Source organism: Nothobranchius furzeri, chromosome 5, assembly GCF_043380555.1.
Source record: "Nothobranchius furzeri strain GRZ-AD chromosome 5, NfurGRZ-RIMD1, whole genome shotgun sequence".
In the NCBI taxonomy this organism is placed as follows: domain Eukaryota; kingdom Metazoa; phylum Chordata; class Actinopteri; order Cyprinodontiformes; family Nothobranchiidae; genus Nothobranchius; species Nothobranchius furzeri.
Genome location: NC_091745.1, coordinates 8,773,688 through 8,913,491, shown reverse-complemented (window position 1 = coordinate 8,913,491; position 139,804 = coordinate 8,773,688). Strand labels below are relative to the sequence as shown.

The window sequence follows — 139,804 nt, the reverse complement described above, 5'->3', positions numbered from 1 at the left end:
TTTGTCTTTCCCATACACCTCCTGGGTGGCTTGAATGAGGAGTGTGCATTTTGAAGTCACACTGCTTCTCTGCAAGAAATGTGGTAATGCGGTTGGAGTCCACTTGTTTTAAAGCTTCTTGTAGCTCATTTTTAGCTCCGACAAAGTTGCTTCCTTGATCACATCTTATCTCACTGACTGCTCCTCTTATGGCTATAAAACAGCGGAGCGCATTGATAAAGGCGTCTGTAGTCATGTTGTCCAACATTTCTATGTGCACTGCTCTGCAGCAAAGGCATGTAAAAAGAAGTCCATAACGCTTGTGCTCTTTGCGAGCTTGTTTGGTTAGAAAAGGACCAAAACAGTCCATTCCACAGAAGGTGAATGGTGGAGATGGATCCAAGCGCTGCGTTGGGAGATCGGACATCCTTTGTTCCTCTGTGCCTCTTCTGAGTTTGCGACACTTCACACATTGGTGTATAAAATTTGCCACGGCCTTGTTGATGCCTGGAATCCAAAATCCATTCACTCTGATCTCATTGATTGTAAAAGCTTTCCCTTGGTGCTGCACCTTACTGTGGAAATGATCTATTATCAGTTGAGTGACATGGTGACCTTTTGGAACTATCACTGGGTGTTTCAGCATGGAGGAGAATGAAGCATCTTTAAGTCTTCCTCCCACCTTAAGGAGTCCATCAGTATCAAGAAAAGTGTCCATTTGAAACAGTTTACTTTTGTGTGGAAGTGGTTTCCCGTTCTTTAGCAACCTTATCTCCTCTGCATATTCACTTGCTTGCGTGTCCTTTTAACACATTGTGCATTTTGTCTTTCTTGTACTTTACTGTGGCCTGTTGTTTTGACTCTCTTGGCACAGCGAATGAGTCGGGCTACAGCTTGGGTGGCTTTGTACCATGAGGAAAACTTTGTTAACTTGTCTGATAAACCTTTGTTCTCTGTTTTGAGGGTGTTCAGTGCCTGTACCTTCTTAACCTCTGGGTCTCCAAGTGGTATGTTCAAGTCGATGTCTGCAGGTGGAGGTATTTCTTTTTCCCATAGAAACTGTGGCCCTTTGAACCAGTCGGATATGATGAGCTCACTTGCACCGGAACCTCTAGAGGCAATGTCTGCAGGATTTTCCTCAGAAGGGACATATCTCCACTGCTGGGTAGAGCTGTTGAGCCTTATCTTCTGAACTCTATTGGAGACAAATGTGTGAAAATGTCTTGCATCATTATTAATGTAGCCTAAAACTACCTTAGAGTCCGTCCAGAAATACTCCTCTATCTGTGTCAATCCAAGCTCATCTTTTAACATGTTACTTACAGTAATGGAAACAACAGCAGCAGTCAGTTCGAGTCTTGGTATTGTTGTTACCTTGATGGGAGCCACTCTGGTCTTTGCTGTGATTAAAGCACAATGCACTTTATCATCTTCGTTTACGTGTCTTAAGTACGAACACTGACCGTAGCCGTATGAACTTGCATCGGAAAAGTGATGCAACTCTGTTTTTACAATCAGGCCAAAGTCTTTAGGGACATAACAGCGAGGTATTACGATGTTCTCTAAGTTCTTCAAGTCACTGTTCCAGTTTTCCCACATTGGCCTTAATTCACTTGGAAGGGGGTCATCCCAGCCTGTGCCTTGTTTGCATGTCTCTTGAAGCACTCTTTTGCCTGTTAGTACAAAAGGAGAAATGAATCCCAATGGGTCGTAAAGGGACGCAACCATAGATAGGATGCCACGCCTTGTAGCAGGTTGAACATTGGGGCGAAAACGAAACCTGAGTGTGTCTGAGCCAATGTGCCAGTGAATGCCTAGAGCTCTTTCAAGTTTAGAGTCATTAAACGCCAGGTCACATGCTTGCTGTGGGGAGGCACGTTCAGATGCTGGAATGCTTTCTAACACAGTTTTGTTATTACTTACAAACTTGTGTAGTCTGAGACCACCTGACGCACAGAGTGTCTGAGCCTCCTGAGCGAGCTGTATTGCTTCTTTGATGCTTGCAGTGCTCGTCACCCCATCGTCCACGTAGAAATCCTTCATTATGAATTGAGATGCAAGAGGAAACTGTGTCTAGTTTTCTTTAGCAAGATGCTTTAATCCATAATTTGCACACCCAGGTGAGGACGTAGCACCGAACAGGTGCACCTTCATCCGAAACTCTTGGGGCTCCGTGTTCATTGCGCCATTTTTCCACCATAAAAATCTTAAATAGTCTCTGTCTGCTTCATACACGTGAAATTGGTGGAACATTTTTTCAATGTCACATAATAATGCAACTTGATGCCTTCTAAACCTGATGAGAACACCATTAAGGCTGTTCAGCAAATCTGGGCCTGGCAGCAAATGATCATTAAGACTGGTACCTCTGTATTTTGCAGAGGCGTCAAACACTACTCTGAGTTTGTCTGGTTTTTGGGGGTGATATATCCCGTGGTGAGGGATATACCATCTTTCTCCTTCTTTAGCTTCATTCTGCACTTCCTCTGCGTCACCCTTTTCCAATATTTCACTCATAAACTTTATATACTGATCCTTGTACCTTTGGTCTTTTGACAGTTTGGTTTTGAGGCTTTGAAGCTGCACAGTGGCCATTTGCTTATTGTCTGGTAGGAGGGGTCTGTCCTTAAATGGAAGTGGCATTTCATAATGTCCTTCAGTGTTTTTGTAAATGCCTTCCTTTAACATGTTCAGAAAGAGAATGTCATCTTGAGACACTGACTTGTTATCCTTGTCGTTATCCTTAAAGTCAGACTCAAGGACCTTGATTACATCAGCGGGAGTCACTAGGGGTAGTTCTTTAACTGCGACTCTGTGACACACAGTAGACATGCTAGAAGAGTCACCATAAGATGATGTCGGCCCTACAATACTCCAGCCCAATGCTGTGCGAACTGCATAGGGTTCGTTCTCACCTCCTAAGATTACCTGCTTTGGAGCTAGTGCCTTAGAGCAACTGTAGCCAATTAAAAGACCGACTTCACATTCTAGCTGTGGAGGAATCTCGTTTCTTATTTCCTTGAGGTGATTCCACCGCCTTGCCGTTTCACATGTAGGAATGTGGGAGCGGTTAACTGGTATGCATTCTTTAGTGTAAGCAGGAGGGAGTTCAATCATTTCTGAGGAGTTATAGCCTCTTACCTTGAGACCTGAAATGCGCTCGCTTGGCACAACAACATCCTTACCAAGCAGTGTAGTGAGCTTCAACCTTATTGGGGTGGCCTTAGCTTGGAGGTTATTAGACACATCTTGGTCAATGAACACAGCGTCACTTTGCGTGTCTAGGAGGGCATAAACAAGCTTTTCTGTACCTGGATGTTGCTCTGAAGAAACCCATACGGGTACAATCATGGTGCTCACGCACTGTTCACTGGCTTCTGCATTCAGAGACAGGGTGGTTGCAGCCTGTTCTGTGCTGCTCTGAGTTGGTGGCTGGTTTGACACTGATTTATCCTTGTTGTAGTTGAAGTCGTGCAGACAGGTAGGATGTTTTTTCTTACACACTTCACATGCAAGTCTGTAATTACAGTTCTTTGCACTGTGTCCGGGTTTGAGACAACCATAACAGAGTTTTTTCTCCCTTATATATTTCCTTCGTTCCTCAAGCAATTTTCCATTGAACTGAGGGCAACTGTGAAGTTTATGTCCGTAGTTTTGACAGAACATGCATGGGGCTTTAACATTTGTACCTTTAATTTCAGTCTCAGTTGTTGCCTGGGTGTGGAGAACACTAGAGGTGGGCCTTTTGTCCTTTTGGCAGCCCTTACCAGTGTCGGTGGTGAAGTTTGCAGAGTGGAGAGCCTGAAATGATGTAATCGGGTTGCACATGATCTCTGCTTCAGAAGACATGAACTTGGCAAAGTCTTTTAAACCTGGAAACTTCCCACTTTCTTTCATAAACTGAGTAGCCTGACGATTCCACCTTGCAGTTGCCCAGTTTGGTAACTTTTGAACAAGTTTTTGGTTCTCCTCACAATCGTTGAGAATGCTTAAGCCTTCAATGTGGGGTGTGGCCTCGTGACATGTTTGAATGAAATCAGCAAACGCCCTGAATCCTGTGGAGTCATTTGTTTGGATCTTCGGCCATTTTGCCAGCCTTTCTCTGAAAGCCCTCTGTACCACAAATGGATGTCCATACCTGTTGTTGAGACGTTCCCATGCATCTCTGTATGCTTCACTGTCGTTTCTATAGAAGATGCCATCAAGTGTTTGTCGAGCTGGACCTCCTATGTATTTCTTTAGGTAGTGCAGTTTGTCAGCAGGTGAAATGTTCCTTTTATCAATTAGAGCGGTAAAGGAAGCTTTCCACTCAATAAATTGTATTGGGTCACCTGTGAATGTGGAGGGCTCTGGCACTGGCAGTCTGTTCAATGCAACACTGTCCTGTACTGCTTGTGCCAAGTAAAGGACATCTGTTTGTGGAAGTGAGGCAGACACTACATTGTTGTCAGGGACTTTACTGAGATCAGAAACTGTGGGAGCTTTCTGAGCAGTGTTTCTGTAGTCGACATCAGAGGCACTGCTTTCACTCTTTATCTCACGCTCATAGGTCCTAAGTCTAGCTCGTGCAGCCTTTAAGTCCTTTTCAGCCTTCAGTTTCTCTAGCTCACGCCTTTGAGATTCAAGCTCCTTTCTTTGCCTTTCTTCTAAAAACTGAATCTTCTCCTTTTGTTTTTCCTCCTCTAATAACACCTCATACTCAGCTTCTTTAGCTGCTAACTCTGCTGCAGCTTCTGCTTTCCTAACAGCTACTATTGACATTGCAGAGTATGATTTACTGGCAGAAGAGTTTTTACTTGAGTGCGGAACTGTAAATGGACTGAGCATAGTCTGGCTCAAGAAGCTCACGGAGACGTATCTTTACCTTATCCCTATCGTAGTCATCTATGCCGGAGAGTCTTTCATGAGCAATCTTGATAATGTCTCTGGTGACTGCTTCACAAGCGTCTATGAGTCGCCTTGTGCCACTCGAGGGAGTAATGTTTTCTCTAATTTCCATATACAACTTTATGACAGTCTCTTTTTCATTCTCTAAGATGTCCATGAGTGAAGCAATTTGATTGTTTGTTAAGTCTCCTTTTAATTGCTCTCGTGTTTTACGTACTTGTTTTTTCCATTCATCATAAACTTTGAGGAGCCGTTTTTCTTTCTTGTGGGCCTCCTCCTCCTGATATGCTTGCATTTTTTCAGTAGGCCTCCTTCAACGAACAGAGTGTGGAGGCTCCTCTTCCTCATTTGCCATGGGATCCCCCGCAAACTCAGTCTCTTCTTCAGAAGCTTCCATATTGAGGACGGGGCAATTTAGTTGACCATCAGATCCCAGAAGATCTTGGGTGAAGCTGTGGAACTGGGACCTCGAAGCTGAGCGTGGGATGGAGCTCTTCTCAGCTGGGGTCAAGCTTTTACTGTAGCATCCCCGGTTGAAAAGATGGTCTCTCAAACTGATGGTTCACAATCCTTTTATTAAATCGCTGTGCATGTGAACACACCGTAAGAGCTACAACATACAGAATAAAAGACTATTAGTAAATGAAACAGTGTGTTACCTTTAACCCTTTTGACTTATTTATTAATCACAAATTAATTCTCTTTACCTTTCATAACAAATAACACTGAAACTTGTCAATTATTGCATATAACAGTGAAATCATTGCATCGCTGCCCTAGACATGACAAGATACGTTAGCACCCTCTAGTGGGTAAAAAAACTTAGCCTTTATGCTTAGCAGCGGTTAGCAGCTACATGCTCCGTATAACAACAAAGTGCATATCTACAGGACAAACTTGGTTACAAACCTTGTTCCCTCGTCAACCAGGTGCTAAGAAACTGCTTTCAACTCAGTATTGCACCTTAATAGCCGTTCTTTTTCCCATTCCCGTCCATTAACCATAGAGCACACCTTCTCTCTGTGCATTAGATCTCGCGCTTCGGCTATATAGTTTACGTCACTCGATTTACGGCACCTTGTCGCTCTGTGACTTTCAAAGTAAGAGCATCCGCTCTAACAATATAACAGTCGCTCATAACTTTATGAACTACTTTACAAAATATTAACGTGGTCATTTACAGTGATCTACCACGTGATTGACCTGCAGGCTGTTGTGGAATTTACTAAAAGAAAACAGTATTTTTTTCTAATTATGAAGTAAACAGCCTGCTCATTCCAACCACAAAACATAAACTCGCTTTTCACTTCTGTGAGCAAATCCTCCCTGAACTGTTAACAGGTGCTTCAGAATAATAGATTATTATAAGTAATGTGTGATTTATTAGTCAAAAACTTTTAACACTCTGGGTTATGGAATATCATTTAAGGGCTTTAACTGATCATTGGTTAATTCAGTGGTTCCCGACCCTTTTTCCACAGGAACCTCATTGCTTCTGTCCAAAACAAGACAGGGCTGCACCAACCCCAACTTTTACCCCAATTCAAGGGTGGGCCCAAGCCCAGAAGCCCCACCCACAACAGTGCGGCTGGTGCACATGCAATCCTCTAAAACCGTGTCCCTCAAAAGACGACCCGTAGTCCGGTCCTGGACCACGAACCTCCCCTTTCCAGCCATCAAGCCGTGATCCTTTCACATTTACTGAGGCAGTGCGGTATTGTGCGCGCCCTATTTAAATTACAACAGGAGGACGGCCCCCGTGTCAGCAATACAACACAGCAATGGTTCAGTCTTCTCTGTGTTATAAACACAGTCTGTCAGTCTCAAATTACTGCTGCTCATCTGCTAGAGCGACGTCATTTACTTTCACTTTTGGAGCAGCTGGTTCATTGATAATTCCTCAGCAGTTTTTTGGATGGGATGGCTTTTAAATTGGCAAGCCGTCCCCGCTGCGGCGCTGCCAGGCATGGCCTTGGGGGGTCTCAAGCCCTCCCTCTTTGACCCCCCCCCCCTTCCTAAATAAAAATATTAATGATAACATTAACATTACACACACACACACACACACACACACACACACACACACACATATATATATATATATATATATATATATATATATATATACACACACTATCTTGAAGCTAAAAAGGGTCACTTCGTCATCCCTCAAGAAAAATTGAGAGCACATGGAAATTAAAGCTTTAGGAGTGAAATTGTACCCGTCGCATTGGAGGGCAAGCTCCGTTCGATTCTAGACACAGAGGACATTGAGGTATTTGATGAGGAGGAGGTGCAACCAGAGCAACTCGCAGCCCCTGAGGTGGAGGAGACAGCAGGTGAGCAGAAGGAAAGAAATGGGGCCTCATTGAGTGTTATAGCACATGCAGATGGTGAGAAACCTGATGGAAGAGTGGCTAGCTGGGGCAGCTAGCATTCAGGAGTTTTAGTTATTTGTGATCAGTGCCGGATTAAATAAATGGACTACACTAGGCAGGCTGCATTTTTTGCCCCCCCACCCCCCCACCCCCCCACTCCCCACCCCCCACCCCCCATGTTATTTAATGAATTGAAATCTGAAACTTACCAAAGTTACTAATAAAAGTTCATTCACAGTTTACATAGCCTAGTCTTTGGTTACAAAATGGTTGTTTGTATGCCAAGATAAGTCACATGTTGTATGTAAATTATTCTATCAGACTATTTTTTGATATTAATAATTTATATGTCATTACACAGCTGTTTTAAATTCTAATTAATTGTCCTCATCTTATCCATTATGAGTGTCATTGTTAAGGCAGTAGTACCAGGAAATAACCACTAGGTATCATTAAACTATGTAAACAGAGCAAATATGTTTACCTTATTTGCACTGTTTATATTTAATCAACACATTTAATTAAAAAGATTTTCTGCTAAATACAATAGCTTACAACATTTATAAATGTTGACAAATTAATCACATGATGGTGGAAAGACATTCAAGAAGAAATAGATGAATTTGAATGGACTGAAGCATGTTTAAAGGCGCAAAAACAAACTATAAACATGGAGCTTAAATTATTACAGTATCAATTTTATACAGTCTATAATCTTAAAAGAAAGTATTTTAATAAAATGAAAACATTATCTTAAGTTTTCATATTGCTTTATGCTCATTCAGGCTGTTATTGCCTCTGCTGAATCAAAAATTCTGTGTCAATTTTCTGAGTGTGAACTTATTGTTTGTTATGCTATTTGAACATTAATAAAAATATTTGAAAAATAAATTAATAAAACCAGCATCACTTACCAAGGAAACCATTTAGCATGCTCCACTCCGGAATAATCTTCAGCCTTCCAGCATCACAGGCCTCAGTCACAGCAGAAACACGTCTAAAGAAATGTTCCTTGGTCAAGCTTCGGTTTATGTCTCCATATTTCCTCTGTGATGCAGAGAAATATCCGATATTTTGAAAGGGATGGTTTAGTGCAAAGTACTCACGTATCCTGTCATCAATTTGGTACCACTTTGCAGGGTCAGATGCAGCTTGTTAACACCCTTTCTGGGACTAGAGGCTCCTGTTGTAAGACTGTATTGGGCTCACTTCTGGCTGGCTGGCTTCTACTTCATCCTTCAGTGATGGCGTTGATGTTGGCGGCGTTGGCACTACAGCACAGCATCTTCCACTGCGTCTTCGGGCCGTGTCTCCTCCGGGTCTGGCTCGGGCCCAGCCTCTGGCTCTGCTGACTCGAGCAGGTTCACAGCTGTCGGACGGCTGCCCGAATAGCCCAACAGAAACTTCTGTAAAGCCCCCCACTGTATCTTCTGTTGTTCCTCTCCATTTTTGTTTCTTTTTACGTTTTGCAACACCCGAAATCATCGTGAATGTTAGCCAGTGCATCCTCCAAATTTGAATTTGAATTTATTTATTTATTCGAACGGGACAATGAATATTAATGAACGTACAAGACGTAAATATACCAGAATTGGCAAAAAGCCAGTTTCCATCCGTAGTCCCATGTACAAATGAGAAAACCTGGCAAGATTTGCAGTTTCTCGCATAGCCAATTGTGCCATGCATCCAGCAAGTCTGTCGCCCATGTTAATTATGGTGATGGCATACTCAAGGGCGTCAGTTTGTTTTCAGAATTGCTGGGGACAATAACCATACACTTGAGTGGGGTTTAAAAATTGCTGGGGACAATAAAGTAGGCTAGCACAGGGGTCGGCACCCCGCGGCTCTGGAGCCGTATGCGGCTCCTCCATCCATCTGATGCGGCTCTCTGTACTTTTAAAATAATGAATGGATATTTAAATAAAATGCTTTATATTTTACTGCATTAATTTTACATCTGTATGCCAATTCTAAATGTAAAGATTGTCTGCGTAAACCTGAACAGGTCCAACCCGGTCTTACTGTGAGACCGGGTTGACGCGTCACGCTTGTGCGTAATCATAGGCGCTTCTGAGCTGCTTTCTGACCTTCCCCACCTACAAAGTTTAATTACAACAATCAAACGTGACAGAGCCTGGATTTGTATTCTGAACAGTCTAAACATGTTTTAAAAAGAATCGCGTGACAAAAGTGGCACCTGCTCAGTAAAACCACCAACAGGGTGAAAAATATCAAAATATTGTCGGCAGAGACGGGCTACAACTTCTGGATCATCTTTATATAAATCGTTTTATTGATTATCTTCTTACGAAAGATAACTTTGACGTGCACGAGCGACCAGGCGCGTTGCAAACTTTTCAAAAGTGTGGGGGATATTGTCTGTGCCTAAAATAAGTTCATGCTATTCATCTTGTTAGTTTAATTTCCATAATAGCGGAGCAGGTGCGAATTTTAGACGCGTCACGCATGTCTCCGTTTTAAACATGTTTAAACTGTTCAGAATCCAAATCCAGGCTCTGTCTCGTTATATTGGTATAACTAAAGTTTGTACTGAATGAAACTTTACATTAAACCATGTTGAAGAGAAAAGGATCCGATTAAATCGTTTCCCCCTCATTTACAGTCGCGACGTACAGCGCAGTGCGCGTGGCTCTGGGGTTAATCAAGTTTAGTTTTTTCTCTTTGCAGCAATCTTCACAGGAAGGCAAAACAGTTAAATGACAGGTTACAGATATTTCCATTTGACTGTTTATTTTGACGGATAAACTCAAGGATGTTGTTGATTTCCTCCCACTGAAGCGGTCTGGAAACCCGGTCTCTCTGAGGGATGTGTCACTTGGAAAAATGTTATTTTTATGAAATTATGAAAGTTTGGCTGAACAGCGCTTGTTCCCGTCTCCAATATGGAGACGCATGACGCATCCAGTCACCTCTTCAGCTCAGAAAGCACCTGTAGAGACATTTGATCACGCACAAAGTTTATGTGGAGCAGAAGCGGTCGGGCCACGGCAGGTGAAATGTTCCTAGCCTACATGAAGTGAAACTGTTTAATTGTAACATTAATATGTTACTGGACACGCTGGTCTGGTTGGTTAGACCAGTGTTTGAAGTGGAACACACACACACACACACACACACACACACACACCAGATAAAATAATGCTGATAGCATGGACTAGAAGACAGGTGATGGTTTACGTATTTAAATGATGATCAGGCTGCTGTAAAATGTAATCTCCATCCACAACCAGACACAATTATCCTCTATTCTTTCTCTAGTTGCTCTGCTCTTGTCTGGGCTGATCAGCTGATGGTGCGCGCGGCACGCCTAACTAGCGGCTGATGCACATTTTACGCATTTGGAGAGGTGGGCTGGATGCTTTGCGTTTACTGGAAGTTGGTCCACTTAACGCACGGGTGTAGACTAAATATTAATGACAAAAGAATGAAAATTAAATTGGGAGTTTTTACTTCATATTTTATAAATAAAAATGACGGGGGAACACATTTATGACGTCTTTTTAAATGAAATTTTCTAGCGCGACCTGCCTGCTTCACTAAGTCACTGCTTATTAAGGTCCGTCCAGAATTACCGTGGCCCACCCAAAAATGAAAACCTGGAGATGAGGCAAACAGAGTGAGTGCGACCTAAAGAGACCAGACTGGTGTGGAGGTGAGCAAAACAGCTGGAGAAGTGTGGGTGTTGAATCCCCCACGGGTGCGACGCCCATGGTACCGGCTACTGTCACCTGTTGTGAGCAGCGCTCTGCTGTCTGAGGGTAGGCCCAGCCCACAACGATGCGACTGCTGCAGTGTTTTCTTTACTGTGGGAAACGGGTAATAATGGCTCTTTGATGGGAACAGGTTCCCGACCCCTGGTAAAAGATCTGAGCTGGTAAAACAAAAACCCTCATCAGCAGGCTTTTTTGAAAGTGGGGGGGACACAGCTGCCAATTACAAATTTTGCCGGGGACATGTCCCCGGTGTCCCCGGTTAAAATGACGCCTATGGGCATACTCTTCTGTTTCTCCATCATCTTTGTCTGTCCAAAGGAATCTATGCAGTTGCATCTCCCTCTTCTCCAACCACACAGAGTTGTACATCTTCCTGATGTCTCCAACAGCAGCACACACTCTTCTAAATCATCAGGACAGCTCTGAAGGAATTTAGAACATCTGGTCCTTTTAACAGTAAATCCTTCATGCTCATACCCTTGAATTGTTGACTACTGTTCCAGACAAGACGTACTGAAGTAGAGATGGAGTGAGGATTTGGTGCTACAACATGACTTGTGGACCAGACTGGACCTACCCAGTCAACCATTTTCTTTGTGAGTTTTCTGGCAGCTTGCTGATCCCACATTTCATGGATTTGAGCTGTATAAGCAGCCCCCCACTCAGATTCCTTAGACAACCGCTTCTCAGTTTTCAGGAAGGTAGCCTCGACTCCACTTTTGTTGTTAGGTAAGTAGGCTGGATCCGTTATCCAAGGGTATTTTGGGGCGACGGTGGCACAGGAGTTAAGTGCTCGCCCCGTAATCGGAAGGTTGCAGGTTCGAGCCCCGCTCAGTCTGTCGCTGTCGTTGTGTCCTTGGGCAAGACACTTAACCCACGTTGCCTGCTGGTGGTGGTCGGAGGGACCGGTGGCGCCAGTGCTCGGCAGCCTCGCCTCTGTCAGTGCGCCCCAGGGCAGCTCATTGTAGCTCATCCCCACCAGTGTGTGAATGTGTGTGTGAATGGGTGAATGGGTGATTGTGTTGTAAAGCGCCTTTGGGGGTTCCAGGACTCTGGAAGGCGCTATATCAAATACAGGCCATTTACCATTTACCATCCCAGTGGGGAGATTCACTGTCCAATTTATGATGTAGGTGAGGCCATGTTTTATGATTTCTAGCTCTCTTTCTTCTGTTGGAGTCATCTCCTTCCCTCCTAGTTTGCAGTTGCCACAGCAACATCCACCACATTTTGGGTCACAGGCCGCACCAGTGCTGTCCCACTTCCTCCATTCCACTAAGCCTCTATGGGTTTCAGCTGTGTGTGTCTTTTTTATCATTGTGTCTTGCAGAGAAACAATCCTTTTCTCTGTTGGGATTTCCTCATACTTGACAGCAGCAGTTCTCATGGAGCAGGCAAAATGAGTTTCTGACTTATATGCTGTCACATCAACTTGTTGAAATAGATCATCATGGGCTCTACCCACTGTCTTTCTAAAGTTGGGAAGACACTGTGCAACTTTTTCACTCGTAGCACTCAGCTTCAGCTCAAACTGTACAACTTCATCGCAGGGCAGATCTCACGAGCCATGTGCTCACACTGTACGACTCAGTTCTTGGATGCGACCTGACTGCTCACACTACGTCTGGCAGCAACACGTCGGACCTAAAAATCTGCTAAAAATAGCAGTTTTTACACAACACATCAGACTATTTGGTCTTGTTTTGCCTGTTGTCCTTCGGGAGTGCTGCAGGGGAACACACAGGGATTTATAGGGGTTGGATGAGGAAAACGAAATAAAGAAAGTAAATCTGTGTTTTGTGATCAGTTTAATTTGATGTGAACACGACAAACACGCTTTCTTGACAATCTTTGTGAGTAAAAATACGTGTAGAAATAAAAACAAACAACGTGTGTTATTAGGAAAATAGCGGGCGAGCGGTGTTGATGCATGATTGCGCATGCGCCTTGAGCAGTTCTGATACTTTTTGGGTCGCAGCTGCTCGCAGTGCTGCTTCAACAGTGCGATACCCTCACGAGGGACGAGCGAAATATTAAACACGCCAGAAGTCCGTGCGAGCTCACGATTGCTGATCGGTAGCTGGTCACGTGGTGTTAATTGCCTCTCGTAACCCCCTGTATACTACACGACGCTCAGCGCAAAACTCGCCCCGATCTTGTGGATTCTCGCACACGTGGAAAATCGGCTCAAAAAAGTTAAAAAGTTGCACAGTGTACACCCGGCTTAAGGTAGATTGTCCACAAGACAAGATATCCCACCAATTTTACTCTTTGGAGAGCCAGCCTTCCATTTCTGTGACTCACAGGAACACAGTAAATTCACCATATTGGTTTAAAAAATTGTGCTCCACATAACTGTTTAACATTTTCACTTCACACTAAGAAATAACCTCTAAGGTATTTTCGTAACGCTTTTAAACTTGTCAAAATCTAATTTGTCTAAATTTGTCAACGGTAGTTGATAAAGGCTAGATCAATTCCTGATCTAGTCAGTTCTCAGCAGCCTCCCGATCCGGCCGACCGTGTGAGCAAAGCACTTGGGACCATCCTCTTTTTTGACCTCAAGGTCAAAGCCTCTCTGCAACGATTGCAAGTGGTATCAGATGTTACAACACCTCAGTTGTGGAACGTCTAACTAGCACCCCCGAATAGCATCTTATGGCCGGTGATATCTGAATTCAAAGGGAGCTAAAACTCTTTGAGATTTCAGGGGCCACTCCATCGGTGAAATCACCACACTGGCTGCCCTTCCTCCGGACCGCCAAGACCTGCCGTCTCACACTATTATTGTAGACCTGCACACTGGCGTGGCATGGTTTCTATGAATAATCTATAGCTTGTTAAATCATACAGTCAAACTGATTTTACAACCTGGGCATAACAATGTCTCTCAACCCACCCGTGAGGAAAGACTCCAGTTGTCTCCAACTGCATTGGCCCTCCTCAAGCAGTGGGACCGGTTGGTGGAGAAGGATGGGGTCCTGTACCGGCAGATCCGGCTCCCCCGGGGGGCTGAGGGGGTGTTGCAGCTAGTGTTGCCTGCCACCCTGAGGGAGGAAGTGCTCACTGAACTTCATCAGAAGCATGGCCACCAAGGGGTTGAGAGGACACTGCAGCTGCTCAGACACCGATGCTACTGGCCTAACATGACTGGTGATGTGGAGCAGTGGTGCAGTAAGTGTGAGAGATGTCAGGATGCCAAGGATACCCAGCGGGGGCCTCAGACCTACATGGGACATTTGTTGGCCTCTCGGCCAAACAAGATTTTGGCCCTAGATTACACTGTGCTGGAGCCCTCTGGTGATGGGTGTGAGAACGTCCTGGTGATGACAGATGTCTTCAGCAAATATACACTGGCTGTCCCTACCAAAGACCAGTGGGCTTCTACTGTGGCACAGGTGTTGGTGACTGAATGGTTCTTGAAGTTCGGCGTTCCAGCACGTATACACTCAGACCAAGGGTGAAACTTCGAGAGCACTCTCATTCAGCAGCTGTGTGCTTTGTATGGGATCAAGAAGTCCCGAACCACTCCATACCATCCATCAGGTAATGGACAGTGTGAGCAGTTTAATAGAACACTCCATAACTTGCTTCGCACTTTACCCATCTCTCATAAACGAGACTGGAGTTCCTACTTGCCAGAGCTGCTGTTCTCATATAACACCACTCCCCACCAGGCCACAGGGGAATCTCCTTTTTTTCTTCTGTTTGGACAGGAGCCAAGGCTACAGGAGGACTTCCTGCTTGGTCGTGTCCAGGACCCAGTGGGAGGCCATGTCCAAAACTGGGTCCAGGAACATCAGAGCCAGCTACAGTTTGCCTTTCAAGGGGCAAGAGAGAGAATGGCAGCAGCGGCTCAGCGTAGGAAAACCTACCACGATCAGTGGGTCAAAAGCTCCCCTCTGGCTGAGGGCCAGCAGGTGCTACTGCGGCAACATGGCATAAAGGGTCGGCACAAGATCCATGACCTGTGGAGCCCAGCGATACATTTGGTGGTGAAAACACCAAAGGAGGGAAGCCCAGTGTATGGAGTGGCACCAGTGGAGGATCAGACCAAGGTCAGACATGTTCATCGTAGCATGTTGAAGCCACTGGTAGGAACCACTCCACTGGAGAACACTGCTCCCCCTCCACGGTTGTCGGTCCAACGGGAGGATGAAGGTGAGCTCTCAATGAATAGTAACCTTGGTGAGGGTGACCTTTTTGTTTTGGAATTCCAGGATTATGCGACAGTCCCGACACCGACCACCACAGTGGATCTGTCACACTCTGTCCTATCTCCCCTTATGGTTTAGTCTTGTCTCTGTTAATTGCTCCCACCTGCCTCTCGTTTTCCAATCACCCAAGTTCCCAACCCTCTTGTATTTAAACCCCTTCAGTTCTTTGTCTCGTGTTGGATCATTGTTTCTGTGTCAGCGTGTGTTATCATTAAAGCCTTTAACCGTTCCTGTCTGCCTGCCTTCTTCACCCATGTTTGGATCCTTTCCTCCGCTTCGCGCTCCAGCATGTCTGACAGAATGATCCAACCCAGTAAAGGATCCAGCGGGGAGATTCTCCCCTGGGAGTGCCTGCTTCAATTTCTTTCCTCGGACCACCGGCCGGCTTCTTTTCCTCCCCCGGCGTCGCCTCGCCGTAGACGCCGTCACCGGGCTTCAGCCGCGGCGTTCCTCTCCACCCTTCCGGAGCCAGATGAAAGGTTGGACCGGGAGACGCTTCCGGATCGCTCCAGCTTCATGGGCATCAGACTGGCTGTGTGCTCCCCCGGAGCTGGCCCACGGCATGGGGAAGGATGCCAGGCTCCACCGCAATCCTTTGTCTCAGGACAGAGCCGTGAGCTCGCCGCTGCCCCGGCTTGGCGCACCTGCTTGGACCCGCCCCCAGTCAGACCAGCAGTCCCATCTCCGGTCCAATCCGTGCCTCCGTCATCTGCAGGTGGAGGAACCACGCCCACAGACCAGCTGACAGAGCTCGCAGATCTGCAGGCAGAGCTTGGCCGGATCCGTCAGCTCGTCAGCCTCAAGGAGTCCCACCTGGACAACCTGTCTTCCCCGAATCACCCGGAGAGGGTTTCAGTCCAGCCAGCAGCTCCCTCGTCTCAGAGCCAGAGGAGCAAGCCTGCAGTCCACCCAGCAGAGCTCGCCGGTCTCCGAGCTGAGATGGCCCAACTCCATCAGAGCCTCAGTCACCAGGAGCTCCAACTGGACACTGTATCCTCCCTCCTCTCCCAGTTTCCAGCACCACCAGTTCAATCGCATCCAGTTCCAGCAGTGGTCCCGGAGGTCACACCGCATCCAATCCAGCATGTCCAAGCGGTCCCGTCTGCAGCAACTCCTCCTCCAGTCCAGAAGCCGGCAGTCCAGAAGCCGGCGGTCCAGAAGTCGACGGTCCAGAAGTCAACAGTCCAGAAGTCAACGGTCCAGAAGTCGACACCCCCGGACCAGAAGTCGACGCCCCCAGTCCAGAAGTCGAGGGTCCAGAAGTCGACTCCCCCGGACCAGAAGTCGACGCCCCCGGACCAGAAGTTGACGCCCCCGGTCCAGAAGTCGATGGACCAGAAGTCGATGGACCAGGAATCGACGCCCCCGGACCAGAAGTCAATGGAGGCCGATGCCCCTTCCAGTCGTGTGGTCGACGCCTCTTCCAGTCATGTGGTCGATGCCTCTTCCAGTTGTGTGGTCGACGCCTCCTCCAGTCTTGTGGTCGACGCCTCCTCCAGTCTTGTGGTCGACGCCTCCTCCAGTCCTGTGGTCGACGCCTCCTCCAGTCCTGTGGTCAACGCCTCCTCCAGTCCTGTGGTCGACGCCTCCTCATGTTCTGATGTCCACGCCTCCTCATGTTCTGAAATCGACGCCTCCTCGTGTTCTGAAGTCGATGCCTCCTCGTGTTCTGAGGTTGACGCCTCATCCACTCCAGAGGTCGACGCCTCGTCCACTCCAGAGTTTGACGCCTCGTCCACGCCAGAGGTCGACGACTCGTCCACTCCAGAGGTCGACGCCTTGTCCGCTCCAGAGGTCGACGCCTTGTCCGCTCCAGAGGTCGATGCTCTCACCAGTCCAGAGGTCGACGCTCTCTCCAGTCCAGAGGTCGACACTCTCTCCAGTCCAGAAGTCTACGCTCTCTCCAGTCCAGAGGTCAACTCTCTTTCCTGTCCAGAGGTCGACGCTCTTTCCTGTCCAGAGGTCAACGCTCCCTCGTGTCCAGAGGTCGACGCTCCCTCCAGTCCAACGTCTCCGCTGTCTCCAGCCCAGAGGCCGACGCCGCCGCCTCCAGCCCAGAGGCCGACGATGCCGCCTCCAGTCCAGAAGTCGACGCCGCCGCCTCCAGTCCAGAAGTCAAGGACGTCTCCTCCAGCGTCTCTGCCTCCGGTCACCACCAGTCCTGCCCGCATCAGGCACGGGTCCCCAAGAGTCCATTCTCGTCTCCTCCTCTGTCCCAGACGCAGGCCTCCTAGAGCTCGTCGTCGCCTCCTCCTCCTCTGCCCCAGATGCAGTCCCCCTAGAGCTCGTCGTCGCCTCCTCCTCTGCCCCAGACGCAGGCCCCCAAGAGCCCATCGTCGCCTGCTCCTCTGCCACAGACGCAGGCCCCCAAGAGCCCGTCGTCACCGCCTCCTCCTCTGCCACAGACGCAGGCCCCCAAGAGCCCGTCGCCACCGCCTCCTCCTCTGCCACAGACGCAGGCCACCAAGAGCCCGTCGTCACCGCCTCCTCTGCCACAGACTCAGGACCCCAAGAGTCCATTGTCGCCTCCTCCTCTGCCCCAGACGCAGGCCCCCAAGAGCCCGTCGTCACCGCCTCCTCCTCTGCCACAGACGCAGGCACCCAAGAGCCCGTCGTCACTGCCCCCAGACACAGGCCCCCAAGAGCCCATCGTCACCGCCTCCTCCTCTGCCACAGACGCAGGACCCCAAGAGCCCGTCGTCGCCTCCTCTGCCCCAGGCGCAGGCCCCCGGACTCTACTGGTCCCTGCCTCCCCTTCCTCGGGCCCTCGGTCCCTCTCGGCCTTCCCTCCGGGTCCCCCTCCTCCTGCCCTGCTCTCTGTTCCTGTGGGCGTCTGGAATCCGCCCTTTTGGGGGAGGGGGGGGATACTGTCACACCCTGTCCTGTCCCCCCTTATGGTTTAGTCTTGTCTCTGTTAATTGCTCCCACCTGCCTCTCGTTTTCCAATCACCCAAGTTCCCAACCCTCTAAACCCCTTCAGTTCTTTGTCTCGTGTTGGATCATTGTTTCTGTGTCAACGTGTGTTATCATTAAAGCCTTTAACCGTTCCTGTCTGCCTGCCTTCTTCACCCGTGTTTGGATCCTTACCTCCGCTTCACGCTCCAGCACGCCTGACAGGATCAGGTTACACTGGGGGGGCACCGAGGGCAGTAGTACATCCAGCTCTCTCAGTGGTGAGTCCCACAGGGCCCACAGAGTCTGAGTTAATGGTGACCCAAGCCGTCCCACTTGCTTCCCAACCTGCTCCAGTTGCCCATTGCCCTGCAGTAACTGAAACTAATGTCCGGCAAACTTGGAGGCGCACTGCTGGATGGCACTCCAACCTCCATCACCTCCCTAGACCTGTAGAAGGGTCAGAGCAGCAAGCTGAGCCCCTGACTGCGGACATATCAGGTATGAGGTGGATAGTTTGTAGACCATGGCAATGAATCCCAGGCTTTGGTGAGTGATCCATTTGGTGGGGGTGGATTGTAGTGGGATTAGTCATCTGCCACCAAGTAATTGGACGACCTATCATTGAGGGAAGGTGCTAATATAAATAAGGCCTGGGGTGGCGCTACCGCGATCTTTGCTTTGGCTCAACTTCCGCTTCCTGGGTGAAGTGCAATTGTGTACGGGACTCCGGCGTGTCGGACTGTGAGTAATATCTAAAACGCTGCAGTAGCTGCATGGAGTCTAGTGGTTATTGGTTGTTCCTGCCACAGGAATTGTTGCATGTGGTCCTCCCAGAGGAAGGGAAGGCTTCTCTTTATCCTATGTGCTTCAAAGAAGTGGTATGTACATCTGCGCTCCTCTCCACTTAGCTGTGGCTGTAGGATAATGCTAACTAATGTGTACTCCAGATCGAGGAAGGGGTGTATCTCCACGGTAGACTCTGTTGTTCTGCTGCTTTTCTGCACTGTTCCACGGGATCTCTGTTTTCCTGTTGTTGACCTCGTTGCTGGACCATCATCTGGTTCCAAGGCCTCTCCACCCCGGGCTGGTTAACGGGATCAGCGGAGACCATCGGGAGCGGCTTTTCTCACTCGCTCCTCTAGACTGAGTACCAGCAGAGGACCTAAACCCGGTGTGGGTTTGGGTATTTCAACGAGGAGCTGCGGGCCCTACCGGCAGCTGTCGTCTGCCCGGGAGCTCATAAGGACGGCTGAGGCTCGGGCTAATAGACGCGTGTGCAGGCGAGCTGTATGCTCGCTCATTTCCTGATGGCCTGTCCGCCCAGTTGTTGCTGTGTTTTAGTGTGTGTGTGTGTGTGTGTGTGTGTGTGTGTGTGTGTGTGTGTGTGTGTGTGTGTGTGTGTGTGTGTGTGAGTGGATTTGGATTTTTACCGTGCTTTTTTTTTATTATTCTTTTTTTTAACCGTGTCCTGTCTGGCTGTGAAGCTAGCAGAATTGAGGGCTGAATGCTGGTAACAAGCCTTACAGATTTATTCTCAGGTGGAGCATCAAAGTGTCTGCTTTAAATGTTACACCTGATACTTCAAATTTTATTGTTATTGTTTTTGAATGCTTTGTAATTCCGACCAGACACGGAGACAGAGGTGAAAGAGAAAAGAAAAGACAAATGGTGGGAAGAGAGAGAGAGGGGGTCCACAAAAATAAACAATAATGAACAAGAGTCTGCTTCTAGACCTGCAGAAAGAGAAGAGCAGAAAAAAATGGGACACACAACAATACATCAGGAGCAAGCTATCACTGCGTCAACGTGATGACGAAATGTAAAATCAACATTGTTTAACTGAACAATCACACGATAATAAATCACAGTGCATTTAGTGGCAACGACAGCCTTGAGACAAGTGTTGAAAGTGCCCAAGCCCATACTTTTGAGAGCACCATGTGAGCACCTGTGTGTGTACACGCGCTTGTTTATCTAAGGTTTCTCTATAGGAGCGTCCAATAGAGAGTGTGAGGGACCACAGATCTGCCCCCAAAGTTGCGTAGGAGACGGGGGGAGCTCCAAGTCCCAGAGATCCAGGCGCTGCCCCAGAATACAGGAACCCCAAGGGGACTGCAACCAGAAAGCCCCCCCCCCCCCCCCCCCCCCCCCCCCCCCGAGAGGCGCAGAGGATCGCCCCGGGGGGCCACAACCAGCAGCCGGCAGAGTCCCGGGAGATATCAGCGGCAAGCCCACAGGTCCGCCCGCCGCCTCCCACCCCCTAGCCGGCCGAGCCCAGGACCCAGTGACCCGGGACCCAGGGGAGACCACCCCCGCCGGGGACCCAGACCCCACCAGGCAGCCACCGGGATTGACCAGGCAGGCGCCAAAGATCTTAAACCCCCTGACCCGGGAGCCACAAACACTCAGGCAGACCAAGCCACCACCAGTGTTGGGAGTAACGTGGTACAAAAGTAATTAACTACTGTAATGCATTGCTTTTTGCTGTAATGTGGTAATGTAAGGCATTACAGGGAAAGAAAATGGTAATATTTACTCGGTACATTTGTCAGTAACGCGGTAATTACAACGCATTTTTAAACCCAGAATCAAGATGCGGGTTTCCTAAAAATTCAAATTGCGGGAAGCCTGAAAAAAGATCCAGTATCCACATATATGACGTCATTTATGGACTCAGCTTTGCGGGCATTCTATGAGCAGAGAGGACGCAGCGGTAATGGCTCAAATACTCCAGCTGCGTCCTGCGCGCAGCCGCTGTTATATTCACAAAATCGCTCCACCAAAGCAAAATAATTCGTTTGCGATCGTTTATATCCACCCATATTCTCTGGTACTTCATGTAATTTTTAGCTGAGTTCGTAATCTGTGCGCCGGTGATTTCAACTCCTTGCTGCCGGAGCGCAGCGTGAAGCTTTATTTATTTATTTATTTATTTATTTATTTTTGTGTTCGGTAGATCCCTTTGGCTGATTAGTTAGAAACTAGGAAATCTAGTTTACAGTTTTTCTAGAAGACGGAGAAAACATGCAGCATGCAGAAAGGTTAGAGAGAAAGGGAGTTATTCACATAAAATCAAGAAAACAAAACAAAGTGCTTGAAAAGAAAAAAGTAGGTCCCCAGTACACATTTTTACCAGTGAAAAGCAATAATATATAAGCATTTACAGTTTTAGCCATTTGCTTAAACACGATTGACAGATGCTAAAACCAAAGGAACCCAACTTGAAGTTGTTGTGGCTCTGCCTTAAACAAAGTGTAACCATACCTTAGACAAAAGTGCTGCTTTGCACTTTGGTTGCAATTCTGCAAAACACTAGCTCCTTTCTACAACACACTTGCTCCTGCTCACAACACACGATTTCATACATAAGACACTTTGTTCAAAAAGTAAATCTCGCAGTACCATTGGGAAAACACAGCTATTCAAAATACAAAACACAGTCTGTCATTGAAAACAATTAGACACACACCTGAAAACAATTACTAACAAAACTGAACACCAATCATTCAGCTACAAAAAGGCCTTAGCTAAGCCATTTTGGAGAACTTGCCAGCATGGAGGGGGGGAGAGCTAGAGGCAGAGCAAGAGGAGGACGTGGACGAAGAGGCCGTGCAAGGACCATAATTTCTGATGGCATTAGGGCAACTGTGGTGGACCATGTCATAAACCATGGTCTGACCATGAGGGAAGCTGGACAGAGAGTCCACCCCAATCCTAGCCGTTTCACGGTCGCATCCATCATAAGGACATTCAGACAGGAAAACAGGTATGTCTTCAATTCCTCTACTGCAGTAATGTAGCTTGAGTATTTACAGTACTGTCTCATCTTACATGTATATGTAACGTACATGTACTGTTACACCAGTACTGTACTGAAGGGTGGCTCCTTGTGTTGTGACACATATAATCATGTCTTGAGATGTTTTACAGTACTGTAATACAAGTACAGTAAATACAGTAAAATACAGTTTGTATAGTACTGAAAAATAGAACAAAACGATTCCAAATACTGGTTGCATTGTTTTCTACAGAATGATCAGAAGACCTACTGGCGGTGGACGTCAACGCCTATTTACTGAACAACAAGAACTTGCATTAGTGGACATGGTCAGGGCAAATAATGCGATCCGTCTCCACCAGCTACAGAGTCACATAATTGCAGATAGACTGAGTTTTGGCAATATGAATACAGTATGCATTACCACCATTAGATGCATCTTGACAAAGTACCATATTACAATGAAACAACTGTACAGGGTTCCATTTCAAAGGAACAATGCCAGAGTGAAGGAACTTCGACGTGAATACGTGCAGGTAAGTGTTTCAGTCCTCTACATTTACAATACAAAAGAGGAGCAGTCAAATAGCTGAGTCTGTACCATTGGATCAGTACCACATTGACACTGTATATTCAGAAAGCTAAACCGGCCCCTGTGTGATGAGGTGGTTCAATTCTGTATCAGTGTAGTTGTGTACTTTGAGTAATGCCATCCATACAGTACTGTACAGTACAGTAATATGCACTTTTTCTTGCAGAGAATAATCGCCATGGATGGAGCTGCTCAGCCTCATGAGTGTATTTACATTGATGAGGCTGGATTCATTCTGACAAAAAACAGACGACGGGGGCGTAATCTTATTGGCCGAAGGGCAATTGTGCACGTCCCTGGGCAACATGGAGGAAATATTACATTGTGTGCTGCCATTAGCCTTCAAGGGCTACTGCACCGTCATGCCAAATTGGGGCCCTACAATTCACAGGAAATACTCACATTTCTTGATGGTCTACATGACATCGTCATGCAGAATAGGCCAGAGCAGCCCAGGTTTGTTGTGTGGGATAATGTTAGTTTCCACCGGGCTGCTCTGGTCCAAGACTGGTTTACTCATCATGAAGGATTTGAAGTGGTGTACTTGCCCCCTTACTCCCCATTTTTGAATCCTATAGAGGAGTTCTTTTCAGCATGGAGATGGCGTGTATATGACCGCCAACCGCACGCCCGAATGCCACTTTCACAAGCAATGGAACAGGCCTGCGGAGATATTGAAATCAGGTAGATTCAGGGATGGATTAGACACACAAGGGGATTTTTTCCCCGATGTTTAGCCGGAGAAGATATTGCTTGCGATGTGGGCGAGGTCCTGTGGCCCGACCCCGACAGACGGCAGGATCCATACATGTAACTTATTTTGTGTGAAGTTCAGTTTGTTTTATTTTTGCTTTACAGTAACTGAATTTCCTGTCATATGAATTTCACTACTGTAATGTAATTGCAGTAATGTTGATTTCAGTATTTTATTTTTGGAATTATGAGAAACATCTGGAATTGTAACTGAATAAATACAGTACAAGTGAAAGACTGCAGTGTTTTATTTAAAGTAGACTAGTGTGTTGCCGCAGATATGAGAGTGTATTGACATGTGGAAGTGGGCATCATTTAGTCATCAAAGTGAGGTGTTGACAAAGGATTGTTCAGTTTTGATGGCAGAGTTTGTATCTGGCATAGATGTGAATGGTTTATTTCCCAGTGTTCTTCCGTACTTCCTTGTGTGTGGAGTTTTGGCACCATGAGCCAAGTTTTGCAAAGTGTGTTCAAGCAATGGACTAAAACTGTAATATTTATACAAGTGATAGAATCAGATCACCCCAGAAGTCAGTCCCGCATCCAGGGCCGTGTCAAGGCATTTGGGGACCAAGGCAAATATAGGCTTGGAGCCCCCACCACCTCACTCCCTGCTCAGTTAATATAAGATGGCAGCGTGCTGAGAGTACAGATTGTTGTTGCTTTTATTTAATAAACAATCATTTTAAAGCACTGTTATTATATCTGACTGTTTTAACAGCAATCCTAGCTCAGACACCACATCACTTTCCACATATATGTCATGAGCTCACTGAGCATCACATTACCAGATTCATATTGAAGTTGTTTTGGTGAAAGTAACTTAAAGTAATGCAAAAGTAGTGTAATGCCTTACATTTCAAAATCAGTAATATTGTAATGTAATGAATTACTTTAAAATGAGGGTAACAAGTAATAAATAATGCATTACAGTTTTGAAGTAACTTGCCCAACACTGGCCACCACACCCCACACCAGGTGTGGCAGGGGGAGGGGAGATGAAGATCTATATCATCAAAGGAGGTCCCAGGAGAGGGGAGGAGTCAAAGGCCCCACCTGACATATACAGTCATACACAAACACAGTCATACACGTGTTTGAGTGTGCAGGCGAGCTGTATGCTCGCTCATTTCCTGATGGCCTGTCCGCCCAGTTGTTGCTGTGTTTTTGTGTGTGTGTGTGTGTGTGTGTGTGTGTGTGTGCGTGTGTGCGTGTGTGCGTGTTTGCGTGTGTGCGTGTGTGCGTGTGTGTGTGTGTGTGTGTGTGTGTGTGTGTGTGTGTGTGTGTGTGTGTGTGTGTGTGTGTGTGTCTGTGTGTGGATTTGGATTTTCATCGTGCTTTTTGTTTTCTTTCCATTTAGGCTGTGAGCTGACAGTGGTGGTCGAGCCCTGGTGGTGGTCCCATCTGATGGTGTGCGTGTGCTCCAGAGTCACTCCCCCCCCCACCCCCCCGAATGCACGCACGTGTGATTGGGGTGAAATTACTCGTGGTTTGTAGTTTGTTTAGAGAGTTAAGTTCCGGGCTCTATCTTAGGCAGTCCCATTAGTCAAGCTCAGCCTAAGTTGATTTGGTTTTAATTAGTTTTTATCTGTTAGGTGCACAGGATTTTTAGTAGATGATTTTAAACTCATTTTATTGTTCTTTTAATAAATCTCTTTATGTGGAATGGAACTCCGTCTCAAGCTTGATCTGTAAAACTGAACTAACGTGCCTTTAGGTTCAGCTGGTTTTGGTTCCTGATTATCAGATGGCGTTGTATTTTTAAACTGATAGGTGGACCCGCACGCCACATTTGGCGTTGTTGGCAGGATCCATGTAGTACTGTCAAGTAGGTCCATGGATGTGAAGTTTGTGGCACCCTGCGCGGGAGCACGAGGACGTGCTTGTGGAAAGAGGGGGAAAGATGTGACAGTGTGAGCATCCTGTCACAATGTCCCGATTGATCATGCGCCCTGGCTACTTGGCCAAGGGGATGTCCCTTTGGCCGACTGGTAAGCGCGCATGACTCTCACCCGGGAGTCTGGGGATCGAATCTCGCCCGGGCCCTCGTTTCTCCACCTTGCCACATAGATATAGTTGGACTCACCTCGACACATAGCATTGGCTCTGGAACCCAAGTCCTTGAGAGGGGTTGGACACTCTCCTTTGCTGGAGTTGCTCCGGGTGAGAGGCGGAGGGCTGGGGTTGGCTTGTTGTTAGCCCCAAGACTCTGCCTGTGTGTTGGGGTTTACCCCGGGGGACGAGAGGGTAGCTTCCCTGTGCCTTCTTCATGTCAGGGAACGGGTCCTGACTGTTGTTTGTGCTTATGGGCCAAATATCAGTTCAGAGTACCCACCTTTTTTTGGAGTCCCTGGGACGAGTGCTAGATAGTGCTCCATCAGGGGACTCCATTGTCCTGCTGGGGGACTTAATGCTCATGTGGGCAATGACAGCTTGACCTGGAGGGGTGTGATTGGGAGGAATGGGCCGCCTGATCTGAACTCGAGTGGTGTTTCGTTATTGGACTTCTGTGCAAGCCGCAGTTTGGCCATAACGAATACCATGTTCGAACATAAGGATGCCCATCGGTACACTTGGTACCAGGGCAGCCTAGGTCGCAGGTTGATGATAGACTTTGTAGTCGTGCCATCTGACCTGCGGCCGTATGTTTTGGACACCCGAGGGAAGAGAGGAGCGGAGCTGTCAACTGATCACCACCTGGTGGTGAGTTGGATCAGATGGCAGGGGAAGATGCCGCGTAGACCTGGCAGACCCAAACGCATAGTGAGGGTCTGCTGGGAACGCCTGGCAGAAGAACCTGTTAAGACGGTCTTCAACTCCTACCTCCGGCAGAGCTTTGACCGCGTCCCGAGAGCAGTGGGGGACTTTAACTCCGAGTGCACCTTGTTCCACTCTGCGATTGTTGAGGCAGCTGTTGCTAGCTGTGGTCGTAAGGTGGCCAGTGCCAGTCGTGGTGGCAACCCCCGTACCCGCTGGTGGACACCAGAGGCTCGGGGAGTCGTCAGGCTGAAGAAGGAGGCCTACAGGGTGTGGCTGCTCTGTGGGTCTCCGGAGGCAGCAGACAGGTACCGGATAGCAAGCGGGGTGCAGCAGTGGCAGTTGCCGAGGCAAAATCTCGGGCGTGGGAGGAGTTTGGTGAGGCCATGGAGAAAGACTTATCGATCGGCTCCAAAGAGGTTCTGGCAAACTGTCCGGTGCCTCAGGAGAGGAAGGCAGCAACTCGCTCACACCGTTTACAGTGGGGATGGGGAGCTGCTGACCTCAACTGGGGCTATAGTTGGACGGTGGAAGGAATACTTTGAGGAGCTCCTCAATCCTACCTATGCGCATTCCGAGGAGGAACCAGAGCCGGGAGACCTGGGGATGGACAATCCATCGGGGGCAGAAGATGCTGAGGTAGTCTAACAACTACACAGCGGCGCAGCCCCGGGGGCGGATGAGGTTCGACCTGGGTATCTCAAGGCTATGGATGTTGTAGGGCTCTCATGGTTGACACGTCTCTGCAACATTGCGTGCTCATCAGGGGCAGTTCCTGCGGAGTGGCAGACCGAGGTGGTGGTCCCCATCTTTAAGAAGGGTGACCTGAGGGTGAGTTCCAACTATAGGGGGATCACACTCCTCAGCCTCCCTGGAAAGGTCTACTCCAAGGTACTGGAGAGGAGGGTCTGATCGATAGTTGAATCTCAGATTGAGGAGGAGCAATGTGGTTTTCGTCCTGGCCGTGGAACTGTGGACCAGCTCTATATCCTTGCAAGGGTGATGGAGGGGGCATGGGAGTTTGCCCATCTAATCCACATGTGTTTTGTGGATTTGGAGAAGGTTTATGACCAGGTTCCTAGGGGCACCAGGTTCCTAGGGGCACCCTGTGGGGGACGCTCAAGGAGTATGGGGTGGGTGGCTTTCTGTTAAGGGCCATTTAGTCCCTTTACCAGAGGAGCGTGAGTTTGGTCCGCATAGCCGGTAGTAAGTCGGACCTGTTCCCGGTGAGGGTTGGACTCCACCAGGGCTGCCCTTTGTCACCGGTTCTGTTCATTACCTTTATGGACAGAATTTCTAGGCGCAGCCGTAGTGTGGAGTGTGTCGAGTTTGGTGGCAGGAGAATCTCATCTCTGCTTTTTGTGGATGGTGTGGTCCTCCTAGCTTCATCCAGCACTGACCTTCAGCTCTTGCTGGGTAGGTTCGCGGCCGAGTGTGAAGCGGCTGGGATGAGGATCAGCACCTCCAAATCTGAGACCATGGTTCTCGACCGGAAAAGGGTGGCTTGCCAACTCCGGGTCGGGGAAGAGGTCCTACCTCAAGTGGAGGAGTTTAAGTATCTCGGGGTCTTGTTCAAGAGTGAGGGTAGGAGGGATCGGAAGATCAACAGGCAGATTCGTTCAGCATCTGCAGTGATGCGGACGCTGAGCCAATCTGTCGTGGTGAAGAGGGAGCTGAGCCAGAAAGCCAGGCTCTCGATTTACCGGTTGATCTACGTCCCAATCCTCACCTATGGTCATGAGCTTTGGGTAATGACCGAAAGAACGAGATCGCGGATACAAGCGGCCAAAATGAGTTTCCTCCGTATGGTGGCCGGGCTCAGCCTTAGAGATAGGTTGAGGAGCTTCGACATTCGGGGGGGACTCCGAGTAGAACTGCTGCTCCTCAGGATCGAAATGAGCCAGTTGAGGTGGTTTGGGAATCTGGTCAGGATGCCTACTGGACGCCTCCTCGGGGAGGTGTTTCGGGCATGTCCTGCTGGCAGGAGGCCCCCAGGTTAACCAAGGACACGTTGGGGAGGTTACATCTCCAATCTGGTCCGGGAACGCCTTGGGGTCCTGCCGGAGGAGCTGGTGGAGAAGGCCGGGGAGAGGATGGTCTGGAGCTCCCTAGTTGGGATGCTGTCCCCACGACCCAGACCCAGATAAGCAGAGGAAGACGACGATGACGAGCAAGGACAACGCTAAAGGTTCCAGTCTTCAATGGCTGAAGGAGTAAAAACATAAAAGCAGTCCTTGGACACATCACGCCCTTCTCGGCCCAAAGCCCTAAGTAGACACAGAGGCACCAGCACCAAAATTGCGTCACTCACATGGCGAGGAGAGGGCAACCCACAATCCTCCACACTTGGCCGCTTGTCCACATCCCAGGATGGTGCTCCAGGTGCCAATATGCATTCTAGGGGGGTCGGGTGCCCGTGTCCTTGCCAGAGACGTCACTGTCCAGGGTGAGTCTCTTGCTCTCAATCAGGCCTCATGCATGTCTCTCTAGTGTCTGCTTCTCTCCTGGACTTATTCTTTGTCTTGTTTAATGGCGGGTGGCATCTAACGTCTAGGTGCAATACTGCCACCTACTGTGCTGGAGTGTAAGTCGGAGTAAGAGCGCCAAAAACAAAACTACTCTCCTGGACCTCTTCTTCTTCAGTGGGGGAGGCAGGCTAGACGCCCAAGAGGCGTATTTCTGCCACAGCTGCCCAAACACACTGCCAGAGAGCGTCACAGCCTCTCATAAACCCCCATCACATGCAGAAACCACATCAGGGCCCACACCCTACGCCAGTCCTCCACACCCAACAAGGTCCGCAGTGAAAACATTGACAGACCCGTAGCTCTCAACCTCCGAAAATAGGCATCCCTCTCATGACCATCCCGTCCACAGTGCAGAAGAACATGACACACAGACTCAGGCTCCCCACAATCACACCTCCCATCCATGCGTTTCCCCACCAAAAACAGCACGCTTCGAAGACCACAATGCCCCAACCTCAACCGAGTGAGGACCATTGAGTCTCTCCTCCAAAGATCAAGGACAGACCCACAGCCACCCACCAAACGATGCAACCCATAAAAGCTCCTACCCAAAACCCCACCATCCCACGATGCCTGCCACAATCTCATGGCCTCCCTGCCTATCGCTGAACAATACTCAGGGGAGCCCATCGCGACCTCTAGGTCCACAACAGTACTCCTCAGCGCCGCCTTGGCCACAGAGTCCACCCTCTCATTGCCCACCACTCCCACATGGGCAGGAGCCCAAACATAACAAACTTCACAGCCAAAAGCCTGCAGATCATGCAGCATCACCCTGGCAGAAATCACCAGGTCTGGCCTAGAGCCAGAGCCTGACCTGACAGAGCCTCCAACGCAGCAGCTGAGTCAGAGCAGATAACAGCACGCCCCAGGACACGCTCCTTCACCCGTTGCAAGGCACATAAGATGGCAACCAACTCAGCCATGAACAAGAAACAGTGGTCCTGGAGCAGACAACCAAAGCTGAAGCACAGGTGCGGGACAATCCAAACCCACCGCCACCTGACCACTATCAGGATCCTTAGAGTCATCCGTATACAGCTGCAAATTAGAGCCCCATTCCAACCCCATTCTGGCAGTGTGAGCGTCCTGTCACAGTGTCCATATTGATCATTAGCCCTGGCTACTTGGCCAAGGGGATGTCCCTTTGGCTGACTGGTTAGTGCGTATGACTCTCACCCGGTTGTCTGGGGTTCGAATCCCGCCCGGTTCCTCGTTTCTACACCTTGCCACACCCATTAAATCCTGAAAAGCACCAGCCACCCCACCATCACGGCATCGCCCCAAAAAGTTAAATCCACCTTCGGTACAGGCAGAAGCCAGGGTGTAACATCAGACCAGAAAAGGCACGAACAGACAGGCCAACCCAGGAAGCCCAATGCGTCCGCTCTATCCCGCAACCGGGCAGAAAATCCACCCTCACCAAAACGACCCCGCCCTCCAAACTCCCAATGCTGGTCCAACAGGCCCGATGCAGGAGAAGCATCACCCATACCCCTGATCCTCAACAGGTACTGGAGTCCCAGCTTGACTCGTCGAAACTTCAAGGGCATCTCACCCACATTGACCAGAAGGGCAGCAACTGGGGTTGACCTAAATGCCACACTACAAACCCTCACAGCCGCTGCCTGCAAAACATCCAACCTCCTCAGGGTAGTAAGGGCAGCCGAGGTATACAGGAAACACCCATAATCCAGGGCTGACCTGAACACACTCTAGTACACCATCAGAAAGGTGCACCGGCTCGCCCCCCAATCTGTCCCAGCTGAACACTGCATCACATTCAAGGCCTGTCCACACCTGGCTTCCAGGCTCCAAACATGAACACCCCATGTCAGCCGCTCATCCAGCCACATGCCCAGGTACTTAAAAGAGGACACACGCTTTTGCAGCAGCCCACACAACGTTAAACCCACCGACGGGACAATCCACTTAAACCCAAAAACCATAAATTTGGACTTGGATGTGGACAACTTAAAGCCCCAACGCCTCGACCAAGCCACCACACCATTCAAGCTGTCCTGCACCCTGCGGGAAAGAAATGGAAGGTTCCGGCCCCACTTCCAGAATGCCCCATCATCAGCAAACAAGGACCTCCCCATATTACCTCCCAAGGAGTCAAACCAGCCATTGACCATGATAATAAAAAGCAGCGGGCTAATCACACTCCCCTGAGGAACCCCGTTCTCCACCCCCACAGAAAACAACAACACAGAACCCACCCTAACCTGAATCGTCCTATCACGGAGAAAGCCCCTGATCCAGCGCAACATTCTCCCACGAACCCCAGCCAAGTAGAGAAATTAAAAGCCTGTCCCTCCAAAGCATATCATAAGCCTTTTCGATGTCAAGGATCATCGCCAACCTTGCCTCCTTATTCGCCAAATCCTGCCTAACGTCCAGATCCAGAGACGCCACCGCGTCCATCGTGGACCGCCCCAGCCATGCTCTCCTGGACTCTTTCCTCAGTTCCTTTTAAACCTCATTTTATGAGTCCATTGCACCTGTGTGCATTCCACACCTTTTCCCATTTGTTTAAATTAGTTTCTCTGGGAGGTACCGCAAAGGGAAAGAACATTCAAAACACAAAATTAGCATGTCAACAATGACACAAATCATGCAATTTAAACTAAACAGCAAAATGGCAAATACAAACACAACTCATGCAACTTAAACTAAATCCAAAACTTTTTCACTTTGTGACAAATGGATGAATGGAAATAAACATGGTTGTACGGGCATTCCTTTTTTAATTGAATTATTCAAAAGTGATTATTTACAAACTTTATACTGTTTATAATTATAACTCTTAAAGAGTCTTGATTGTAATATTGTGTGTACTATAGGGATTCTATAAATGTTTATTTTTTTAACCAAATCATTATAACCTGACAACCTCAGCACAGAAAAAATTGTGGGGACCCTCTTCCCAGATTGGGAACAACTGGGTTATATAGCTTTCCTGACTCCATTCCAGAAGGTGTCAGTAATGTACCTTTATGTTGGCTTCCCGACTGCTAAAATCAATGGAAGAAGACAACAAGCTGTTAGCTGAGTTAGCTTGTTGTTTGGCGTCAAGTGAATATCTTTAGTCTGCAGCAACAATGTCGTCAGCCCAGTCTCTGAGAGAGATTATCAACAAGCGACTATCTGCTGCTGCTGAAGAAATATTCACGGAGTTTAGAAGAAACATCGTTCAGCTGGAGGAAGAGATCGATCGTCAGCGCAGACTGCTGGATCTCACCTGGAAACCTCAGATCAATTTACACAGAATAGGTATGAAACTCATGCGGGACTAATGCGGGTTTACTGAGGACAGAATCTCAGACAGGAACGTTTTGTACTCAGTTTTATGTTTATAAGGTTTAAGGTTTTTTAAAGCTATCTGACACGATTGAGGTGAAAGTGGTCGGTAAACGTTCTCATTAGTTTTTCTGCTTTAGAGAAATAACATTTTAAGAATTTTAGCAGCCACGTGTGCCTATTTGACAATTTACGGGTTCATAATTTTTCCATCTTTATTTGCATCAGATGATTAAAGTGAAGGGAGCTTTGAGCTTCCACATTAAAGATGGATTATATGTAGGGGTGCAACTAACTGGTGTCAAGCCAGCCTCCAGTTTGTTTTCTGTTCCCCGTCTATTCAAGTTATTACGGTAATGGATGTGGAAACCGGATTTCAAAATACATTTCAACTTCGAGTGAATTATCAGATATTTTAAGAACATAATAACAAATAATTTAGGCTTGTTCACTATTAGTGCCCTGTCAATATCAAGGCAATCTTATTTTGGATTTCAAAGTAAAAGCCCTGTGAATTTTCATTTTGAACTACTCTTTCAATGACTTCAGAATGCTCTTAAAAGCAAAAGTCATATTTCCAAAGAGCAGTTGCATTTTGTATCAACACTTTCAAACCACAGCAATTTGAAATTGCCCATATTTGACCGACTCTTAATGATTTCAAAAAGCTCTAAAATGGAAAATTGCTGTTTCCACAGGGTACTTCCACTTTATATCAACAGTACACAACCCCACAGTGATACTATATGAATATCAAAACATTCTGATGTTGTGTTTCAAAATAAAGGCCTTTTAAAATTGTCCATAATTGACCTACCTTTAACAATTTCAAAATGCTCTAAAATGGAAAGTTGCTGTTTCCACAGGGTAACTCCACTTTATATCAACAGTATACAACCCCACAGTGATACCATATGAATATCAAAATATTCTGATGTTGCGTTTAAAAATAAAGGCCTTTTAAAATTGTCCATAATTTACCTACCTTTAACGATTTCAAAATGCTCAAAATGGAAAGTTTGGAGGGAGCTCCCTCTAGAAGTAAAGCAAGCTCCAGCTGCAAGCTCCAGCTCTTTAGATGTTTAAGTCTCGTTAGAAAACCCAATTTTACTTGTTGGCTTTTCCCCAACATTGTTCACCCTGGCTTTTGTGTTTTTACTTTTTCTTTTGTTTTGCATTGCTTTGAATTACTTTTACTTGTGTTTATCTATTTATTGCACTTGATGCTATTTTTAATTCTATTTTAGCTGTCATGATGTCTATCCATGTTTTTATATAGTGTTCAGCACCATGGTTTCCATTAAGGTGCTAGAAGGTGCTACAAGTAATAATAATATTGCGATGACGATATGACTTGAAATAAATAAATACTTAACAAAAGAAAATCAAAAACAAAGACATTCAAAAATGTATAAAAAATTAATGGGAAAAGCATGATCAAAAGAAGAGAGGAAAGGGAAAAAGAAAATAAGGAAGAAAAGGCTATCAGTGGATTCCAGGAAAAGCAGAACAGGAAGAAAGAGCTTAAGGTTAGAGTAGCTTCGGACAACAGGATTTGGAATTTTATTTCCTGATATTTGGACAACTTGCCTTCGATTGGCTATCATCAACACGACTCAACCACTGACTTAGTTTACTTTGCAGCTTCCACTTGTCGAGGTGTTCTCTGCTGTTTTCTGGATGTTAAACCAACAACAGCCTTCCCCCGTTGTGAGTCAAGATGGGTGGGTCAATGAATGTTAGGTGGCTGTGTGACATAGATGTGTCAGGATTTTCAAACCCTCAGGTTTCACCATCTGTCTTTTATCATAAGCTAATGCAGGAAATTAAGTAGAGGACTATTGTCATGTTTAGTCTGCATGACAAACTCTGATGGATATGTGACAGTGTGAGCGTCCTGTCACAATGTCCCGATTGATCATGCGCCCGGGCTACTTGGCCCTGGGGATGTCCCTTTGGCTGACTGGTAAGCGCACATGATTCTCACCCGGGAGTCAGGGGATCGAATCCCGCCCGGGCCCTCGTTTCTCCACCTTGCCACAGTTATAATCAGAAATGGTATTGAAAAATTATTTTTTAATGAAGTTGAACTTTAACATGAGAATTTTCCCACTATGGGATTACTAAAGTATATTCATTTATGATTTGTAACACCAGTACACCCCATTAGTGGTTTTATTGAATGTGAATGGCTTGATGGAACAGGCTTGTGTCGTCATGCACCGATTCTCCCCATCTGGGTAATGTCGAATCCAGAACCCCCTACCCTGGACTGTAAATGCTAACATCTACTCCCCCTTCAAGTAGCTAGCAAAGAGTTTAATCTCCACAGTTTTAAAGATGTGATTTCTTTCTTATCTAGTCTGCACTTTTGGATGTATTTTTAGCTGTGAGAGGTACAGGAATTAGGATTTGAAATGCAATAAATGGAGATTTTATTTTGAAGTTATTGCCCAGCCCTACAACGGGGTATTCCACTCATGACTCTAGGCACCTCAACTAGCGTTGCTTCGTGTTTGGGTCCTCCAAGCAGGGAAAGTATGATTCATGCACAGAGAGCAGCAGGGTGAGAGATGGTCAGAGGAGCAGTTTGATGGATGAGCAGTGATCCAATCATCATCAAAGACGAGTGTAACATGCAGACTGAACGTGAAGTGAGTTTCTACCCCTTTTTTTCAACATTAGCCTCAAATAGAACATAGACAGAAAAAAAAGCTTGGTTTAAAAAAGACTGACAGATCTACATCACACTGTCAGCATTTAGCATTCATGGACTCACTTATCTTGGCTCACAGTTGGAAGGCTGTTGTTGATTTAGCGACCAGGAAAAAGCAGAGCACATCTTGACTAGTGGATAGGGCTGTCACGGTAACCGCAAAAATGAAATATCGCAATATGAAGAAACCCACCGCGCTGCATCATGGGCCACCGCGATTACTGAACTTGATTCAACTCAGTGATGCATGTTGAGAAGGATGGCTGCACTGGTATCAAAACGAAACGTTCCTTCGCTCCTTTGGGAGCACTTTGGTTTTCAGTACGTCAGCTGCTGCGCAGCCAGGGTCCTTGGCCGAGACAGAGCTGCCACCAGCGGCAAAAAAAAAAAAAGAACGCTCGGAGACCTGCTGAAGTCCCGGCCAAGCACTGCTTCTGCAACCGTCCCGAAGAGAGTTTGAGCCGAGCTGGAGCTCACTCGCTACCTGCAGGAGGAATGCATCGACCCTAAAGAAACCCCCCTGACATGGTGGAGCAACAACCGGGAGAGATTCCCTTTGCTCGCCAGAGTCGCACGCAAGTACGTGTGCGTTAGTGCAACAAGCGCACCATCCAAGAGGGTTTTCAGTGTTGCTGGAAATGTTGACACCCCTCTCAGATCCTCTCTCAAACCGTATATGGTTAACATGCTGGTTTTGCTTGTGGGTAACAAGGACGTGACCGAGCTATAAATCACCGTCATTCGTGTGTGTGAAAGTGAAATGATAGTGCCCCGCGCTCGGTACATGTAATTTTTTATGCTTGATTTTAAACAACTAAACAAAATGGGGACTTGTTTCTTATTTGTTAATGCTGCAGCCAAATTTGCATTTAAAAGTTTAACCGTCTCCTGAATTTTGTTTTTAAGTTCAGTCGGACTCCGACTGTCGGAGAAACAATCGTTACTGCGATCTGTGTTGTTACTGCCCTTTGATCTGCATTCAGTAAAGTGTTATAAAAGAAGGCACGGCAATTTTTAACCTTTTTTAAATGTGTAAACATTATGTTTAGATAGTACTGCAATAAATAAAAAAGGTGCTGCAATAATATCGCACACCGCAATATTAAGCCACCCTGAATCACCGCAGGGGGAATTCCTCAACCGCGACAGCCCTACTAGTGGAAGCTAACTGTTAGCATTAGCAACTCCACAACATGGCAGAACTCCTTCAGGCTTGTGTTATTTGTGGAGACAAAACATCATTTCAAAGCAAACCAAGACAGTGATAGTCATGTTGCTGTTAGCCAGTTGAGATGTCAGAATATTATCAAATAAGACCACAAATCCTGCTGTCTGCTGCCTTATTTTATATTCTCAAACAGGTGCATCTGAGCTTTTTTTTCTCCCGAAGAGAATGGCGCCCGGAACACAACAGCTGCGAAGTGGATCGCTCACGAAATTTGTGCGATGCCCGCTTCTCCGCTGTTCACACATCAGGCTAGAATTTTCGATGAGCGCTTCTGCTCACGCCTACTGTTTTCCAAAAACACCTTTAAAGGGACTTTTTGGACTTTTGAATTTTTGAATGCTCGCGATTGCCCCCTCAGGCCAAAAGCGCAATGGCAGCTTCAATAGCAGGCTCGTGCACGAGGCGCGCATGCTGTACGTGCACACTCCTTAACGAAAATAACAGCTGAGACAGAGCACAGAGCTCTGAGAGGATCCTGTGTGTGTGTGTGTGTGTGTGTGTGTGTGTGTGTGTGTGTGTGTGTGTGTGTGTGTGTGTGTGTGTGTGTGTGTGTGTGTGTGTGTGTGTGTGTGTGTGTGTGTGTGTGTGTGTGTGTGTGTGTGTGTGTGGCCCGGAGGACAGAAGAACACAGCAAATTATTAAAATAATGAACCTCTATCTCTGCAGCTGCACTTTCTCGTCGGCCGGCCGAACGTGCAGTGTGTGTGTGTGCGTGCGTGCGTGTGGCCCGGAGGAAAGGAGAACATGCAGCTAATTAATTAAATAATTTGGTTCTGTACATTTTTCTTCAGCACAGCCAACAAAGGTTTATGATGGGTCCGTCCTCCTGCATGCTCAGATCATTCCCTTCCCTTGCTTGAAAAATTGTTCCAAAATGAAAGTTGAACCCACATCTTGTTTATCTGTGAATTCAATGTCTTTCGGCGAGTCTCAAATGAAAATTTGGGCGTCTTTTTTTTGTAGAAAAAAAAACCATTAATGTAAAAAAGAAACTCCAAATAAACTATGTTTACACCCGGATTTGAACCCAGGCCCCCAGCATGAGAGTCTGCCATCTTACTAGGTGAGCTAAAGCACCAGTGACATTGATTCTAGGGCTGCAACTAACGATTATTTTCATAATCGATTAATCTGTCGATTATTTTTTTCGATTAATCGGTTTATTATTGTTTAGCTATTTAACCTATACAAGTGATGGATGCATTTCAGTTAAGAAAAAAAAACATAAGAGAATTGTGCAGTTGATTGCAATCTATTTTATTGCACATGAACACAGTCAGCAGTATAAAATGAGCTAAACAGTGCAAAATATCAGTCCAGAATAATTTTTTAGCATTAGCTGGAAGCCTGCTCCTTCCACCATGGATAGTGGCCTCATGTCTTTTACCAGCATGTTTAGAATAGAGTTTGTAAGTGGTATGAATTGCTGGGGGGTGAGTGTCTTGTTCCCCATGTAGTTGTCCATCGTTGCTTGTTTTTTTTCTGCATAAGAAACACAAATAGACTGAAATAAGTACACATATAAAATAAAGCAGCACACACACTACAACACTAAATCAATATTATATTATTTGAATTAATTAACAATATACAGTGATCATTTAGTTTGAGGGTTACGTTCTACAAAATAGCCCGCAACAGGAGATATTCAGAAAAAAATTCTAATTTTTTTACTATTAAAAAGCTCTAAGAAGCTCATGAGGTTTTTACTTTGAGTCGGGAGTGTTTAAATTAGCTAGAGAAATGTGAAAAATGTTTATTTTGTGTAATACTGTTTAAGAAACATGATAAAAATGTGTTGTGAGGCGTTTTACAGCGTTAGACAGTAAAACAGCCTTTTAATAGTAAAAAAAAATGACTTTTTCTGAATTTCTCCTGTATTTAAAAATTGAAAGCGTACAACTATGCCGCGTTATATTCACCTGGACACAGCTCGTCTGTAAATTTTTCACCGCGGAGTTGTCCTTTTTTGAATGAGGAACATAGTTATGGGTTTGTGCCGTTTTTCTCTTAACGAGAACATTCTTATAAACAGACGTGCTGAATTTGGCAAGCGCATGATACACAACACGGAGGAGATTCACGATGGCATCTAGTCAATCAGAAGTAGAACACCGTAGACTGACGCGGCAAAAAACATGTTTAACATCCAGTATAACGAACTCAGCTAAAAAACTAAGTCCAGCTTGTTTATTTTCTGTTACTTACCGGGCTGGCTCTTCCAAATGACGGCTCACTTGACCGCGGTGCTCTTCCTCTGCTTCATCAGCCCCCACATGTTTTCGTCTCAAATGTTCACTTAGGGACGTCGTGCTTCCGTGCCATGCTAGATGTTTTTTGCATATTTTGCAGGTCACCCGTCTTTTCAAGGCATCTAGAGTAAAGTGCTCCCATACTCGTGAGGTTTTTGTCCGGGGTTTCTCTTCAGTTTTTTTTTTTTTTTTTTTTTTTTTTTTTTTTTTTTTTTATTGAACTTTTTCATTTACAAACAACATGGCATAGATTCCTTTGTTTTACATTACCTGGGATCAGGTGCAAAAAAGGATAACAAAAGAGATTTTGCGTAGAGAGCAAGAATATTTGTGAAGGAAACAATCTAACAAAAGATAAATAAATAAATTAAACAAACAAAAACAAAAAAAAAAGAGACAGAGCTAGGGCTTTGTTTTCAAATCATACTTTTCAAAAAGATTAAGGAGTTTCATTGCATGTTTACTTTTCATAAATTTAAGGGCTTTGGAGAAAGAAAGACACTCGTTATGAAATGCATAGAATCTAGGTTTCACCTTTCCATATCTACATTTGTGAATATAAAATTTAGCAACAATGATTATGTTATTTACCAGAAAGTCCAGGTTTCTCTTCAGTTTTGTCGCTTCTATTTTTCTTCCGTATTTCCTCTTGTTCCGCCATCTCTCACAGCAAGATGAGCGTCAGTAACGTGATACGTCATGAAAACCGAGGGCACTCATTGGCTCATTTCTTCTTCTACGGCTCCACTGGTAGATCAGTGGCTCATTACTGCCACACACTGGCGGCAAATTTAACAGCTTGTAACCGATGTCAGATTGTGGTAAAAATAGACTTTATGCGGTAAAATATGATTATTAAACAACTACTCGATGACTAAAAAAATTGTTAACTATTTTAATAATCGATTATAATCGATTAAATCGATTAGATGTTTCAGCTCTAATTGATTCTATCTATAACGTTTAAATCTTTGATGACAGCTGAAACAACATCAATCCAAAGAACGGTTCGGAGCGAAAATGGCTATTTTGTTGCTAATTTGCAGGAAATTTCTAGAAGAAATTTCTACAGAAAGTAGTTAAGGGTCCTCAGAAATGTAGCTAGGTTTGTCTCTAGGCGTTAGGAACAGCGACAAAGTCACTGAGTTGGCACCACCTCTCTCTCTGCTGCTAAAGCTACGGATAGCAAACGCTACGGGCTATGCCTGAGCATAAACACGCATGAAGCAGCCTGCTCGACCCGAGCATCTCTTTTTCTCTGATTTTTACAGAAAAACAGGCAGTCACAGTAAAAATGCCAGGGCTCATTCTACAGGACCAGGGCATTGCAGAAGAATGTATGAAGAAGACATTTATTATTTATATACGTTTTGGCTGTCAAACTTCCTTATAGTCCCTTTAATCAGCATTTTGTTTGGCCTGTTTTTCTGTCTAGAACTCCCACTGCATTATGTCTGGAAAGATGAGGATGTTCTGACTGACCAGCAGCTCTGTAACCAGGAGAGGACCTTGGATCAAGATGAACCAGAAGTTTTATGGGTGGGGCCAGAACCATCAGAGATGAAAGAGGAGCAAGGTGACCCAGAACCTTTGCCGATTCTAGAACAACGGGAGCTCAGCATCCGTCAAAATAAAGAGCAGCTGGTACTGAAACTGGAGACCGTTACCTCCCTTGTGAATTCTACTTCTGAGGAACAAGACCACAATGAACCAGAACCAAACCGTGACCAACTCCTATTCTCATTGCTTCCTGATGCTGAGATCCAAGAACAGGAAGGAAGCAGAGAAGAAGATGTTGAATCTGGCAGAGATGAAGAGATGACACAAAATCAGAGAAGTCCACAAACAAGAGATACCAGAGGCAATGAAGACGGTTCAAAACTAGAAAAGCCTGGAAACCTTCACACAGGTAAAAATTTATCAGCATGCAGGAGAAATTAGCTTCAGATGACATGATTTGGAAGCTTATTTCCTTGTATTTGGGCATCTTTCCTCGGATTGGACAAGAGCATTGCAACACTACCACTGGCTCTGTTTGCGTTGCAACGTTGATGTTTTATCTCCCCAAATACCACAAGCCTGAAGGAGTCCTGCCATGTGGTGGACTTGCTAATGCTAACATTTAGCTTATACTGGGCAAGGCAACTTTAATTATGTAGCACATTTCACACACAGGCAATTCAATGTGTTTACCAGGTGAAAGATCAGCAAGAACATAAAACAGTAAAATCAATGTGACAACATGAAACTATACTTGTTAAAACATTCTCTGCTGTTTCTTGGACGGTAAACCGTCCTGTCGTGAGCCAAGATGGGTGAGTGCATGAATGTTAAGTGACAGTGTGACATAGATCTGTCAGGATTTTCATATCCTAGAGATTCACAGTCTATTTTCTATCAGAAGCTAATGCAGGAAATAGGGTTAGAAGACTATTTTAATGTTCAGCCTGCATGAGCGATTGTATATAATTAGAAATAATCATTAAAATAAGTTTGTCTTGGGCCAGCTCCTCAAGGGGAATCCTAGGGCCGTATTACTGAAATGTAATGGTACGAGGGCTACTCGACAAAACAACCTGGAAGGTCTACACACAACACATAAACCTAAAATATCTATTGGGCTATTGAGTGCCACTGTCCTAGGCTGTTCCCAGGCCAGACGAGTCACAGTCCCTTAAGCATGTCTTGGGTCTTCTTTGGGCCTCTTTCTGTTTGGATGTGATTGGAGAAACCTCTCCAGGCAGGCATCTAAGAGGCATCCAAACCAAGTACTATTCCCACCTCAACTGGCTCCTCTCAGTGGTGGAGCGGTGGATATACTCCAAACTGCTCCCAGATGACTGAGCTTCTCTAAGGGAACTTATAACTGATCCGTAATAAAAGTGGAAATTCGGTGACACTAGGATTTATATAGCCCAGACGCCCTGCAGAGAAAACTAATTTCAGCCGCTTGTATCCACAGTCTTATTCGATTGGTCACTACCCAAAGCATGTAACCGAAGATGATGATTGGAATGTAGACAACCGGTAAATCAAGAGCTTTGCCTTAATATCGTTATTGTCCCAAAAATCTCATATCGGTGCATTCCTATTTAATACATTTGAAGGCTGTCCTTACCTTCGGTTTTCCTCCTTGCATTAGGGGTAGAACAAGAAGAACATGCTTTTTATAAAGCACCTCTGGATAAAATTTACAAGTTGCTTCACAAGCACATTAAACATTTTTTAAAGTTTAGAAAAGATCGTAATGGGAGAAATAATGGCTTTTAATGTTATGATTGGATAATATATATTATATAGTATACTATACTATATAATATAGTATACTAGTGAACATTTTTTTGCCTGTACAGAACTCCCACAGCATCATATCCGGGAAAAGGAGATGGTTCTGACGGAACACCTTGTCGGTAACCAGGAGACGACCTCCAGTTTGGACCAGGAGGAGCCAGCATCTCCACTGCTGAAAGAGGAACATCAGGACATCTGTATCAGTCAGAAAGAAGGGCAGTTCACTCTGAAGCCGGCTTCTCTTTCTGAAGACACAGAGTCAACATCAAATGGGCATGAAAATTTTACACAAAATAACATATGTAAACAAAATAACATGTAAACAAACTAAAGGGCACAGAGACAGTTTTGACAGTCGCAAGAGGCCATTTTCATGTAAAGTATGTGGAAAATCTTTCAGTCACAATTGTTTTTTAATACATCACATGAGAACACACACAGGTGAGAAGCCATTTTCATGTGAAACTTGTGGAAAATGTTTCTCTGAGAAGAGTAACTTGACTAAGCACATGAGAACTCACACCGGTGAAAAGCCATTTGCATGCAAAACTTGTGGTAGATGTTTCTCTCAAAGGGGTGTCTTGACATGTCACATGAGAATTCACACATGTGAGAAGCCATTTCCATGTGAAACATGTGGAAAATGTTTCTCTCAGAAGAGTCACTTGACTACGCACATGAGAACTCACACATGTGAGAAGCCATTTGCATGCAAAACTTGTGGTAGACGTTTCTCTCAGAGTGGTGTCTTGACATATCACATGAGAACTCACACAGGTGAGAAGCCCTATTGTTGTGAAACCTGTGGTAGATGTTTCTCTAGAAAGGCTGATTTGACTCTTCACATGAGAACACACACAGTTGAGAAGCCATTTCAATGCAAAACTTGTGGTAAATGTTTCTCTCAAAGTAATCACTTGGCTAAGCACATGAGAACTCACACAGGTGAGAAGCCATTTCCATGTGAAATTTGTGGTAAAAGATTTTCTCAGAGTTGTAACTTGACTCTTCACATAAGAAGCCACACAGTTGAGAATTCCTATTCATGTGAATCTTTTGGTAAATGTTTCTCTAAAAATGGTGACTTGACTCTTCACATGAGAACCCACGCAGGTGAGAAGTCATTTCCATGTAAAACTTGTGGTAAATGTTTCTCTCAGCATAAATACTTGACTAGGCACATGAGAATTCACACAGGTGAGAAGCCATTTCCATGTGAAACCTGTGGTAAATGTTTCTCTCGAAGTGATCACTTGGCTGTTCACAAAATGACTCACACAGGTGAGAAGCCATTTCCACGTGAAACTTATAAATGTCTCTCCGACAGTGGTGTCTCGACTTGTCGCATGGGAACTCACACAGGTGATAATCCCCAATCTTGTGAAATCTGTGGTATATGTTTCTCTAAAAATGCTGATTTGACTGTTCACATGAGAGCACACACAGGTGAGAAGTCATTTCGGTGCAAAACTTGTGGTAAACATTTCTCTCAGAGTAATCACTTGACTAAGCACATGAGAACACACACAGGTGAGAAGCCATTTCCGTGTGAAACTTGTGGGAAACGTTTCTCTCGAAGTGATCACTTGGCTGTTCACATGAGAACTCACACAGGTGAGAAGCCATTTCCATGTGAAACTTGTGGGAAATGTTTCTCTCAAGGTGGTGTCTTGACTTCTCACATGAGAACTCACACAGGTGAGAAGCCGTATTCATGTAAAAAATGTGGTAAATGTTTCTCTCAGAACAGTAGCTTGGTTCAGCACATAAGAACTCACACAGGGGAGAAGCCTTTTCCATGTTTGATCTGTGGAAGGAGATACAGACAGTCGTCAGCTTTAGGTCTTCACATGAGAATTCACACTTAATGTTTTTCGTGTATTGGTACCAATATCATGGTAACTGTTGTAGCAAGTAACCATCTCTCAAGTCACACTCAGGTCATTAGTGTTTGATATCCAAGTCACATAGGATTATTCCAAGTCGAGTCAAGTCACTAGGTCCTAAAGGGCCTTTTTCATTCTGGCTTGCAGCAATTTAGTTCTGACTGTATTTTTATTTTAATGTCAATAAATGAAAATAAAAGATTTTTTTTTAAAAAGGGCCAAGTCTGCGTCCCAAGTCCAGCATCTAGTTTCAACTGCCACGTATGTTTGCACATAGAAATAAAATGATATTACTATTGTCAGAATTAGAATGTAGCTGATGCTAATATTAGTGTGGTATATTAGCCCAAATTACTGTGTTAATAATACATTTTATTTAAAAGCACGTTTGACAACACCCAAAAACACTTTACAATAGAGAAAACATAGACAAAGAACATAAACACCATCCTTCAATTTTCCTCCGCTTGTCCGGAGTTGGGTCACAGAGGCAACAGCCTAAAGGTTGGTTTATGCTTGACGCGTCCGCGAGGTCCGCGCGGAAAAGTTGCGTCATTTTGCGTCATTTTAACAACCACGCCCCTCCGCCGCGCCTCCGCACGGCCCAGAATTTCCGCAACGCGCACCTCGGAAAATTTCTAACCACGCGGACGGTCGGACGCGGAAAAACATGGCGGACCAGCAAGAACTAGTACGGCAGAGGTTCGTAAACACAGACATTTGTATGATTCAGCTCTCAGAGATCACCGTGATCAACATGTTGTTAATAATTCTTGGAGAGAAATAGCTCGCACTGTCGGAAAAGACGAGAACGCTGTTGAAAATGCTGAAATGCCATGTTGTAAACAACAGTCATTTCTACTTCTACTACGGTGTAGTGTTGGATGCATGCTGTAGAGCTCCATGCTGCCCCGTTCAGTTTGGGAGAATATTGGCTCACCGCAGAGACAAGCCGCACAAACCATAAACACTGCGAGTTGTGAAGCGCGTTCCAGCCGCGAGCCGCATCACCGCGCGGAAAGTGAATGCGTCAAGCATAAACCAAGCTTTAGTCGGGAGGCCCAGACTTCCCTCTCCCCAGCGTGTCCTGGGTCTCCCTTTGTTGCAAGCTCTCGCATGCCAAAAACAATGGAGGCAATAAACGAAGTCATAAGGAGCGCAAAGATTAGCTCAAGCTCGCTCGTGCGAGTGGAATCAGGCAGAAGTGGTCCAACTGAACAGGAAGCAGCAAAGGAGGTGGGGCAGAAGAAGGCCAACTGAAGATGAAAGTCCTCCGTGGGGAAGCTTTGGACTTTGGGTGGAGCTGAAACCAGCTTACACATATAACGATCATATGGGTTTGGCTGTCTTGTGTTTGACTAAGATATGTAACTGACAAATAATATTGTTTTGCTGTCTTGTGATAAAAAGATGTATGTAACTGGCAAATGATTACATTGTTTAGGCTGTCTCATGACTTATGGAAAATGTTTTGCTTGGCAGTTTTTTAGAATGATATATAAAGGGCTGTTAGAAGTAGATAGAGAGTTGGTGTTACATTGTTGACACAAGTCGACGAGGTAGCACCGACAGGTGCAGGAAGAGAGAGCAGTTATTCTCAGGAAGATTTTTAGGAGCAGCATCCTCCTAAGGGGATTTTTTAATCTCAGATTTCCCTTTTTTTTTTTTTGTATTTTTTAATCTTGAAATAAACTTTTTGGAAAAAGAATCCTCATTCTCAATTCGTAAAGGTCTCTATTAGCCTTTGAGTTGGGAGCCCCGACCAGATCTAAAGGAGAGGTAAGCCACCATAAATTGCTTGTTCCTGTGCTTCAGGACTTGTTTTCAGATTGTGACAGATTAAGAAACGATACCTTAGGTGACGGGAGCTAGTCTCCCCTCCTCCCTATTGTAGCAGGACACCCTAACCCCGGCTTTCCACGGGAGCCGTCAGCAGCACGTTACTGCAGCAGCACGTCATAGCTGCTGATAGGAACCGCTGTGGTCAACAGAACCTTTTCCACTGGAGCCGTCAGCAGCCGGCAGCAGCGCGAGTCGGCCGCGTCTCAGGAGCAGCATGTCGCGGCCTTTACGCGCCGGTTCTATTTCCTACGCGCGACGCCTCTGAAACGGGTCAAGTTCGACATTTTTGGGGAAGGAAAGACAGGAAATCGGACGCGGAAATGGAGAGAAGCTCCCGAGATTTTCAGAATAAAGAACGTACTGCCTTCCGGTCGCTTTACTTTAAAAAAGGTTACTAACTGTGCGGCCCCGTGAGAAGTTATCACCTAGCTAGCGGTCTCCTTTGTTTTTCAGGTCCGTATTGGCGATTATAAAACGGACAGAACATAAAAACACAAATATTTTGGAGCCATGTTGTAGTTTTCTCCTGCTTGTTGTTGTGTTTACTGACGAAGTCACTCGTGTGACTTCGTGCTCTGTCGGTGACAGTTGCTCCCCTGCTGATTCGCGTCTCGTGGGAAGGGCCAAGCAGCAGCTTACGCGAGCAAGACGTGCTGCTGCAGTAACGTGCTGCTGACGGCTCCCGTGGAAACCCGGGCTTTCCACGGGAGCCGTCAGCAGCACGTCATAGCTGCCGATAGGAACCTCTGTGGTCAACAGAACCTTTTCCACTGGAGCCGTCGGCAGCCGTCAGCAGCGCGAGTCGGCCGCGTCTCAGGAGCAGCATGTCGCGGCCTTTACGTGCCGGTTCTATTTTCTACGCGCGACGCCTCTGAAACGGGTTAAGTTCGACATTTTTGGGGAAGGAAAGACAGGAAATCGGACGCGGAAATGGAGAGACGCTACAGAGATTTTCAGAATAAAGAACGTACTGCCTTCCGGTTGCTTTACTTTTAAAAAAGGTTACTAACTGTGCGTCCCCGTGAGAAGTTATCACCTAGCTAGCGGTCTCCTTTGTTTTTCAGGTCCGTATTGGCGATTATAAAACGGACAGAACATAAAACACAAACCATGTTGTAATTTTCTCCTGCTTGTTATTGTGTTTACTGACGAAGTCACTCGTGTGACTTCGTGCTCGGTCGGTGACAGCTGCTCCCCTGCTGCTTCGCGTCTCGTGGGAAGGGCCAAGCAGCAGCTTACGCGAGCAAGACGTGCTGCTGCAGTAACGTGCTGCTGACGGCTCCCGTGGAAACCCGGGGTAAGGATTATAAGTCATAATGGTTAGCTGGTTCAAACAGGCTCTGTTCTGCATGTGTGAAAAAGTCTCTGTTTAGCATGGGAAGGAACCATTTCAAAGGGTGGATTAATTAGATTAATTGATCAATTCATGTCAGCCTGTTCAACTAACAGGAATCATTTTCTAATTACCATCGCCCACATTGCTGACAGAGGTGCAAATTAATCCTGATGGGACCCAAATAATAGTCAGCTGGATGGCCTCCAGTGAACTTCCGCCCTAGTATTTAAAACAATTAAATAAAGGGAGATTTAAAAGGGAAGTGTGCTGTCACAGAAGAACAAGTACGGCAATCTCCATTCCACCTTAAAATAGAAAATGAGTTCTAATTAGGGAGTCCAAACCAAGGTCTGTACAATAAAACTCACCTGCGGCCTCAACCCCTCCTGAAAAAGCAGCATATTCTAAGGTTCTAACGGAACCGATAAAAGTACACGCTCGCTACATGGCTTCCAACGGAGGGGCACTGAGTGAAGGTAAATACTAGATACCGGACTCACCGAAATAGGACTGTTTTCTAGGCTGACAAAAGCTTGCGCACCATGGACCTTGTAAGCTTTTAACCTTGGAGTAACCCCGGCTTTCCACGGGAGCCGTCAGCAGCACGTTACTGCAGCAGCACGTCATAGCTGCTGATAGGAACCGCTGTGGTCAACAGAACCTTTTCCATTGGAGCCGTCAGCAGCGCGAGTCGGCCGCGTCTCAGAAGCAGCATGTCGCGGCCTTTACGCGCCGGTTCTATTTTCTACGCGCGACGCCTCTGAAACGGGTCAAGTTCGACATTTTTGGGGAAGGAAAGACAGGAAATCGGACGCGGAAAAGGAGAGAAGCTACCGAGATTTTCAGAATAAAGAACGTACTGCTTTCCGGTTGCTTTACTTTTAAAAAAGGTTACTAACTGCGCGTCCCCGTGAGAAGTTATCACCTAGCTAGCGGTCTCCGTTGTTTTTCAGGTCCGTATTGGCGATTATAAAACGGACAGAACATAAAACACAAACCATGTTGTAATTTTCTCCTGCTTGTTGTTGTGTTTACTGACGAAGTCACTCGTGTGACTTCGTGCTCGGTCGGTGACCGCTGCTCTCCTGCTGCTTCGCGTCTCGTGGGAAGGGCCAAGCAGCAGTTTACGCGAGCAAGACGTGCTGCTGCAGTAACGTGCGTCTGACGGCTCCCGTGGAAACCCGGGGTCAGTGAAAAACCGCACCATCTCTCGAAAAGGAAAGAGATATGGAGAACGGAGGACTAACTGAAAGAAAGGGTAGGAAGAAACTACGGCATTCCGACGCGAGAAAAACCAAGGATACACCAGGAACAAATAAAAATAGAAAATTAATAATAAAACGTAAAAACTAATAAATAAATAAAAATAATAAAAACTTTTAACCAGCCATGGCAGATAGTTCTTTAACAGTAAAGCCGGGAAATATTCTCCCTAATGTGAGATTTGTAACCGGAGAAATAGCCGCATATCAAGGTGGACCACATGGCATATTAGCAGTTTCCTGTAACCGGAACTTTCAGAATGAAGCAGGAACAGCTCGAGCAGCAGCTGAGCGCTGTCCAAATGCTGAAGCCCAAGTAAGAAATGCTCATGTTTTTCCGTTTTGTGGGAGATTTGTTGCTTTTGGGAGAACAACACAGCGACCCCTCTTTCAGTCAAGTGGCATGGTGCTGTTGGGAAAACCCAGCAAGCCTCACTAGAGAAGAGCAATATGAGATCCTTTTGGGTCTGCTGGAGCAACTCCCAGCCGGACCGGAACCTTTAGTCCTGACTCCGTTCGGGGTCGGGCAGTACCGATGTGACCCAGTAGCTATGTACTCTGCCATGGCAGAGTTTATGGCTCAACAGGCTAGCAGTAGAATAATATACTTCTTATCTAGAAGCAAAAATGAGGCAGTTCAAATGAGACAGGCGTTATGCAACCGATTGGGAGTCACGGGGCTCCAAGCAGAAATGTACCGAAGAAGGGTTGCGGTTGAACTCCCATCTTCATTGGTTGAGGATCCACCAGTGCAGAGCGCGCCTCCTTTATATCCAGTGCTCCGTGGGGAATTCCCCGTGAGCCCCGGCTCCGAAAACAGATTCCCCGCACCCCCCACCGAACCCGCCACTGACTTCCCCGCCTGACGACTCGGTTCGGTCAGAGCAGTGGTATCCGTTTCTCCCTGTACCGAACCACATTACCCCTCAGGTGCCCATAAGGGGCTCGAGGAGACCGCCCACCGAATAGCATGTTTCAGTGTGGGAGAAGGAAAAGACCGTTTGGGGCTGAAAGAACAACAAACCCAATTCCTTTCCCCCCGTTAGAACCCCATAGCCCCGCAGTTCCCCAGAACCATGTCATGATAGGTCAAGAGCCAGTGATAATTCTGTCAGGCAAGAAAATAGATGAAGAGCTCCAAGAGGAAGATGTGTTGATCTTTCTGAAAGATCCACAAAACTCTGCCGAACCACATCCTCTCTGAGCTCCCTGAGGAGACTCCTGGGAGGAAGAGGTAGAAGTTCCATGATCCCACTAGTAGATCGTAATAATGAGGGAGGGGAAATAACTACTCTCTTAGATAGGGAGCCAGGAAATCTGCAAGACTGCATACGGACTACTTCCGTAATGAATGTGGACCCGAGCAGCCCTGACATCACCTTCTACCAAGCTTGGGAGCGGGTAGTGTCTGACATCACCTTCTACCAAGCTTGGGAGCGGGTAGTGTCAGAGGCCCTGGATTTAGGAGCACGACGACTAGTGTTGAAGCTCGATAACAAACCCCAGGTATGCTGGATAAATGAGGCGTTTGGTGCAGGCTTGGTGGTCTACTCTGAAGCCTCTAGCAGTCTGGGAGATATCCCGGTGGTAATTTTGGTAGAAAAAACAACCCTGACCCGAATAGAGAAGAAAGTCAAAAAATGGTTTGAGGCCAGAGATAGAAGCAGTGAGAGTGAGACTGAATCTGAGGAAGATGAACAGGGGCCCCAATTAGTGGTGCGTGGCACACCAAGGGGGACGCCCAACTCAGAGCACGGGTCCCAACAAAGGTGCAGCACTCGAATCTCGGGTGGCAAAACACCTGAAAGAGTGACCTGGCTCTCCCCAGTAACAGCCCATGAGAGATGTGAAGACAGAGAAAGTGTGGAACAGCCACCCCAGCCAGCAGTAAAAGGAGGCAGGACGAATCCCATATCTTATGGCATAAGAGGACTAAATAAAAACAGCCGCCCAGTGCAGATAAAATATTATGACCCTCAGGCACCTCCTAACATAGGGTTTCTCCAGTGGTTCACGTCCGACCACCGGCCAGCTTCGCCTCGCCTCGCCGCCGCCGGCGTCCCCGACCGTCAGCCTCAGCGTTCCTCGCCGCCCTTCCGGAACCGGACGGGAGTTGGGATGGGGAGACGCTCCTGGATCGCTCCAGCTATGAGGGCACAAGGCTGGCGATCTGCTCCCCCGGAGTCGGTCCACGGCGTGGGGAAAGTCGCCGGAAGCCACCGCAGCCCTGCGCTTCAGGACGGAGCTTCGAGCCCGCTGCTGGCCGTGCCCGGCACGGCGGTTTGGACACGCCCCCGGCAGACGCATCGCATCCAGTCCAGCCTGTCCAGGCAGCTCTCCCAGCCGCGGCTCTGCCTTCGGCCCAGAAGCAGACGGTACCGGCCCATAAGCTGACGGCTCGGGCCCAGAAGCAGATGGTACCGGCCCATAAGCTGACGGCTCGGGCCCAGAAGCAGATGGTACAGGCCCACAAGCTGACGGATCGGGCCCAGAAGCAGACGGTACCGGCCCATAAGCTGACGGATTGGGCCCAGAAGCAGAGGGTACCGGATCTGGTCCAAGAATCTGCGGTCCAGAAGTCGAGGAACCAGAAGTCGAGGAACCAGAAGCAGAGTTCCCTGGACCAGAAGTCGAAGGTGGTCGACGCTCCTTCCTGTTCCCAAGTCGACGTGGCCTCCTCTGAAGTCGGCTCTCAAGTCGACGTGGCCTCCTCTGAAGTCGGCTCCCAAGTCGACGTGGCCTCCCGTGAAGTCGGCTCGTCTGATGACGTCGCCTCCCCTGAAGTAGGCTCGTCTGATGACGTCGCCTCCCGTTAAGTCGGCTCGTCTGATGACGTCGCCTCCCCTGAAGTCGGCTCGTCTGATGACGTCGCCTCCCCTGAAGTCGGCTCGTCTGACGACGTCGCCTCCCCTGAAGTCGGCCCGTCTGACGACGTCGCCTCCCCTGAAGTCGGCTCGTCTGACGACGTCGCCTCCCCTAAAGTCGGCTCGTCTGACGACGTCGCCTCCCCTAAAGTCGGCTCGTCTGACGACGTCGCCTCCTCTGAAGTTGTCGCCTCATCTGAAGTCGCCTCGTCTGAGGATGCTCTCTGCACTCAAGAGGTCGACGCTCCGTCCAGTCCAACATCTCCGGTTCTGATGGTGGTTTTGAAGGCCGCTCCAGCCCGGCCTGCAGAGACTATGTCACCGGTCCAGCCTGCAGGAACTTTGTCACCGGTCCAGCCTGTGTCCCCGGCCCAGCCTGCAGGGCTCCTCTACCGCAGGCGCTGCCCTCCAGGGGACCGTCGCCTCCTCATCTGCCCCAGGCGCAGGCCCCCAAAGGTCCGTCCTCGTCTCCTCATCTGCCCCAGGCGCAGGCCCCCAAGGGTCCGTCCTCGTCTCCTCATCTGCCCCAGGCGCCGGCCTCCTGACTCTGCTGATCCCTGCCGCCTCTCCTGTGGTCCCTTGGTTCCTCTGGGCCCTCCCTCCGGGTCCCCCTCCTCCCGCCCTGCTCCTGGTTCCTGTGGGCGTCTGGGATCCGCCCTTTGAGGGAGGGGTACTGTCACGTCCTGTCCTGTCTACTCTTAGGTTTTGTCTGTGTCTCCGTTAATTGCTCCTACCTGCCTCTTGTTTCCCAATCACCTTAGCTCCCGGTCCTCCTGTATTTAAACCCTGTCTGTTTTGTGTCCTTTGTGGAGTCATTGTTTCAGTGTCCAGCGTGTCTCTTCAATAAACCCAGAGGCGGTTTTACCATTAGGCATAGGTAGGCGGCCGCCTGGGGCCCCCATGTGTTGGGGGGCCCCCTAGCCCTGACCACCGGCACCCCTCTGTTAATGCCACAACATTATTACCAACCTTTGGCCGCAGACGGGATTGGACATGCGCACATCTCATTACCATAATTCCTGAACCGTTGAAGAAATCATTAAAATTCCAAAAGTGCTGAAAAGATTAAAAGTGGGGCTTTTCGTGCATATACAATACATTACGGTACCCACCGGGATTCCCTGTTTTGAGCAACGAATCACAACACAGATTGAGAGACGTGCTGAGTTAGTTATCCAAAATGTTCACGTTTATAACTTTTGAATGGCTGATCTGATCCAAGAAATTCCAACGGTTCCTAAAAGTACATAAAAGCAGCTTTCCAACGATCTATAGCATGAAGCAATCAGAGTTAGGGAAAATATTGCTACGAGGGGAAATCCTGCTGTACAGCCTGATTGAAACGGAGCGCAGCACCGCGGTGAAAGCGGATAAAGGAACGGGGAAGCTAATCAGCATAAAAACCAGCATGAAATTATGGAAATGCCTCAAAGAAAATCAACACGATCTGTTAGGTGTCCCAGAAGGCTTATATCTGAAGACAGTGACCACGAAGAAAGACAGATCTCCGGTGAACCAGGATATGAACGTTTGTTCAGTCTTTATTTATTTATTTATTTATTTTTTTGAACAACCCTCAACTATTTGCTAATTGTAAGATTCAGCATCATTCCAGCATTATTTATCTTTTTAAAATAAATAATTATTTTTGCTAAAACAAATGTTTTTGGTATAGCAGTGCACGGTGTGCCAGAGAAGCACCCCATGGCGGTGTGAGGTGTGCAGGACTCTGCCTGCAGCTGGAGAGAAACTGCTTCAAGGTCTACCACATCAAATAAAAACGTCTGAAAGTTTACAAAAATAAAGTCTTAAAAACTGCTAAAAAAGATACCAAGGTTCACACTTTTTTAAGAATAGATGCATTACAGTTCAAAGTTTAAATTGTTTGCCCAGTCATTTTGAAGTTCCTTTACAGTAATAACTGTAAAAAATTCAAATCCGTTTTTTGCTTTTTTCACTTTTAAGCTGATTTTTAAAGGCTTTAATAGAAATAAATTCTAAATAGAAGAAGAAGAAAATATCATTTCTATAGCGCCTCAAGATAAAAATCACGAGGCGCTTCACATAAACAAAAAATATATATAAAGAAGCATTTAGAAAATGTTTAAAAATATATTTAAAATGAGCAAAAAATAGGCAATTGTGATTTAAAAGAAAAAATGTTAAAAAAGAGAGAGAGTGAATAGGAAAGAGGGAAATCAGTGGACCCTGAGGAAGGTGGAATAGGTGGGGAGAGCAGAAAAAAGAGAGAGTGGTGAAGAAGGTCATACAAGAGCCAGCTTGAACAAGTGAGTCTTCAGCTGCTTTTTAAAGGAGTCCACTGAGTCCACTGATCTCAGGCTCAGGGGGAGAGAGTTCCAGAGTCTGGGGGCCACAGCAGCAAATGATCTGTCACCTTTGGTCTTTAGCCTGGTGCTGCACAACCAGTAGGCTTTGATCACTGGACCTCAGGGATCTGCTGGGGGTGTAGGGACTAAGAAGATCACCAATGTAAGATGGTGCTTGTCCATGTAAGGCCCTATAGACCAGAACCAGGATCTTGAAATGAACCCTGAAGTTGACTGGCAGCTGGTGGAGAAGTGGCTTCACATTTCTTTTCATGAAATGTTGAAGTGGTTTGGAAATACAAACCATACACTGAAAGCTGAGGTTGTTCTGAAAAAAGGAGAAGAGTTACACACACTTTGCACTTTTTATTACAATTTTACAGCCATAAGATTAAAAAAATACCAGGCGGCCCTGTTATAATTATGGTCATAAGAGGGTTATTAAGACGGTGATGCACAAACAGGAAGTAATTGGTAGTCATTCTACTCCAATCCAGTTGGTGGCGGTAATGCACCAAATTGTTGTTTGCCAAGTCCCATAAGACCACAAATAATAATAAGAAGAGAGGCGGGAGTGTCCGTAACAAACGCAAAGTGATAGTCAAAACATTAAGCATGAAATGGAGTTATCCTAGTGGCTCCAATAAGAGAAAGAAGCATCATGCTTCATAAAAGCTTTTATCTTCACTTCTGCAAGTGACGTCGTTTTTCGATGTAAACATCAAAAGGAAGCAGAAAAGGAAAGACAATGGAAAATGTTTAAAGGGAGGAAAACATAGACCAAAATGGAAAATAGAAAAAAAACTAAGGCTAAAGCACAGGAGCACTGACAGGAAGAAGAAAGCAGAGCAAATATTGAAAGCACTCAAAGGGAGGGAAGTACAGGAAAAAAGAGGAGGACTAATAAAAAGGGAAAATAACTCATGTCAGAAGAGGGGAGAGTTTCGCAAATCCAGTTAAAGGTAAGATTGTTGAAAATTTAGTGTAAGGGGCCCCATGTCTGTGTTCGCCTTGGGCCCCCAAATTGCTAAATCCGCCCCTGAATAAAACTATGTTAAACGGACTCACCTGTTCGCCTTCTTCCTCCCTGTGCTTGGATCTTCCTCTGATCACCACCTCGCTGCCCGGCACGCACGTGACAGATACTGGTTATGTTCAAAGGCTTCAGGATCGAGGAATGACGGATGAGCAGCTCTCGAGCCCGGACATTTCTCAGATCATAGCACTATAAAGCGATCTGCGTATAACCCCTGGAGCTTTGCTAATGACCTTGGCAGATAGTTCATTAAGGGGAATAGGTGAGGATTTAGGTGAATGAAAATGGAAGGCTCTGAGTCTTGAGATCAGTACAGGGAAAATTACACTAGCAGGATGCATGGGAACTATCTCCATGCTATCTCAGGTCCAGCAGGAGAAACTCTTAGCTGATCTGCCAGGGGGTTTAATGATGGCTGCAGTGTGGCCCACTCTCCCCAGACGAAAAAATCCGACAAGCTCAGACATGGTAAAGAACACGAGAATACAAGCAGTCAAAAAATGAGAAAGGCAGGCAGGACGGAAACAGGCCAAAAAATCAGAATCAAACTCCTCTGCACCCTTCACCTCCACCACAGGGGAACCAATGCCCGAACTCTCAGCTGAGACAAATCCCACCCAGAACAGGATCGAGTCAGGGCCAGAGGCTGCAGAAGCCACTGGACCCAAATGCAAGGCCGTTCTACTTGGGGCTGCCGGGGTGTCCTGTGCCCCGACCCAGGAGAGCAAATCCAGAGGAATGGGCCAAAATGACGATAGAAGAGAGGGACAAGCTGATCCAGTCCATAAAGGACTGGGATGCAAAATACAATCACAAGAACCGAGCCCCCCAGCAGCAACGAAAGTAGAAATAATTGAGGCGCTCTCATCTCACACACATTGGGATGGAGAATGGCTTAAAGTAAAATATGAAAATAAAAAATATATTTTAGATACCGGTGCATTAATATCAGTGTAGCGTGAGAATAATCCGATGGAACAAATAGGATACAAAAACGTAGTACTTGCAGATGGTACAATTCACAGCATGGCAGTACACACAGACAAACAGGGGATTCTTTATATAAAAGGAACGGAAAACTGAATTAGTTTAAAAGATTTAGTCACACTAACAAAGGACCCAGCACTGCGAGTGAGTTTCCTAGGTGAGCTAGATATGACCAAACTCATTGAAGAACAGCTGGAAAATGTCACGGCGTGTGGCGAGGTGAGCGGAGAAGAGGTGAGGATCCAGACCGGGGAGGAAGCAGGCAGACAGGTAGGATTCTTTGACACAGATTTATTGGAACGCACGCTGGACAATGAAACAATGAACCGGCACAGGACACAAAACAGATGGGGTTTAAATAAATCTCCTCGAAGCCGTACAGAAGTCTTGCTTCATAGTCTCACCGAACTCCTCCCTCACCCGCGTTTTTGCCTCTGCGACCACCGAGCCACATTCTCCTAGTACCATCAGTATCCATCAGCTGCGTCTGGAGTCCCACAGGCATACCTTAACGCTTGTGTCCACCAGTGGGTTCTGCGGTTGCTGTCACAAAAGGCACCGATGACCCTGCGGCCACAGCTCCTTTTGTGGTGGAGTTGGATTTGTTTGTCAAATGTGAGCTAGAGGTGATGGGAAAGTTTAAATAAAAATGGTGACATGTGTGGCCAGTATCTGGGCTTGTCATACCTTAAGGCAGGGATTCCCTAAGTGTGGTGCGCGCACCCCTGGAGGTGCGTGAGCTGCCGCTGGGGGGTGCGCGAGGTGAAAAGTGTAATGGCTGCGGTGCTCAGAGAAGTCTGTCAAAAGTCACTATTAGCGCAGCCTGAAACTCATTTGTGGGTGGGCCTAAGATAAATGTAAGTGGGCCCAGTAAATGTAATTGAAAACAAGTATATTTTGCTTGTGTGTGTGTGTGTGTGTGTGTGTGTGTGTGTGTGTGTGTGTGTGTGTGTGTGTGTGTGTCCTCCGCATATGCCCTAGCTCAGGGGTCGGCAACCCGCGGCTCTTCCATCCACCTGATGCGGCTCTCTGTGCTTTTAAAATAATGACTGGATATTTAAACAAAATGCTTTATATTTTACTGCATAAATGTTACATCTGTAAGCTAATTCTAAATGTAAAGATTGTCTGCGTAAACCTGAACAGGTCCAATCCAGTCTGACTGTAGGACCGGGCTGACGCGTCACGCTTATGCGTAATCATATAGGCGCATTCTGAGCTGAAGAGGATGTGAGATTCTGGGATTCTCCTCAGACAGGCTCATGGATGCGACGCCACATTGGAGACAGGAACAAGCACAATTCAGCCAAAGTTTCATAATGAGGAAACATTTTCTAAGTGACAAGTCTCTCTGAGAGACAGGGTTTGCAAAACACTCGCTTCAGTCAGAGGAATCTTCTCACATGCACTCTGGTTCTGCGACGCGCTCCAAGCCCCTCTCCACATCTTCAGCTCGCTGTGCACCTTATGTACGCGCTGACAGTGAGCTGCACTGAGCAGTGTCCAGCTCAGATCTTCAGAAGGAAATCTTTTCTTGAGTGATTTAGCTACATCTGCGATGTACATAACGAATAAAATGTCAGTTCGTCTGCATGCGTCGGGGTAATTCTTTCTATTCTTTCTCCGTCAAAATAAACGGCCAAATACGGGAACCGTCCGGCCAACACAAGCCCTGCTTTTGACTGTTTTGTTTTCTTGTGAAAATTGTTGCAAAGAGATATAATTTAACTTGATTAACACCAGAGCCAGGCGCACTGCGCCGTTATCTCCGTCACTGTAAATGAGGGAAAAACAAATTGATCGGATCCTTTTCTGACCTTCCCCACCTACAAAGTTTAATTACAACAATCAAACGTGACAGAACCTGGATTTGTATTCTGAACAGTCTAAACATGTTTTAAAAAGAAACGTATGACAAAAGGGGCATCTGCTCAGTAAAACCACCAACAGGGTGAAAAATATCAAAATATTGTAGGCAGAGACGGGCTACAACTTCTGGTTCCACTTTATATAAATCGTTTAATTGATTATCGTCTGATGAAAGATAACTTTGACGTACACAAGCGACCGGTACTGGCTGCTGTCACCTGTTGTGATTGGTTAAAGCAGCTCTCTGCTGTCTGAGTGTAGGCCCCGCCCACAGCGCCGCGGCTGCTGTGGCTCCCAGGGTTTTCTTTACATATATATATATATATATATATATATATATATATATATATATATATATATATATATATATATATATATACCATGCCCTGATGTGGGGCTGGGGGGGGGGGGTGTCGACATGGTCGGGACATAGAAGGGGCTGCGCGGCTAAATAAGTTTGGGAACCACTGCCTTAAGGGATGTAAGGCTGGGTGGGGGTGGGGTGCTGTAAGGAGCTGCTGTGACATCCAGCAGCAAGGACTCCCCAAGCCCCCACAATGCCGCTCTAAAAATGGTCCCATCCCGGAAGTAAGAAAAATTGCAGTTCCACCCTCATCCGCTGGGGGCTGGTGCCAGAAGAGAGCAAATCCTCATTGACTCCCATGTTAAAAATGCCGATTTCACAGCAGAAATAAACATGTTTACAGCCTTGTACCAAAACATGTTTTTTGTCTAAATTATCTAGTTTATACTCATGACAACTCTGAGGGGGGTGAATTTTTTTCTCACTCTTCTGTTTAAGTGTATTGAAAGCCTAAAATTCTGTATAATTAATGAGCATCCGACACACGTGACCGCCGCCTCAGACCCACGTGACCACAGAGCTAGCTCCGTGGAAAGGCCTCAGTACAGCCTCGGCCCCTCCTGGAAGCTGTTTCAGGATTTTGAGTCTCTGTGCTTGTGAATTCTGTTTTGGATATTATTGGTGCAATTGTTGGACAAAATGACTTGCAGTGGTATTAATTGCACTAATAGAGCGTCCAAGGAGTCTCCACTTCATTTTTTTCGGTAAGTTAAAATCTATATTCGTATTTTATGTCACTGCTGCCTTTAAACTAGCTGAGTTTACCGAAGTAGCTAGCTAACTATCAGTTTAACATGTAGCATGTCCTGTTTAACCATGAAATTTAAATGTAAAATACGGTAAAATAATTAATAGGGCATATTTAGATGGGTAATATGGTAAAAGATCAAAATGGGTTGAAATATGACGGAGCGCTAAGAGGGAGACTTCTGTGTCCATTCTTCCATCCGGTAATCCCCAGCGGTCAGGCCGGGCAGCCTGACCGATCCGGCGCCTACTTGCTGCGCCTAGCTGCTGCGCGGTCTGACCGCTCGTGGAGTTTTTCCTGTCTGACTTTAACCGTATCTAATACTGTATTACGGCGTGAGCGCAACAGCGACAACTTAATATCGATGTGTAAGCAGCCTGAGTGGTAGGGTGTTTTCATCTGAACCCTTAAAATCTCCAGCAGGCTTGGAGTGACACCTGTGTCCATTCTTCCATCCGGTAAACCCCAGCGGTCAGGCCAGGCAGCCTGACCGGTGCGGCGGCTAGTTTCTGCGCGGGCTGACCGCTCGTGGAGCTCTCAGAGACAGATCTGACCGGAGAAATACTGCAGCTCGGTGAGAAGTCTATAGGGCATACAGCGTTTCCCTTAAATCCCACCGCCACGCCGACAAGATCCCAAGTTTCTTTGTTTTTGTTTGCGCTGTTTACCGAAGAAGCAGCGGGAACTAATATGTTGTCGCTTGTGATCACAGCCGGCGGGTAGCAAGTATGTACAGTCTATGATTTTACCGCTCCCTCCTGCAGTCTTCCCCTATTAAAATTTAAAATGTGTAACTTCATGTATTGGGATGAATGACTGATATTCATGTTAAACTCAAACGTTAGGTATTTAGGGGGAAAAAACAAAATAATAAACATTATACAGATGTCAAATAAATCAAACTGTAATTAAACTATATATTTTCAAAATCTCGATTCTGGATAAAATCCAACAACATATGCTTTATAAATAAACACTACACATGGCTTTTACACACACACACACACACACACACACACACACGTTACATTGTGATTTCTTAGTAAATATTCTATTTGGCGAGAGATAAATTTTATTGTATTTATCCTAGTGAATCTATAATTAAACGGGTAAACTAGCAGTAGCACATCCAACATCAAAGAAAGTAAAATGTTATTATCAGGAAAGGGAGAATGATTAAGTGGTTAGCAGCAGTGTGCTAGATGATGGCCCCCTCCATGAGGCCACCACAGCTCAGCAGAACATCATTGTAGCTTCTTCTGGGGAGAAAAACACTTAGAGAAAAAATAAAGTTAACAGCTGAAATAGCAGGAAATAATACAGTTAAAGAGCAGATTGTAGAAGAAAGAAACCCCTGGGTTAAACTGGTCTGTCTACTGCATAATGCTGAACTCTAACATGTGTCCTCAGGGAAGGACCTGATTGGTGTCCAGAACCTGCTGAAGAAGCACCAGGCTCTGCAGGCTGAGATCACAGGTCATGAACCTCGCATCAAGGCTGTCACCCAGAAAGGAGAGACCATAATGGAGGAAGGTAGAGCAGGTCTGGTCCTGACATGTTTCTGAGGTGTCTGCAGGTTCTGGCTCACTTTGTTTGGGTCCAGGTCACTTCGCTGGTTCAGAACCCTCGGCCCGTCAGAACATTCTTATCCACCACGTTCTAACACCAGACCTGTTAACCCGACAGCAACAAGTGGCTCCAACTGACGATGAGACCGGGAAGGAGCTGGTTCTGGCTCTGTACGACTACCAGGAGAAGAGTCCTCGAGAGGTCACCATGAAGAAGGGCGACATCCTCACGCTGCTCAACAGCACCAACAAGGTTCGTGTGCCCTTCACAGCCGAGGAACGACCTCCAGCTCAGAGCGAACATCTCCACACCTGCTTTGTGTTTGTGTGACTTTAGGTTGTTTTACTTGAACTCGCGTCTTTAGCTGAATGAGGATGGAGAGACGGGTCGGACCTGGAGCAGGTCGAGGTCTTGCAGAAGAAGTTTGACGACTTCCAGAAGGTCGGACTTTTCCTCCTCTCCGTCTTCCAGCAGCAGCTGTCAGATCAGCTCAGGTGATAATCAGCAGGTGCTTTTGTCCTGCAGGACCTGAAGGCCAACGAGTCCCGCCTGAGGGACATCAACAAGGTGGCATGTGAACTGGAGTCAGAAGGTCTGATGGCTGAGGAGGCTCCTATGGTTCAGGCTCAGGTGAGCGTCACCTGTCTGCAGCAGCTGGTCCCTCTCACTTCCTGGTTTGTTAACTCTGCTCGTCTCTGTTTGTAGCAACAAGAACATCTGGGTTCTGCTCCTGGAAAGGTGCGTGTTGTCCTCCACCAGAACCAGACGTGGTGTTTTTGTTACCACTCATTTGTTTGTTTACAGGATGAAGCCGACTCTAACCCCGGCTTTCCACAGGAGTCGTCAGCAGCACGTTACTGCAGCAGCAGGTCATAGCTGCTGATAGGAACCGCTGTGGTCAACAGAACCTTTTCCACCGGAGCCGTCAGCAGCGCGAGTCGGCCGCGTCTCAGGAGCAGCATGTCGCGGCCTTTACGCGCCGGTTCTATTTTCTACGCGCGACGCCTCTGAAACGGGTCAAGTTCGACATTTTTGGGGAAGGAAAGACAGGAAATCGGACGTGGAAATTGAGAGAAGCTACCGAGATTTTCAGAATAAAGAACGTACTGCCTTCCGGTTGCTTTACTTTTAAAAAAGGTTACTAACTGCGGCCCCGTGAGAAGTTATCACCTAGCTAGCGGTCTCCTTTGTTTTTCAGGTCCGTATTGGCGATTATAAAACGGACAGAACATAAAACACAAACCATGTTGTAGTTTTCTCCTGCTTGTTGTTGTGTTTACTGACGAAGTCACTCGTGTGACTTCGTGCTCGGTCGGTGGCAGCTGCTCCCCTGCTGCTTCGCGTCTCGTGGGAAGGGCCAAGCAGCAGCTTACGCAAGCAAGACGTGCTGCTGCAGTAACGTGCTGCTGACGGCTCCGGTGGAAACCCGGGGTAACACGGCGTCACCCTAGAAGGTGAGTTCATTCAGCTGATCAGAGGTCACCTCTGATGGCCGCAGTCACGGCCGACCGTGCTGAAATCACACAGGAATTCAGGTGACCCGGCAGGCACCAGGTGCTGGTGAAAGTGGGGACATGTCAGCTGGTTGCCATGGCTACAGTTATCTTTATGCATCTGTATGACTGCTGACTGGTGTGTGTTTCCTGTGACCTTTGACCTCAGACCGTACGGTTGGGCGTTCAGACGACGGCTAACTTTAATTCCATCAAGGTAAGAGGAAGCTCTTCCCTTCCTGTCTGAGCGATCCGTCTCCAGGTTTCCTCGTCCGGCGTCCAGCCCGCTGGCGTCCACCTTCATCTCACTGGGTTTGGTTTCTCTCCAGGAGCTGAACAACCGCTGGCGCTCGCTGCAACAGCTGGCTGAAGACCGGAGCAACATGCTGGGCAGCGCCCATGAGGTGCAGCGCTTCCACAGGTACCCCGCACACTTATGCGCCGCTTATGGGTCAGTAGAGTTTGGACCCACACTCAGACGGAGTTCTGATGTCTTCTCAGAGACGCTGATGAGACCAAAGAGTGGATCGAGGAGAAGAACCAGGCCCTGAACACAGACAACTACGGCCATGACCTGGCCAGCGTTCAGGCTCTGCAGCGTGAACATGAAGGCTTTGAGCGTGACCTGGCAGCTCTGGGTGATGAGGTCCGCTTCCTGATCGGTACCAGGACCCGGGTTGTCTCTGGAGACACGTTCTTCATGGTTCTGGTGACTCCACCCCAGCCGTTCCTGATCAGCGATCAGCGGGGTGCTTTCCTATTTATGGTGGATGGAGGACACAATTTGACGCCAGAAGATTGCCTCAGTTTTGGTAGTAACCAGCCACTCGTGTTACCTCTAGTGTTCCTAGGATTAATGTTATTTTGTAGTGTTTTTGCTCTTATATTGGATTTACCATTCTTCAGGATTCCTGTCGACCTCATTGGATACTGACCTCTACTCCAGGATTTGGATATTCAACACACGGACCTTATCACCACCCTCCATAACCCACCTCTCATCTCACCCAGTGCCCCATCCACCAGGACGCCCCGCTTCTCTCCACCTCTGCTCCCTCTCCTGCGCTTCCCCCGGCTCTCTACCTCTCCCTCCTCCAGCCAACACATACACCCACCACAGTAAGTCTGCTGAACACCTCTGCCTGCCTACAATGGATTTTGAAACCAGAACCTAAGCTCACCTGTGTTCTCCCTCCTCCAGACGCTGAGCTGTTGTTGCAGTTCCAACCACAGACTTATCTGTGCACCTTAAGTTCCTCCTTATAAATAAATCATTTTTTCCATCAGTTTTTGGTCAGTGTTGTATTCTGCATGTCTTGGGTTAAGTACCTTCCTCCAAACATGACACTCCTCTTCAAAGAGCAAATCTGTTCAGCACATTCTGACAGACAGACCACCATTCTTCTGTCATGATGCTGTACAGGACATTTTTAGAGTTTTTCTTTTTAAAGATAAATAGGATTACATTTAAATAGCAATACTTTCACATTATTTTCCCACACTTCTGTATAACTGTATTTTGTTGTTTTTCAATAAAGAATGACAAATTATTTAAGTTTGGATTTGTTGCACACAAATATATATCTGTAAAAAATATCTACAAAGCTAATGTTTACATAACAAGTATGATTGGGTTTTGCAATACGGCACTATTTTAGTAAGATTTTTAAACCAAGTAAAGTTAGTAAAGAACACATGTCTATTGTCTGCTAAGAAACTGTTGGGATTTAAAATGGGCCTGTTGTACAAATAACTTGTAAATGATTATTCCTCACTTTTGTCTTAACCAAAGAAATTCCAGTAATTGAGCAAAAACATTTATTTTTAACACTACATTTTATAAAACAGGGCGCAAAGTGTCGGCACATGTATGTATGTCGATGGTCCGCCCCAACCGAACCAGGAGACACAGACGTCAGGGAGGCCAAGGTTGTCTCTGCAGCTCTCTGGGCACCACGCCTCACATAGCTGTCTCCAATGATCCAAATGGCTATGGAGAAAAAATAACAGGTTTGTCATAATTGTTTAAAGTACAAAACCATACATGAAGTGGTGAGACAGGTATGTGGAACTTACACTTGCTGCTTTGTGTAGCTGATGTTGGAGAGACACAGGCTGCCATGGTGACATTTAAACAGATCTAAGAAAAAAATGAAAATTAAAAACTCCAAGACCTCATGTCATATTTACTAATCAGCTATGGCTGATTTATTGTTTGGATCACAGTGAGTTACACTAATTCTAATATATTTTTATTTCTATTATACATACATACTTTTTAACTGTTATTTTCACATGACTGTTATCAGGCTCTCTTGTTCTGGTTCTCATGATAATCCCGTGTCTTCCAGTAAGTTATCTTGTGCTTACTTCATCTGTAGAATGTCTCTTTACTTTTGGTAAATTGTACTGAGTCCAGAATAAAGACTAGTTGGCTGTACAAGATACAAACAAGTATTACATTTTGGAAATATATGAAATGTAATTACGCTGCTAATTTAGCTCAAATACTAATAACTGCCATATTTTCCGGACTATAACTCGCACTTTTTTACATATTCTGGCTGGTCCTGCTACTTATACTCCGGAGCGACTTATATAACAAAATATGTAGGCTACACCGCGCTGCTGCGGGCCGACTCCGACCCACACAAGAATGAGTTCCCCTGTCCCGCTGGGAGGGTTTCAAACACCGCCAGCATCTGTTAGAGCCTGTGGCGGGGTGCTGAGGGCCGGCTCCAGCCCAGGAATGAGTTCTCCTCGCCGGCCGGGAGGGTTTGAAACACCGCCATCCTCTCCTCTGCTGGCTGTTGTTCATTCTGTTATGGTTACCGGTGCTTGTGTTGCAATGTGAAACGCTTGGTCTCAGATTTTGTAAGAAAGATAATAAAATGTCCCCCCAAAATACGACTTAAATATATTTTCTCTTCTTCATGATACATTTAATGGCTGGTGCGACTCAGGAGTGATAGCGCCGAAAAAAACTGTACTGAAAACTTGCTCAAAGCAAAATGTTTTCATTACGGAAATAAATTATAAACTTACCGATTTAAAACTTTTTTAATACAGGTACTTCTCACGAACAGGCGCAGAAAACCTCCACCTAAACTCCGTGTAAGGTTCAGGTCGATGGGTGTTCCAGTTAGCTCCGGTTGGGTTGAAGCTAGGTGGCTACATCCGTTAGCTCGGCTCCCACCTCCGCTTTAGCTTTGGGTTAGCCAGGGTTAGATTCAGGTTAGCTCGTAGCTAGTTCGCCTGGGTGTCGTCACTCGAGCCCAGCCTTACAGCCACACCCTCAGCACCTCCTCTCTTCCCTTTTATGGAATTGTCTGGGCTGGACGGAACCTGTGACACGGTCAAAATGGCGGTGGTGGCCACCTCCCATTATAGACAACAAACGTGTTATTGGAGGCAATGGAATCCGTTTGTCCAGTATGTACAGTCTATGGGACTCCCTCCCACTAGGGCAGTGGTCCGAAATTAGCGACCCGTGGGCCAAATCCGGCCTGCCAGACTTTTCCGCCAGCCCCCAATTCTTCAGGCCCAAGGGCCTCCAAATATCAATAAATATCGTCATGCTGTACCACTAAAGAAACGTCAGGACCTTGGCCACAAGAACATGTAAACCTTTTTTGAGTTAACTAAAACTGCAATCAAAACAGTGACCACAAATCCCTCATGTGTGAGTGTTTTCAGTCGATTCACTCGGTACAAGAAGGCACTATGGGACTTATCGAAATGTCCCATGAGCAGCTATTAAACTTGGGTTGAGATTGCAATCTAAGATGGCAAGTCAGACCCAGCAGAAAGAACTGCATGCGCTACTGAAGGGGCCGAAACATCCAAATGGTCAAACTTCACAAAAGTGTGGTGTGTTGCTTGCAGCTGAGCAAATGACAAACTGAAACACCTTTTAAACAGTGCCCAAGAAGCAGCCACACCTCTAGTAGAGTGTGCCCTTACCCTTAGGGGAAGCTGGGAGCCAGTGACACTGTTACATGGGGAAATTCTCTCCACAATCCAATGAGAAAGTCTTTGCTTTGACAAAGCTTTACCCATGGAGGGTTTGGCGAAACACACAAACAGTTGGTCTGTTCTTCCGATACTCCAAGTTCAATCTATATAAGCCAGAGCACAAACCGGGCACAGACAATGCAGCCTCCTCTCCTCCTCAGAGGCAAAAGGAGGACAACTGAAGCCCGAAAGCACTGTCAGGGAACAGAATACAGAATAGTTCAGCAGGATGACCTTGAGCAAATATGCAGCATTCAGATGCAGGGTGACACTAGATTCGTCTGATGATATTTTCAGACAGGAAGGTTGGACTGAAAGAGCATGAAGATCTCCCACCCTCTTCACCAATGCTAGGGCTAAGAGCAGAGCTGTCTTATAAGACAGAAGCTTCATGCTGATCGATTCAATTGGCTCAAATGGGGGACCACACAGGGCCTCCAGTGGCAAAGTGAGGTCACAAGAAGGGACAGAAGATCTAATAATGGGCCTTAGTCTGCGAAACTCTTTCATGAACCGAACGGCTAAAGGGTGAGCGCCAGGTGGAGGTGGGGGTCTCCACCCTCCCTGCCCTGGGCGCCCTGTGTCGGTGCCTTGGCTGCTGCTGTGGATCTGCTGCTGTCGGGCGGATGGCTCCCCTGATGGCGTTTCCTTATTCTTATCTTTGCTGGTTTGGCTCATATGATCTCAGCCATTTGTATGTTTTTCATTGGGGGGAGGGCATGTGCGTGTGTGTGTGTGTGTGTGTGTGTGTGTGTGTGTGTGTGTGTGTGTGTGTGTGTGTGTGTGTGTGTGTGTGTGCGCACGCGTGCGTGTGTGTGTGTGTGTGCGTGTGTGTGTGTGTGTGTGCGCGTGTGTGTGTGTGCGCGTGTGTGTGCATGTGTGCGGGAGGATGAGTGTTGTAAAGGGGTTTTCATTGTCAGACTGTTTTAAAAATTCTGGAGATGGGAGGGAATGTGGGTATGCGGGGCCTTTTTAATTTGTTAAGCACTTTTGAGTTGCATGTATTGCATGATTAAGTGCTATATAAATAAAGATTGGTTGGTTGGTTGGTTGGTTGGTTTGGGTTGGGCTGGCTGGCTGGATGGATGGATGGATGGGTGGATGGATGGATGGATGGATGGAAACTCCATTAAAAGATTCATGGCAAGCTGAAATGGCTGCCAGGTAGACCTTTAAAGTGGAGAATGACAAGTCCTTGTCCAACAGATCCTGTAGAAACGACAGAAGGTCCACAATGGAGCTCTGGGAGGGAACTCTTGACCTGCTCAGAAGAAGACGATCAAGATAAAAATCCAGAGGTGCTCAGACACCACACCTCAAAAACGTTCCAGGGGCCACCAAAATCAGAGACAGGCTCGGCCTGTGCACTCTCTGCAGTACTGCTGGGATTAGTTCCAGCAGAGGAAAAGCATAGAGAACATTGGGCCAAGGGTCCAAGCATCCAATCCCATTGGAGCAGTCTGATCCGTTTAGGAGAAGAACAGGGGACAGTGTGTGTTTGCGCTTGACCCAAACAGATCCACTACTGCCCTGCCGAACCTCAGCCAGATCTGGGACACCACCTCGGGGTGGAGCCTCCATTCCCTTGACAAAGGTCTGCCCCGGAAAACAAGTGTGCCCCGTGGTTGAGGCAACCGGGGACATAAGCTGCACTGAGAGACAGGAAATTCAGATTGCACTAGTGCAGTAATGTGTGGGTCAGATTCAGTAGAGGAAGAGAGCATGTTCCTCCCTGTCTGTTTACATGTGACACCACAGTCACAGCCTAACCAGTACATGCTGACCTCCCAGGTGATGACTGAAATGTTTCAAGGTCAGAAACATGGCTAACAGTTCCAGAAAGTTGATATGGAACCTCGATTGGGCTGAGGACCATACCCCCCTCACTGCCAAGCCCCCCAGACTCTGAGAGAAGTGTCTGTTGTCACCTGACCGAACGAAGGCAGAGAAGCTGAAGAGCCGCCATGAAAGATGACGCTCTGCGGGCGAAGAACGCTAGCCAGAATGAAGTAGAGTCCAGCCAGCAAGCCGTTAAGCTATCTTTCAATAGCGTAGATAAAAGCACTGCCCTAAGCTGAAGGAGGAAAAGATCGCCTTTTCCTTTCTCTCTGAACTCACACTGAACAAAAAAAAAAAAAACCAAATATGTCTCAAAATTGGCACAAAGTGTAATAAACTGTGCAGATATCAGGCTAGGCTCGCCATAATGTTGTGATTAGAAGTTTGTATATTTATATACTTTAATTAGATAATTTAATTACCTGATTTTGTATATTCATACAATCTAAGTAATCAATCAGAAGAGGTTGTTTTTATCATCAGGGAGTTTACTTAAACACTTTGTATTGACTGAGAGACAAGAAAGAGAGATAGAGTTGGGATCGTTTAAGAATCTTTAATTTCTATAATTATAAATTCTTACAATCTACCAGGACTATCTCAATGATGAATGCATATGGATTTGGATGTTTTGTGTTGGTGTGTGTGTGTGTTTTGTTCAGAATCTCTAGGATGACGTAGCGAGTCTGGTTTGTTATGACTAGGCTACCACGAGGCTTCAGAAGCTGATGACATGAGCCGCCATATTGCCGTACCTTAGATGGAGTCTCCTGTGTAGATCAGGGTTCCAAGACCTCGGTTGTACTGGAGCTGGTGAAACAGCGGTCACAGCACACAACGCCCGTCTGAGGATAACTCCGTTAGTGGTTGGCAGGCGTCAGCAAGTTCACTCTTATTTTGAAAGAAAGTTGTCTCGATGGTACAAACGACGGAAATCTCAAGCTTGACAGATCTCAGCTTAAAACAGGAAATACAGATGGCCAGCCTGTATTCCTCTTTGCAGTGATGGGTTGAGCTGGTTGAAAACAATGTTGAGAGTATGATGTAACTCCTTGGAGCTCGGATCGAGCAGAGCTGATGTCAAAGTGGAACTAAACGTGGAACAGACTTAAAATGGCGTTGCCTTCTTTTTATATCTCCCAGTTGTTTAAGAATCTTAGTAAACCGGATTGGACAACTTTCATAAACAAACCAGATTGTGCCCTACCACAGACGAAAGTTCTGATTGGTTGAAAACAATGTGTCATGCGTTTCCATGGTAATGCAAATCAGTGTGTCTGGTGCAGCCCTGTTTATTCATTTAAACACATAACTCATGACATCTTTATTTCACAGATCATTCACCTGATTATTAATGATCAACAAATGCTTTGATTAGCTTATCACAAATAAAGTACTTTGATTAATCAATGAAAAGCGTTCTTCTTCTGTTCTTCTGTCTCTTCTCCTGGAATGTAAACATACTGAACCAAGCGTCCGACCTTGGCGGTGTTACTGTGTGAAGGGGCAGCTGTTAAGGCCAGACCATTATAAGCTTCCTAACGCTACACTAGTTTTAGGTCAGTTCTCAGTGAGGTGAAAAGCATAAGAACTGAGTAATGGCGCTGTCACTTGTAAGTGGAGGGCAGGGCCTCCACACATTGTCACGTTCATTTGCCTTACAGATGTAATTAGATGTGTCTTAAGCAGTGTTGGGACTAACGTGTTATTAAATAACGCGTTACAGTAACTACGTTATTATTGTGGTAACGTCCACGGTAACTAGTTAGTTTGCCGAAATCAGGAACGGGTTTATCGTTGCTGGGATTTAAATAGGCTCGTTATTCGGTAACTTACGTGCCAAGCTACGGACCGCAGTTTCCGTGTTGGACTTTTTTTAAACAAACTTTATTGAAAAGGATTGGACACCGACCACCGACATGCCAGTGAACAAAGTTACGTTTCCGAAAAAGAAAAAAAAAGGTTACGTTTCCGTGGTGGACGTAAAAGCGCAGGTGACGCTGTGATGTAACGCACGGAGGCTAGAACTATGGCGGCAGATTATTTAGTTTCTCTTACTGAGGCTAAAAATACTTTAAATTTGCCCATCAATACTGAAGATGAGGTCTGGTGCAGTTCAGCTGTTTTCTGTTAAGTTTACAAAGAATGGATAAACCTCAATGTGTTTATGTTGAATAATGTTTGCACTGTTATTGATACGGTTCCTAAATGGTCTGAGGAACAATTTAATGTTGGCAATGCTAAAAGTATACTTTCTACCCATTTCAATGGCAAAAATAAATATACCTATCAAGGTTTCAACATACTGTATGTCATGTTTTGTGTGATCCACTGCTTTTTTGTAGTGATAGCCTACTAGGTACAATGATTAGATTTATAGCACTGTGTGACATCAACCACAAAATTATGTGTTTGCATTTGTAGAGGGTTAAAACAATAGAAATTGATTTAAACGGACGGATAAAAAGTGACACATAAAACAGACATTCTCCTTTCTAATTTAGTTTCATTCATTTCATCATTCACTTGCACTCACAGTACTCCACTGCCATTTTATGTTCAGACCACTAGGTGGCGCAGTGAACTTGTGGCAGGATAGGGCTATCATGTAAGCAAGCAAGAAGACCAGCAACCTTGCTGGCTATCCAGTTAAGGAAGTAACACATTTTAATAAGAAAAATCTGAATAAAAACAGTTACTTTCCCTAGTAACTAGTTACTTAGAAACTAACGAGTAACTTAAAGTAACTGAGTTACTCTTGAAAGAAGTAACTAGTAATGTAACTACATTACTAATTTAAAGTAACTTTCCCAACACTGGTCTTAAGCCAGGCCACACGAAGGCATGATATCCCATAGTACCTTTGTTGTACTGAGTGAATCGACTGAAAGCGAGCACTTCTAATCCCATTTGTTATGTGCCATGGATTTCACATATGATGTTTGTGAATTTTGAAGGCACCTTCTGATGCACACAAAGTGCTTATTTTCGAACCGGGGCAAAAGATTATTTTAAGTTTAGTGGGAAAATATGTCCAGGACTACAAATGCGCATCACCAAATGGATGTGATTGAATCAGACATGGAGAAAAGCAGAGGTAATATGGCTGTAAGTACAGCAGACTTTTAATCCTTCCCTGTTTTCTTATTTTCTTTTTTGGGGGGGTGGGGGGGGGGGGGCTGGGGGGCAAGCAAGACGCTTCTGTGTATGTAAATATGGTTGAGGCTTTGCCCAAGCAGGCTTGTATGTAAATGAGTTGGGACTGCTTTTAATGACCAACAAGGACTCAGTGTTGAGATACTAAAGATGTGAATGAAACCTACTTTTGTGTCGTCCTTGACTGCTCCACAACATATTGGCTAAAGAAAAGAATTTAAAAACACAAAAACGTTGCTTAATGTGCCTGTAATGTGTTTTTTAATTATTGATCATTGGCTCGTTTCCTTTTTCTGACATAAATCCAGAAGGTGGCGGTAATGTCCCTTTAAGTTGGCTTCCCGACCCGACTACTAAAATTAACAGAAGTAGACAACAAGCTGTTAGCTGAGTTAGCTTGCTGTTCGGTGTCAGGTGAATATTTGAGTCTCTGCAGCAACAATGTCGTCAGGTCAGTCTCTGAGAGAGTTTATCAACAAGCGACTATCTGATGCTGCTGAAGAAATATTTACAGAGTTTCGAAGAAACATCGTTCAGTTGGAGGAAGAGATCGATCGTCAGCGCAGACTGCTGGATCTCAGCTGGAAACCACAGATCAATTTACACAGAATAGGTATGAAACTCATGCGGGACTAATGCGGGTTTACTGAGGACAGAATCTCAATAAATTCCTATACTCCTTTTTCGGTTTAAAGACTTAATTTCTGATACTAGGTCGGGAAACTTACCACCACTTAAGCTTTAGAGAAAGAAAATAGAAAAAAAAAACATTACATGTGTTTTAGAGACAATATGTGCCAATTTCTTCATTTATAGGTTCATTGTTTTCCGAAGCGTCTTTAGATGCATCAGATTCGTGCAGATGTCCATCCTTTTCCTTCCCTTATCCACCCGGGTAACAAGGGCCTAAGCAGGGACACACAGACCACCTTCTCCCTAGTTACTTGGGCCAGCTCCTCCGGGGGAATCAGTGTTCGTTTATTTATTACAGTATTTATAATTTACACAAATATTAAATAGGCTCATAAATCCGTCTCTCCCCCCACTTGGAAAGTCAGACCATCTCTCTCTGCTCCTCCTACCTGCATACATACCACTGAAAAAAAGAACAAGGCCAATTATTAAAACCATTAATACTCTTACAGATGAAGCCATGGCTCAACTGCAGGACTGTTTTGCTCATACAGAATGGAGCATTTTTGAAATGCTGCATACGCGTCGGGAGACCAGGCCAAGTACTGGCGGGCAAGGACTGATCTTAAAAAGGGAGTCAAGGAGGCTAAAGTGAGCTACACCAAAAAGCTGTCACAACATCTGTCTGCCAGCAACCCAAGGAGGGTCTGGGAAGGACTAAGGCCGGGGACACACTGGCCGCGGAAGCGCCGCGAAAATGGGACCGCCTTCATTCGGCGCCCTTGTTAAGCTATTCTATAGACCACATGGGCCGCCGAAGCGCCGCGAATCGCCGCGCGCCGGCGCTCCAGCCCGCGCCGTGCAGCGATCATTTCGGCGTTGGCTCTATTTTTTTCGCGAGCCGCGGGTGAATCGCGTCAATTCTGGCAGGAAGTCAAACGTAGACATAAGAGGCAGGCCGGTAAAGTTAACAAAATAAAGCATTTCAAAATAAAATTCCGCAATAGTCAAATGTGTTCGTAAACAGACACTGCAGAAAAACCACACGAACACGCACACACATACACACACATCGAACTTGTGTGCGTGTGTGACCACGTGAAGGGGGGAGTGGTTTTGGGTGTCTTTTCACCGGAGCAAACAGGACAGAGAGGCAGAAAGTCTGAGGCAAGCAGTTAGGATGGATGACTTTAAATTAATTATGGAAGTTGAGAAACACAAGGAGCTGTACGACCCCCGAAAAACATGATTGTTTACGTACCCATGTCGGAAGAAACTGCTAGGATACAGCTGCAGAATTGGAGTGGGTTCCAAGAGATTCAACTGGCAGAAACAACTCATACCATAGGTTCACACACACACACACGCGCACGCGCACAAACACTCAAACGTAGGAAAAGAGCTGAGAAAAGGCAGAGAGGAAATGGAGGACACCAAGTGTTTAAAAGAAAAACTACAGCTGAGCCGAGGCGCGCCTCGACTGGGGCGCGTCTGATCTGAACTGAGGAGCGGCGAGCAGCGGCCGAATTTCGTGAGCGATTCGCTTCTCGGCGCTTCGCGGCGCTTCCGCGGCGCTTCCGCGGCGCTTCCGCGGCGCTTCCGCGGCGCTTCCGCGGCGCTTCCGCGGCGCTTCCGCGGCCGGTGTGTCCCCGGCGTAACGCCGGGGACACACCGGCCGCGGAAGCGCCGCGAAAATGAGACCGCCTTTATTCGGCGCCCTTGTTAAGCTATTCTATAGACCACATGGGCCGCCGAAGCGCAGCGAATCGCCTCGCGCCGGCGCTCCAGCCCGCGCCGTGCAGCGATCATTTTGGCGTCTGCTCTATTTTTTTTGCGAGCCGCGGGTGAATCGCGTCAATTCTGGCAGGAAGTCAAACCTAGACATAAGAGGCAGGCCGGTAAAATTAACAAAATAAAGCATTTCAAAATAAAATTCCGCAATAGTCAAATGTGTTCGTAATCAGACACTGCAGAACAACCACACTGTAGTGATCTGTAGTTAGATCTAAATATTATAATCAGAAGTGGTTGTTTTTATCATCAGGGAGTTTACTTAAACACTCTGTATTGACTGAGAGACAAGAAAAGAGAGAGTTGGGATCGTTTAAGAATCTTTAATTTCTATAATTATAAATTCTTACAATCTACCAGGACTATCTCAATGATGGATGCATATGGATTTGGATGTTTCGTGTTGGTGTGTGTGTGTGTGTGTGTGTGTGTGTGTGTGTGTGTGTGTGTGTGTGTGGTTCAGAATCTCTAGGCTGACGTGGGCGGATCTGGTTGTTATGACTACAAATCACGAGGCTTCAGAAGCTGATGACATGAGCAGCCATTTTGCCGTGACTACGTACCATCTGGAGCCTTCTGTGTTAGATCAGGAAATGCCAGGTCCTCGGACCTTCAGATGTACTGGAGCTGGTAGAACAGCGGTCACAGCACGACAAAGCCCGTCGGCGCATCGACTCCCAGTAGTAGCGGCAGGCGTCAGCGAGTTCAGCTCTTATTTTGAAAGGACGTCGTCTTGTTGTTCAAACAACGGAAATCTCCAGCTTGACAGTTCTCAGCTTAAAGTAGGAAAGTGCAGCTGGCCAGCCTGCACCTTTCTTAGCGATGACAAGGTGGAACTCCTTAGGAACTCAGCTTGAACAGAACTGAGGTTAAAATGGAACTGAGGATAAAATGGCGTTGCCTTTTTTTATATCCCCTAGTTGTTTATAAATCTTAGTAAACCGGATTGGACAACTTCATTAAACAACCCAGATTCTGCCCTACGACAGACGAAAGTTCTGATTGGCTGAGAACAATGTGTTATGCGTTTCCATGTTGATGTAGATCAGTCTGTCTGGTGCAGTCCTGTTTATTCATTAAACACATTAGGGTTGTCACGGTATGAAAATTTAACCTCACAGTTATTGTGACCAAAATTATCGCGGTTTTCGGTATTATCGCGGTATTTTTTAAACGGTGTTGCATATGTTCAGAAAGCATAGATAGTCCTGTTCTACACAAACTGAAATAGTTTAACAGTGTTTATTAAACCTAAAATAACACAAAGCCTTAGCAAAAGTGCAACTTTTCACAAGTAAAGGAACAAATAGCTTATTTTTCTGGAACATGTTACAGTAGTCAGTGCGGGTTTAAATTATACAAATCCAAACATTCAAACCATAAACAATATGTAAACAAATCAAAGAAACACCACTTGTTTTCTCATATACTTGTTTTCTTCATTATCAAAATGAAAATCTAAATCTCCAGTCCACACTTGACTTGAGCACTGTACAAGTCAACCTTAAAAAATATGTATTTAAAATAAATAGCCACTTTAAACAAATTACTAAAATAACTACTACACTATGTAATCAAATCCAAATGTTCAAGTATAAATGGCATTGAATAAGTAAACAAATCAATGACAAGGAACTAATTGTATATTTCTCTTCATCATCAACAAATAAGATGCTTCATCCAGCAACAGGGTGTCCGTGACACGGTTTAACTGCTGGCAGAGGGCGCTGCGGCTGCAGTATATAGTGACTCGTTGCATTCTCCCTCAGCCAAAAGTCCTCACGTCATGCATTTAAGCTAAAATTCTAATGATAACCTACCTTGCACTGGCTGTAGAGACGTGGGTGATGGTCACGCAGATGTGCCATTAGATTCGAAGTGTTGCTGCCTTCTGCAGACACTTGTTTCCTGCACGTTCTGCAAACGGGATAGCAGTCTTCTATTAACTGTCCCTCAGCGTTTTTCAGAAATCCCAAATATGCCCAAACTTCCGATTTAGTCTTCTTTGAGGGCTGATGGATGTCCTGGGCGCTGCCGTCTCCTCCTTCGGCCATTATTTCAGCTTCAAAGTTTTGGTGCCGTTGCAAATTAAAAAGTGCGTGTACGCGCCGCGGGAACTTCAGCTGAAGCGACGGTGGCTGGTAAGGGTCACCGCGCTGAAACCGCGGCCACGGTAAACCCACCGAGATAATTTAGTTTTTTAAAAACTGGACGGTTATTTTTATTGTCAACTTTTTTACCGGGGTTTACCGCTATACCGGTTACCGTGACAACCCTAAAACACATAACTCATGACATCTTTATTTCACAGATCATTCACCTGATTATTATTGATCAACATATGTTTTGACTAGCTTTATCACAAATAAAGTACTTTGATTAATTAAAAGCGTTCTTCTTCTGTTCTTCTTCTTCTTCTTCTTCTTCTGGAAGGTAAACATTCTGAAACCAGCACCCGACCTTGGCGATTCCTACACGTTGTTACTGTGTAAAGGGGCAGCTGTTAAGGGCAGACAATTATGATATTCATAACGCTACAACACGAACACGCACACACACACACACACACACATCGAACTTGTGTGCGTGTGTGACCACGTGAAGGGGTGTGTGGTTTTGGGTGTCTTTTCACCGGAGCAAACAGGACAGACAGGCAGAAAGTCTGAGGCAAGCAGTTAAGATGGATGACTTTAAATTAATTATGGAAGTTGAGAAACACAAGGAGCTGTACGACCCCCGAAAAACATTATTTACGTACCCATTTCGGAAGAAACTGCTAGGATACAGCTGCAGAATTGGAGCGGGTTCCAAGAGATTCGACTGGCAGAAACAACTCATACCATAGGTTCACACACACACACACACACACACACACACACACACACACACACACACACACACACACACACACACGTAGAGGAAAAGAGCTGAGAAAAGGCAGAGAGGAAATGGAGGACACCAAGTGTTTAAAAGAAAAACTACAGCTGAGCCGAGGCGCGCCTCGACTGGGGCGCGTCTGATCTGAACTGAGGAGCGGCGAGTAGCGGCCGAATTTCGTGAGCGATTCGCTTCTCGGCGCTTCCGCGGCCGGTGTGTCCCCGGCGTGAGACATATTACCAAATACAAGGACAGCAGATCTAGCACTGAAATAGGAGCTTCATTAGCCGAAGAACTCAACTATTTCTTTGCTCGTTTTGAGAATACCAGCTTCCCCACAACTAACATCACTCCTATAACATCACCTGCTTAGTTTGGTTCAGATACACAAATACTCACACTTCAAGAACAACAGGTTCGCACCGTGTTCAGGGCTGTTCATCAGAGGAAAGCGGCTGGTCCAGATGGTATTCCTAGCTGAAGAACTGCGCAGAACAGCTGTCCATGGTATTTACCAAATTATTCAATCGCTCCTTGTCTGAAGCTATGGTTCCATATTGTTTGAAATCAACAACAATAGTCCCACTTCCCAAGTCTACTACAATCAACAGTCTCAATGATTACAGACCCATAGCACTCACACCGGTGGTGACCAAGTGCTTTGAGAAGCTGGTGCAAAAACATATCAAGGACTTCCTCCCACCCAGCAGCGCGGTGTAGCCTACATATTTTGTTATTTAAGTTCCTCCGGAGTAGCAGGACCGGCCAGACTATGAAAAAAATTGCGATTTATAGTCCGGAAAGTATGGTAGTTACTAGTATTTGAGATAAATTAGCAGGCTAAATACGTTTCATATATTTCCAAAACGTAATACTTGTTTGTATCTTGTACAGCCAAGTAGCCTTTATTCTGGACTCAGTACAATTTACCAAAAGTAAAGAGACATTCTACAGATGAAGTAAGCACAAGATAACTTACTGGAAGAAACAGAATTATTATCATGAGAACCAGAACAAGAGAGCCTGATAAGTCATGTGAACATAACTGTTAAAAAGTATGTATGTGTAATAGAAATAAAAATATATTAGAATTAGTGTAACTCACTGTGATCCAAACAAAAATCAGCCATAGCTGATTAGCAATCACGAAATGAGGTCTGGGAGTTTTTAAGTTTCATTCTTTTATTTTATTTTAGTTTAAAGGCGGCAGTGACCTAAAATACATACGTATAATTTTACTTACCGAAAAAAATGAAGTGGAGACTCCTTGGACGCTCTTATTTGTGCAGTTAATGCCACAGCAAGTCATTTTGTCCAACAATTGCACAAAAAATATCCAAAAACGAATACACAAACACAGAGACTCAAAATGCCGGAGCAGTTTCCAAGCCAGACCGAGGCTCTACTGAGGCCTTTCCACGGAGCTAGCTCTGCGGTCACGTGTGTCTGATGCTCAATAATTATACAGAATTTTAGGCTTTTAACACACTTAAACAGAAGAGTGAGAAAAAAAAATCCCCCCCCCCCCCCCCTCAGGGTTGTCATGAGTGTAAACTAGATAATTTAGACAAAAAACATGTTTTGGTACCAGGCTGTAAACATGTTTATTTCTGCTGTGAAATTGGTATTTTTAACATGGGAGTCAATGAGGATTTGCTCGCTTCTGACACCAGCCCCCAGCGGATGAGGGTGGAACTGAAATTTTTGGTACTTCCGGGTTTGATTCAATTTCAGAGCTGCATTGTGGGGGCTTGGTATGCACCAAACTACAGTTCAGACTACCCACCCTGCCGCTCAGTGGGAATGGGAGAAGAGCGTGTGTGTGTGTGTGTGTGTGTGTGTGTGTGTGCGTGCGTGCGTGCACGCCTGTTCTCTGCATCGGAGCTCTTGCCCCGGCGAGCAGACACCTGTTCAGGGTAGAAAGCAGTGTGTGGCACAAGATTATGAGGACACACATGGCAAATAATAAAATAACGTGGTTCATGAAAAGCAACACAGCTCATGCCCGTCTTTGTTTACCTTATTATGGCACTCTTTTACCTTATTATGGTTTATCTTCTCCTGGCACTCACAGAGCACAGTCGCTTCTGCTTTGCTCACTTATCTTTTTTTCCCAAGGCTCTTTTTGTCCTGCCTGCCTACAGAGCGCTTCTCTGCATTTCCTCTGGAAATCGCTATTTTTCAGAAATGGATTTAATTAATTGGTCATTTAACGCGATTGATAAGATTTTTTCTACGATGAGAACGGAGGAGGGGGCTCCCCCTTGCCCTCATGGGACACACGCAGCGGGATATATGCTCGATTCCTGGAAGGAGTGGAAGGTCATCTGTCTCACTCAGCTGTCCATTGAGGAGTCTTGTTATCCTAATCTGATGCCAATGCAGCCTTGAAGCTGCAAAAAATCATCCCCCACGAAGGAAGGAATGCAGACAGATGCTGTGGAACCCGTCCTACCCCCCACCTTCAGATTGTGGACTTCACAGCGAGGCCATCAACCTGCAGGAATGTGCTCTATGTTCCTCCCAAGATCTCTCTCCCTCCTGTGGACACAGCTGGCTGAGCACCGCACATGGCTGCTGGCCCTGGAAAAACAGGATCCCAGCCCCCCCTCCAACGGAGTCTCATGTTGTGAATGTTGAAGTTCGTGCTTATATGTTTGAGGTGTATTTTTGCATAGTACAGCTACACCCTGTCGGGAGTAACTCTGGTATGCCTTTTTTTCCCTCCCCCAACCTATCCTCATGTAATTCCTTTTCATCTATTAAGGTAGCGCAACTCATGTTGCGAATGACCGCAGTCACCAATTCTTGTCATGTGTCTTGCCCATGTATGTCTGATCTCTGAATTGTGTGTACTGAAACTCAATTTCGTTTATCTGTATGTCTTGCACATGTGGTAGAAATGACAATAAATGACTTTGACTTTGACTTGACTATGGAGGACACCGCAGACTTTCCTGCGCGTATTAAACACCGCCCACAGGCTCGGGAATTTCCGCTTTCCTGAGAAGTTCCTCGGATTTATATGTGAACACTACACCGCCCGTTCGAGACCAAACTCACGCCATCCAGCCCGACCAAACCCTGACCGTGCTGACGCTAATGTGTAAGCGCCGATAGTGTCAAGGACGAGGAGTTTTAAGTATCTCGGGGTCTTGTTTACGAGTGAGGGAAAGCTGGAGCGTGAGATCGATGGGCAGATTGGTGCTGCATCTGCAGTGATGCAGACATTGCACCGGTCAGTCGTGGTGAAAAGAGAGCTGAGCCAGAAGGTGAAGCTCTCAATTTACTGGTTGATCTACATTCCTGACCTCACCAAGCTTTGGGTAGTGACAAAAAGAACAAGATTGCGGATAATAGCAGCCGAAATGAGTTTTCTCCACAGTGTGTCTGGGCACTCCCTTAGAGATGTGATGAGAAGCTCAATGTTCCAGGAGAGGCTCAGAGTAGATCTGCTGCTCCTCCACATCAAGAGGATGAAGTTGAGGTGGCTCAGGTATCTGATTAGGATGCCTCCCTGATATGATTTTCCAGGCACGTCCAACTGGGAGGAGACCTAAAGGGAGACCCAGGACACAATTGCGGGACTATGTCTCTCGCCTGGCTAGGGAGCACCTTGGGGTTCCCCCAGAAGAATGATAAATGTCCCGCACTTGTATCGCACCTCTCAGAGTAAGGACTCCAAAGCGCTTTACACTATAGTGTATCATTCATCCATTCACACACACATTCACACACTGATGGTGATGAGCTACGACGTAGCTACAGCTGCCCTGGGGAGCACAGACAGAGGTGAGGCTGCGGAGCACAGGCACCACCGGTCCCTCCGACCACCACCAGCAGGCAAGGTGGGTTGTCTTGCCCAAGGACACAACAGCGGAATTCTCTGTCCAGAGCCGGGATCGAACCCGCAACCTTCTGATTACTGGATAACCCGCTCAACCTGTTGAGCTACTGCTATCCCAAAGAACTGTCCCAAGTGACTGAGGAGAGGGAAGTCTGGGCTTTTCGACTTAGGCTGTTGCCCCCACAACCCGACTCCGGACAAGCGGAAGAGAATGGATGGATGGAAGGACGGACGGATTTACACTTATATTAAATAAACTACAATAATAATGAGGAAATTTTAAAGTTTAAATTTTAGATCACCATTGATAATAATGTTTTATTGAGGACAGAATTTTTGGAAAATTCATGTTTTATTGCTGTTAACAGTTTTATTTTCTTTCTGAAGTTTTACTGTACAACATAGGTGAGGTCAGTCAGAAACATGTGTTACTTTATCATGTTTCAGATGGAAAGAACTCTTGATTTTTACCACAAACAACAAGGGACAAAATGGATTTTTGTAAAAACTTTAATCACTTTGTGACTTTGTTCCTCTTGGTGTCAGTTTCTTGAGATTTGTCAGATGAAAAATGAATGAAATCTGCTTTTTTAAATGTCACATTAATACAAATGTTCTTTTATTTAGCCTGTCCAGAACTCCCACCGCATCATGTCTGGGAAAAGGAGGAGATTCTGACTGACCAGCACCTCAGTAACCAGGAAATGACCTTCAGTTTGGACCACGAGGAACCAGAATATCCACGGTTGAAAGAGGAACAGCAGGAACTCTGTATCAGTCGTCAAGAAGAACAGATCGCTCTGAAGCAGGAAAATGTTACCTTCATGGTGAATTCTGCCTCTGAAGAAACAGACTGCTGTAAATCAGAAACAAACAGTAACCAACCCGTTTGTCAGATTTCTCCTGAAGCTGAGAACCAAGATTTATATAAGAATAAAAACTCAGAAACAGACAGACATGAAGAATCGAAGCAAAATAACATATGTAAACAAACCAAAGGGCACGGAGAAAGTTTTGACAATCGCAAGAAGCCATTTTTATGTAAAATATGTGGAAAATCTTTCAGTCACAATTGTTTTTTTATTCATCACATGAGAACACACACAGGTGAGAAGCCATTTCCATGTGTAACTTGTGGTAAACGTTTCTCTCAGAAGAGTAACTTGACAAAGCACATGAGAACTCACACATTTGAGAAACCCTTTGTGTGTGAAACTTGTGGTAAAAGATTCTCTCAGAGTTGTCACTTGACTCTTCACAAGAGAACTCACACACTCGAAAAGCCCTTTGCATGTGAAATTTGTGGTAAACTTTTCTCTCGGAGTGACCGCTTGACTGATCACATGAGAACTCACACAGGGGAGAAGCCTTTTCCATGTGTGATCTGTGGAAGGAGATTCAGAAAGTCATCAGCTTTACGTCTTCATATAAGAATTCACACTTGACAATGTATTTATAAAAATGTTTTGCTACCAATATTTTGATAATGGTGTCATTTCTAGAGTCCCAGTCACACTCAAGTCCTCAGTGTTTCTGAGTCCAAGTCACTAGGTCCTACAGGCCAAATCTTGAGTACAACGTCCAATTTTAACTCCCTTTTTATGTAGAAAATGAAGATATATTACTACTGCAGGAATTAGCAGGTAACCTATGCTAATACTAGCTTGTTATATTAGGTCAGATTACTGGACCAATATAACCACATTTTCCCAAAGCATTTGTAAATGTACGGGTGACATGCTGTTGTTTTCAAATTCATGTTATATTATTTTGCCATATGCATTAGCTGGGGGGCATTAAGCTGCTTGTCTTCTTGTCTGCTTGCATACTGGCCTCAGCAGGCCCGAACAGTCTCGTGCCTTGCCAATGGTGTTCTTTTGGTCTGGTGGGCGGGATGACCATCGACATATAAATATTGGACAATGGGTTTCCATAGACTCCAATAATAAGTTTTTGGGCTAAAATGGGAGGTGGCCACCACCGCCATTTTGACAGTGTCACAGGTTCCGTCAAGCCCAGACAATTCCACAAAAGGGAAGAGAGGTGGAGCTGAGGATGGGGCTGTAAGGCTGGGATCAACTGACAACACCCGGTTGAACTAGCTACAAGCTAACCTGAAGCTAACCCAAAGCTAACGCAGAGGTGGGAGCTAAGCTAATGGAGGTAGCACCCTAGCTACAACCGGAGTTAACTGTGCACAATACCAGAGCTTCTGAGTCAGAGTAACGCTGGGCTGACCGCTGGGTAAAACCGGGTGGAACACAGAGGTCTCCCGAAAGCTGCTGAAAGCCGGCAGCCTGCGCAGGAGACAGAAGCCGCGATCAGAGATGCGCCAAGCTGCGGGGAGGGGAGAACCACAAACCGGCCGGCAGCCCGCGCAGCAGACCGAAGCCGCGATCAGACAGATGCGCCGAGCTGCGGGGAGGGGAGAAACGGGTGGAAAACATCGGTCTCCCGAGAGCTCCACAAGCCGATAGTCGGAACCCAGCTCCACCAACATGTTATATTTCAACCCATTTTCTAAAGTGCAGCATTATGTTAAATGCACTGGGTTTTACTCTATTACATTTAAATTTCATGGTTAAACAGTACACATTGAAATCTAAGCTCAGCTCGGCAGTGACCTAAAATACATAAATATAATTTTTAGGGCTGGGACTTGATTAAAAATTTTAATCTAATTAATTACAGGCTTTGTAATTAATTAATCTAAATTAATCACATTTTAATCGTTCAGGGAAATGTGCTCTCAAAGTATAACTTTTCATTAAAATTATGAGACAAAGAATCAAACATTAGACATGGTTATTACTGTAAACTAAAGCTTTTAATAAAAAAATGCATTTTAATTATTCAAATGTCACTGTGTGATATGAAACAAAACCCAAATCAACTAAAAATTATAATTACAAATAGAAAACACCTGCAAATGGTTCCTGAGCCTTTAAATAGTCTCTCTGTCTAGTTGAATGACTGAAATAAATTTTACTTTGCACCAAATTCTAATTTTTCCTGTTTCACTTGTTTGTATGATTGGGAGTTTTTATTAGCATTTCTTCTCATAATGTAGTAAAAACACATAAATAATAATCCTTCAAAATGACAGTAGAACAGGCACAAATATGATCTAGGACTTAAATGTACTAACTTTTAACACCAGAGCAGGCGTGGCATATTCTGAGAATGATCAGGAACACTAACTGGTTCCAGCTGGATGACTGGAGGTTGATGGGAAGATAAAAGATCACGGCGAGGAAATAATGATGTGACGAACAGGTGAGCGGACGTTCCTTACATGGGAAGTCCTGACGTCACGTTAAGAAGGGGATGCTGCAGACCCGCAGATTCACACCTGCATCAGCGAATCTGGTGTGATCTCCAGCCTGATCACAACTTTCTCATTCCTCGCTGCCCCTGATACACATCCGCCCCTTAGCTGATGACAGCTTCAACACACCTCGCAGCTTAATGATAGGAATGCATGTGATGTTTAGACAGTGACTCGTCTCAGAAACATATAATTCCCCTACAGAATTGTTTAGAAAATCATCAGAAAAGTTTCAGAGTGTTTCTGTTTTAACTTAAACTTCTGTTTTCAACTTTAAGACACGTTGTTTGTGATTGTTTACAGAGTAGTGAGAACACGGAGCGTTCTCCCAGCGGCAGCCAGGTGCCTCTCTTTTGTCGGACTACTTTCATAAACTACTGTTAGGGCAAATAATTATTCTGTCTGGTGCTTTCAGCGCTGCAACTTTTGTAAAGTTACCGGTGCCACTGGGCAGCCGCAGCAGTATCGATCTCTGAAAAATGTCCACGACACGGACTCCGTTGTTGTCTGGAAGTTTTTTTTTTCCAAGTTAAGAGGCGGACGGGTTTTCTAAATCCTGCATCAGTCCAAGCAAGGCAACTTCTTTCTGTTTTTATTCCGTTTTAGTAGCCATTAGCACTGTGCATTGTTGTGTGTGTCAGTGATATTCAGTCTATGAGGAAATCGTGCAATGACGAAGGTTCTGCCGTGCTTGAAATGCACGATTAAACTACGATTAAATGCGTTAAATTTTTTTAACACGTTATTTTTTTCTAATTAATTAATCGTAATTAATGCGTTAAAGTCCCGGCCCTAATAATTTTACTTACCAAAAAAAAAATGAAGTGGAGACTCCTTGGACGCTCTATTAGTGCAATTAATGCCACAGCAAGTAATTTTGTCCAACAATTGCACAAAAAATATCCAAACAAGAATACACAAACACAGAGACTCAAAATGCCGGAGCAGTTTCCAAGCCAGACCGAGGCTCTACTGAGGCCTTTCCACGGAGCTAGCTCTGTGGTCACGTGGAATTATACAGAATTTTAGGCTTTTAATACACTTAAACAGAAGAGTGAGAAATAAATTCACCCCCCTCAGAGTTGTCATGAGTGTAAACTAGATAATTTAAACCAAAAACATGTTTTGGTACCAGGCTGTAAACATGTTTATTTCTGCTGTGAAATTGGTATTTTTAACATGGGAGTCAATGAGGATTTGCTCGCTTCTGACACCAGCCCCCAGTGGATGAGGGTGGAACTGCAATTTTTGGTACTTCCGGGTTGGGCTCAATTTTTGAGCTGCATTGTGGGAGCTTGGGGATGACGCGACGCAGCAGAAAAACTAACATACCGTTAGTTTGATATACAAAATTTTATTTTAAAGCATACCTCAATTTTCTGTTGACATTGGGATCTCTTGAGTCCAACTAGACGGACCGTGGCTGAGCTGCTTGGTGCCTGGTCCATTCCTGGTGTGAATTGACATGCTGTGGAGCATGCGAGTAAATTGCACAGCTTCTGTAAAATACTTTTGATGTACTTGGTGTTAGTTGGGGTAAGCATTGTTTTCAATAAACTGCATTCTCAGAAAATGTTTTGTCATTTTTTTTCATGTTGAAACTATTTAAAACCTTGTTAAGAAAAAAAATATATATACACACACGCACACACACACACACACACACATGAATATACTTCAATGGATAGAGAGACTATTACAGATGTAGGAGCCATAATTACATATATTTTCTGGGTGAACTGAGTTTCTATTTTATTTTTTTATGTTGTCAAGGTGATGTGCAACAGAGGTCAAGTTGGTGCAGGCGGCCACAATCAAAAGAAGCTGTTCTTCGGGGTTAGGTTTATGCAATATATCGTACAACGCTGTAGTTTTTTAGTTGTAGTCAAAGATGGCGTCTGGTGACTGTGCAACCATCTTTCTTTAGAACAAAGGCTTTTAGCACTTCTTCTTGCTATGGTTTTAAAGACAAGTCCAAGTCGTTTAGAACAGAGGAAAGAGCCACAGCGAACTCTGCTTCAGACACCATCTTCTTTGTTTATAGGGAGCCTAAGTCTCCTCCCTTTCCGGTCGGCTCATGGGTCCCCAGAAGAAAAAAAAAATGAACGCAAGTCAACGGGGCTAAAAACACTATTTTCTAATCCACTTTGCCTTACACACATCACACATATGTTATATTTCTATTTAAATTTAAAGTAATGATGTGTGTCTTGACTACGTCTGTCACACACTTTGAGATTTATCAGCTTGTAAAAGTTTGTAATTAGTGTGGCAGAGTGGATTGCTTCACCTGCTGCCACTTCCCTTGATTAGATACAGGTGCTGGCCAGTAAATTAGAATATCATCAAAAGGTTGAAAATATTTCAGTAATTCCATTCAAAACGTGAAACTTGTACATTATATTCATGCAATGCACACAGACCAATGTATTTCCAATGTTCATTACATTTAAATTTGATATTCATAAGTGACAACTAATGAAAACTCAAAATTTGGTATCTCAAAAAATTAGAATATTCTGAAAAGGCTGAATATAGAAGACACCTGCTGCCACTCTAATCAGCTGATTTACTCAAAACACCTGCAAAGGCCTTTAAAAGGTCCCTCAGTCTTGTTTTGAAGGCACCACAATCATGGGGAAGACTTCTGACTTAACAGCTGTCCAAAAGACAATCATTGACACCTTGCACAAGGAGGGCAAGACACAAAAGGTGATTGCTAAAGAAGCTGGCTGTTCGCAGAGCTCTGTGTCCAAGCACATTAACAGACAGGCGAAGGGACGGAAAAAATGTGGTAGAAAAAAGTGTACAAGCTCTAGGGATAACCGCACCCTGCAGAGAATTGTGACGACAAAACCATTCAAAAATGTGGGGGAGATCCACAAAGAGTGGACTGCAGCTGGAGTCAGCGCTTCAAGAACCACCACGAGGAGACTCATGAAAGACATGGGATTCAGGTGTCGCATTCCGTGTGTCAAGCCACTCTTGAACATGAAACAGCGCAAGAAGCGTCTCGCCTGGGCCAAGGACAAAAAGGACTGGACTGATGCTGAGTGGTCCAAAGTTATGTTTTCTGATGAAAGCAAGTTCTGCATTTCCTTTGGAAATCAAGGACCCAGAGTCTGGAGGAAGAGCGGAGAAGCACAGAATCCACGTTGCATGAGGTCCAGTGTAAAGTTTCCACCGTCAGTGATGGTGTGGGGTGCCATGTCATCTGCCGGTGTTGGCCCACTCTGTTTCCTGAGGTCCAGGGTCAATGCAGCCGTCTACCAGGAAGTTTTAGAGCACTTCATGCTTCCTGCTGCTGACCAACTTTATGGGGATGCAGACTTCACCTTTCAACAGGACTTGGCACCTGCACACAGTGCCAAAACCACCAGCACCTGGTTCAAGGACCATGGTATCCCTGTCCTTGATTGGCCAGCAAACTCGCCTGACCTTAACCCCATAGAAAATCTATGGGGTATTGTGAAGCGGAGGATGCAATACGCTAGACCCAACAATGCAGAGGAGCTGAAGACGACTATCAGAGCAACCTGGGCTCTCATAACACCTGAGCAGTGCCACAGACTGATCGAGTCCATGCCACGCCGCATTACTGCAGTTATTGAGGCAAAAGGAGCCCCGACTAAGTATTGAGTGCTATACATGCACATTCTTTTCATGTTCATTCTTTTCAGTTGGCCAACATTAGAGAAACAAACATTTTTTCATTGGCCTTTAGAATATTCTAATTTTCTGAGATACCAGATTTGATGTTTTCATTGGTTGTCACCTATAAATATCAAAATTAAACGTAATAAACATCGGAAATACATTGGTCTGTGTGCATTGCATGAATATAATGTACAAGTTTCACGTTTTGAATGGAATTACTGAAATATTTTCAACCTTTTGATGATATTCTAATTTACTGGCCAGCACCTGTAGATAGATGAAAGATAGATAGATAGATAGATAGATAGGTAGATAGGTAGATAGATAAACTTTATTGTCCACCTCAAATTGAGGCAGAAATTTGCCTTTGACATGGCTCACCTTACAATACAATCCATGTCGCATTCACACAAATACATAAAAAGACAATTAAAAGCTATTGGAATGTTATCATCGTAAAAACTTTAAGAATTCAAAATTGTAATTGCGGTGGGAACAAACGATTTCTTATAGACTCCTTTCTTGGCCAATGGAACCCTGATCCCCCTTCCTGATGGAAATAACTGAAAATGTGGGTTCAGTGGATGGGTTGAGTGCACTGATCAGGGTAGCCGTCCTGTGCACTGCTCGCTCGTGAAGAACAGAAAGTGGGATCTGAGGTGAACCTGTAATTTTGCTGCTTAATTTAACAATGCAAGAGAGTTGTGTTTTGTTTTTAACTGTAAAAAAGTTATACCAAGCTGTAATATTGAAAGTTAGAATGGATTCAATCAGTGATTTATACACAATTGTTGTTAGGGGTCAGCCAGTCCGGGCCCTGGTGGCCTCCTTTAAAAGGCTCACCAGCGCAGGTGTGACTAGGTTGCTGATTGCTGCCCCTTCACCAGATATGTGTTGTGTTTGTCAGAAATGTACACTATGACTTATCAGGTTGCTGATGGCTGCCCCTCCACCAGACAAAGAGGGTGGAGGAGTTTGGGGCTTTCCTATCTGCCCTCAGGTGGAGCGATGTTGTACTGTGTGTGGTTTGGAGCCAAGGTACAATGGTGGGCGCTGTACCTGGCTATAGCTCCGGGAGTTGACGTCACTTCTCCCGGCATGCAGCAGTTCAAATCGAAACGGCGCCATATTGGCAGGCAGAAGCCCGCAGTTGGACTATTTGTTATTGTCAGAAAACTCAATCAAACGGGAAATATGGTAGATTCCTGTTGTGCCCCAGGATGCAGAACAGACACAGACGACATAAGGAATGAGCCATCTACAGGATTCCCCAAGATCCGGAGCACCACAAACGTTGGATCATTGTAATAAAACGCGCTAGTGACCGGGCTAAAATGAAACTGTGGGATCCCGAGAGTAAAGGTTTTCGTTTATGCAGCGACCACTTCATATCAGGTACTAAAACCAACGTTTCCTCAACTGTGTATGGTAGTTATTTTAAATGCTTTTATTACGATTCTTAGTGGGCTTCCTAAACTTATTTTGGCGTGGCTTTTTCTGTCTTATTACTCATAGCAACAAGTAAACGTCACGTAAAACGTTTCCTCGTGAGTTCTGCGTGCTGCCGTTTACGTGTTTTATGATCAACGCAATTAACTGGCTAAGCTATATTTAATTTTAAGCAATGGTTGATCAGTTGTCAGATCACACATAAAAAGCACTTTGGATTGCTATTATCTGTCTCACTGAAACAGATCTCAGTCTCCTGCCTGACATATTTATTTTATTCGCGGAAAAAAATCAGACTAGTGATTTCTCTTGGCGTTCAGTTTATACATTGAAACAGCACAGCACTCTATTTAAACTACTTATATGTAAATCTATGTTATTTGTCCATCCATCCATCCATTTTCATCCGCTTATCCGGAGTCGGGTTGCGGGGGCAGTAGCATCGAGGGACCCAGACTTCCCTCTCCCCAGCCACTTGGGCCAGCTCCTCCGGGGGAATCCCAAGGCGTTCCCCGGCCAGGTCCGATAAGAAGTCCGCTCCGACAGCTTCTGGCATTTTTAAAAAGTATCCCAGGGGCACAGTAAGGGTCGGAGATGTCTATTTAATTTCAGACTATATAAAACGATTTCTTCGGTTTTAAAGTGTGAAGTAAACTCCGACGAAGTAAAATCCAAGCCGAACCCGTTAATTTTGTTTACATTTGTTGCCTGCCAACATGGCGTCTACTCTCTGAGGGTCATGTGACATCCGGAGCTCTATAGCCCAGATGGACACTAAATGGAGGAATGCATACATTTCTGTCTGGCCTGGAGCAAGGACCACAGAGCAGCCAGCGGAGTTTCATACAAGCCCCTGGGTCAACGGAGCCACAGCGATGGCGTGGGAGCATCTGGAGGAGTATCCATCAATCTGGAATACTTTGAAGGGTAGAAAATGTCTTTTTGGGCTTTTAAAGATTTTTCATGTTTTAAATTTTTGTTTTATTGCATCTGAGGTTCCCAGTGAATGTGGCGATCCCACTGCGGTGGTGGCATCTTGTGTGTGTGTGTGTGTGTGTGTGTGTGTGTGTGTGTGTGTGTGTGTGTGTGTGTGTGTGTGTGTGTGTGTGGGTGTGTGGAAAAAGTGGGCATGCAAAGAGGCATAGAGCAATACATTTTACCGTACATTCAGTTGATTGAGTCAATGGTCAAGAATTAATAAACATAGAATTTTTCCATAACTGCGGAGCCCCTCTGATGACATGGTCCAAAAAATAAATAAATTGTGGCCACGAAATACTATTTTGAGGGCACGAAATAGCTATAACGTGCCCACGAAATACTTATTTGTGGCTTATAGCTATTTCGTGGTCTCAAAATAGTATTTCGTGGCCTCAAAATAGTATTCCGTGGCCACAGTTTATTTATTTTTTGGGCCATGTCATCAGAGGGGCTCCGTGCATAACAGCAACTGCACTGAAAATAAATTTAGGATTGTTCTTATTCTCCTCAATTGGCAATGAAAAATAAGCAGTTCTGCTTATTTTTACAAAGCACGAGACTATATTTTCAAGATAATGACAAATAAGCAGTTTTGCTTATTTTTACAAAGCACGAGGCTATATTTTCAAGTAGGAATCCTCCCAGTGTGTAGAGCGCCATGTTCACTCCAATTTTCTAAAGTTCTGTTTTAAAGTTTGTAGACCAAGATTAAACCAGGGAGCCAACTTCCTTAATTACCTTCTTTTTAAAGGGGCAGCATAATCTAATGCTACACTATGAACTAGACCATCAATTAGTGAAGGACTAGAAATGAAAATATTGTCCTCTGCTACGTTCCTCTGAGATGCTGAGACAGTAAATATGGAACAGCGTTGTCAGATAGAGATTGACTATAGTGAAATTTACTTTCATGTTCAGAGAACTCAGCTAAAATGAACACAGAAGTTATCAGAAAGTGGTCTGAGAGGACTGGATTATGTGATAATATTGTTATTTCCTCACACTCTATGCCATAAGCCAGCACAAGGTCTAATGTATGATGGCAGGAGTGGGTGGAGTTATGTATTTTTTAAGTAAAATCAATTGATTAAAGGCCACATTGAGGATATCACTTTCAGTGTCAGCATGAATGTTGCAATCCCCCACCCCACTACAATGACCTTATCAGTATTTAGCACCAAATCAGATAAAAAAAATCAGAGATCTGATCCAAAAACTCAGAGTAAGGGCCTGGTGGATGATGCAAAACTACAAACAAGAATGGTTTTACCGTTTTACAATCTGGATTAGGAAAACTAAGAGTGAAATGTTCGAAAGAATTGTAACCATTAATTGGTAAAGGATTGATTAATAGGTCTGAATGAAAAATGGTTGCTACTCCTCCTCCTCGCCTTGTACTTTGAGCAATATGATGATGTCAATAATTAGAGTCGACTCATTTAAACTAACATAGTCCTCTTGCTGCAGCCAGGATTCTGTGAGAGAGAGCAACGAGATCTGATTATAACAAATCAAGTATTTAACTAACAAAGTCTTAGAAAAGATAGACCTAATGACCCACATTTATTTGTTCTAGTAAGTTGCATTCATTTTTTTGTTCTTCCAGGGACCCATGTACTGGAAGTAGATGGGCGTGACTTAGGATCCCTATACTTTTTTTAAACATAAATCCAAATGTTCCACCCACATATTAGAATTTATAATATATTTAATCAGGAGTTTAAATCTGAACGCCAGCTCCCACTCCTCACCACGTGGTGGCGGTAATGCGTCAGTCCATGACGAGGAGCAACCAAAGAAATGAAAACGAACGAAGCTTGATTTATTTTCAGCAGGTTGTTTACCTTCTTACCACGTTACATCGTTATGTTTTCTTTATACTTACCTTCTCATTAATCGTTGTTTTGATGTAGCTTATATTAGCTGTGCATCGTCACTTTCCGTCATTTTAGATTTCTAGATCCGTTTACAACGTTCTGCGTGTGCAATGTGTTGTTGTTTTTGGCTAATGTAGCAACAAGCTAACACGAGTTTCTTTTGAATGACATAACGATGAATTATCGCACAGCTGATAGTTTAGCTGGCTTTCAGTGGCGACCGTAAACGAATCACTTTATTGTCTTTTGTAGTGTCACCATGTCGAAAAGAAAAGTCACGTTTGAAGACGGGGTCGGGGAGTTTGACCTGGAAGACGAGGGTCCAAATAAGAAGGTGATGCATTTAAGGTTATAAAGAAAGAGTTGAGTGTGGAGGTGTCAGTGGTTAGTTGGAAGCCCTAAGTCCAGGCCGTTGACTTGTCTTAAATAGTTTTGGATTAATACTAATTTATTGGTAAAACCCGGAAGGCAGTTGTCTAACATTCTGATATAAAACTAACAAAGAAACTTAAATACTTGGTATTATAATTGCTTCCGTGAACCAAGTTAATCTCTTACACTTTTAGCATGTTTACCTATAAAAGTCTTATCGTTTACTCAAGCTGATGCTTACATTGCATTGCTGTGTGTGTGTGTGTGTGGCCTACCACAAGAGCTGCAGATCATCTTATATACTGCTGCAGTCGAATCCATACTTTGCTCATCCATCACTGTCTGGTTTGTGTCAGCCACAAAAATGGACAAATGCAGACTACAGTGTATTATTAAAACAGCAGGAAAAATAATTGGTGCCCAGCTGCCCTCTGTCCAGGAACTGTACATCAGCAGGACCAGGAAAAAGGCAGTGAATATTGTCCAAGATGCCACACATCTTGCATCTACTCTCTTCCATCTCCTCCCATCTGGCAGACGCTATAGATCACTGTACACAAAAACTACCAGACACAAGAACAGTTTCTTTCCTTCAGCCATTTCTCTCCTGAATCTGTAGATTCTTTTACCATCCTTTTATTATAGTTTTTTATACTTATTCAGTATGCTTATGGATATGAGTGAGTGTGTGTGTATACATGTGTGTGTGTGTGTGTATATATATATATATATATGTATATATATATGTATATATATATGTGTGTGTGTGTGTATATATATATATATATATATATATATATATATATATATATATATATATATATATATGTGTGTGTGTGTGTGTGTGTGTGTATGTATATATATAAAAATATACGTGTGTGTGTATACATGTTCTTATGTGTTTTTTATGTATTTTTATTCTCATTTATTGTAGTTGTTGTATGTTTTAGAGAGCGAACATCTACCGAAGCTAAATTCCTTGTAAATGTAATTTTACTTGGCCAATAAATCTGAAATCTGATCTGATTCTGTGCTGTGGTTACTAGCCTGGTTACAGATTAATGTTTCTGCTGTTTTTTACACATAAACGTGTCAGATCAGCTAAACAAAAACATGTTAAAAAATAACCCGAGTTAATACAAAATTCAATTTTCAAACAACAGAATTAGCTTTTGGGCCTTGGCCTTTTGCTATGACACTTGTTTACCCCCCAACTGGAGGGCACTTGGGCTGAAAAAGGCTCTTCAAAGCAACCTGGCCCTATGAGCAAAACATGATTGACTCCTGATTAAAACAACTGCAATCAAGCTTTTGTGATCATGGGTGATGAATTGTTTTGATGCAGTGGAGTGGAGCTGTTCAGGCGTTCTTCAGAAATTTCCGGTAGTGAGCAGAATTTTGCTTGTATGATTTTTTTCACAGCTCTTAAGTAAGATTACTTTTAATCAAATTTATGATGAGCACCCCCCCGGATAATCCTAAACCCTCCAACTCGAAGGCTCCAAGTATGACCTATTTTAACCTATTTTGTCCTACATCATTTTACATTCAGTGTTGCAGCAAGTAGACTCGCACAAGGCCTCTGCACAGAAAATAAATATTAAAATGAAAGTAAAATATCAGTATTAAAATGAGATATACAATTACAACAATATACAATCAAAACATGAAGTGAGTCGGATAACAGTTCAGTCTTACAGGACTATGCTTTAGCATATTTCTGACTCAAACGTGCCAAATCCCATACAGCAGCTGAATGCACCATTTAAACAAGTTGAATCAGATCTCTGTACTATTTTAGACTTTTTGCTGCTGGCATGTCTTATAAAGACTTTATTGAAACAGTTTAGTAGCAACAAGAATGGTAACTAACAATCTTCCATTTCAGTTTTCCACAATTCTCAGAATATTGTACATTTCCTATTTATTCTGAGTGGTTTGCCTTTTGAACTAAAGACTCTTTATTTTTTTAACCACTCATATCTTTGAGTTTTCTATTTTTCTATCACTTTCAGCAAATTGTTTAACCAGTGACACATTAATGCCTTTGTTTTTTACAGCAAAAGTAGTAATAGTGGTACTTGTGCCGCAGCACTGACCCATGGGTTTAGGGGTTTGTCTTCAGACACAATGCATTTTTACTTTTAATGCAAAGATCAGAACTTTGCTTTTGACTCTACGTTTACTGGTTATACTGCTATTTTGTATTTAGTTCATCATTTTCTTTTGCTGTAATTGCAGAGCTGTGAGGCTGTCAGTGGACCAGGCTCCAGGTTTAAGGGTAAACACTCCCTTGACAGTGACGAAGAGGATGATGGAGAGGACACAAACAACAGCAAATACAATATTCTTGACAATGATGATGTGGAGGGTATGTCTTGTTAAGTATTTCCATTATACTTTTGAAGTTGTAAACTGGGTCCAGTTTTCCTTAGGCTGTGTGAAGCAATGTTTTTTGTTAAATGCTTTTTGTGGTGAATTGGGGTGGTGCCACCTTTGTTTCCAGGCCAAGAAGGAGCGACTATTGACTTTGACGAAGGAGTTTCTATTACACCTTTCAACCTGGAAGAGGAGATGCAGGAAGGCCACTTTGATTCAGAGGGAAACTATTTCATCAAAAAGGAAACACAAATTAGAGACAACTGGCTCGACAACATAGACTGGGTAATTGCATTCTCAGACAAATGATTATTTAATGGAAGCTCTGCATTTTGCAGTAAGTGAAGTATCTGTTTTCTTGCAGGTGAAAATAAAAGAGCAGCCTATTAAGAAAAAGAAAGGTCTTGCAGCCAAACGGAAACGCAGAGTCGGTGATGAAGATGAGGCAGAGGAAGAGAAACGAAGGGAAGAACAGCAGGCAAACCAGGAGGATGAAGAGGAGGAGGAGATGCCTGCAGAGGACCCGTTGGCTGCCTACACTCAACAGCAGCTTGTTGAAGCTGTTGTTGAACTGCTGCAGCCTGGAGAAACGGTCGCCGCGGCGCTCCGTCGGTTAGGAGGCCTTGGAGGGCGCAAGAAGGGAAAGCTGAGAGAAGAAAACCAGTCCACAGAGGAAGCTTCAAGAGACACGGAAAAGCTGGATAGGCTCACAGCTTTAGCTGACAGGCTGGTTGGATCTGGGATGTTTGAAATCTATCAGCAGAGCTATGAAAAACTGGCCTACGTGATGAAAAGCATGACCAGCAAGAAGCCAGCAGTGAGGCAGACGAAAAGTGACGATGAGGAAGAAGATGAGCTTGACATGTTTGGTGATAAGTTTGATGAGAAGATTGGTGAGAAAGAAGAGGATGACAACCAAGGTTCTTTCCTTCATGCTTATAAATGATTAAGTTCAGAAGAAGGTTACTTACCTCGATTCCCCTTTTTCTTCTCAGTGAGTGATGAAGTGATGTGGGAATACAAATGGGAAAATGAGGAAAAATCTGAGGTCTATGGGCCATTCACCAGCCAGCAGATGCAGGTATTACTACTATTTTAGCTCTGACGTGTTAAATGCCCAACTTCCAAACTGATGTGGATTAAGAGGGTTTTCCTTTTTATTACGAATGTAGATTCTTGTGTGTCTGTGAGGAATTCAGAACACTTACCGGGCTTTTCCACCTGACACATTAGCATCACATAACGTCTGCAAAGCACCCTGCAACGTCCGCGAAGTGTAGTACACAGCAAATAGCCGCCGTCACAGTGGGTGCGTTTCCACCGACTGCTTAGCGCCAACGTTTTTGAGGCATCCCAGAAGCGTAGTGACGCGTTGCTCCGTTAAATTTATGCTTCCATTCTTATTTTTGTTAGCACTGTGCTTTCGTGCTGTGCTTTCATGACATGTCAGTCTCAGCCATTCAGATCAGGACAAACACAGGAGCACTGGGAAACATCTGGACACTTTAAAAATAATAAAAGACACGTGCCGATTTCCAGTTGCTTGTTTAAAATAGTTGTGATGCCTCTGTAGCCGAGGTAAACCCAACACAAAACAAACCACAGGTCTTTTTCAGACAAATGCTGCCGTCTTTCCTCTTCATTGTTACTGCGTGAACTTCCAGTTCTCTGGTGATTTCGTGATCTCGTGGGTTCAGCTGTTGGTGATGTTTTTGCCGCTGTTTCATTTCTGAAACGCTCCCAGTAGGAAGGGACAAGCGACTGAGATTGGAGGTCAAATGCTTCTATTACGTTACGCGACGCTTATGCATTCAGTGGAAATTAGGGGTTAGGCAGTGAGTAGTCTGATTTTAATTTTTTATTTTTTCTTGTACATTTATATTTTAAAAGAAAACATAAGTATAACACCTCATACATTTAAATGCAATGTTTTAAACATGTATTTTATTTATTTCCCTCCTCAAAATACCAATAATTCCATCATTTAATCTAAATAATTGAATTGTTGACTGGTTGTCTCATTAACCCCAGTCTGACCTAGTGGGCTTTTATTTTCTTACTGCTGTGTTTTCAGGGCTGGGTGGATGAAGGCTATTTTAGCAGCGGCGTCTACTGCAGGAGGGTGGATCAGGACGGATCTCAGTTCTACAACTCCAGAAGAATAGACTTTGACCTCTTCACATGAATTATGTACACCATCAGATGAAAAACAGCCCTCTTGAATTTTGTCACCACTCATGTTTTACTTGGATTTTCTCTGTTTATACACCAGGGTTTGGAGGAGAATTGGTCCATTCATTTTAGCCCTGCCTTTGTTTTCTGCAGATAGTTTTTAAATAAAAGGCTTGTGTGCATCATTGCTGAAATTCTATTCTTTCTTTTTCTGAAGCAAGGACACAGCTTGTAAATGCTGATTATTCATATACACTGCAGTTTTACATTTTATTGTTGCCCTTAATAACGTGTTTACATTTAAAGTTAGAAAACATGAGCACAGGGAAATCAGGGCAATGTAAGTTATTTTCTGTCGGAATAATTTTATTACAGTATTTAGGCAGAGTTGGAAAATGCCTAATAACCAAAATAAACCATTCCCCAGTAAATATGCACATTAATTTCGTAATGTGAATTTAAATTCGTCCTTAGATGGTTTTAAGCTTGAGCTTTATGCTTTTTTAAGTTATCAGAGAGGCGATATGAAAGGAATAGTGTCCGCTTTATCAACATTGCGTTTTAAATGTGTTAAACCGTTTCCTGAATGTGTGTCAAGTTATTAAAAAAACTCGCTTATGACGCTAGATATACAAGAATTCGTGAATTTTTCCGATGCTCCTATTGGCTGGCCTCAACCAGCGACCCTGACAGACGCAACATGATTGGTCAGCTTTCAAAGAGGCGTTTCGAGTGGAAACCAACCCTGAACTGTGATTGGCTGGGCTGATTGTTAGATTTGTAAAAACGGATACATTTTCTACTCGCAGTAGGGCGCCGTCTTTTCGTCATGTTTTGTTTACGGCGGGTTTGGCTTTCACCCCCACGGTCCAGTTACAGCTTTTAGGTGAGTTTATCTAATGGTTTTTATTTGCTGTCAACGTGTTCATGCAAGCTACATAACGAGAATATTCCCACAAATCCCGTAAGCACCAAAGAACGTGTAGAGAAATGACAGTTGTGGGCTACGACTATTAACTGGAACAGAAACTGCCACACTGTGTGTCCCTGTCGGCTATACAGCCATGGAGAGCTGACGGAGTTCGGATGAAAGTCAGCTACGACAACATTTGGGACAGTTTTAACGGTTAGGTTTTTGTCTGTTGTTGTTTTTTGTCGGCGGCTCACAATAAAGGTAAATAAAAAAAATTTCTCCAGTAAGTAGACTACGCTCAGTTTTGATCCGACAGCATCTGAAAACCTCGCAGCAAATAGCTGCTATGCATTTCATTTAGATGTAACATTATAAGGTGATTATTGAGTGTTTCCCGTGGCTTGGTGAAGGTTGTAGGATTTCGGCTGAACAACTTTGGCGCTAACACGGTGCAGCCTAGAGAGGGGGTCTAATATGTGCCACTTTGGAGGAAGGACTGCAGTTGTTAAAATCACAAAAGCTTATTTTCTTGGCTAAGTTTTAACACGATGACTGTCTCCCTTAACACTGACTGCGCATTGTTCTGTTGAAATCCATATGAATGATTTTGTCCTCAATACTGTTGATTAAAATCTTAACTGTAATCTAGTTGAAGTTGCCACTAATTCTCCCTTTGAGTTTGCTTCCAGTTAAAAAAATCTAAAGTATAATTTCTCAGCAAACATTCTGAAAATCTGGTTACTTTTTTATCTGAATCAGGTCTTGGTCTTGTAGTATTTTAGTAAGTTAAGACAAAACTGTATGCACAACCAGTTGTCCTATTTTTTTCCTGTGTGTGTATGTTTCAGATGAATATGGATGAAGATGTAATTCCCCCAAACCCTGTCTGTCATTCACCTCCCCTCAGTGATTCTCCATCACTTCTACCCCATTCCTCCGTCACCTTCAGGTACAGTTGTTGTTGCACCTTTTTGTTCATTTTGTTTTCCCCTCTTCAAAATGATCATGGGTCTATGTTTATGACGTTTCGCCTTCAACTCCAATGCTAGTTTGCAGATCAGTATTTTAGTTGGCAGAGAAAATGTACTTGATGAAGGTAAGACTTTAGCTTTTACATAAGTTAAGAGACATCAGGTAGATGTCAGTATTCATACTGATATTAGATTATCTTTCTTTTTAAAGGTGCGGATCACTGAAAAAGCATTTTTAATGATCGTTCCTGATTATAATCGCTCACTCTGAGTTTGTCGTGCAGAGTGAACGTGAAAATAGTCTCCTACATCTATCTTTCATTAGCTTCTGACAGAAAATAGATGGTAAAATACTACAATTATGAAAACCTGACAGATCTACATCTCACTGTCACTTAACTTACATGGACTCGCCCATCTTGACTCGTGATTAAAAGCCTGTTTATTTAGCGTCCAGAAAACAGCAGAGAACTTCTCAGCTAGTAAAAGCTAACCATTTGCATTAGCAACTCCACACAGCAGAACTCCTCCAAACTTGTTTTATTTGTGGAGATAAAACATCAATGTTGCAGAGCAAGTAGAGTCATGTTGCTGTTAGCCAATCAGAGGTGAGCTGGCCAAATATCAGGAAATAAGACTCCAAATCTAGTCATCTGAAGCTCAGCTCTATTTGGCTTTCTGCTAGTTCCTGAAATGGGTGCACCAGCACTTTGTTTCCCCCAGAGAACGACTTGCAAGGCATTCAATCTTACTAGAGATCACTACAAATGTATTGATTAAACAAGTGAACTACATCCTTAATAAGTTGAACATATTTGCAAGGGTGAGCAAGTGAAAATTTACAGTAGTTTTCACCTCACAGTTAGCTGTAATGTGTATTTTTGTACACATTTATTGTTCTTTTTTGTACTTTTAAAATGTTTTCTGCACACAAACCTTTTTGTCTTTTATTATTTGACACCAGCGCAAATGCACTATCACTCATCCCCTCTGCTTACTCTGCGTTTTCGCTTGAGACAAATGCCAGATACCGGCAGATTTTACTCATTGTGTGTTTCTTTTTCAATCATTTGTAGGTCTGCAAATTATGGAAAATCTGGACGCCGGAAGAGTGGCCGCATTCAAGAGATCAAAGCTCAGACAAAACAGGGTTATTCACACAGCACAGCAGCCCAAAATTCATCCAGACAGAATCCGTCCCGAACAAAGAGGCACATGGAGGGTGAAATCATGGTATGAAGTAAAAGCTGGTTGTGTTCAAAAGTTGATCCGTAGTAAAGTGAAACCCTCTTAATTGATTTTCTGTTGATTGCTTCATAGGTGCAGGTGTCACAGTCTAAGCTGCCAAAAGTTGAAAGAACTCATGTACAGGAGGAGCCAAACAAGGTCAGCTTTGTTTCCAACAGTTTTGCTTTCCTGATGGGATTTCTTTATGAAAGCACAAGATTCCAGGGTTTCCCTTACATAGGCGTAGCCGTGGCGGCCCGCCACGGCTGAAATCCCACCGCCACGCCTACAAGATCCCAAGTTTTTTTTTTGTTTTTTTTTTGCGCTGTTTTCCGAAGAAGCAGCGGGAAATACTTGTCGCTTGTGATCACAGCTGGCGGCAGCAAGAAGGAGCAGGCAGGGCAGGGTGAAGTAACCGCATAAGTTACTGAGTTTAAAATTAGAAAGGTAGCAGTGGATTTAATGCCTTTTGGTTTACATGTTTCAATAGCATTAAGATAAACGAGTGTTGACGATCTTGACAGGGTTTCCTCCAGTGCTTATTAGGCCAGGTTCTCCTCCCACCAGGCTAAGCATCACTTATTCATGTAAAATTTATTTATTTTTTCATGTCTGACTTTAACCGCATCTAATACTGTATTACGGCGTGAGCGCAACAGCGACAACTTAAGGTTGATGTGTGAGCGGCCTGAGAGGTCGGGTGTTTCATCTGAACCCTTAAAACCTCCAGCAGGCTACGCTGCACTATTGACGTGTTAGCACGCGGCGCTAACAACTTAGCGACGTGACATGTCTCGGAGAAAGCGTAAAAACACGTTGGACGCTTCTTCTGAAGCGGGAAAATAACACCTCTTCTTAAGCAGAGCACGACGTCGCCTCGGCTTGTTCACGGCCGAGCCGGACTGAGCTCGATAACATTGACCCAGCACAGCCACTGGGTCGTTGGATCTGCCCCGTGACTGCCTGATGGAAAACCAACGGGTTTCATCAGACTCGTAAAGTTTCTTGTTTTTGCTGGGGACCCCCTGTATTTTACCGCTCCCTCCTGCAGTCTTCCCCTATTAACATTTAAAATGATTCTGTAAATTCCGTGTTATCAATAGAAACAATCTCTGCCTCTGCCAGCTGCAGTAAATGTAATCTCTAAATAATAAATAGGAGGTGCATTTATCTGTGTATCTCCTTTGATCCGCATTAGTGATGTTTTCAGCACCAGAACAGTGAAGCAACAGATTCCTGAGTTTGTTAGTAATTTTATTTATTAGATGCATCTAACCTGTTCTATTTTTCTCTGAAATGAGACCAAATCAGTGCTTCTATGGGTCGGCTCCTCGCTGCACTAGAAAATTTTACTTTGTTTAGAGACGTGTCATAATCCCCCCCACCCCGAGCTGCCGCCGGCCTCACAGCCACAGCTGGAAAAATTCCTAGGGGAAACACTGGATTCAGATGCAAACGCCTTTAGTATTCTTCTGCAGTGCACAGGTCCTAATTTGCATGTGCAGACGCTGTACTGTAGTTTTGTTTAGCCGAGGTGTTGTGGTTAATTGAGTGATTTAATCCTCTTTTACGGTCTGCTGACTCTGACATAAACAAGCAGTTGTCTTGTCTGACCTACTAATAACAGACTGCAGGTGCTACAGAATGAAAAGTATTTTTGTTAACAACTTTTATTGGTTGGGGAATTTCCTCATTTCAGGCAAATTTTTAAAAGTGTTTCTGCTGAATGTTGATTTCATTAGGGGTTTTTTTCCCCTCGGCAAGAAGTGGACATTTGTGAAACAGACATCAAGCAAATTAATTAGCTATTTTTTTCTATTTTTAAATAAAATGTAAAGGTGTGTTATATATTTTTGTAGAACATTTTTGCTTTATTTCTTGAAAAGATCAAATCCTGATGGGAAAAACAGTAAAAAAATTTTAATCAAAGAAATTAAATTATTTTTAATCAGCGCTTGAATGTACCAAAACTATATTTGGGTTGGACCTTTATAATTGTTTTTTTTTTTTTTTTCTAAATTCAGCTAGCTTGAATGGTTTTTTAACTTTTCTTGTGTTCTTTAAGACAGTGTTTCCCAACCCTGGTCCTCCCTGTTTTCCATGTCGCCCTTTTAAACACCAGTGTTTCTCTGCTGCCACACATCTGACTTAAATGCATGAGTGAATAACAGGCATCTGCAGCACTTGATGTCCTCCCAAGGAGCCAGTGTAAATCAGGTTTTCTGAAGCAGAGACATGGAAAACATGCCCTGAGGACCAGGGTTGGGAAACACTGCTTTAAGAATCTGGCTTTGATTTAAATATAAAGAAATGAACAACAGTAAATCTTTGTGTTTTGCAGAATGAATCGGAAAATTGCCTAACAGCAGAGTGCCAAAATAAGTAAGTGTGATGCTACTAGTAAATGCATATTCAATATTTAGTAGGGATGATCCGATCGTGTGAAAAACGGAAATTAGGGATGCACCGATCAGGTTTTTTGCTGCCGATCACCGATACCGATATCAAAGAATGCTGATCACCGATACCGATCACGTGGATTGGCCAGAAATTTTCTACAACATTATGAGTGCTACAAACTACATAATCTGGGAATAAAGGAAATGTAACCTAATCTAAAATGGTCTAGGGTTGTCACGGTGTGAAAATTTAACCTCACGGTTATTGTGACCAAAATTACCACGGTTTTCGGTATTATCGCTGTATTTTTTTTTAAACTTGCTACATTTTCACACAATTAAATAAACCCTGTATATCAGGAAATATTGTCCTCAGTTTGTGTCTAAATTTTGCCTAAAATGTGTTATTTTGTAATTATGTTGTTTATTTGTTTACATTTTTTCCCTTTAGTCTTTAAAATAACAATATTTGCCCATAACTTCTTATTTTGTCTGTTTGATGTAATCATTTTAAAAATCTTAGATCAGATGATACTCAGTACTCAAGTAGCGTTCTAATCAGATACTTTTTTACCCTTACTTGAGTAATAAACCCTATATCAGGAGAATATTGTCCTCGGTTTGTGTCCTTCCAGTGAGCTTTGCAGATGTGGGAAAATGTCATCAGGCAGTAATCATTGTTAAATTCATAATTATTCTCGGAGAGAGACCAACTCTTATCTGCCCCTGGGAGCCCCGTAATGCATAGCGTCATTTCAACATGGGGGTGTCCGCGACACGGTTTATATGCAGGTAGCGGCGCTGCGGCTGCTTTATATAGCGACTCGTTGCATTCTCCCTCAACCCAAATCCTCGGATCACGCATTTTAGCTAAAACGCTAACGTTAACTTGCCTTGCGTTGACTGCAGAGTTGTGGGTGATGGTCACGCAGATGTGTCATGAGATTTGAAGCGTTGCTGCCTTTCACAGACACTTTTTCTGCACATGCTGCAAACAGGATAGCCGTCTTCTATCAACTGTCCCTCGGCATTCTTCAGATATCCAAAAGATGCCCGTACTTCCCACTTTTTCTTCTTTGAGGGATAAAAAATGTCCTCCTGAGCGCTGCCGTCTCCTCCTTTGGCCATTATTTCAGCTTTAGCTTCAAGAAAGTTTTGGTTGTAAACAACAAAGCGTGCATGTGCCGCCGGCAACTTCAGCAGATGATACGGTGGCTGGTAAGGGTTACCGCAGCCACGGTAAACCCACCGAGATAATATAGTTTTTTTTTTAACAAGACGGTTATTATTGTTGTCAACCTTTTTTTTACCGGGGTTTACCACTACACCGGTTACCGTGACAACCCTACGTCTGCTTTGATCTATTTTGAAAACTCCGATCAAAACCGATAGGGGCGCTATCGGCCGATTGGGATCAAATGCCGATCCATCGGTGCATCCCTAACGGAAATCAAGCCCGACCACATGATTTTCAAAAGATTGGAATCGGGTGAGAAAGATTGAATTTAACCTTATAAAACAACAAATGTGACTTTTTAAAATGATCTTGAGAAAGATATTTTCAAATGGAACAACAGAAGCTTAGTTTTAATCTCAACAAGCTCCTTTATCAGTTTTCTTGGTTTCTTAGAAGAAACGAACACCAGTACATGCGGCTGTTGGCTAGTACGCTAACACAGAGCTACTGTGTCTCCACTGGAGAGTTAAAATGTCTGTATTTTGGTGCTATTTTAAACCAGAGCTAGTAGGCTAACATGTCTGTATTTTAGTGTTATTTTAAACTGGATAGCAAAGGCAGTGTAACAGCCACTTCTAATGTGTGCGTACTGGGCATCAGCATGGTGGAAAAGACAGAACTGCATGAAACGCAGTAAGGTTGGGCGATGGGATGAATTATTCGACCATTGTAGTGATGTGTCGGTCGCGAACGAACCGGCTCTAAGAGCCGCCTCTTTGAAGTGAACGACGGGAGCCGGCTCATCATTGGGAGCCGTCCCCTCCCCCCCTGCTTTGGTGAAAGCTACAGGCGATTGGTCAACTGTGTGTCCAGACTGTCCACACACAGAGCAGTAGGGGCGGGGAAGAGGGAGGATCAGACTCAGACAGACACACAGCAGAGCACATGCGGGTGGAGGGAGACGAGAGGGAATGAGGAGGAGGAAAAAGGCGAGCGAGAGGGAGGAGAGTGCGACAAAGACGGTGAGAAAATGAGCGCCAGCAGTCGGAAAGTGTTCAGTTATTAAATCCATAGAAATGATAAACATTTTATATATTGCTTTTTTTTACATTAGTAAATTATTTTACATATGTTTAGCATTATTTTGTTTATAAATGCACTCTACGCAACAGAAAATCTGAGGAGCCACTTGGGAGCCGAAAGAGCCGGCTCTTTTTGGTGAGCTGAGCCAAAAGAACCGGCTCTCCAAAAAGAGCCGGAATTCCCATCACTAGACCATTGGTGATAGGCTGAGCCGTTACAGTTGTTTTTTTGTTTTTTTTTTACACGAGGCGATTTGTTTATTTATTTAAGTCAGTTAATTACAGATATACACGATACGCACAGAGAACATCGCAGGGGCAACAAACAAGAATAGATCTCCATCAGCACATCAGAGCATTATCTCCCACTTTCTCCTCAACTCGCTGCTGACAGCACACGCATGCAGCCTTAAAAATGACAAATAATCCTTAAATACAGTTTCCAAAGGTCTTAAATTACCAAAGACCCAATAAACAAGGTTCTTTTATTTCTATAAAATTTTCGTGAATTTCTAGTTGGGGTTCAGCATTTTTTGCGTATGATATTGGAAGCAGAACCGTACACATTCAGTTGGTTGTGAAAGGGGGCTATTTTTAGATTAGCACGTTAGCTGGTTAAGCTAGTGGGAGCTTGCACCATGGGGAAGTGGAAGTTTAATCGTAACTGGATGGCTAATCCCATGATCGCGTCGTGGTTAGCGCCGGTTCCAGGCAATAGCTGGAAATTATAGCTTAAATTTAATTTTTAAAAATGATAAATGACCCGCACTTGTATAGCGCCTGTCAGAGTAAAGACTCCAAAGCGCTTTACACTACAGTGTATCATTCATCCATTCACACACCGATGGTGATGAGCTACGATGTAGCCACAGCTGCCTTGGGGCACACTGACCGAGGCGAGGCTGCCGAGCACAGGCGCCACCGGTCCCTCCGACCACCACCAGCAGGCAACGTGGGTTAAGTGTCTTGCCCAAGGACACAACAGCAGAATTCTCTGTACGGAGCCGGGATCGAACCTGCAACCTTCAGATTTCTGGACAACCCGCTCAACCTGTTGTGTAGCTTAAATTTGGTCAAAGTGGCCTTAAAAAAAGGTCTTAAAAAGTCTTAAATTTGGCTCCCTTAAACCTGCAGAGACCCTGATTAAAGAGGAGCTGGGAGAGCGTATGTGGCACATTTGACATTGCACAGTGTTGAGTAGAAAGTGGAAACGCTTCCATCTTTCAGAGAGTCTGGTAGACTTCTGGTTATTTCATTTGAAGAAATGTTTCCAGATTTGAAAACTTTGGCTTAAGTAGCGCTTGTTTTTCAGCACCTGCTTCAAGTGTGTCTGCGCTGCGCAGACTCATCCAAATCAAATCAAACTTTATTTATATAGCACAATTCATACAATAAATGCAACTCAAAGTGCTTTACAAATTCAATCCAGAACAACATTTAAACAGCTACGAGTCTGTCTGAGGCAAAAGTCCAGAACCTCCTAACGTCTTCAGCAAGCTCCCTAGAGACCTTTGACTACACACAAGCTGCAGGTGACCAGCTAATTTAGGTGAAATAGTTTAATTACATTGTTTATATGTTACTGGGACAATCTGCTCAGCTTGTTTGAACTAAATAATAATTAAGAATAAATGCAAATTTAGCAGTATTGCAATGATTTATTTTTAAAATTAAAGTGGCAGGGAATAGGGCTGGGAATAAATAGAAAATTTATCGTTATCAATATTTCGGATTCTCATCGAGATCGTTTTTCCCATGTCACTAAATTTGATAATAAAAAAAATTAAAAGATGTGTTGGTTGGCAACATTTATGTCATTTATGAAGCTGTACCAATATGAACATCTGACAGCCCCATCTAGTGGACAGCTTTTGTGTCTGCGCATACATGTAGTTATCGTCCATTTATCGGTATTGAAGTGAAGTCCTCAATACATTGTGATATTGATTTTAGGCCATATCGCCCAGCCCTAGCAGGGATAAATGGATCATGTGACCTTTGGATGCGAGCAAATGCTGCTTCCCCAGAGAGCGTGCAAATGCAGCAGCGATTCATTTTCTACACCTAAAAGAAAGAAACCCAGTAGTCTGTTCAGAACAAAATACGTTTTGCTTAAATAAAATACCACAATGGCGGGTGCTGCAGCAAAACACTTTAACAGTGTTTACTACAAGCTGTTTATGCGTCACTCTACCAAACAACAAATACAAAATTAAACAAAAAGAAAAATCTAAATTTCTCCTCCAGCAAACATGCACTTAGCTTCTATTAAAGAAAAAATCTGTATTTGGACTTGTGTTAGCAAATCAGTCCGTGCATCATGACTTTGCTCAGAGAGTCACATGCACAAATACATCGCCCATCCTCATTTATTGGCTGTGGGAAAAATTATACAAATCACCCAACGCTAATGCGAATCCTTCAAAATGAACTAGTTTGGCTTTTGGCTTTTTTCCCTTCAGGTGTCAACACAGTGAATCATCGGTCGGCATTAAGTCTCAGTTCATAGCGGCATCTCTAACAAAAACACAGCACCCGCCAACAGGAAAGGATATGTTAATAAACAGAGAAATTGCCGACAGACAGCAAAACGTTGTGGCTTCTCATTCTGCGGTACCTGAGCTGACTCCGCCGGTTGCTACAGGTGTTGTGCAGAGAAAAGTAGGCCTGCTGGCCATGGCTCCGCATGCCTCCCCCATCACAGGAACGCGCATCACTGAGTCGCATAATGAGGAGGTGAACAATTAGAAATATGAGCAACTCCACTACTTTAAAATATATTCATAATACTCACACTTTTTTATCAATGTACTTTCAAGTGACATTTTTGGTAGATAAACAAAAGAAATGACACAAATATAGAAATGAATGCCAATAATAATAATAATAATAAAAAAGGAAAACTTAGATGTGTTTTTCCCTCTTTTTTTTTCTTATTATTAAGATGCTTTGCTGAAGTATTGAATCAGGGCTCGGTATCAGCAGGTACTCAAAATCCGATGACTCGGGCTTGGATCGGGAGCATAAAACGTGATCGGAATATTGCTAGTATTTAGTTAATTGGCAAGGGTTACTATGGTGTTTTAATCAACTTAACATTTTAAAATAAACTAACAGCTGTTTTCTAATAGGCCACTGTATTTGAAGTCTGTGTATGTATTTGCTATATAATATTAGTTTGTGTTCCTTTTGTACGTCACTGTAACCTTTCCTTTTTTGTCTTTGTTGTTTTAGTCCAAACGACCCCAAAAATCCACAAAGTATGGATGTTTCTCCCAGTCAAGATGTCATCAGATCGACTGAAGAAGAGACCATGCAGAATCTCGATGCAGATGAAGCCGACATGGACACAAGATGGGAATTCACCAGTTGTAACAATACTGAGAACGCGTCTTTCTCAAAAGGATGGGTCATCGGCCCTTTGTTTCAGTCACTCAAGTCCAAGATGGCCAGTTTCACTGAGATAGTCATGTCTCCCGTTAAACTGTTTAGGGCCAATAGTCCTCTCCCATTCTCGGATAATTTGGACCAACTTGGTCACTGTGAGGAGCAAGTTGATGGAGAAACTGATGTAGAGCCCTCAGACCCAGACTTTATGTTTCCTCCACAAGGACAAAGTAATGATAAGAATGAGGGAAATGGAACTAATCAACAAAGCCTGAGTGACATTAGAGAAACACAAAGTGTTCCCAGGGATGAGTTTTCAGCATGCAGGTCTGAGCAGACTGAATGTGTGATTAATTGGAAGGAAAACATCTTACCTGATTCAGTGCCTTTGCTACAGAGTTCTTTAGCCTGTGTTGTTTCAGAGTCTTTTGAGTCCTCCACCCTGTTGCTGCCTTCGGACAAAGTAAGTGCCTCACAACAGTCCAACATCAGAAGATCCAGTGATGTGGAGGAGCAGAAAGATGAGCTGAACATCTATCTGAAACCAGTGTCACTACAAGTTGCGAGGTTTAGATCTGAATTGGAGAACTCTGAAGACAAAACTCAAGAATCTAACTCAAACGTCAACGACGAGCAGCTTTCTCATCTGAACTGGTTCACGTCAAACACTCATCCTAGAGTCATGATCAACAATCAGCCGGACAGAGAGAGTCTTCAGCGTGATGGGGACGATGACACTGGTAATGTAGGAAGCTACCACCTCGGTCATCAAGGTCTCCAGAACAATCTGATTGATCATGAAAATGTAGCATCAGTGAAGCCTTCATTTGATACACAGCAGATGGAGGTCAAGCTAAACTCAAATGTGCGAGCAAAGAGGGGCCTCCGATTGAACTGTCCTTCCCAAGATTCCAAGAGGAAAAGAGTAACGGATGTTTCACTCGCAGAAAGTCAACAGCTATCAAACACGGCTCCAGAAAGTGACGTAAAGAAAGGGTTGATAGCACCAAGAACAGAAGCGGTGATGAACACTATTTCAGTGGAGGATAAAACATTAAAGCCTGGTAACAAATTACAGGTGACATTGACGAGAGTGCACAGAAAAGGAAAATTTGGAATGAAGTCCGCTGAGTTGAGCCAGAGTCGAGAGGCTAAACAGTGTACCAACAACCTTATTTCAGTTACCAAAAGTAACTCTCAAAGTGGCAAAGCGAAAACCTCAAAGAGTTCTGGAAGTTGTAAAGCAACACTTTTAAAAGATAACTCCCAGCTTGTTCAGACACATTCTCCAATTAATTTAGCCTGTTATGTTTCATTAAAGAGGAGCGCCATGGCAGAAGAGATGTTTTTCACTGACTTTGGACCTAAAACCTGTAGTTCTAGGTCTAGACATGCTAACGGTAAGCAGGAAAAAGCAGATGGCCTCAGAAGAAGACGCAGTTCTAGGCAGCTAAGCAGCAAGGTGAGCAGAAGGCACCAAAGTGAAGAAAGGTCCGAATCGGTTGCAGTGCTGGACAACAGTCTGGCTGTGTTGTGCTCTCCAGAAGCCAAATTTTCGAGGCACCTGCTACGCAGCCACTCATGCCCAGACATCCCATCCGTCCAACAGCACGACTCACCCTGCACAGTGTCTCCACATTCACCACATCACAGCAGTATTCACGCATCACACCAACACAATCATCCTGTCTCACACTCTCACAAATCCCAGAGGCGGGCACGGCGCCACACAGTCTGCAGCGTTGAGGTGGAGAGGGACATTGCCCCCCTTTGTCTTCGGAAGGAGGTGTACCCATCCAGAAGATCTGCCCCGTATGACCCCACAACTCAGCACCTGTCTCCTAGTCATGCACATTGCCCCAGCCCTTCGCTCTCAGCACTCGCCTCTTGCTTCCTATCAAGTCCTCTGGCTTTTCTTTCCAAGAGGACAACCTACAGGGGAGCTGCTGCCGGCTCTACATCTCCCCATGGTCCGTCTCCCCCCTCAGCCTCCTTGTCATCCCCATCAAACTCCTCTGTATGGCATCCTCCAGTTCTCAAATCCAGAGCAGAGTCCGCTGTGATCTCAGACTGTCAAAGCAGGTGATGCACTTTTAAATCTGTTGCCAATGGTTTTATACTGATATCTGTGTTATAATGGCTGATTCCAACTGTGTTTTGTTTTTAGCGAGAACCCCTTGCAATGTGAGGCAGAAAGGATACAACAGAGTGAAGATGAGGATTATGGCGAGGATGCAAGCTCTTCTAGTCCTGAGTTTGAAGATGCTGGGTTGAGAGATGAAAAGGCTCTGTCTGACTCTGAGATTAAAGTATGCAAACAATTAACTGTAAATTCTTCCCATTTTGGACAGAAAATTTAACTTGATAATCACAGAAATTTTAAGCATCTGTTTCTGTTAGTGTGTCGTATGAATTGTTGCTATTGTCACTTCAGTAGGTGCCTTTAGAAATTTATTCCAGTGTGAAAATGCTCCATCTGTGTTGGTTCAGTGCTGATTCAGGGCAGGAAGCCACATAGAAGTAGGGCTTTAAAACCTCTGACAATTAAATTTGTGTGCATGTTAGTTTGTTGGAGAAAATCTGCATAATTAACAAGTCTTATAAGGTTCCTTGTTCTTTGTCAAAGGTTGTGAAGAAACATGAGGAAAGAGGAAAGGTGTCTTCCATCAAAATTCGTAAAAGCATACCCAAACCTCAGACCAACCTCACACCCATGGGTCTGCCCAAACGCATCAGGTTTGTACTTCTACACTTCAGTAAATGTTGTCAGGGTCACCAACAGAGACCATGTCTCAGTTAAAGAGACGGTGTGTAGTTTTTACCATTAATTTCTGGAAACATTCATCAAAATATCATTGAAGATTATTTAAATGATGCCCAGTTGTTGAAAAATATTGGAGGCTTTGTAACATGTAACCATAAGAATCTGGTCTAAAATACATGGGAGTGGGTCTAAGGGTGTTTCTCAATGCCAAGGAACCTCGCCTTGATGTCTTGGCCCTGCCCCGGTTGCCTAGGAGATACGTCATCAGGAACCGCCAAGACGGGTTCCAATGTTCATGTTCTACTGAGGCGTGTGTTCTCCGTTTGTTAGCCGTTTAGCTAGCTGAGCAAGGATACATGGGAGGTGTCTTGTAGCCTAGCCTTGGTCAAAAATTTCCCAGAATACATCGCTGTATTTTCAAAAGGATGAAGGATCAGAAGCCGGCAGATATTTCAGGGGAAAATTTCAAGTTTGAAAGTAAGTCAACAAATTTAAATTGTTTATTTATTTATTTATTTTTAGATCCAAAGAAGTTATCTATGGTTGGTTAGTTGTTTAGTAGTTGCAGCTTCAGTGACTAGCGGGTAGTAACTCGCTTATATAATGTATACACAGTTTAAAAAGTAAAAGGCTCGTTATATATTTAAATTAGAAACTTATACGTATAACGTTATGTCCCGTGTCACGGCCGTGGAAGCCGCAGTCACGTGATGCAAGTATGTTCCATTTAACCGTTTTCTTTGACCAAGGAAGGACAGTGTCCTTGTAAGCAAGGCGCCTGTCGTCACGAGACATCGCTTCGCAAGGCCAGGCGCCTTGACATTGAGAAACACCCCAAGTCTCTGGGTGACGCCATATTAGATGCCATGTTTCCTTCTACAGAAAATTAATTTACTGATTTGTAACAAATGGTTACAAAGCATTCGTCATTATTAATTGTTTTTGTTTTACACATTTAGGTACATGATTTAGGTATGTACTGCCGTCTATTGCCAGGAAAAATACACACTGTCACTTTAACTAAGTCGATTATTACTTGGTCTCCAAACCAAGGAAGACGGGATGAGACCTGGAATAGAAATATACAAAACAACATATCCGTGTAAAACTTTGCTTATCTTATTTGGGTACAATAAAGCAAAAGTACTCGCTATAGTGTAGCACACTTGCTCGCTTTAGTTTGAAGCGCTTGCAGAAACTAAAAATGTCCATCTTTAAGTCAGAGTGGATGTGACTCTGAAATGGACGTATTTAGGCTCATCAGCGCAGGCGGGGCAAGCAGATTAACTCTAAATCTAACTAATGTGGGGCCTAACACCAAAAGTTTCTGACAAATTGTTATCTTCAAGTGGACAGTGTATAAAATACAAATGATTTTTCTTGTATAATTAGATTCTTTTTAATTACATTTTGTGGTGAATAGAGCCATCTACTTCACTAATAAACCCACTTCATAAACTTCAGCATCATTGATAAAATCTAGCTATATACAGCACATAAAGTTCTCCAGAGAACAGACAAAAATGTAAGTTTTAGTCCAGAAATCAAACAAACCAACAAATCCAAACAATTAACTTTTGACAGTTAATTAACAGGATGGGACTCTTTTATTGTTTAGGATTTAAAGAGATTTTCACATCCAGTTTCTCCAAAATTGTAATTAGTTTACTTTGTTGTTGAGACAGTAAAAATAAAAATGCATTTCAATGTGAAAATATAATATTTTTGGCTGCGAGTTCTCTGAACTTGAATAATTTGGACAATGGGCAAAAAACATGGATGCTACGGCTTTAAAATGTTCTCATTCAATGAAATGTTTACTGCTGAAGACTTGTTATTCAGGTGTGTATGGCAGTGATGGGTTCCTGCACATGAAAGCCTTGGTGTTTATTTAGTCGAGCTGAAAAGAGGCTCCAGGTAAAATGCAGGTTCTTATCAAAAATGACTCGGTGTTTGAACGATTCTTTGAGTATTAATACATGAACTTTGTCTAATGAGTAGTTTTCTAGCCAGTTTTAAGACTTACAGCAGCGTTCTTCTACTTTGCTATTTCAGGTTGAAAAAGAAGGAGTTCAGTTTGGAAGAAATTTACACCAATAAAAATTTCAGCAAACCCCCAGAAAGGTACGTTCCACATGAACACATCTTCAGTGTTTAGTATCTATTCAAAAACACGTTTGAGTCCTGAACATGAATACGGTGCTGTGGGGCGGATTAAATGCTCGTTTCATCTTGATGCCAGTGTAGTTTCCTTTTAGGGTTAGGTTCAAGCTGTTGGCCCGTTTGACAACGCATCCTACACGATGGGGCATTGGTTCTTTTACCCGACCAGAGCTCTCTCCCTCTGTTGCCTTCCGTTTCTTTGAAAAATAGTTGAGCAGGCTCGTCTGAAATTGCAACCAGTGGTTAATACAATGTGCTAACCAGTGTTGACTTCATTACCCTACGGTAGTGCAATGGCCAATTACTTAGACATACATAGAATCGTAAGCACGGCTCAGCTATACCTTAATGCCTTTTGAAACGTGTAAATCAAAAAGCAATTCATCTGCTGCTACCTTTCTTTGAACAACACTCCGATGCGCTGCTGTAAATAACTGCTACATTTGTATGCCCCCCTTCCCCGCTGCCTGCATGCTGTGTCCACATGCAGCAATGGAGTTGTTCTCGCTGCTCCTTTGGGAAGCAGTGCGTGTTCAATTGATGTATTAACGGTGTTGCTGTTAAATAAATATCTGAATTTTGTAGGCGTGGTGCTGGAATTTCATCCGTGGCGTAAAGCCACTGCGGTGACTCGGCTTTAATTGCCCCACTACAGTTTGGTCTTCGGGCATAAAACATTGCTCTATTTATAACATCATGCTGTGCTTCTGGGTTACAGAATCACACGAGTGTTGCTTTAAAATAACTCATGACTTACTCTGTGAGCATGTGCCGCTACTGGCTGTACAGTGTCATACACACTCTGCTGGTATCAGTGTTTTCAAGCTTCATCAAATTTGAAGAAATATCTGGAGTGGCAGCTTGGCTGGCATCATTTCATTTTTTTAGAAAAAAATATTTTGTTTAAATGTTTGGAGAAATGAAGTGTTGGCAGAAATGGCTAAATATGTGGCACGTGTCATGTTTGGGTTTGCGTATTTGACCCATGACGTGAACAATTTGTCTCGACACAATATAAAATACAAAAAAAGACGTTTATCTAGAACAGAAGGAGCGCCACCAACGTGGGGCGATTTCTGGAGAGACTCGGGCTCGAGCGATTCTGCGGAGACGGAGCACAGTCAGCAGCCTGTTTTGTGAGGGAAACTTGCTGATTTGGATGAGACTTACGGCTGGGTGAAGGAGCAAGGGGTTCAGGGGGAGCTGAGGTGGAGGTCCAGGGTCCGGGCAGGTGAGTGGATGGCAGGCGTGGACTCCAAATGGTTCCAAAGAGATTATGGAGGAGTGGTGGCGTTGGTTGTAGTCAGGAACTGGAAACCTGGGGATGAGAGTTTGTTAGGGGCGGGGCTCGAAAAGGTTTGGAAGTTAACAGGGCTCGAAAGACAGCTAGTGTCACTCCGTTGGGTAGTACCCAAAGTGAGTAACCATCCGGCATCGTGTAGTCGTCTGCCAGCTCCTTAAATAGGCCGATTGGAAGTGGCAGCCGCTGGGCCCGCTCTGCCACACCGCCCACCTGTAATCAGGCACTCCAGGATCGTTACTATGGGAGACACTCACCTCAGACCGTGACAGTGGCTGTTTATTAAAAGGATTGTGTTAAACTGAGAGTGGTTTGATGTCACTTATACATCACAAGGGTACTTGTATACTAGTAATACACACTGTCTGTGTTCAATATGCAAAAGGGAAATAAACCATTTACAGGTTAATTTTAAGGAGTGAAATTACATTTGTTAGTACTCGTATTGGTACTCTGTTTCAGCAAGTACTGAAATATAAGTACTGAAATATAAGTACTTATGCGTGTACTAATATTCGGTTTGATAATGGCATACGTGCATGACTTGTCTTCATTGTTTCTGTACATTAGAAATGGTAAGAAGACGGTGTAACCAGAGGGTGGCAGCAGAATAATATAGTCAAACGTTTCTCTCTCTGTAAAGAAAATTGAACGTGTTGTCTTCCCATTCATCAGTCTAATGTACTAGTTCAAGGACCGGATTTACTGATAGTAACTTCCATTCATTTCAGCCGGCTGGAAACCATATTCGAGGTGCCTCTCAACCGCAAGAACGGCTCTGAGTCCTGCTTTGGCCCGAGACGTGTCAAACGTTTTTTGGAGTTCTTGGAGGTTGGTGAGATAAGAAAACCAAAGAAACCTCTCGTTGGAGTTGGAAAAGCAGGTGTTCCGTCCTCCAGGACACGACGCGGAGGCTTTCCTAAAGACAATCCGTCCCTCAGCGTTCAGGATGTGGACTCGCTTCTCTGTGCGAAGCTGGATGAGTTGAATTTGTGGTTGAAGGATAATCAGAAAGATAGCTGATGGGAGCCTTCATGCAAATGTGTCAGAATAATTAAAATACAGGAAACTGTTTATGAAAAATGCCCTCTCTCTTTTCCCTGCCGACTCAGTGTGTACATATTGTGGTGATACACCTTGATTTTCTTGTGTATTCTGCAAGTTGAAAAATAGCATGTTCCTGCATAATGCAATGTTGCCTCATACAAGCTGTTTAGTACATAGTGGTGAAGATGAATACAATTATAATAAGTCATCTTTTAATGTGTAAGTAGAGAAAACACTCTGCTGCCCTTTTGACCTCTTAGACTCTTGGTGTCTGATTAAGGAAGCTGTATTTAACCAAGACCCGATAATTTCACACATACTTAAGTTTGACTCTGACAGAGTCGGACATTTCCAGCAATAACGGTGTGTTCAAGCATTAGGAGTTCAGCTAAAATCCAATTTTCTGTTCTAGCCTATTAATAAAAGCAGCATTTTCACTGATCATTTGTCTCCCTGCAACGTTATACCAGGTTGTTCTAAAGACAGCTGTTAGTAGAGGCTAAGATGTGCCAGATTTGTCTTTGCAACAATGAAGTTGATGTCCAGGAAGTTTGTGTTTTATTCTGAAAGGCAGCTTGGACCATGCAAAGCCTTTTACTCCGCTCAGGGCAAAGCCTGATACGTTTTTTGTAACTTCATACCTGTGGAGGTTTTTGTTTTTATAAAACATAAACAACCGGGAGCATTTCTAATCGATCAGTGGTGTTTCCTTATCCTGGTTCTCGGTATGTTTAGAAGTGTGTGTGTGTGTGTGTGTGTGTGTGTGTGTGTGTGTGTGTGTGTGTGTGTGTGTGTGTGTGTGTGTGTGTGTGTGTGTGTGTGTGTGTGTGTGTGTGTGTGTGTGTGTGTGTGTGTGTGTGTGTGTGTGTGTGTGTGTGTGTGTGTGTGTGTGTGTGTGTGTGTGTGTGTGTGTGTGTGTGTGTGTGTGTGTGTGTGTGTGTGTGTGTGTGTGTGTGTGTGTGTGTGTGTGTGTGTGTGTGTGTGTGTGTGTGTGTGTGTGTGTGTGTGTGTGTGTGTGTGTGTGTGTGTGTGTGTGTGTGTGTGTGTGTGTGTGTGTGTGTGTGTGTGTGTGTGTGTGTGTGTGTGTGTGTGTGTGTGTGTGTGTGTGTGTGTGTGTGTGTGTGTGTGTGTGTGTGTGTGTGTGTGTGTTGTAAAGGATGTTGCCTAACGTAAAATTTGCCTTGTAGGCATTTCTGTAATGCTGTTTTTGTATGAGGGCGTGTCGGAACACATCAAACGACTGAGCACAAGAATGCCATTTTATTATAAAAAAAACTTTGTATGTGTGTATAAAAGTAGAATACATGTGTACATTTAACAGAAATATAGTTATAGTAACAGTACAATAATAGACAGGTAATGATGGAACATAAAGAGTCTGATGTCACAAATGTCCAGTAAAGTACCACCATGCCATTTTCCTTCCAGTTCAGGTCTGGTCTTTAAACGTTCCTGCCTTGTAGATTAGGAGTAAATGCTACCGTTTGCTGTATTTGCTAGTAATCTATACAATAATGAAGAATATTTACTTTTCATGACAAAATGTATCAATCATTAGGCCTAAACTGGATTTAGACAGTTCTTGCATATTTGTAAGTTTGGAAAGTTTTCAGCCTATTTTGTTTTTTCTATTTATTTAGGCTCATTTTAATCTGAATTCAGTTTGACTTTCTTTCCATTGCCCTTCTGTGTTAAAAATAAAAGACTGTAATGTGTCGATAAGACAAGTTGTGAGGTGTGTAGATAATGTTGATGGGGCTGAAAACCTTAAAAATGCTTTGTGTCTAAAGGCAATGCTGGGTTTTTTTTATGTTGCATTGGATATGTCCATTTATCAAATAAATATAACCAACTATAACCATGTAGACGTTTCACAGCTCCAGCACCTTGAGGGACTGCTTTTTTAAAGCATCAGCTGGTAACCAGAGGAGTAAATCAGGACATTTTCTGGTATCAGCAGTTAGTTTGCTTCATGTAACTTCTGGTTTCATAGTGAGTCCTAGCTCAGTGGTCTGCAGCAGTGTCCCATCTACTTCCTCACTAGAGATACCAGGAGAAGAAGAAGAAAATATCATTTCTATAGCGCCTCTCAAGATAAAAATCACGAGTGCTTCACAAAAACAAAACATATAAAAAAAGATGCTTTACAGGATTATCAATCGTCATCAACTAAAGTAACGATGTACGAGATGAGTGCCATCAGGACAGGAATGGAGATTATGAAGATAACCCACAGCACAATGGAGAGGATGCTGTACTTTCTGGCCTTTTTGGAAAGTCTTCTAGCATTGTCACTTGTTGCATGCTCCGCCTGGGGAGGGAAGCACATTTAACAATTCAATCAGCATTTGCTTAGGATAGAAAAATATCAATTAGACATTATATTATGACCACCTGGTTATTCTACTGGGTAAAACTTGGTAAACATTTTTACAGACCAGCCACACGACAACAGCTGAGGCATAATGTTGCTGGTCCTTTACAAAACATTTTATTTCTTTTTTTGGTTGAGGCAATACTCAAAATTAATCAGATGCAGCTTCGTTCATCCTGAAACCAGAAACACACCAGCGGTTGCCAAAGCTGCAGCTCTGAATGTTGTTAAATGCCAAATTAAGCTTTAAATCATCTGAAATCTTTCTTGTTGCAGCTTTTCACAGTAGTAGGAAAGTTGTTCATTGGTAGCTGAGGATGTTTGTATTTTATACATTTTGCAGAGTCCTAAGATCACCCAAGGCACTTCACAACACTTCAGTCATTCATCCTTTCACACAAACATTTGCTCACTGGTGGCGATGAGCTACATGGAAGCCACAGCTGCCCTGGAGTGCACTGACAGAGGCGTGGCTGCAGAGCACAGGCGCCTTTTCTGGCCCAAGGACGGCGACTGAGCAAGGTGCAAACCTGCAACCCACTGGTTACAGGGTGGCCACTGTCGTCACCATTTTCATAACTAGCTTGTTTATTTAGCTATAATTCACAAATCTCTGTGTTTTGAATGCTGGAACCAGTAGATTACCTCCTGGTGACCTTTGTTATGATTGTTCAGAACGTTTTGACGCAAAAGTAAGGGCAAATACTAGAATGTCTGACTGGTGTTTGTTTTAAGCTGGAATAACAGTGTTTTTGAAATTTTCCAAATACAATCTTCCTAACAGCAAACTGTCTCATCTTCAGACCGAAGCCTAAAAATGAAGGAGAGATGAAATACCTTGACTGAATATATCAGAGCTTTGAATCCAATGCAGGAGAACCCACAGATGATGCTGCAGATGGCCAGCCTCCTGTGAAATTCGTTATACCGGAAAGCTGCGCAAAATCCTCTTTTCGTGTGGTTTTCTTGATGATCAGCGTCGCTTTGATCAGCTGATCCTGGTGTGGTGGTCAGTGGGATATTAACCTCAGTTGAGCGTTCCATTTCTGCCAAACAAAGGTTACATTTGTGAAATGTTTCCTGTTTTGAGCTCATTGTAGTTATTAAGACTTTAAAGTCAGTTTACTCCATAAATACAAGCAAATCTTCCTAAAAGAACCTAGAAATGCGTTTAACCAACTTTGTTCACTGTAACAGTCAAGAAATATTTCCAGATTGTTTTTGTCTTCTCTGTTTGGGGTCCACTCTGATCTGTTTTCTCAAGCTCTTGACAGCAAATGTCACCTGAGTTAAAACATGTTCCTCCAAATATCCAGGCAGTGAGTCATGATGTGGAGACTTAAGGTCCTTGTTTTTGAAACAGAAAGCACCCTCTGATAGTTGCACGTTTAAAACCATAGCTGTAACAAAGTAGGTGTCCAACTTGCTTGGCTGGTATAGATAGTTACACTGAAAACTTGAAATGTTAGTTATTTGATCTTCACCTCAATCAAAGAGCAGCACACAAGCGTAGACATGCTGTTTTCTTCAGAAAACGTGACGGAGTGTTGCACAGGTCCTGTTGTGTAATATTAAACAGCCCAGTGAATCATTGGTCAAAAGGACTGGTTAAGTCCTCAGATGTGACCAGATCACACAACTAAACACAAGCTGATTGGAACAGTTTTTGTTTTTGTCTGTGCCGAGCAGTGGGTGACTGTCCAACACAATCATTTTGATAATTTTACCAAATCTAATGTTTTTAATGAAATCAACCCCTGATTTGAAGGTTTACATAAAGTACAAACCTGATTATAAAGTACTGCATAAAATCCTCTTCGCGGTTTCAACTCTCAGCAAAAGGTTTGTCCCGTTTGAACCGATCAGGAATGCTGGTAGGTGTTTTATCTGTGTCACCTGAGATTCCCCCAACCTGCTGCTTACAGTGTCCTCCTTTGAATGAGTAAAAATCCCTCGCTGAGACATCCAGACACAGTCCTTTTGAGGTGAAACAACTCCTCAGAGGGAAACTTGCCTCTCTGAAGGCTCAGTGTCATATAAGTTGTTGAATGACAGGGAGGCACGCTAACTGTTAAGTGAAACTCGGCCTGAAATTTCCACGCCCATTTACACACGAAGAGGCTCGCCTGTATTCCTATTTTGTGTCACACACACACACACACACACTTGTTACAGTTTTCTTCCCCCTTGCTCCCTTACTGTCTTTGATGTGTTTTCAACAAGGACTTTAAAATCTTGTCAGTTGTGATATCAATCCTTTGGAGTTACAATCTCCATGTTTTTCTTTTCAGTCCACATTCCAGAGTCAAAAAGCAAGGTGTGTCTGCACTTGTAAGGCCTTGGGCTGAAACCAGCTGGTTCAAACAGTTCTTTTGACTGAATCCTCTTTAGATATTATTGTTTAGTAAGTATTGATCTTCTGACACCACAATGACAATGCTTTAATGCAACATAAGTTCAGGTTTTCTGTCCCATTCCTCACAGATAAGACAAATCAACATCCTCAGACTCAGTGATGACGGTAAAATCAATATATTTCGTTCCCAGCAATCACTCCTGACTTCACTTACGCAGCTGTTTCCTTGGGTAAACACAACATTGGGAGTGACTTAAATTCAGTTGTGGCAGCTGGATGGGTGAGATTCTTGCACTAGTCACACAGACTCATCCCTGCTGTCAACATCATCATGGCTTGCTCATCTTATGATTGCTAACTGCTTTAAAGCAACAAAAATGTGAAGCAACCACAAAAAGTCTGAGAAGTTCATTCACACTTTACTTCTTTTTCATACAAGGATGAAACTTTTTTAAATTAAAAGTTATTTGGCTCTGAGCTTCTGCTAAGAAAAAAATGTCAACAATGAAATCTGTGGAACAAGAATCATAAAAAATTCAAATGATTCCTTCAGTTGTTTATGATTAAAATTCAATGCGTAAAGGGATGGTTCAGACGTTTTGGAGTGTGTTTCTGTGGAAATGTTTTCATCTTACCTATCTTAGCTGTTTACACACAAAAAAACACACACACACAAACACACACACATAGATATATTAAATTCACAGCACAATATCATAATTTATGCATCAAATAATACAACCACAAACACTGCTGGATCTTTATTATTATTATTGTTTACTTTTCTGTTATTTATTAACATACTATTTTATACATTTAGATACTTATTCCATCTTATTCACATGAAGGCGTCATATTTTAGCTACTCACACACACATCTATGGGTGCACTAAGATTTGTCTCATGGAACGTACATGGAGCTGGCTCCATAGAGAAAAGATTAAAGATTTTTGATCAGCTAAAGAGAGTGCAAGCAGACGTAATATTATTACAAGAGACTCATAGATCTGCCACATCCGCAGATGAACTTAAAACACCTGAGTTTCCCAGCATGTTCTCTGCCTGCTATAACTCTAGGCAAAGAGGTGTAGCTATTTTAATACACAAAAACATCAATTTCACAGTATTGGACACAGTTTCTGATCCAGAGGGTAGATTTAGAATGTTAAAAATATCTGTACAGAACCAAAGCTTATGTATTGTCAACATAAACTGTCCAAATATTGATGACCCTTCATTCTTTCATATTTTTTTCTCTGTTCTCTCCGAACAATTGGACTGTCCACTTATACTTGGAGGCGATTTTAATTTTTGGATGAACTCTTTAACAGACAGGCACAGTACAGCTGGGACTCAGCGCAATTGGCAATCCACTAACATAGTTAAACAGTTCATGAGTGATTATGGGCTTTGTGATGCATGGCAATCTCTTCATCCTAACCGTAGAGAGTATACTTTTTTTTCCACACGTCCATCACTCTCATTCACATTTGGATTATTTTCTAGTCAGCAGCTCATTGTTGGCTGACATTTCAGACACTGAGATACACCCCATAGTGGTCAGCGACCATGCTCCGGTTTCTTTAACTCTGGTAAACAAGAAGACAATCCCACCAAGCAAAAACTGGAGGTTTAATACATCACTACTTAAAGATGAAGGTTTTATAGATTTTTTTTTAAAAGGAGTGGGCTTTATATTTAGAACATAATGACCTGCCTGGAATATCAGCATCTATTCTCTGGAAGGCGGGAAAGGCAGTGATGAGAGGTAAAATAATCTCTTTCTCATCACAAAAGAAAAAAACAGAAAACAAACGTATTCAGGAGTTAGAGAAAATCATTAAGTCTTTAGAGGCATCCACAGAAGAAGAGTTACTGAGCAAATTACGTAAAGCTAAATTAGAACTTCATGGAATTATTGACAAAAAGACACGATTTTTAGCACAAAGACTACAAATAGAAAACTTTGAACATAGTAATAAATCAGGTAATTTTTTGGCTAGCCAGTTAAAAATAAATAAAGAGAAAACTACCATATCTGCTGTTAAAGACTCAACCGGGAATATAGTTTTTGACCCTGAAAGAATAAACAACACTTTCAGAGACTTTTGCCAAACGTTGTACTCACCACAGATAAACCCATCAGATAACGAGATCGATGAGTTCCTTGACAGGATAACACTTCCTAAATTATCAGACAGCCAAGTTACAGTCCTGAACTCGCCACTAACATCAACGGAGCTACAGGAAGCCCTTAAATCCATGACTAATAGGAAAGCTCCAGGTCCAGACGGGTTCCCAGTAGAGTTCTACAAAGAATTCTGGATCATTCTGGCTCCAATATTTTTCAGAATGGTGAGGGAAATCGAAGAGAGCGGCAGATTACAGCCAAACATGAACTCAGCCAATGGCAGTCTCTTGTTAAAACCAGGCAAAGGCCCTGCATTTCCTACCAGCTATCGCCCAATTTCCCTTATTAATGTTGATCTCAAAATAATTTGTAAAGCCCTGGCAAAAAGATTAGAGAAGGTAACCCTGTTCATAATACACCCTGACCAAACTGGTTTCATTAAGGGTAGACAATCATCCACTAACTCATGTAGATTACTTAATTTGATAGATTTCTCTTACAGTAGAAACATAGAAACTAGTATATTATCTCTAGATGCAGAAAAGGCTTTTGATAGAGTTAACTGGAAGTTCTTATTTGCAATTTGGGTTTGGGAACTTCTTCATAAACATACTACAAACATTACAGTTTGCCAACTGCACGTGTAAGGACAAACGACCAAATATCAGCTAGCTTCTGTCTTCAGAGGAGGACCAGGTAGGGATGCCCACTCTCCCCCTCACTGTTTGCTATCTTTATCGAACCACTAGCGGCAGCAAATAGGCAAACAACAGGTATTAAAGGGATAAAGTGTAAGAAAATAGAACATAAGATCAGTCTTTATGCAGATGATGTTTTACTCTTTCTCCGGAATTCTCAATTGTCTCTCGCTCATTCAATAGAACTGATAAACTTTTGCAAAAGTTTCAGATTACTCTATAAACTGGTTAAAATCCACAGTTCTACCAATTAATTTCTCCTTTGTCAATTTACTTAATACACAATTGGAGTCAGGGAATATCACATACCTGGGAATTAATCTCTCTCCCAAGTTAGCAGATCTAACCAAACTAAACTACATCCCACTTTTAAAGAAAGTGGAAGATGATCTTGCAAGATGGAAATCCTTACCAATATCACTCATGGGGAGAGTTGCTACAATTAAAATGATGGTCTTACCCAGAATAAATTACTTATTTTCAATGATCCCAAACAAACCACCAGCTGACTGGTTTAAATCTCTGGACTCCTCAATTACCAAATTCCTTTGGCAGGATAAACCTCCACGAATTAGCTTAAAAACGCTTCAGAAGACCAAAGACAGAGGAGGACTGGATCTACCCAACTTTTATTATTATTTCTTAGCCTACAGGCTGCAATATATACCAAGATGGTTGCAAGATAACCCACTAGATGAGTCTTGGTTAGACATAGAACAGACACTTTGCAATACGATAAAGCTTTCAGACTTACCATTTATTAGCTCAAGCATAAGAAAACATGAAGGCTTCAAAAGTATTAGTATCAGCACCTCTCTGACAGCATGGTGGGAGTATCTTAAAATGACAAGAGTCTTCACTAATAACTTGCAGATGCACACCTATCTGGAATAATCCTGATATTTTGCAAAATAATAAAATGATGAACCTTCCGGACTGGAAAAATAAAGGAATCCTATACCTGGAACACATATGAAGGATTGGACTTCATCCCATTTAATAGAATAGTCTCCCAATTTGGAATAGATAAGAATAGCTGTTTAGAATACCACCAAATTAAATCTGTAGTCAAGCAAAAATTTAAGCTCAATAAAATAGAATTACAAACACCTCCAAGGGTATAAGACTTCTATAATCTCAAACCCCCCAAACTACTGTCTAAAGTATATAAGACACTGTCCAAAATAGACGATAGAATAGTAATCCCTATTGAAAAATGGGAGGTGGATCTATCAATCAGCTTTGACCAGAACTTCTGGTCCCAAACTTGTTTAAAAACTTTTAAAATGATCAGACACTCCCAATTTACAATTAATTCAGTACAAAATTCTACACAGAGTACACTATACAGGCCATCGGATGTTCAAGATGGGGTTTGTGTCGTCTGACACCTGTACACACTGCACAAACAACGTTCCTGACAATAACATTCATGCACTGTGGTCCTGTCCACCTGTCCAGGAATTTTGGGGTAGAGTATGTGAAGACCTGTCAAAGTCTCTGAAATGTCATATCCCAACCACCCCCTCTCTTTGTTTACTGGGAAACCTGGACGATGTCCCGATTGAAACATCTGTGGTTCACGTGGTTCTGACTGCCATATGCATCGCTAAGAAAACTATCCTCTTGAATTGGAAAAATAGAGAAACTCTCTGCATTAACCAGTATAGAAATATTTTGTTAGATCATATTACACTTGATTTAGCCTCTGCTTCCACTTCAAATCAATCTCTCTGGGCTCCTTTGATCGGTTCAATCACATAGCGAGGGTGGGAGGCCATTGATGTTGTCCTGCGGGATGGTGTGGGTGGGGGGGCTTGGGGGTCTGAGCTTGGGAGTATCCGGATGTTCCCTGGAGGTGGGTTCACCGGGGGTGTCTGGGACTGGGGGGCCGTTGCCCCCCTCTGGAGGTGCTTGGGTTGCCTCGGGGGGTGGACTGCTGGCGGTTGTGAGTGGGGCCCCTTGGGGATCTTGGCGGCGACCATGGGTCACTGCCTGGCAGCTGCATTGCCCCTGGGCGGGTTTGGGTGGGGGCCTGGGGGATCGGGGTTTGGGGGTGGCCGGCCCCGTGTGGGGATCTGGGCGGGGCCTTGGGGGTCAGGTCCTGACATGTATGCTGCCGGAAAGAAGGCAGGAACATGCAGCAGTGCCTGGCCCGGGTTCGGGGGCCTCAGGTAGACCTTGGCTCCTCTGCCGTTCCATCACAGGGGAGGGGGAGGTCCAGGAGGGGGAGGACCCAACCTTACCTGGATGTTCCATGTCTTATGTATTCTGGAAGTTGTGCAAATTCTGGAATGGGCATAGATATTCTGCTGGGGTGGGGCTGGGTTGGTGCCCTCGGACTCCGTGAGGCTCTGTAGTGCTGCTGCTTTGGGCCCTGGCAGGATGGGCTAGGTCTCCATGCCCTGGGTGGCAGTTTGACAACAGAGGTGCCTATTGGGGCCAGTGGGGGAGCTGGCTCCCTGGAGGGCTAAGCCCAACCAGTCATTCCTCCCCATCCCCGCATACAGGTGCTGGCCAGTAAATTAGAATATCATCAAAAGGTTGAAAATATTTCAGTAATTCCATTCAAAACGTGAAACATGTACATTATATTCATGCAATGCACACAGACCAATGTATTTCCAATGTTCATTACATTTAAATTTGATATTCATAAGTGACAACTAATGAAAACTCCAAATTTGGTATCTCAAAAAATTAGAATATTCTGAAAAGGCTGAATATAGAAGACACCTGCTGCCACTCTAATCAGCTGATTTACTCAAAACACCTGCAAAGGCCTTTAAAAGGTCCCTCAGTCTTGTTTTGAAGGCACCACAATCATGGGGAAGACTTCTGACTTAACAGCTGTCCAAAAGACAATCATTGACACCTTGCACAAGGAGGGCAAGACACAAAAGGTGATTGCTAAAGAAGCTGGCTGTTCGCAGAGCTCTGTGTCCAAGCACATTAACAGACAGGCGAAGGGACGGAAAAAATGTGGTATAAAAAAGTGTACAAGCTCTAGGGATAACCGCACCCTGCAGAGAATTGTGACGACAAACCCATTCAAAAATGTGGGGGAGATCCACAAAGAGTGGACTGCAGCTGGAGTCAGCGCTTCAAGAACCACCACGAGGAGACTCATGAAAGACATGGGATTCAGGTGTCGCATTCCGTGTGTCAAGCCACTCTTGAACAAGAAACAGCGCAAGAAGCGTCTCGCCTGGGCCAAGGACAAAAAGGACTGGACTGATGCTGAGTGGTCCAAAGTTATGTTTTCTGATGAAAGCAAGTTCTGCATTTCCTTTGGAAATCAAGGACCCAGAGTCTGGAGGAAGAGCGGAGAAGCACAGAATCCACGTTGCATGAGGTCCAGTGTAAAGTTTCCACCGTCAGTGATGGTGTGGGGTGCCATGTCATCTGCCGGTGTTGGCCCACTCTGTTTCCTGAGGTCCAGGGTCAATGCAGCCGTCTACCAGGAAGTTTTAGAGCACTTCATGCTTCCTGCTGCTGACCAACTTTATGGGGATGCAGACTTCACCTTTCAACAGGACTTGGCACCTGCACACAGTGCCAAAACCACCAGCACCTGGTTCAAGGACCATGGTATCCCTGTCCTTGATTGGCCAGCAAACTCGCCTGACCTTAACCCCATAGAAAATCTATGGGGTATTGTGAAGCGGAGGATGCAATACGCTAGACCCAACAATGCAGAGGAGCTGAAGACGACTATCAGAGCAGCCTGGGCTCTCATAACACCTGAGCAGTGCCACAGACTGATCGAGTCCATGCCACGCCGCATTACTGCAGTTATTGAGGCAAAAGGAGCCCCGACTAAGTATTGAGTGCTATACATGCACATTCTTTTCATGTTCATTCTTTTCAGTTGGCCAACATTAGAGAAACAAACATTTTTTCATTGGCCTTTAGAATATTCTAATTTTCTGAGATACCAGATTTGATGTTTTCATTGGTTGTCACCTATAAATATCAAATTTAAATGTAATAAACATCAGAAATACATTGGTCTGTGTGCATTGCATGAATATAATGTACAAGTTTCACGTTTTGAATGGAATTACTGAAATATTTTCAACCTTTTGATGATATTCTAATTTACTGGCCAGCACCTGTATTTCTCTCCTGCTCCCTCACATCATCACACAAACATACACATAGGACCTTGGGGGTTTGGGCAAGTCAGGGAGTGCGGGTATGGACCCCATTTCTGCATTCCTGTGGCAACCTGCCCCAAATTTTATTTGCACATTATACACTTCCACTGACGACATTCCACACAAACACACACTTAGGGCCTTGGGAGTGAGCATATTCAACGGCATTTGGCAGGGGGATATCTCAGCCTCCTCCCGGGTGCCGGTGCCCACTTCCAATTTTAAACCGCACTTAGACACCGAGGGCTGAGGGTGTAAGTGGGGTGGTGCTGTGGCATCAGCTGGCATAGGCCGGATGATGCCCGCACTGCCCGCTCACCACAGCCATGGAATACACCTCATGATCACACAACACTATATTGGAGCAGGCGGAGGGAGACTAGGGGTCTTAACACACCTCTGTTGTTGCTTGGCTTCCTGGGGCTGGAGGCTAGGAGGGAGATCTGGCCGTCTGGTTGGGGTCTGGGGTGGTGGGTTGCTGTGCTCAGCATTGGGCGGGAGAGCCAGCAGCAAGGGTCGAACTCTGGTTACAGGTGATGGTTGTACCCCATGTGCAGCAGTACCGGGACCAGAGTGAATAGGGTGTGTATGGGGAGCATGAGTGGGTGTCCGGCGTGCATTTTTGTAAGTTTTGGGTTGTATGTGCACGTGTGAGCATGAAGGAAGGAGTGTGTGACTGTGTTTGTGTATGACTGTATATGTCAGGTGGGGCCTTTGACTCCTCCCCTCTCCTGGAACTTCTTTTGATGATTTAGATCTTCGTCCCCCCTCCCCCTGCCACACCTGGTGTGGGGGGTTGTGCCTTGGTCTGCCTAAGTGTTCGTGGCAACCGGGTCTGGGGGTTTAAGATTTTTGGCATCTGCCTGATATATCCCGGTGGCTGCCTGGTGGGGTCTGGGTCCCTGGGCTCTGCTGGGTCCCCGGCGGGGATGGTTGCCCCTGGGTCCCGGGTTGCTGGGTCCCGGGCTCGGCCGGCTAGGGGGTGGGAGGCTGTGGGCGGGCCTGTGGGCTTGCCACTGATGTCTCCCGGGACTCTGCCGGCTGCTGGTTGTGGCCCCCCGGGGCGATCCTCTGTGCCTCTCGAGGGGGGCGGGGGCCTTTCTGGTTGCAGTCTGGGGCAGTGCCTGGATCTCTGGGACTTGGAGCCCCCCCCCCCCCCCCCCCACCCCCCACCCCCACCCCACACCCCCACCCCGTCTCCTGTGCATCTTTGGGGGGCGGATCTGTGGTCCCTCACACTCTCTGTTGGACGCTCCTATAGAGAAACCTTACATAAGCAAGCGCATGTACACACACAGGTGCTCACATGGTGCTCTCAAAAGTTTGGGCTTGGGCACGTTAAACACAGGTCTTAAAACTATGGTGGGCACTTAATGCACTGTGATTTATTATCGTGATTCTTCAGTTAAACAATGTTGATTATATATTTCTTCATCAAGTTGACGCAGTGATAGCTTGATCTTGTTGTATTGTTGTTGTGTCCCTTTTTTTTTGTTCCTTTGCTTTTTTTTTGTCTTTTTCTGCAGGTCTAGAAGCGGACTCTTGTTCATTATTGTTTATTTTTGTGGAACCCCCCCCCCACCACCACCACCACCACCACCACCACCTTTTGTCTTTTCCTTTCTCTTTCACTTCTGTCTCCGTGTCTGGTCGCAATTACAAAGCATTCAAAAACAATAACAATAAAGTTTTATGTATCAGGCGTGACATTAAAAGCAGACGCTTTGATGCTCCACCTGAGAGTAAATCTGAAAGGCTTGTTACTAGCATTCCATTCTGTTTGCTTCACAGCCAAACAGGACACGGTAAAATAAAAAAATAAAAATAAAAAAAATAGGACAGGAATGGAGATTATGAAGATAACCCACAGCACAGTGGAGAGGATGCTGTACATTCTGGCCTTTTTGGAAAGTCTTCTAGCCTTGTCACTTGTTGCATGCTCCGCCTGGGGAGGGAAACACATTTAACAATTCAATCAGCATTTGCTTAGGATAGAAAAATATCAATTAGGCATTATATTATGACCACCTGGTTATTCTACTGGGTAAAACTTGGTAAACATTTTTACAGACCAGCCACACAACAGCTGAGGCATAATGTTGCTGGTCCTTTACAAAACATTTTATTTCTTTTTTTGGTTGAGGCAAAAGGCAATTCTCAAAATTAATCAGATGCAACTCCGTTCATCCTGAAACCAGAAACACACCAGCGGTTGCCAAAGCTGCAGCTCTGAATGTTGTTAAATGCCAAATTAAGCTTTAAATCATCTGAAATCTTTCTTGTTGCAGCTTTTCACAGTAGTAGGAAAGTTGTTCATTGGTAGCTGAGGATATTTGTATTTTATACATTTTGCAGAGTCCTAAGATCACCCAAGGCACTTCACAACACTTCAGTCATTCATCCATTCACACAAACATTTGCTCACTGGTGGCAATGAGCTACATGGAAGCCACAGCTGCCCTGGAGTGCACTGACAGAGGCGTGGCTGCAGAGCACAGGCGCCTTTTCTGGCCCATGGACGGCGACTGAGCAAGGTGCAAACCTGCAACCCACTGGTTACAGGGTGGCCACTGTCGTCACCATTTTCATAACTAGCTTGTTTATTTAGCTATAATTCACAAATCTCTGTGTTTTGAAAGCTGGAACCAGTGGATTACCTCCTGGTGACCTTTGTTATGATTGTTCAGAACGTTTTGACGCAAAAGTAAGGGCAAATACTAGAATGTCTGACTGGTGTTTGTTTTAAGCTGGAATAACAGTGTTTTTGAAATTTTCCAAATACAATCTTCCTAACAGCAAACTGTCTCATCTTCAGACCGAAGCCTAAAAATGAAGGAGAGATGAAATACCTCGACTGAATATATCAGAGCTTTGAATCCAATGCAGGAGAACCCACAGATGATGCTGCAGATGGCCAGCCTCCTGTGAAATTCGTTATACCGGAAAGCTGCGCAAAATCCTCTTTTCGTGTGGTTTTCTTGATGATCAGCGTCGCTTTGATCAGCTGATCCTGGTGTGGTGGTCAGTGGGATATTAACCTCAGTTGGGAGTTCCATTTCTGCAAAACAAAAACCTCTCACTCTATAAACTGCGATAAAGCAATACTCGTGAACAGAGTCGCTACTCTTGGCCCTTCTTTGGAGAAATAAATCTAGGGGTGAAAAATCTGTAAATCTAGCAAAAAAGACAGTTAGAAAAACAGAAGTGGAACTGGAACTGAAGCGGAATATGCAATCTGATTGGTTGGAAGCGTCATGTGGGGCACTGTGCCAGCTAGTTGCAGAAATGAAAGGAGAAGCGCTGCAGCCCAATATTGCCCAAAATGTTTAATCCGTTTGTTTATCCACAAGGAGGGTAAATTATTTTCCAGGACAACTCAAAAATTTCCAGGACATTTTGCAATTCCCCCCATTTTCCATGTGTTTTCCATGACTGTAAAATTGGACTATCATTTTCCAGGTTTTCCAGGACGCGTGGGAACCCTGGTTACATTTGTGAAATGTTTCCTGTTTTGAGCTCATTGTAGTTATTAAGACTCTTTAAAGTCAGTTTACTCCATAAATACAAGCAAATCTTCCTAAAAGAACCTAGAAATGCGTTTAACCAACTTTGTTCACTGTAACAGTCAAGAAATATTTCCAGATTGTTTTTGTCTTCTCTGTTTGGGGTCCACTCTGATCTGTTTTCTCAAGCTCTTGACGGCAAATGTCACCTCTGAGTTAAAATATGTTCCTCCAAATATCCAGGCAGTGAGTCATGATGTGGAGACTTTTGAGGTCCTTGTTTTTGAAACAGAAAGCACCCTCTGATAGTTGCACGTTTAAAACCATAGCTGTAACAAAGTAGGTGTCCAACTTGCTTGGCTGGTATAGATAGTTACACTGAAAACTTGAAATGTTAGTTATCTGATCTTCACCTCAATCAAAGAGCAGCACACAAGCGTAGACATGCTGTTTTCTTCAGAAAACGTGACGGAGTGTTGCACAGGTCCTGTTGTGTAATATTAAACAGCCCAGTGAATCATTGGTCAAAAGGACTGGTTAAGTCCTCAGATGTGACCAGATCACACAACTAAACACAAGCTGATTGGAACAGTTTTTGTTTTTGTCTGTGCCGAGCAGTGGGTGATTGTCCAACACAATCATTTTGATAATTTTACCAAATCTAATGTTTTTAATGAAATCAACCCCTGATTTGAAGGTTTACATAAAGTACAAACCTGATTATAAAGTACCGCATAAAATCCTCTTCGTGGTTTCAACTCTCAGCAAAAGGTTTGTCCCATTTGAACGGATCAGGAATGCTGGTAGGTGTTTTATCTGTGTCACCTGAGATTCCCCCAACCTGCTGCTTACAGTGTCCTCCTTTGAATGAGTAAAAATCCCTCGCTGAGACATCCAGACACAGTCCTTTTGAGGTGAAACAACTCCTCAGAGGGAAACTTGCCTCTCTGAAGGCTCAGTGACATATAAGTGGTTGAATGACAGGGAGGAGTGCTAACCGTTAAGTGAAACTCGGTCTGAATCTTCCATGCCCATTTACACTCGAAGAGGCTGTTCTGATTTTATTGAAAAACTTGTTCTGTAATAGTTCCTTTACTGTTGTGATCAAAAACATTTAATCTTAACTCTGAGGCTGCTCTGTAAATAGTTTTCAAATAAACAATACACATAGCAACTTCTGATCAAACTTAAAACAATGTATTGATGTAAACAACACCCACTTCCGGGTTAGGCCACGCCCACTCCGAGTACAGATACAGATAATTTAGACCAGGGGTCGGCAACCCGCGGCTCTGGAGCCACATGCGGCTCTTCCATCCATCTGATGCGGCTCTCTGTGCTTGTAAAATAATGAATGGATATTTAAATAAAAAGCTTTATATTTTACTGCATTAATTTTACATCTGTATGCCAATTCTAAATGTAAAGATTGTCTGCGTAAACCTGAACAGATCCAACCCGGTCTGACTGTGAGACCGGGTTGACGCATCACGCTTGTGCGTAATCATAGGCGCTGTCTGAGCTGAAGAGGATGTGAGATTCTGGGATTCTCCTCAGACGGCTCCTGGATGTGTCGCCACATTGGAGACAGGAACAAACACTATTCAGCCAAAGTTTCATAATCAGGAAAAATTTTCTAAGTGACAAGTCTCGCTTCAGTTGGAGGAATCATCCTGCTGCATGCGCTCTGGTTCTGCGACGCGCTCCAAGCCCCTCTCCACATCTTCAGCTCGCTGTGGACCTTACGTATGCGCTGACAGTGAGCTGTGCTGAGCAGTGTCCAGCTCAGATGTTCAGATGGGAATCTTTTCTTGAGAGATTTAGCTACATCTGCGATGTGCGTAACAAGTAAAATGTCAGTTCGTCTGCATGCGTCGGGGTAATTCTTTCTATTCTTTCTCCTTCAAAATAAACGGTCAAATACGGGAACTATCCGGTCAACACAAGCCCTGCTTTTAACTGTTCTGTTTTCTTGTGAAAATTGTTGCAAAGAGATATAATTTAACTTGATTACCACCAGAGCCAGGCGCACTGCGCTGTTGTCTCCGTCACTGTAAATGAGGGAAAACAAAATGATCGGATCCTTTTCTGACCTTCCCCACCTACAAAGTTTAATTACAACAATCAAACGTGACAGAGCCTGGATTTGTATTCTGAACAGTCTAAACATGTTTTAAAGAGAAACGTATGACAAAAGTGGCACCTGCTCAGTAAAACCATCAACAGGGTGAAAAATATCAAAATATTGTAAGAGAGAATTATAAGACACCTTTCGTCAAACATTTTGACAGGTCTATTGTTCTTTGACCTTTCATTCCTATTGTTCATTTGACCCTTGACCTTGCCCCCCCTTCCTATCATTAATCAAATGGACAGGTGTATTGTTCAATCTTTGCCCCCCCTTCCGTATCATTAATCAAATGGACATGTGTATTGTTAATTGTCCAGATGGTTTAGACCCCCCACGCCGCATCATCAATGGCGTATTGTTGAACGTGTCCAGATGGTCTAGACCCCCCACGCCGCATCATCAATGGCGTATTGTTGAGCGTCCATGATATCCCACGTCATAGGCTAATGTGTGTAATGGTGTGTGGTTTCTTTTTTGTGATAGCCCATCGGTTCCCACAGCCCCTCCCTTCTGAGTGTAATCCTATTGTGTTTAACTCTTTAAAAGCTCAGATCTGTCCGAATGGTGAAAAGCCGAGCTCTAAGAAAAAATGATGAACCACGAGGAGCTGAATGAAGCACCAGGCCGCGCTGAAGAAGTGTCTACTACATCAGACGCTTCAACTTCAACTCAAAAAGTGAAAGAAGAGAGCGTGGATATACCGCTGTCAAAAACCATGCTTTGTGAAAAATCCATCGCTATACATCAGATGCCGGCTGGAATTGGTGCCCCCCGCAAATCTACATTTTACATCTGCAGAGTGCAGGTTCCTCCTTTCGGCGGTAAAGAGATCTTGGAGCAAATATGGCAGTTGGAACCTTATGGCTATAGCGGTAGTTTTGGATACCGGTTCAGCTACGACACTAAGGAACTGTGTTTAATCCAAGATGTGGCTGAGGGCGAACCTCTTAAATCCTATTTATCAAACTCACCAGCGGTTCTCTCCTACAACGATTGGGCTGTGCTCAGGCTGGCTGTTCCACGCAAGGTGCACAGAGATGATCCTGAGAGACCTCGTCCGCCAGTCAATCGCAGCGGGCCGCAAGCTCTTCCAACGTTGGATGAAATCCAGAACGCTGTGACAGCATTCAGCGCTTCATGGGAGGGGGAAGAGGATGCTGATGGAGAGTGGATGTTCAAGGCCTCGGTCCGTGTGAGAGGATTTGAGCTCTTTTTTGTGCTGGAGAATGTGCATTCTGTATGCGGAATTTACCGCCTTCTACAGGTTGTACCTTTCGAAGCCTGGTGTGAAAAAATAAATGAAGTGGAGGATCGTATTACTTCATTTTTTCGTACCAGCCGCTGTTGGAACGACATTCTGACAGTGCGAAAAAAGCTGGAGTTCTAAGACCTGCCTTAGGAGGAGGAGGAGGAGGTTGCATCATCATACCACGCCCCCCATCCAGCACTAGTTATAAAGAGCTTACAGTTAGAAACCATTTCATCCAGACGATCTAAGCATCAGCATGACGGGGTTCTACAATCAGACGACCCTTAAAGACCTTTGGAGCCCACCACCGAGCTGGGTACTAACGGATTCATCACCACCGAGATACAACACCAGTCCGAGGTCCAGATCGCTACCATCACCACCACCGCCGAGATACAACGGCAGTCCGAGGCCCGCATCGGCCCCATCGTGTTTTCCAGAGGATAACCTACCACGACTCCCCACCATCATGGAGGTTCCGGAGAACGTACCATTCAGGCCCTGGGTCGATGGGGCTGATCCACCTTTGGTGACATCAAACCCTGAGCCGCCGCCAGGTCATGAGGAGGAGGAGGATGTGCAACCCCTCGACATCCAGAGCACCGATGAGGAGCCTCACCGTCTGCCTGACTGGGTGTTTTCAGAAGACAAAGTAGACCGTGTGAAAATGGGTCTTCTTCACTTGGTCAACATGGCGATCAAAGCTCACTTACCAACCATCTGCCACGGATGCAAGATCGATCACCCCAGTCAACGGCAACACGAATGTCTTTACGTAGCTGAAAATGAATTATTTTACGATTTTCACTTTACGGACATTATTCGCAGGGTTTTAACACCTAAACTGATTCCGGCTCTTCAAAGTTTTCTCAGTCTGCACGGCTTCCAGCCTCTGGACACTGAGATTCTGTTCACCATGGCTGTGACGCAGCTGCACGGATTCAGGGCTGTGATGCCCATTCACAAAGACATTTTTCCGGTGTACGATCGCCTGTCCAAAGCTGACCTGGACGCGCTGTCCGGGGTGGTGATGGAGTGAGCGAGCTGCGGAGGGGCTCTTCTACAACTTTATTATTATATTTGACGACAGTATGATTAGATTTTAGCTCTGACGGTAGCGTCATTAGATTTTAGTTCTGATTAGACTGTGTGATTTTATTCATTATATTTGACGACTGTTTTTAGTTCTGACTAGTGTTTAGATTATATTTGACGGCTGTTTTTTACGGTATGATTTTATTCATTATATTTGACGACTGCTGTTTTTTACAGTATGATTAGACTGTGTGATTATATTTGATGACTGCTGTTTTTTACAGTATGATTAGATTGTGTGTACAATTTATGAAATAAAAAGAACTAATGAAAACAAATGTGCATCATTTTTGCCAACCATTCATCAGAGATGGAGGAGGTGATGAAAAAGGTTTATTTTACACCAGAACATCAGGGTAGTTACGGTGGTGTGGAAAGGTTTAGAACCGGTTTACAACAAGATATTGGGGAGAAAGTTTCATCGGATAAGGCTCGCGATTTTCTCTCAGAACAAGACGCCTATACACTTCACAAACCTGCAAGAGTTCATTTTCCGAGAAATAAGGTTTTTGTCTCAGGGCCGCTAAAACAGTTTCAAGCTGACTTATGCGACATGCAGGCCTTGTCAAAATCAAACGACGGCTTCAATTACCTATTAACCGTCATAGATGTATTTTCAAAGAAAGCCTATGTACGAGCCCTGAAAAACAAATCGGGGAAAGATGTTACAGAAGCTTTTGCTTCAGTTTTGAAAGACAGCGGTGTCCCTAAAAAATTGCAAACGGATTCCGGTAAAGAATTTTTTAATAAGAAATTTGAAGCCCTCATGAAGAAACATGAAATTGTGCATTTTGCCACAGCCAGCAGCGTAAAGGCCAGCGTTGTGGAGAGATTTAACAGGACTCTAAAAGGTAGAATGTGGAGATATTTCACAGCCAAAAACACCCATCGCTACATAGATGTAATTCAAGATTTGGTGAAAGGTTATAATCATAGCTACCACACTTCTATCAAAATGGCCCCCTTTGAAGTTAACACGGAAAATCAATGGCAAGTGTTTCGCAACCTTTACGGGACCACCGCACCGAAGCCTGCAAAGAAAATGAAGTTTAACAGGGGTGACGTTGTGAGAATTTCCAAACTCAGAGGTGTTTTTGATAAAAAAATATGAGCAGAGTTTCACGCACGAGCTGTTCACAGTAGACCAGTGTCTTCATCGAGCACCGCCGGTTTATAAACTCAAAGATTTTGATGGGGAAAAAATTGAAGGGTCATTTTATGAACCCGAATTGCAGAAAGTAAACTTATCGACCGAACGATCCTTCCACGTTGAAAAAATTTTAAAGCGCAGAACTTACAGAGGCCAGAAGCAAGTGTTTGTTAAATGGCTTGGATGGCCTCAAAAATTTTCCAGTTGGATTAAAGCCTCAGACCTGCACGACGTTTAAAAAACAGATACAATAAAAAAATGGATCTGAGACAAGAGGAGGGTTTTTATATCACATTGCCCTCTAACGCCAGTAACGAGGTGTTTAAAAATAACACGATTGCCAGTTACAGAACCGATCTAGCCCGTCACATCAATCTCAATGGCAGGTGGCAAGTGGGACTGTCTGAAATCACTTACGTACACTCGTGGTTTAATTTACCGAACGATCGTGCGTTTGTTGAATGGCGACGAGTGAAAGAACCTAAGAAAATCAACAGAGCTCCGATTACTCCCGGATATTATAAAGCTATCCAAACACTTAGAATGGAATGTGAGACTGCTATGAGAAAGATTGATCCTGATTTCTATCTCATTCACAGATTCCCCGACCCCATTCTCAAATATCAGATCGGTGATGAAATAGAATTTAGATTTTTAGCGCCTCTGGCCTATCTGTTAGGTTTCAACGCGGGTGAGTGGTTGACGCCTGAAGGTACTTCAGGCTTCGATGAACCTATCAAATCGGCGCCTCACCCACCCGATTTAACAGGCGGTCTATATCAATTTTACTGCTACACGGATGTCGTGACCGAGCAGTTGGTCGGGGACGTCTTTGCGCCTTTATTACGTACGGTGAAAGTTGAAGGGACCTTCGGTCACACGGTCACTCATGTGTTTAATCCTGTGGATTACATCAGCGTTTCTACGAATCATATAGAAAGCATTCATATCGAAATAAAATCTGATCAGAATGAGCCGATTCACTTCTTATACGGAAAAACAACGGTGAGGCTTCATTTCAGGCCCGCACATCAGAGAAATACAATAATATAACGCTCGTGAAACAGGGCGAGAGAGTCAGTTACACTCGTACGTCTTGCAGACATGATTTATCACCTGCAGAGAAACGATCCCAACCGTTTTATCAATTATTACGTCACTCAGGCCGGTCATGGTTTACCAGGTTTTAGCGGTGTTCCTTATATGTACGGACGTGGCTTTGGATCGATATTTTCAAGACTGTTTCGATTCATATCACCTTTTGTTAAAAAAGGATTTGCTCTGGCTAAACCGCATCTCAAAAAGGCCGCTACAGGAATCATGTCAGATGTGTTGACGAGAGCCGTCGGTAAAATCAATGACCCTAATGCCCAAGAGGGGTCAGGCCTCATGGTTCTGTCGAGGCGTGTTCGCAAAAGACCCCCCGGCAGGCGTTTAAAGACATCTACATCACGAAGCGACCGACGCATCAAACCTCCAGTTACAAAACGCAAGCAAAAGAGGAAGAAGTCTCGCCAGACGGGCTCTGATATTTTTTAATCATGTCACTGCTCCACAGCAAATCGTCAGAATGTACGCTGAGTGAACTGGATCTCTTCACCGTACCCATGACTCAGTTGTCTATCGAAGATAAGATCTACAGCGAAATTTTACCCATAGCGGCCCTGACGGACGGCGGGCCTGTAGAATTTTTTGTCCCCGGAGATGGAGAAAAATATTTGGATTGAAACGACACTCTTCTATTTTTGCGGGTGAAAATTACAAACGATGACGGCAGCCCGCTAGATGATGGTGCTGCCACCGGTCTGATTAATTACCCGTTAAACACGATTTTCTCACAATGTGACGTGGTTCTCGGCGATCGTCTGATTTCACAGTCCAGCGCCACGCACCCCTACAGAGCGATCATCGAAACCCTGCTGAACTTTTCTGAAGCGAGTTTGAATTCCCAATTCAGCGCGGGATTGTTCTTCAAAGACACCGCAGGCGCGCACGATTCCACCGTTGTAATTAACGGACGCAATTTAGGCCTTAATCAACGAGCGACTTTTACAGAAAACTCCAGAGAAGTGGATCTGATAGGACCCCTGCATTCTGATATATTTTTCTGTGAAAGACTTCTTTTAAATTCCGTCGATCTCAGAATTAAACTGACACGCGCGTGTGATGCGTTTTGTCTGATGGGGGCGCGTGATTCCACCTACAAGCTGAAACTCCTGGGTGCATCGCTTTTTGTGAAGAAAGTTAATATTTCACCCGCCGTACGTTTGGGTCACGAGTCTGCTTTACTAAAAGCAAACGCCATGTACCCGCTCTCACGCGTGACCGTCAAAACTTATTCCATTCCACAAAATTCGAGGATATGTAATCTGGAGAACCTCTTTCTCGGCGCCATTCCTAAATATATCGTTTTAGGATTAGTGGATCACGAAGCTTACACAGGACGTCGAGATCTTTCGCCTTTTAATTTTCGACACATGAATGTGGAATATCTGGCGTTGTCCAGAGACGGAAAACAGATTCCATCGAAAGCCTTTCAACCTACTTTTTACCAGGGAACATCGGTCAGAGAATTTTATAATCTGTTTACAGCCACTTCAAGACAATTGAAAGATTTGCCTCTATCGATTAATAGGTTGGAATATCAACAGGGGTATACACTCTTTGCCTTTAATCTGAACACAGCGGATGACTCGGAGGCGCTTTCAACCGTTTCCACCGGCAACCTGAGGATGGAGATGCGCTTTGGAGAACCTCTGAGAGCCACGGCTACACTCATTGTGTATGCGTGTTACGACTCCATTCTGGAGATAAACTCAAAGAGAGAGGTATTGGTGGATTATTATTAATGGATAATCACGAATTGGACGGGATATTATCGAACCTGCTGGGAGATTATTTTGGTGGCGTGTACGCGTCTGATCAGCTGTCTACCGTCCCAAAAAACATTCGACTACCGGCCTACTTTGTGGTAAACACTCATCCTGTCCATTTACCCGGTGAACACTGGTTGGCGCTAGCTGTGGAACAAAATGGCCTCGGGACATTTTTTGACTCTTACGGTCTATCGCCTGAATTTAAATATTACCCTGAAAACATCCTGAATTTTCTAACAGAACGTTGTTCACGAATACAATATCAGGATCGTCAGCTACAGAGTTTTGCATCCGACCGTTGTGGCCAGCATTGTGTTTTTTTCCTGTGTCATAAGGCTTGTGGACTTTCTCTGAAACAAATTATGTCTAAATATCATAAAAATGTAGATAAAAATGATGCTATGGTTTATCATTTTGTTAAAAAATTTTCAAATTGCATCAAACGTCATGATGTTTACTACACACAGGTGAATTGTACTCTTGAAATGTTTAAAGAATGTCACGGACTGTGAAATTTGTTTTGAATAAAGTTTTATTGAACAAACAAGAGAGTTAAGGTGTAAAGCTGATCCATTTCTTCAAAGTGGGGACATCGCTCCAGCTTGGTGATAAAATGATATTTCTCCTCGGTTTTTTCTTTTTTTTCTTCAAAACGTCTTCAGAATCCGGAAGTACAACCCCTCCGTTCCTGAGTTGCGTAATCTGACGTTTCGCTAGCGGATTGGACACGATAGATAAGGGTACATTTTTTTCTACTAGAGTTTTTAGGAAAGGAGTCCAACCCGTCGGTTCTGATTGTGTATGTTTTTTTAACGGGTTGCTGATGCTTTTAATCAAGTCAAGGATGTGTGATCCTTTCTGCACATCGCCTTTATATTTAAATTCCCCCGTCGGAGTCCAGTTTAATCGTGTCATTTTCAGCAGGTACTCGGCGTTTTTTCTTCCGCGTACAGGAAGATTCTGTAGCGTTTCATTAATGAGTGTGTCAGCTGCTGTTTCTACAGCTGACGTAGGCTCAGCCGTCACAGTGGGCGGTTCAGTGGGAGGTGCACTTTCGTGTAGACCGGCTCTCATCAACTTCAGATAACGCTGTAACAGCGCATTGTATTTTTTAATTTTCTCATACGGCGTTAATCCCGTCTCCTGCATAATTAATTTCATTTCAGAGTCAAGATTCTCTTCAGCCACGTCCCGTATCGTAGGTTTAACAAGCTGACGTAATTGTTGGGGGGTCACCATAAACATTTTTTGAGAAGCCATCGTTTATTTCCTTATTAAGCCACCTATCAGTTCGCCGATCAGAGGCGCAGCGGCTGCTAAGAGTATGGGTAGAAATCCGCCTTTCTGACCGACTAAAAGCTTCTTTTTTTTAAAAAGGCTAGTTTTGTTATGAGTCAACTGTCTGAGCAATTCTTTGCTTTTAGACAACTTTCGAAATTGTCGCGGCGATAGACGTATATTTCCTTTGATCACGTTTAAAGCTATTTCACATAAAGCCTTCAGAACGTCATCGGAGCACCCTTTTAAAAACTCCTGACGTTTGCGAGGTTTCATACGTGACAAAGCACGTAGAATCTTGGCGTTGCGTTTTATACGGGCTGACATGGCTCTGTTTTAGACAAATACACCGCGGTGAGTTGATCCGGAAGTAAACCCGTACGGAGACGGAAAGAGTCTGGCGTTTCCGCTTTTAAATCCACAATTAAATAACCGTACGGTTCTGACGTAGCGTCTTGAAAACTATCCATGAAATATCTTTTTTGGTTAGGATATATTTGATTTGCTAAAACATTAATTTGCAATTTGTCTCGAGGGTTTTTAAACAAAATCAAATAATTGGTGTTTAAGCTGATGGAACGACTATGTTTTCCTTGATGAAAAACATTTTGAGTGATTAAAATGACGCTCATATTTCTGTGATGTCTCAGCTGGGTAAATAATTTTAGCACTCCAGGATGGCTGGACGTTTGAGACATCATGTCATCCAAGATCACCAAGTGGTTTTGACCCGATGGAAATAAATCATCATCCTCGAATGAAAGCGGGAGACCTTGAACGAATCGAATACTTTTATTACAAAGATCATCATACATAGGTTGATAAGATGTAAAAAACCACACAATGTTTTTTGGCATTTCAGTTAAACATTGCATACAATTTTCCAAAATACTTTTTACAAAAAAGGTTTTTCCACAGCCTGACGGACCAGCAATTTGTACACTGAATGGAGACTTTAGTCTAGCGTCAAAATCAGTTTCCATTTTTAATACCCAAATGGTTCTGTACAACCGTCAGCAAATAACCTCCGCTTATCAAAAATCACACGAAACCTTTTCACAAATGAAACATTCGCGAGAGTGAGACCTTTTTTATCCCTCTTGATGACATCCTGTTGAGTTTGCAAAAAT

The 139,804-nt window shown here is 44.3% G+C and overlaps 7 protein-coding genes and 1 long non-coding RNA gene across 15 annotated transcripts; 6 read left to right on the top strand and 2 right to left on the bottom strand.

The window, feature by feature from the left end:
* The first annotated feature begins 31,506 nt into the window (after nt 1-31,506).
* Nucleotides 31,507-41,610, top strand: LOC107373154 (uncharacterized). The gene is made up of 3 exons (XM_054740223.2): nt 31,507-31,774; nt 39,433-39,906; nt 41,351-41,610. Exons 1-3 carry the CDS (start codon nt 31,603-31,605, stop codon nt 41,608-41,610), a joined length of 906 nt encoding a protein of 301 aa, XP_054596198.2. The 5' UTR covers nt 31,507-31,602.
* A 103-nt stretch (nt 41,611-41,713) lies between these two features.
* On the top strand, nt 41,714-43,396 carry LOC139069946 (zinc finger protein 569-like). The gene has a single exon (XM_070551386.1). The coding sequence runs from the start codon at nt 41,714-41,716 to the stop codon at nt 43,154-43,156; it is 1,443 nt and encodes a 480-aa protein (XP_070407487.1). The 3' UTR covers nt 43,157-43,396.
* A 16,318-nt stretch (nt 43,397-59,714) lies between these two features.
* Nucleotides 59,715-62,157, top strand: LOC129163278 (uncharacterized). The gene is made up of 8 exons (XM_054740225.2): nt 59,715-59,819; nt 59,904-60,008; nt 60,084-60,116; nt 61,041-61,088; nt 61,201-61,292; nt 61,373-61,683; nt 61,778-61,990; nt 62,073-62,157. The coding sequence occupies exons 2-8, from the start codon at nt 59,976-59,978 to the stop codon at nt 62,135-62,137; spliced, it is 795 nt and encodes a 264-aa protein (XP_054596200.2). The 5' UTR covers nt 59,715-59,819; nt 59,904-59,975; the 3' UTR covers nt 62,138-62,157.
* Nucleotides 62,158-62,675: 518 nt separating this feature from the next.
* Nucleotides 62,676-67,616, bottom strand: LOC129163280 (uncharacterized). Its single transcript, XR_008563136.2, has 3 exons — nt 67,480-67,616; nt 62,948-63,011; nt 62,676-62,861 (listed from the first exon to the last, which is right to left on the bottom strand). It is a non-coding gene; the product is annotated as an uncharacterized lncRNA (long non-coding RNA).
* Nucleotides 67,617-70,221: 2,605 nt separating this feature from the next.
* Nucleotides 70,222-80,506, top strand: LOC107373754 (zinc finger protein OZF). 2 transcript variants are annotated; one of them, XM_015941910.3, is made up of 2 exons: nt 70,222-70,493; nt 79,656-80,506. In XM_015941910.3, exons 1-2 carry the CDS (start codon nt 70,322-70,324, stop codon nt 80,471-80,473), a joined length of 990 nt encoding a protein of 329 aa, XP_015797396.3. In that variant the 5' UTR covers nt 70,222-70,321; the 3' UTR covers nt 80,474-80,506. The 2 variants fall into 2 exon arrangements, with proteins under 2 accessions (XP_015797396.3, XP_070407490.1); XM_070551389.1 differs by lacking the exon at nt 70,222-70,493 and adding an exon at nt 77,476-77,889.
* A 9,675-nt stretch (nt 80,507-90,181) lies between these two features.
* Nucleotides 90,182-95,428, top strand: cd2bp2 (CD2 (cytoplasmic tail) binding protein 2). Of its 2 annotated transcripts, XM_015941909.3 has the most exons (7): nt 90,182-90,278; nt 90,573-90,654; nt 92,934-93,063; nt 93,199-93,356; nt 93,436-93,991; nt 94,067-94,152; nt 95,146-95,428. In XM_015941909.3, exons 2-7 carry the CDS (start codon nt 90,580-90,582, stop codon nt 95,254-95,256), a joined length of 1,116 nt encoding a protein of 371 aa, XP_015797395.3. In that variant the 5' UTR covers nt 90,182-90,278; nt 90,573-90,579; the 3' UTR covers nt 95,257-95,428. The 2 variants fall into 2 exon arrangements, with proteins under 2 accessions (XP_015797395.3, XP_054596196.2); XM_054740221.2 differs by lacking the exon at nt 90,182-90,278 and having other exon boundaries at nt 90,359-90,654.
* Nucleotides 95,429-96,031: 603 nt separating this feature from the next.
* On the top strand, nt 96,032-114,365 carry prr14 (proline rich 14). 2 transcript variants are annotated; one of them, XM_015941907.3, is made up of 10 exons: nt 96,032-96,129; nt 97,005-97,105; nt 98,204-98,360; nt 98,448-98,513; nt 100,696-100,736; nt 106,247-108,481; nt 108,567-108,708; nt 109,026-109,135; nt 111,219-111,287; nt 113,358-114,365. In XM_015941907.3, exons 2-10 carry the CDS (start codon nt 97,005-97,007, stop codon nt 113,647-113,649), a joined length of 3,213 nt encoding a protein of 1,070 aa, XP_015797393.3. In that variant the 5' UTR covers nt 96,032-96,129; the 3' UTR covers nt 113,650-114,365. The 2 variants fall into 2 exon arrangements, with proteins under 2 accessions (XP_015797393.3, XP_015797394.3); XM_015941908.3 differs by lacking the exon at nt 100,696-100,736.
* Nucleotides 114,366-114,918: 553 nt separating this feature from the next.
* On the bottom strand, nt 114,919-128,376 carry LOC139069949 (transmembrane protein 265-like). Of its 5 annotated transcripts, none has more exons than XM_070551403.1 (4): nt 117,835-117,972; nt 116,885-117,093; nt 115,908-115,984; nt 114,919-115,713 (listed from the first exon to the last, which is right to left on the bottom strand). In XM_070551403.1, the coding sequence occupies exons 2-4, from the start codon at nt 117,089-117,091 to the stop codon at nt 115,644-115,646; spliced, it is 354 nt and encodes a 117-aa protein (XP_070407504.1). In that variant the 5' UTR covers nt 117,092-117,093; nt 117,835-117,972; the 3' UTR covers nt 114,919-115,643. The 5 variants fall into 5 exon arrangements, with proteins under 5 accessions (XP_070407504.1, XP_070407501.1, XP_070407502.1 ...); XM_070551400.1 differs by having other exon boundaries at nt 115,133-115,713; nt 115,822-115,984; nt 117,835-118,097; XM_070551401.1 differs by lacking the exon at nt 117,835-117,972 and adding exons at nt 127,261-127,337; nt 128,242-128,376 and having other exon boundaries at nt 115,689-115,984.
* Between the last annotated feature and the right edge of the window lie 11,428 nt (nt 128,377-139,804).

Bases quoted from the DNA above. Each gene is read 5' to 3' on its own strand.
- LOC139069946 (XM_070551386.1), top strand. From the start codon at position 41,714: ATGAGAACACACACAGGTGAGAAGCCATTTTCATGTGAAACTTGTGGA.
- cd2bp2 (XM_015941909.3), top strand. From the start codon at position 90,580: ATGTCGAAAAGAAAAGTCACGTTTGAAGACGGGGTCGGGGAGTTTGAC. The intron at 93,064-93,198 runs GTATGTCTTGTT...CTTTGTTTCCAG, and splicing joins TGACAATGATGATGTGGAGG to GCCAAGAAGGAGCGACTATT. The intron at 93,992-94,066 runs GTTCTTTCCTTC...TTTTCTTCTCAG, and splicing joins AGAAGAGGATGACAACCAAG to TGAGTGATGAAGTGATGTGG.
- LOC107373154 (XM_054740223.2), top strand. From the start codon at position 31,603: ATGTCGTCAGCCCAGTCTCTGAGAGAGATTATCAACAAGCGACTATCT. The intron at 31,775-39,432 runs GTATGAAACTCA...TTTTCTGTCTAG, and splicing joins GATCAATTTACACAGAATAG to AACTCCCACTGCATTATGTC. The intron at 39,907-41,350 runs GTAAAAATTTAT...TTGCCTGTACAG, and splicing joins GCCTGGAAACCTTCACACAG to AACTCCCACAGCATCATATC.
- LOC107373754 (XM_070551389.1), top strand. From the start codon at position 77,616: ATGCTGTGGAACCCGTCCTACCCCCCACCTTCAGATTGTGGACTTCAC. The intron at 77,890-79,655 runs GTATGCCTTTTT...TCTTTTATTTAG, and splicing joins CCCTGTCGGGAGTAACTCTG to CCTGTCCAGAACTCCCACCG.
- LOC129163278 (XM_054740225.2), top strand. From the start codon at position 59,976: ATGGCTGAGGAGGCTCCTATGGTTCAGGCTCAG. The intron at 61,293-61,372 runs GTACCCCGCACA...ATGTCTTCTCAG, and splicing joins GAGGTGCAGCGCTTCCACAG to AGACGCTGATGAGACCAAAG. The intron at 61,991-62,072 runs GTAAGTCTGCTG...TCCCTCCTCCAG, and splicing joins CAACACATACACCCACCACA to ACGCTGAGCTGTTGTTGCAG.
- prr14 (XM_015941907.3), top strand. From the start codon at position 97,005: ATGAATATGGATGAAGATGTAATTCCCCCAAACCCTGTCTGTCATTCA. The intron at 98,361-98,447 runs GTATGAAGTAAA...ATTGCTTCATAG, and splicing joins ACATGGAGGGTGAAATCATG to GTGCAGGTGTCACAGTCTAA. The intron at 111,288-113,357 runs GTACGTTCCACA...CATTCATTTCAG, and splicing joins TTCAGCAAACCCCCAGAAAG to CCGGCTGGAAACCATATTCG.
- LOC139069949 (XM_070551401.1), bottom strand. From the start codon at position 117,091: ATGGAACGCTCAACTGAGGTTAATATCCCACTGACCACCACACCAGGA. The intron at 115,985-116,884 runs GTATTTCATCTC...TTCCCTCCCCAG, and splicing joins CTCTGATATATTCAGTCAAG to GCGGAGCATGCAACAAGTGA.